This window comes from Pongo abelii, chromosome 19 (assembly GCF_028885655.2).
Source record: "Pongo abelii isolate AG06213 chromosome 19, NHGRI_mPonAbe1-v2.0_pri, whole genome shotgun sequence".
Lineage (NCBI taxonomy): Eukaryota > Metazoa > Chordata > Mammalia > Primates > Hominidae > Pongo > Pongo abelii.
The window spans coordinates 59,001,511-59,145,689 of NC_072004.2; the positions used below are offsets into that span (position 1 = coordinate 59,001,511).

The following is a 144,179-nucleotide window of genomic DNA, read 5'->3' on the forward strand; positions in this document are numbered from 1 at the left end:
ATAAAAATACTCAGTATGTCAGTGATAGACTTGTCCTTCTATTCAGAGATGACTCTTCAACTGTCCAGGGACACTTTTTTCCAATAAAAAGTTCAGGATGGTAATTTGTGACTCCTCACTAAAGGCAAGCTGAAAGTGCATGTGTGTGTGTGTGTGTGTGTGTGTGTGTGCATGCATGTGTGGTTTTTAAGTCATTTGTGGTCTGCTAGAGTGACCCATGGGCTAAGTTTGGACTTGCTCATAGGTTTTACATCTGTTTTCTCATCAGTTCCCAGGTGGTCTTGAAATGCCATAGCATTGTGAATAACCGATGGATCTCCAACCGTTATTGACCTTGGAGTTGCAGTCTACCTGTATTTTATTGTAGATCAATTCCAATACATAAAATACAGGAAGACTCTAAAAAAGCAAATCAAAGAGTGAAGGGGAAATGATACATTTAAAAAGCCTGTTTTAAAGGGGGCAATTTGGAATAAATGCACACACAAAATGGGTCCTTTTGCTGATGCCTCTGCTGCCTTATTGAGCTGTATGTCCTTATTCCAGGCACATCTCCTTTCTGAGTCTTAACTTTGCCTGCATTAAAGGTTCCATGAGGACCAGATGAAATTTTTGAGGTAAAAATAGGTCGACATTTAAAATATGGTGCATGTGATTACTCTACCTTCTCTACATACCCATACACACACCTGAATTTTGACGGAAATCCAGTTGGGGGCTGCCTTGGGAACTAGGACACAGTATTATAGCCAAAGGGCCTTTTCTCTTAACCGAGGCATGTTGGCATTGCCACCACTCCCTTCTTGGGGTCACATTCCCCACAGAGTTCCTGTACCCAAGGGCTGCTGACATTAGGTGAGCCCCACCTACTCCCTTCCCTTGTGTATTTGAACTTTGTTCTTCTCCTTTCTGCCTCACTATATCTCCTTCCTCCCTGCCAGCTTCCTGAGCTTGTTCTGTGAACCACAGACAAGCCATTTGCATGCCCAGGCTGTGCTGAGCCCTGTTTGCTGTCCTTGGCACCCTGTCCCTGATCTGGGATGGCAAACCAGGCAGGTGTTCTCAGATGGCTTCTAGGGATCCAGCCACAGATGCCTCTCCCTGTCTCCCACCCCAAGACTCACTTCTGTTCTATCTGCCCCCTGGAGCTTCATCGATTTTTTTGTTTGTTTATTTATTTATTTTCTGAGACTCTAGCCCTATCACCCAGGCTGGAGTGCAGTGGCCTGATTTTGGCTCACTGCAACCTCCGCCTCCTAGGCTCAAGTGATTCTCCTACCTCAGCCTCCTGAGTAGCTGAGACTACAGGCATGTACCACCACGCCCAGCTATTTTTTGTATTTTTAATAGAGATGGGGTTTCACCATGTTGGCCAGTCTAGTCTCAAACTCCTGGCCTCAAGTGATCTGCCCCTTGGCCTCCCAAAGTACTGAGATTACAGGCGTGAGCCACTGTGCCCAGCCTTCTTCATTGATTTGTTCATTGCCTAGCCATGAATTCAGCATGTGGAAGAAATGTTAATACTTTGAGGTAAACAGACAGACTAGGGCCACCTAGAGAGCTGGTTGAGTTTCCCATCAATGTAGGTATAAAGATAAGTTGGACACGTGGTGGGGCACCCAGATCAGTTGTCCTTTTCTCTTAATCACTTCACTATTTTTCTAAGAATGATACATGGTTGATATGGGTAGGCTTTGTGTCCCCACCCAAATCTCATCTTGAATTGTAATCCCCGTAATCCCTGCTTGTCAAGGGAGAGAGCAGGTGGAGGTAACTAAATCATGGGAGTGGTTCTCCTATGCTGTTCTCGTGATAGTGAGTTTTCACAAGATCTGATGGTTTTGTAAAGGGCTCTTCCCCCTTGGCTCAGCACCTCTCCTTCCTGCTGCCTTGTGAAGAAGATGCCTTGCTTTCCCTTTGACTTCTGGCATAATTGTAACTTTCCTGAGGCCTCCCCAGCCATGCTGAACTGTGAGTCAATTAAACCCCTTTCCTTTATAAATTACCCACTCTCGGGCAGCTCTTTATCGCAGTGTGAAAATGGACTAATACAATGGTCATTATGAAGGAGTAAAGCAGGACAGAAAATTACAAATAAATCATCTCAAATACTACCATCTGGAAAGAAATCTGTCTCTTAGTGGATAAATAGATATATGCATGCATAGATGATGTTATAAACATGATGGAGAGATGGCAGATAGGTAGAATGATAGATGGTCAGTGGTTTTTAATCCTTCTGGAATCACAGACCTCTTTGGTAATCTAACTACAGCTTGACTTCAGAACTCCCTCACCAGGACAACACATGCATACACGTACACAGAACGCAACTTTGCACACAGTTTTAGGGGATTCATGAAAAGCTGCTGCCACAGAATGATTGATGATTTTTGTGTAGTCTCATGAAAAGGTATATTTAATTTCATCATAGAAACAAAGAACAACTCAGCAAACATGGAAACAGTGTTATAGGCATGCAATATATTCACAACTAGGAGCAGCTGCCACATTGCCTGCCCCAAAGCACACACACCACACCCACACCCACAAGCAAAAGAGTGAACCAAGCAAAACCAGCTGCTCTGACCTTTTCCATGAATGTATATTTGCTACTTGTTCATTCGTTCTGTCATCTGCTGGCACTTGCTCTCTAGAAATGTGAAAGGTCATGAGCTCATCCAGGACCTGCTATCCTCCCTGCATTTAGACAGCTCCCACCTGCCTGATGCCGGCCTGTCTGATGATGATGAGCCTCCCAGTGCCAGCCTGCCCCCCGACCCGCCACTCCGACGTACAGTGCCTGTGACCAGTGGCTGCAGGATGCCTTCCACATCAGCCTCTGAAGAGCTGGGGGTCGGGTGGGCATGCACTCATGCAAAAGGCTCAGAGACTCCCCCTTCCATAAGCCCTCAGACTGCAGTGCTGGTGCCTTCCCCCATACTGCCTCACCTCACAGAAGGGCCAGGCACCACTTGTATCTCTCAGATGCAAAACTGCCAACCCCTTTCTCCTGTCTTGGGTTGGCTGGCACTGGGGTGGGCACCTAGGGTATAGTCTCTGCCCATGGCACTGGGCCTCCATTTCTTCCACATGTGTGCACCTCCAGCTTGGCCTGGCTGTGAGGCCCAAAGCAACTTCCCTTCCCCTTGGAGGCTCTGGGATTGGGATGAGTGCCTGGCACCCATCTCCTTCTCCTCTTTTGTGGCTATTGGCAGCTGCTGGCTCAGGGGCATCCCACTTGCAGGCTCTGGGTTCCACTCTCAGGGAAGGGCTCCAGGACCCATCCCTACACCCACCCACAGCCAGGAGGGCCAAGGTCCCATGCTGGATATTTAAATTTAGAGGCTGGCTTCCAGGGTGCATAGATAAATACTCTCTCAGAGTCAAAAAAAAAAAAAAGAAATGTGAAAGGTCAAAAAAATGGATAGAAGAACATTTCCAACTTAAGAGCATTCTATTGGCTATTTTAAATTATTTTCCTGTGAATTGGAGACACATCACCATTGTAATATTGGGACAAAGCAGTGTGGTGTGTGAGGAAAAGCCCAGCTGCACCATTTCCGTGACGTTGGCAAGTTACTGTATTTCTCTATTTCCTCACCTGTTGGTGAGGAGTGAGTGTAATGACATCTTAGTGTTATGACACAACTAAACAAGACACAGTAAGCAGTTGACACAGTAAATGCTCAGTGCTAGTGGTGGTGGTTATAATAATCATAGTCTAGGCAGCTTAAAGACAATAGTAAATAGGAAGTGCTACATTAATGCTAATTCCCTTAAAATGCAGTGTCGGTCAGTGTTCTGTGGGCACACAATGTGAGAACTATTGGGCTTTTTAGCAAGTTAACATAGGATAGGAAATAGTGCTGTGGCCAGCTTTGAAAAAATAAAGTCTGCCCAACTCCCTCAGTCTCTTCATTCTCCTTGAACACTTTTCTTTTTCTTTTTTCTGAGTCAGAGTCTCGCTCTTGTAGCTCAGGCTGGAGTGCAATAGCGTGATCTCGGCTCATTGCAACCTCTGCCTCCTGGGTTCAAGTGATTCTTCCGCCTCAGCCTCCCACACAGCTGGGACTACAGGCACACGCCACCACACCCAGCTAATTTTTGTATTTTTAGTAGAGACGGGGTTTCACCATGTTGGCCAGGATGGTCTCGATCTCCTGACCTCGGGATCCGCCTGCCTCGGCCTCCCAAAGTGCTGGGATTACAGGCGTGAGCCACTGAGCCCAGCCTGATTCCCCTTGAACACTTAATATACTGGTTTCAGATTGGCCAGCACCTATGTTAATTTACAATTGTTCTGTGAATTTACTATTGTCCTACTCTTGAGGATAGGGGAATGTTCATATGAAGAAAAACCACTCAGTTTGTAATTTTACATCACCCTTCTCTACATAAAAAAATTCACAGACAAAGATAGTATTTGACCTCTAATACCAATATCCATGTATTCATTAATAATATTGGATTATTAATCACCCTTTGATGTTACTGGTACCATCAGATGCACAACCCTTGAAATGGCACGCAGAGTTAGTGTCACCTGTATAAAGCACAGAAACTAAGTTCTTAAAGTGCCCAACTAAATCAATGCTTCTTTAACAGAAATGACTTCCTTTTTAAAAAAAAAAGCTCAGAAACTTACCATTCCCACTTTATAAACTACTCACTGATTATCTCTTTATTTGTACAAGGCTGAAAGCAATTTGTGCTGTTTCCTTTTTGGATAATTATTTTTAAAAATAGAAATTGAAATTTACTAATGATTTAGGAAGTACCAACTATCATTAGTTGCCAGCAAATCTAGGCCTGGTTCCGACTACTTGGAGGCTGAGGTGGGAGGACTGCTTTGAGACCACAAGTTTGAGTCCAGCCCAGGGCAGCATCGTGAGACCCAATCTCTAAAAAGAAAAGAAATGTATGCCAGCAATGTAATCTTTTTGTTTGTTTGTTTGTTTGAGACAGAGTCGCCCAGGCTGGAGTGCAGTGGTGCGATCTCGGCTCACAGCAACCTCTGCCTCCCGGGTTCAAGTGATTCTCCTGCCTCAGCCTCCCAAGTAGCTGGGACTACAGGTGCCTGCCACCACACCCAGCTAATTTTTGTATTTTTTTGGTAGAGACATGGTTTCACCATGTTGGCCAGGCTGTCTTGAATTCTTGGCCTCAAGTGATCCACCCACCTCAGCCTCCCAAAGTGCTGAGATTACAGGCATGAGCCATGGTGCCCAGCCCAGCAATGTAATCTTAACAAATTATACAAGGTGTAAATTTAAAAAGCTTCTGCATTTATGTACTGGATGCAGTTGTTGCATGACTTTGTACTATTCTGTGAGCAGCACTTTGTTCTATGAACAGGAGCACTACCTGGTAGGTGGAGCAGTTTCTGTTTTCGCTTTTTCTTGCCTATTCCTAATGGCTCATAATGAGACACTACCCCTTTATGTCCAACTGTTTAATATGCCTCAAGTCAGATTTCTTTAAAACATATTCTAACAATGGCACACATTGATTTTTCATCTGGCCCCTGTCTGGAGGGCAGCCAGTAACCAGTAACTGGGTTCAGCAGGGCACTGCTGTCCACTTTTAGGAATCAGTAGTCTCTATGACAGGGAAAAAGAGAGAGTACTAGAAGCCACCACTCCTGGCCTTATGGCAAGGCGGAGACTAAAAGAAGGTTAAAACAAGGCTGCGTGTGGGAGCTCATGCCTGTAATATCAACACTTTGGAAGGCTGAGGCGGGTGGATCACCTGAGGCAGGTGGATCACCTGAGGTCAGGAGTTCAAGACCAACCTGGCCAACACTGCAAAACCCTGTCTCTACTAAAAATACAAAACTTAGCCAGGTGTGGTCGCGGGCACCTATAATCTCAGCTACTCGGGAGGCTGGGACAGGAGAATCACTTGAACTGGGGGCGGAGGTTGCAGTGAGCTGATATCGTGCCACTTCACTCCAGCCTGGCCAAAAGAATGAAACTCTGTCTCAAAAAAAAAAAAAATAAAAATAAATAAAACATAGATGCTGGAATTCTATTCCATAGTTGTCTCTTTTATATATATATATATGTATGTATGTATATATGTGTATACATGTATATATGTATATATATACACACATATATACATACATACATATATATACACATATATATACACATATATGTATGTGTGTGTGTGTGTGTGTATATATATATATATATATTTTTTTTTTTTTTTTTTTTTGAGATGGAGTCTCGCTCTGTCGCCCAGACTGGAGTACAGTGGTGTGATCTCGGCTCACTGCAACCTCCACCTCCCGGGTTCAAGCAATTCTCCAGCCTCAGCCTCCTGAGTAGCTGGGATTACAGGCACACACCATCATGCCTGGCTAATTTTTGTATTTTTAGGAGAGACGGGGTTTCACTGTGTTGGTCAGGCTGGTCTCGAGCTCCTGACCTTGTGATCTGCCCACCTCGGCCTCCCAAAGTGCTGGGATTACAGGCGTGAGCCGTCGTGCCCGGCCTTTTTTATATCTTTACTCTCTCCCTTTCCATCAGATAGTTCCTTCTCCCATGCTGCAAATTATGATCCTGCATTCCTTAACAAGGCAATGATATTCAGTGAAAACCCTGCCAACTTGCAGAATCTGGTGTGGTCGAACAGTGACCTCCCTGGTCATGGGTCATCTGCTGCTGCTATACTTAGGACGGCTGCTCCTCCAGGTAATTTTTTGTTTCCCCTACCCCTCAAGTATGCCTCTGCGGTTCCCCGCCTGGAAATCCAGCCATGATCCCCTCTGTCAATACTACTGTTGCCAAACTGACATCAGTGAAGGGGTGACTGATTCATTCAGTAAATACTTCTTGAGTGCCTACTGGGTGCCAGTCGTTGTCCCTAGGTTGGGGAGACAGCAGTGAGAAAAGAAACCCAAATTCCTGCCTACATTCTAGTAGAGGAAATATACAACATATTAGTCTAGGGAAAAGGGCCATAAAGAAAACAAAGCCAGTTAGGGGCATGGCATGATAGATACATGTGTGTGCTGGTCTAGCTAAGGCATTCAGGAAAGACCTCTCTGATGGGATGACGTTTGCTCAGTGTCCAGAATGAAGTGGGGAGAGGGTTAGGCCATGCAAAGCTCTAGGAGAGAGAGAAGGCCCTGGGGCAGCAGCGTGCCTGGTATTTGAAGAACCCCGTGTGTGGTTTTAGGTTCTATTTTAAGCGTGGGGTGATGTAAGGAAGGGCACGGTTCCCTTCATCCTACTCTTTCACTTCCCATTAGAAAGTGAGCTCCATGAGTGCAGGAGTTTCATCTCTTCTGTTCGTTGCTGTTTCCCAAATACTCAGAACAATGCCTGGGACACAGGAGACACACCAGAGATGTTGGTCTAATGTGTCAATGTGCATCGTGAACACAAGCCCAGCATGCATAAGAGATGTGCTGTATGTCTGGGGTCAGCCAGAGAAATTTATAACAGAGGAGAAAAAGTAAAATTTAAAACCCAATGCTAGGTTGGGCATGGTGGCTCATGTCTGGAATCCCAGCACTTTGGGAGGCTGAAGTGGGTGGATCACATGAGGCCAGGAATTCAAGACCAGCCTGGCCAAATGGTGAAACCCTGTCTCTACTAAAAACACAAAAATTAGCTGGGCATGGTAGTGGGCACTTGTAATCCTAGCTACTCGGGAGGTCGAGACATGAGAATTGCTTGAACCCAGGAGGTGGAGGTTGCAGTGAGCTGCAACTCCAGCCTGTGCAGTACCACTGCACTCCAGCCTGGGCGACAGAGCAAGACTCTGTCTCCAAAACACACACACACACACACACACACACACACACACACACACACGCTAAAGTCCTAAAGAAAAAATAGGCCAGGCATGGTGGCTCACACCTGTAATCTCAGCAATTTGGGAGACTGAGGTGGGTGGATAACTTGAGTTCAACAGTTTGAGACCAGCCTGGGCAACATGGCGAGATCCTGTGTCTACAGAAAATACAAAAATCAGCCGGTGTGGTGATGGGCATCTGTAGTCCCATGCCACCACCGTGCTGGGAGAGTTGCTTGAGCCTGGGAGGTCGAGTCTACAGTGAGCTGAAATTGCACCACTGCACTCCAGCCTGGGCGACAGAGGCAGACCTTGTTTCAACAACAACAAGAACAGAAATTTAGTCTGGCACCAGGAGGTTGAGTCTGCAGTGACCTGCATTCCAGCCTCACTCTCTTTTTCCTTTTTTCCTTTTTTTTTTTTTTTTGAGACTGAGTCTCACTCTGTCACCCAGGCTGGAGTGCAGTGGCGCCATCTCGGCTCACTGCAAGCTCTGCCCCCTGGTTCATGCCATTCTCCTGCCTCAGCCTCCCGAGTAGCCGGGACTACAGGCGCCCGCCACCACGCCCGGCTAATTTTTTGTATTTTTAGTAGAGATGGGGTTTCACTGTGTTAGCCAGGATGGTCATGATCTGACCTCGTGATCCGCCCGCCTCGCCCTCCCAAAGTGCTGGGATTACAGGCATGAGCCACTGCACCCGGCCACCAGCCTCACTCTCACTCTCTCTCTCCATATACATAAAATAACTTAAAAAAAACCCAGATTCTCGAGCTCCACTCCCAGAGTTTCCGATTCAACAGGTTTAAGGTGGAGCTTGAAAATTCACAAATTCACATTTCTAGCAAGTTCTCAGGTATTGTTGAGGCTGCTGGTCTGGGAACTGCACTTTGAGAATCACTGGCCTAGAAAGACACCTTAAAAGACATCAACTGGTGCTGGGTGTGGTGGCTCATGCCTGTAATCCCAGCATTTTGGGAGGCCGAGGAGGGCAGATCACTTGAGGTCAGGAGTTCAAGACCACCCTGGCCAACATGGTGAAACCTGGTCTCTACTAAAAATATAAAACTTAGCTGGGAGTGGTGGCATGTACCTGTAATCCAGGCTACTCAGGAGGCTGAGGCAGGAGAATAGCTTAAACCCGGGAGGTGGAGGTTGCAGTGAGCTGAGATCGCTCCACCGCGCTCCAGCTTGGGCGACAGAGTGAGACTCCATCTCAAAAAAAAAAAAAAAAAAAAAAAAAAAGACATCCACTGGTACATAAAGGTGAGCCTTTGTGAATCAAATTTGGTTCCCCTTGAGGTCTCCCCCAAAGGGAGGAAGGGAAAGAGTCCTCTCTGTGGCATTGCACATGGTGGAACTAGTATCCCTTGTATATTATTCTCATTCTCTTTGCTCGCATTAAACTTCATTTACCTTTCTTTACTGATTATTTGTCATTTCATCCTCTGTCCAGTCTCCCCTAAAGGTGAGTGTTTTCCAAGGTCCAGGATCTCTGCTATTTTCACCTTAGCATCTTGCCCTTCAAGAATCCACCCACTTCTTCTTCTCCTCCTCCTCCTCCTCCTCCTTCTTCTTCTTCTTCTTCATCTTCTTCATCATCATCATGTAATAGCTGACATTTATTTCAACTTCCTATGTTCCAGGTAATGTACAGGACTTTACATAAGTATCAGTTAGGATGCTGCTTTTGGTAGCAATGAGCAGAAAACTCAACTGAAAAAAATAAGGGCTGGGTGTGGTGGAGTGTTCCTGTAGCCCCAGTTACTTGGGAGGCTGAGGTGGGAGGATCACTTGAGCTGAGGACTTCAAGGCTGAAGTGAGCTATGATCGCTGCAGTCCAACCTGGGTGACGGAGTAAAACCCTGTCTCTAAATAAATAAATAAATAAATGAATAAAGAAAAATTTCATCTCACATATCCAGTAGTCCCAGCTAGGGCAGCTGCGGGGTTGGTTGACTCAACATTGTCTCAACATTGTCATCAAGGGCTCCTTCCTTCTTTCTACACCACCTTTCTTGGCCTGTTGGCTTTGTCCTCAGTGTTGAGTCCCTCATGGTCAGAAGATGGCTGCAATGCTGCAGGCATTGCACCCAGTCATGACATTGTCTCTGTCTTTTTAAGAGCCGGGAAGCCTTTCCTGGAGGCACCCTGCAGATCTCCCCCTCACATCTCATTGGCTAGAGTTAACTTGCACATCCACCTCCAATTGCAAAGAGAATGGGATTCGCATGTTGCTTACTCCTGAGTTGGGGTGGGTCACCTTCTCTGAGTACTTGGCTGTCATTTGGACTGAGCTGGCAGTCTGCTGCAGGGAAAGAGAAGGGAAGCGGGTGTTGGGTGATCAATCAACAGCTGTGCTCTGGTTATCCACTGCTGTGTAACAGCCAAGACAAAGCTGATGAAAACAAAAGCCCCGGTCAATTCCATGTGAATGTCTGAATGTAACTTTACAGTCTATGTATTTAAAACCATGTTTATTTCTTGTTCCTCAAAACCAGCTCTCCCCTGTGTTGGGGAAGAGCTCCACCACCGCATCAGGGTGACCTTGCATGTATCCACTTAGGCAGAGTCTTGGCAGAACGCCTCATGGTCTTCCTGGATGTGGGAGGCTGGGAGGCCTGTGTACATAGCCACTGTGAGGAGATCTTCTGTTCGCCTCCTTATCTCTCCTGGGAAGCTGTCATGAGACAGTTTCTCATATCTTGGGGGTTCTGGTGATGTGGAGGCTTTCTGTCCCAGCTTCCTCAGAATAGAGCTTCTAGGATTAGCACTTTGGCAACGGGGTATCCCGCAAGTCACACTGCAGCCATGTGGGTCTTTGATTTGGTGTCATACACTTCGTGGTATGTAGGACAAAGATCACAGGAAGCTGGCACATTTATTCTTTTTGCTGTCTACGTAAGTAATAAACTCTCTAAATCTTAAAGTAGCTCCTTGTAACTTGACTGGTTGACTGAGAACTTGGCTTTGGCCTTGACACCCTGCACCTCCACACTTCTATCATCAACAGAGTGTACACAATAAATAGTCATTGAACACATCCTTTCTTCCAAGGCTGAAAATCTTGAGCGATCCCTTACCCCTTTCCTCTAGGTATCCTACATCTTGGCCTGTCAATTCTTCCTCCATGAATGTTTTCATTTCTGCCTCTACTTCTATTGAATAACTTTCCTGTTTCTAATCCTTCCCCCTTACAACTCACCTTCCACACTGCTCCCAGAATAATCTTAAAATGCCATTTTTGTACATGGTACCCTAAAGTTTATAGTTCACAGATTTATGGCATGCTTTAGGTTCTTTTTTTTTTTTTTTTTTTTTGAGATGGAGTTTTGCTCTTGTCACCCAGGCTAGAATGCAATGGTGTGACCTCAGCTCACTGCAACGTCCGCCTCCCAGGTTCAAGGGATTCTCCTGCCTCAGCCTCCTGAATAGCTGGGATTGCAGGTGTCTGCCACCATACCCGGCTAATTTTTGTGTTTTTAGTAGAGACAGGGTTTTGTCATGTTGGCCAAGCTAGTCTCAAACTCTTGACCTCAGGTGATCAGCCCACTTCAGCCTCCCAAAGTGCTGGGATTACAGGCGTGAGCAACTGTGCCTGGCCACACATCAGTCTTTTCTTCTTGCCAGCTTGCCAACATGTTGTTCCCAGAACATGTCAGAATGGCATCTCTTTAGAGGTGCAGCCTAAGTGCCACTTTTTTTCTCCAAGAAACGTTTCTCCACCACTAGCTTTTCTGAACCTGTGTGTTACTGACTTCTCTGTGGGCTTGTGGATCAATCAGAATAGAAAATGGCCACAGACAGAAGAAGATAACCAGACAGAACAAGCTCATTGCCAGTTTATACTAAATATGTCTGAGATACCTCAGCTAGGACTGGTATCCTTGGTTCAGAGGTTCTTAACTGGAGTCTCAGAGGCCCTTGAAGTTGGCTGCAAAATTCTGCTGTATGCGCCAAACTGCTAGGGTCAGAGGGAGGGAGGAAGTGTCTGTAACTATAGCCAACTTCTTATAGAGGTTGGCTTATGATACAATAAAGGCTAGGAACCCCTGACCTAGGAAAAAGATGGCATAACTTAGTGGGAGAAAAAATAAAGGAACAACAAACTCCACTAAATTTTGGAGTCACAAGACTGGATCAGTATCCTAGCTCTGTGCAGCACTGGCATGTCATAAGCCTTTCTGAATCGCAATGTACTCATTTAGAAAAATTATATCTACTCTGCCTCCTCAATTGGGTTTCTATGGGGAATACCTTATATAAAATTATTTTATAAATGATCACATGCCCTGCTAATATGTATGTTACTTGACTCCAGACCATACGGCTCTGTTTATATGTTCCCATTTACATAATGTCTCAGTTATTTAGAAATAATAGGTTCTTACTTGTCTTTTCTCCCCCTCCCTCCAGTTGTCTGAGGGTTTCATTGGCCCAGAGTTCATTGCCATTACCTAAATCATGGTCAAGATTTAGTATCAGATTGAAGGTCATGGCTCCTTTCACCAGTCTGATAATGGGAGGCCCACCCTGACCACCTTATTTAATCCTGATTATCTCCCAAAGGCCCTGTCTCTAATCAACTTGTGAATTTGGGGATTAAGTTTCAAATACATGAAATTTAAGGGAATACATGCAAACCATAGCATTAACCAATGCATTGCTAGATATGTGGTTATCTAGATGACTGGGAAGAATCACAACTAATATTAGAACCTGCTCCTACACATGCTTGAGTGAGTAATTCAGGAAACTGCTTTCATGAAAGGGTTTAGTATCCTTCCCTTGGTAGGTAGGTCAGATTGACAAACAGCACTGGGAAGAAGCAATAGAAGCAAAGGAATGGCCTATAACTACTACTGATTTTATCACTGGTAATTTTTCTCTATGCCTAGAGAAAAATCTGTCAATGGGGCTGGGTGTTCTGGCTCATGTCTGTAATCCCAACACTTTGGGAGGCCAAGGCAGGCAGACTGCTTGAGCCCAGGAGTTCAAGACCAGCCTGGGCAAAATGGTGAAACCCTGTCTCTACTAAAAATACAAAAATTAGCCAGGCATTGGTGGTGCATGCCTGTAGTCCCAGCTACTTGGGAGGCTGAGGTGGGAGGATCACTTAAGCCCTGGAAGGAGAGCCTGCAGTGAGCCATGTTTGTTCCACTTAACTCCAGCCTGGGCAACAGATTGAGACTCTGTCTCAAAAAAAAAAAAAAAAAAAAGAGAGAAAAGAAAAACTGGGACTAATCTCAGCAGTGGTCCAGACTCCCTCTGTAATCAAGCTCTTTGGTTTGATATAGATTATGGAGACTGAACTACTCTATATAATAATGCAGATATAACACCAGAACATGACCATGATACCCTTAACCATATCATAGAGAGCTCGCTGAAATTAGGCATTGGTTCACTGGAAACTCTAGAAGCAAATGGAATGACTCTATAGTACCACTATAGAAAATAACTAGTTTTGTTTATTGGATAAATACTCGGGGCATATTTGAAGAGGAAACAGTCAACCTTAGTTGTTGATGACATACATGAGTTACTTTATCAAGTACGGTGAACTGTTTTTGGTTCCAACTCTCCAATTTTAAAGCATAACCATTCAACGTGGCAATGTGCAAACGTAGATATGACAAAGAATAGCTATGGCATTCATGTCACCCCCAACTGGTGGATAATGGGATTCACTTTACACCTTTCTCTCAATAATACTGGGTTGTTCATCTGTTTTTTTTTTTTTTTGAGATGGAGTTTTGCTCTTGTTGCCCAGGCTGGAGTACAATGGCATGATCTTGGCTCACTGAAACCTCCTCCTCCCGAGTTCAAGCGATTCTACTGCCTCAGCCTCCCAAGTAGCTGGGACAACAGGCACCTGCCACCACGCCCAGCTAATTTTTTTGTATTTTTAGTAGAGACGGGGTTTCACCATGTTGGCCAGGCTGGTCTCAAACTCCTGACCTCAGGTGATCCGCTCGCCTTGGCCTCCCAAAGTGCTGAGATTACAGGCATGAGCAACTGCGCCTGGCCACGCATCAATCTTTTCTTCTTGCCAGCTTGTCCAACATGTTGTTCCCAGAACATGTCGAATGGCACCTCCCTAGAGGCGCAACCCAAGTGCCACTGTTTTTTCTCCCGGAAACATCTCTCCACCACTAGCTTTTCTGAACCTGTGTGTTACTGACTTCTCTGTGGGCTTGTGGATCAATCAGAATAGAAAATGGCCACAGACAGAAGATAACCAGACAGAACAAGCTCATTGCCAGTTTATACTAAATATGTCTGAGATACCTCAGCTAGGACTGGTATCCTTGATTCAGAGGTTCTTAATTGAAGTCTCGGAGGCCCTCGAAGTTGGCTGCAAAATTCTGCTGTATGCGCCAAACTGCTAGAGTCAGAGGGAGGGAGGAAGTGTCTGTAACTATAGCCAACTTCTTATAGAGGTTGGCTTATGATACAATAAAGACTAGGAACCCCTGACCTAGGAAAAAGATGGCATAACTTAGTGGGAGAAAAAATAAAGGAACAACAAACTCCACTAAATTTTGGAGTCACAAGACTGGATCAGTATCCTAGCTCTGTGCAGCACTGGCATGTCATAAGCCTTTCTGAATCGCAATGTACTCATTTAGAAAAATTATATCTACTCTGCCTCCTCAATTGGGTTTCTATGGGGAATACCTTATATAAAATTATTTTATAAATGATCATATGCCCTGCTAATATGTATGTTACTTGACTCCAGACCATACGGCTCTGTTTATATGTTCCCATTTACATAATGTCTCAGTTATTTAGAAATAATAGGTTCTTACTTGTCTTTTCTCCCCCTCCCTCCAGTTGTCTGAGGGTTTCATTGGCCCAGAGTTCATTGCCATTACCTAAATCATGGTCAAGATTTAGTATCAGATTGAAGGTCATGGCTCCTTTCACCAGTCTGATAATGGGAGGCCCACCCTGACCACCTTATTTAATCCTGATTATCTCCCAAAGGCCCTGTCTCTAATCAACTTGTGAATTTGGGGATTAAGTTTCAAATACATGAAATTTAAGGGAATACATGCAAACCATAGCATTAACCAATGCATTGCTAGATATGTGGTTATCTAGATGACTGGGAAGAATCACAACTAATATTAGAACCTGCTCCTACACATGCTTGAGTGAGTAATTCAGGAAACTGCTTTCATGAAAGGGTTTAGTATCCTTCCCTTGGTAGGTAGGTCAGATTGACAAACAGCACTGGGAAGAAGCAATAGAAGCAAAGGAATGGCCTATAACTACTACTGATTTTATCACTGGTAATTTTTCTCTATGCCTAGAGAAAAATCTGTCAATGGGGCTGGGTGCTCTGGCTCATGTCTGTAATCCCAACACTTTGGGAGGCCAAGGCAGGCAGACTGCTTGAGCCCAGGAGTTCAAGACCAGCCTGGGCAAAATGGTGAAACCCTGTCTCTACTAAAAATACAAAAATTAGCCAGGCATTGGTGGTGCATGCCTGTAGTCCCAGCTACTTCGGAGGCTGAGGTGGGAGGATCACTTAAGCCCTGGAAGGAGAGCCTGCAGTGAGCCATGTTTGTTCCACTTAACTCCAGCCTGGGCAACAGATTGAGACTCTGTCTCAAAAAAAAAAAAAAAAAAAAAAGAGAGAAAAGAAAAACTGGGACTAATCTCAGCAGTGGTCCAGACTCCCTCTGTAATCAAGCTCTTTGGTTTGATATAGATTATGGAGACTGAACTACTCTATATAATAATGCAGATATAACACCAGAACATGACCATGATACCCTTAACCATATCATAGAGAGCTCGCTGAAATTAGGCATTGGTTCACTGGAAACTCTAGAAGCAAATGGAATGACTCTATAGTACCACTATAGAAAATAACTAGTTTTGTTTATTGGATAAATACTCGGGGTATATTTGAAGAGGAAACAGTCAATCTTAGTTGTTGATGACATACATGAGTTACTTTATCAAGTACGGTGAACTGTTTTTGGTTCCAACTCTCCAATTTTAAAGCATAACCATTCAACGTGGCAATGTGCAAACGTAGATATGACAAAGAATAGCTATGGCATTCATGTCACCCCCAACTGGTGGATAATGGGATTCACTTTACACCTTTCTCTCAATAATACTGGGTTGTTCATCTGTTTTTTTTTTTTTTTGAGATGGAGTTTTGCTCTTGTTGCCCAGGCTGGAGTACAATGGCATGATCTTGGCTCACTGAAACCTCCTCCTCCCGAGTTCAAGCGATTCTACTGCCTCAGCCTCCCAAGTAGCTGGGACAACAGGCACCTGCCACCACGCCCAGCTAATTTTTTTGTATTTTTAGTAGAGACGGGGTTTCACCATGTTGGCCAGGCTGGTCTCAAACTCCTGACCTCAGGTGATCCGCTCGCCTTGGCCTCCCAAAGTGCTGAGATTACAGGCATGAGCAACTGCGCCTGGCCACGCATCAATCTTTTCTTCTTGCCAGCTTGTCCAACATGTTGTTCCCAGAACATGTCGAATGGCACCTCCCTAGAGGCGCAACCCAAGTGCCACTGTTTTTTCTCCCGGAAACATCTCTCCACCACTAGCTTTTCTGAACCTGTGTGTTACTGACTTCTCTGTGGGCTTGTGGATCAATCAGAATAGAAAATGGCCACAGACAGAAGATAACCAGACAGAACAAGCTCATTGCCAGTTTATACTAAATATGTCTGAGATACCTCAGCTAGGACTGGTATCCTTGATTCAGAGGTTCTTAATTGAAGTCTCGGAGGCCCTCGAAGTTGGCTGCAAAATTCTGCTGTATGCGCCAAACTGCTAGAGTCAGAGGGAGGGAGGAAGTGTCTGTAACTATAGCCAACTTCTTATAGAGGTTGGCTTATGATACAATAAAGACTAGGAACCCCTGACCTAGGAAAAAGATGGCATAACTTAGTGGGAGAAAAAATAAAGGAACAACAAACTCCACTAAATTTTGGAGTCACAAGACTGGATCAGTATCCTAGCTCTGTGCAGCACTGGCATGTCATAAGCCTTTCTGAATCGCAATGTACTCATTTAGAAAAATTATATCTACTCTGCCTCCTCAATTGGGTTTCTATGGGGAATACCTTATATAAAATTATTTTATAAATGATCATATGCCCTGCTAATATGTATGTTACTTGACTCCAGACCATACGGCTCTGTTTATATGTTCCCATTTACATAATGTCTCAGTTATTTAGAAATAATAGGTTCTTACTTGTCTTTTCTCCCCCTCCCTCCAGTTGTCTGAGGGTTTCATTGGCCCAGAGTTCATTGCCATTACCTAAATCATGGTCAAGATTTAGTATCAGATTGAAGGTCATGGCTCCTTTCACCAGTCTGATAATGGGAGGCCCACCCTGACCACCTTATTTAATCCTGATTATCTCCCAAAGGCCCTGTCTCTAATCAACTTGTGAATTTGGGGATTAAGTTTCAAATACATGAAATTTAAGGGAATACATGCAAACCATAGCATTAACCAATGCATTGCTAGATATGTGGTTATCTAGATGACTGGGAAGAATCACAACTAATATTAGAACCTGCTCCTACACATGCTTGAGTGAGTAATTCAGGAAACTGCTTTCATGAAAGGGTTTAGTATCCTTCCCTTGGTAGGTAGGTCAGATCGACAAACAGCACTGGGAAGAAGCAATAGAAGCAAAGGAATGGCCTATAACTACTACTGATTTTATCACTGGTAATTTTTCTCTATGCCTAGAGAAAAATCTGTCAATGGGGCTGGGTGCTCTGGCTCATGTCTGTAATCCCAACAGTTTGGGAGGCCAAGGCAGGCAGATTGCTTGAGCCCAGGAGTTCAAGACCAGCCTGGGCAAAATGGTGAAACCCTGTCTCTACTAAAAATACAAAAATTAGCCAGGCATTGGTGGTGCACGCCTGTAGTCCCAGCTACTTGGGAGGCTGAGGTGGGAGGATCACTTAAGCCCTGGAAGGAGAGCCTGCAGTGAGCCATGTTTGTTCCACTTAACTCCAGCCTGGGCAACAGATTGAGACTCTGTCTCAAAAAAAAAAAAAAAGAGAGAAAAGAAAAACTGGGACTAATCTCAGCAGTGGTCCAGACTCCCTCTGTAATCAAGCTCTTTGGTTTGATATAGATTATGGAGACTGAACTACTCTATATAATGATGCAGATATAACACCAGAACATGACCATGATACCCTTAACCATATCATAGAGAGCTCACTGAAATTAGGCATTGGTTCACTGGAAACTCTAGAAGCAAATGGAATGACTCTATAGTACCACTATAGAAAATAACTAGTTTCGTTTATTGGATAAATACTCGGAGCATATTTGAAGAGGAAACAGTCAACCTTAGTTGTTGATGACATACATGAGTTACTTTATCAAGTACAGTGAACTGTTTTTGGTTCCAACTCTCCAATTTTAAAGCATAACCATTCAACGTGGCAATGTGCAAACGTAGATATGACAAAGAATAGCTATGGCATTCATGTCACCCCCAACTGGTGGATAATGGGATTCACTTTACACCTTTCTCTCAATAATACTGGATTGTTCATCTTTTTTTTTTTTTTTTCTTTGAGATGGAGTTTTGCTCTTGTTGCCCAGGCTGGAGTACAATGGCATGATCTTGGCTCACTGAAACCTCCTCCTCCCGAGTTCAAGCGATTCTACTGCCTCAGCCTCCCAAGTAGCTGGGACAACAGGCACCTGCCACCACGCCCAGCTAATTTTTTTGTATTTTTAGTAGAGACGGGGTTTCACCATGTTGGCCAGGCTGGTCTCAAACTCCTGACCTCAGGTGATCCGCTCGCCTTGGCCTCCCAAAGTGCTGAGATTACAGGCATGAGCAACCGTGCCTGGCCACGCATCGATCTTTTCTTCTTGCCAGCTTGTCCAACATGTTGTTCCCAGAACATGTCAGAATGGCATCTCTTTAGAGGTGCAGCCTAAGTGCCACTTTTTTTCTCCAAGAAACATTTCTCCACCACTAGCTTTTCTGAACCTGTGTGTTACTGACTTCTCTGTGGGCTTGTGGATCAATCAGAATAGAAAATGGCCACAGACAGAAGAAGATAACCAGACAGAACAAGCTCATTGCCAGTTTATACTAAATATGTCTGAGATACCTCAGCTAGGACTGGTATCCTTGATTCAGAGGTTCTTAATTGGAGTCTCGGAGGCCCTCGAAGTTGGCTGCAAAATTCTGCTGTATGAGCCAAACTGCTAGAGTCAGAGGGAGGGAGGAAGTGTCTGTAACTATAGCCAACTTCTTATAGAGGTTGGCTTATGATACAATAAAGGCTAGGAACCCCTGACCTAGGAAAAAGGTGGCATAACTTAGTGGGGGAAAAAATAAGGAACAACAAACTCCACTAAATTTTGGAGTCACAAGACTGGATCAGTATCCTAGCTCTGTGCAGCACTGGCATGTCATCAGCCTTTCTGAATCGCAATGTACTCATTTAGAAAAATTATATCTACTCTGCCTCCTCAATTGGGTTTCTATGGGGAATACTTTATATAAAATTGTTTTATAAATGATCACATGCCCTGCTAATATGTATGTTACTTGACTCCAGACCATACGGCTCTGTTTATACGTTCCCATTTACATAATGTCTCAGTTATTTAGAAATAATAGGTTCTTATTTCTCTTATCTCCCCCTCCCTCCAGTTGTCTGAGGGCTTTATTGGTCCAGAGTCCATTGCCATTACCTAAATCATGGTCAAGATTTAGTATCAGATTGAAGGTCATGGCTCCTTTCACCAGTCTGATAATGGGAGGCCCACCCTGACCACCTTATTTAATCCTGATTACCTCCCAAAGGCCCTAATCAACTTGTGAATTTGGGGATTAAGTTTCAAATACATGAAATTTAAGGGAATACATGCAAACCATAGCATTAACCAATTCACTTTATAATGAGATTCACTTTGCACCTTTCTCTCAATAATGATGGATCGTTCATCTTTTTTTTTTTTTTTTTGTGAGATGGAGTTTTGCTCTTGTTGCCCAGGTTGGAGTGCAGTGGCATGATCTCGGTTCACTGAAACCTCTGCCTCCCAAATTCAAGTGATTTCTCCTGCTTCAGCCTCCCAAGTAGCTGGGATTACAGGCACCTGCCACCATGCCCAGCTAATTTTTTGTATTTTTAGTAGAGACGGGGTTTCACCATGTTGGCCAGGCTGGTCTCAAACTCACAACCTCAGGTGATCCACTCACCTTGGCCTCCCAAAGTGCTGGGATTACAGGCATGAGCCACCATGCCCAGCCGGATTGTTCATCTTGTATGACAAATCTATAAAGGTTTTTCCACCTAAATAATCAGAATGTTTTGGCTGTGTCCTACCTAAAATGGCCAGATGACTAAATGTTAGTCAAATTCTGAACCTCAGGTCACTTGTACATAAAGTGAACCCTCAGAAATGAGCCTCCTGAGTGATCTCCGGACCCAATCATACAAGGGTTACAGATTTCATTCTTTTGTAAGAGCTCTTTTTCCTTAGCTGGGAGCCTCTGAATTGAAAAAATTGCTTATTAGTATTTCAGCAACTCTTGAAAAAAGTTTTAGTGATACTTACGAATTTTCTTCAAGCAGTACAATATGAGATGAATAATTTCACCTCAGCAGTACCCCAAAGTAGGAGTTATTGACACTTGAGCTGCTCAGCAGGGAGGAGCTTATGGTGTTTTTATGTTAACAAAACATTGTGTTTGTTATATTTGATATTGTTGCCCAAAATGTAAAAGTTCCTAAAGAACACAAGGTTTTCATCTCATTAGCACTGCCTCCCTTGATTTATTCAGTTGGTTAAATCTTGGCTCCTGGGAATCTTTACTCAGGGTTATTTTTCAATCCTTTGCTATTATTCTCCTTGTAGTTATTGTGTTTACCCATACACAGTGGGTACCCATACACAATGGCTTACCCAACACAGTGCATTGTATTCTCTCAATAATTTTTAAAATTTATTTTTGAGCGACAGTGTTGTGCTCTTTGACCCAGGCAGTAGTACAGTGGTGCAATGCTACCTCACTGTAGCCTGGAACTCCTGGACTAAAGTGATTCTCCCACCTCCGTCTCCTGAGTAGCTGGGACTACAGGTGTGCGTCACCACACTCAGCTAATTTTTTTTTCCAATTTAGAAAGTTTATTTTGCCAAGATTAAGGACATGCACGGGCACGGGACACCACCTCAGGAGGTCCTGATGACATGTACTCAAGGTGATCAGGATTCAGCTTGCTTTTATACGTAAAAATATGGAACATTTCATGAATTTGCATGTCATCCTTGTTCAGGGGCCATGCTAACCTTCTCTGTATAGTTCCAATTTTAGTATATGTGCTGCTGTAGTGAGCACTACCCAGCTAATTTGTATTTTTTTGAGATGAGGTCTCAGTCTGTCACCCAGGTTGGAGTGCTGTGGCGCAATCTCGGCTCACTGCAACCTCTGCCTCTCAGGCTTAAGTGATCCTCCTACATCAGCCTCCCAAGCAGCTGGGACCAGAGGCGTGTGCCACCACGCCCGGCTAATTTTTTGTATTTTTGGTAGAGACGGGGTTTCATTATGTTGCTTAGGCTGGTCTCGAACTCCTGAGCTCTAGCAATCCACCTGCCTTGGCCTCCCACAATTCTGGGATTACAGGTGTGAGCCTCCATACCCAGCCCTGCCCAGCTAATTAAAAAAAAGTTTTGTTTTGTTTTTTTTTTTTGTAGACATGGGGTCTTGTTACATTGTCTAGCTGGTCTTGAACTCCTGCTCAAGCAATTCCCCTACTGTGGCCTCCAAAGTTCTGAGATTACAGGTGTTATTCACAGAGGCTGGTCCTTTCAAGGATTTTTAAGTGCTTTCCAGTAGTCACTCATATGTCAAAAGATTGCCGTAAGGATCAGACAACTGGAGGAAACCAGCATGGACTATGTCTTTCCCGAGGGTGACTCTGAGCCCTAGCGCAGCTGTTGATAAACATCTGACTCTTCTTCCTAGACTATGTCAATAGCGGTAACTGAGAGTAATGCTATGCCATTTGGTCACACTCTCAGCTTGCTGACAGGGTGACTAAAAGTGGGGAACTGTCAAAGCAAAATTAAAATGGAAACTAGGCTTGAAACATTCCTGAGCAAACCAACCAACTAGGCCTTAAAAATAGCCCTAACCTACTTAAACTGTAAACATAAATGAAACTTAACTTGGGTCATTTTTGGTAAATGCTTATGTTAGAAACAAAACTTAACCTCAGCCAATCATAAGCAGCCAACTAACATGATCATGAGACTGGGGACTTTCCAAGAAAGTAAGCCAAAAAAGGCAACCAATCAAATCATTTCTTAATTTTGCTTCTGTATCCACTCTATGAATACTTGCCTCTGATGTTGTGTCATTGAAACACTAAATCCTCATCGGGTTTGGGGTTTCCCAAGTCACGAATTGCTTCTTAAGTACATTCTAAAATTTTATCGTGCTTGCTTTTTTTTTTCTTTTACAATAGTCCATGTGTAATACTTTTAGCTCATCATCTCCAAACTCCTTCCATGAGTAATTTTTTGGTATATGATGTTTCCTTGTACAGGGAATTCCTCAGACAGCCGCATACGCCCTAGTTCCAGTGCTCAGAACAATGACACGTCTGCCAATATTTAACACTTTTAAAATACTGGTGTTGGTGGCTGTGTTGATGATGAAAGGCAGTGGGGAGGATGGCCTGGGTTCAATCTCTAGCTCTGGGCTATCAATGTATAACATGGAGCCAATAATATCTACCTCACAGAAATACAGATTATAAAATAAAAAATAAAAGCATGTGACACCTAACTGTACAATGTGTGAAGCTGTTTAAGTCCAAACATGGAATCATTACAATGTAAGATGGCCTATATGTGAACGTCAGCAGCTATCACAGCCACGTTCACATATATGTAAATTATCAAGGGGCATTACGCTTGGCACTGTTTAAAAGAAAGCAGGCAAGTGATCAAGTGAATTTTTATTACAAAAATTTTATAAAAATGGATTTCCAGGTAAAGATGGCAGAATAAAGCAGGACTACAGAATATTCTTCCTCTAATACCTAATAAAATGAATAAAAGATGTTACATGCCACAATATGTTTTTCAGATCATTACTGATAAATCAGAAAGCTTTATGAAAATCCAGATGGAAGGAAACACACAGTTCTGCCACGCATATTAAGATGCATTCACTCTCCTGCCCTAATAATTATCATATAACCTTATGGTAGACGATAGTCAATTAGTTGCCAACCAATACTTAAAAATTAGATTTCATATACTCTAAACTTCTATCTTTTCTAGAAAAATAAATTCTGTTTACACTAGGCCTGCTTCCCAGGAATCATGTGCTCCAGTTTACCGAAGTCTCTACAACTCTTACCTTCATTGCTTGCCTAGCTCCTGTAAGCACTTGCAACCCGTAGGTGGGCATTAATTCCCATTCTTACAGAGAAAGAAAATTTGAGGCTCAGGAAGAACAAGTAACTGCCCAGTGTTAAGTTACAGTAGTGGAGGCTGGGTTTCCATTCAGGTATTTCAAATAAATGATACATTTTTCCATACTCTACCAACTGAAAATAAGGTGAATTCACCTATTTAATCCCACTTTGCTCTACTCTGCCAGGAGCCAGTTTATATGCGTGAGAATGAATGTTTCTCCTAACACATGTGTATGATTCTGTGCTCTTAGGCTACAAAAGCCATGCGATATGAATTTTTTATTCTTTCTGTCTAAAAGTATGTGATTCAGAACTTGCCACATATATGTTTACCCTGCTGTAGACCAAGAACCATTTTTTGGGACACTAAGTCAAAGCTGCTTATTGTATCTCATGGTTGTGTCAAAAAACTACACAGTATCATACTTAAGTGCTGCACTTTTAATTTTATTAAAAAACAAGCAAGTATCTTCAACATACCAAATGCTTTCACATTTCTGCCTGCAGGCACTGACCACAAAAATACAGACCCAACACAACAAAAGCAATTAACACAGGGTATTTAAGTGGTAGTTACAAGTGGTGGGGAGGGGAAAGTGCAAGAGGCCAGTTGGCTGCGCAAGTGGAGTCATCACATGTGTCCCCAACATTGTGGGTTTAGGGATCCAGTGCAATCAGTTCACTTCTAAGAGGACTGGGGTTGAGGACTCGAGCTAGGCTGCTCTAAACTTGTACAAACAGAATTACAAATCAGAGTGCCAATTTATCTGTAGGGTTTGTTTAAGCAGTTCAAATCTGAAAGACTGCTGGCAGAGCCCTGAACTGGATTGAGAACAAACGTTTTTATGAGCCATCATCATCCAACTCCACAAAGTGCCTGCCTTACTCTAGCGTTTTTCTCAGCCAAATCTACTCATCTGATCAGGATGCCCTCTTGCCTGGACAATGTCAGAGGAACAAGGAAAACAACTGAGCTTTCCAGCTCTTCCTTTTCAACATTCCATGTTAGTCACCAAAAAGTAACACATAATGGAAATTCTCTAGATTACAGCTTATTTCCTGTTTAGTGCATTCTGTGTTGATGTCGTCCTTTAACAGTGAGGTAGCTCAGGGCATCCTTAGACAGACTGAAGTGTTCTTGGTCTGGTATCTGATACCAGCAACACATTTTTTTTTTTTTTTTTTTTTTTTTTGAGACGGAGTCTCACTCTTTGGCCCAGGCCGGACTGCAGTGGCGCTATCTCGGCTTGCTGCAAGCTCCGCCTCCCGGGTTCACGCCATTCTCCTGCCTCAGCCTCCCAAGTAGCTGGGACTACAGGCGCCCGCCACCACGCCTGGCTAAATTTTTGGATTTTTAGTAGAGACGGGGTGTCACCGTGTTAGCCAGGATAGTCTCAGTCTCCTGACCTCGTGATCCGCCTGCCTCAGCCTCCCAAAGTGCTGGGATTACAGGCGTGACCCGCCTTTTTTTTTTTTTGAGATGGTCTTGCTCTGTTGCCCAGGCTGGAGTGCAGTGGTGTGATCTCGGCTCACTGCAAGCTCTGTCGCCTGGGTTCAAGCAATTCTCCTGCCTCAGCCTCCTGATTAGCTGGGATTAAAGGCATGTGCCACTGTGCCTGGCTAATTTTTTTTGTATTTTTAGTAGAGACGGCATTTTACCATGTTGACCAGGCTTGTCTCAAACTCCTGACCTCAGGTGATACGCCTGCCTTAGCCCCCACAAGTGCTGGGATTACAGGTGCCCAGCCTCAGCAGGACATTTCTATTTATAGTTTCTAGGTGATTTATTTTCTGCAGACATTCTTGCAGATGGTTAAGCTCAATCATTTCATTTAAGTTTTATAAACGTCTGTATTAGAGGATGGCATTTTAAAATTCTTTCCCCAGAACCCTGGAATGTACCTTTTTGGGCTATGCAAGCCTCATGCACTGACTACACAGGGCCACATGGGTAAATATATATGTATTGATGTGTATTTACATATCTAAAATTAAATAGACTATATACTTAAATTAGAAACACAAAGAACAAAGGCTAAGTTCACTGCTTTACTATTCAATAAAATAGCTTTAAAAACTGCGAAACAGCCAAGTGGCCACATTCTAAGCAGCGATGGAGACCTCCAAAATATTCTGTCCACCAAAAAAACATGAAGTTTCTGAATATGTAAAAATTAGTAGAAAATCAATTAGGTGAGAAAGTCATTATAGTATTGGCTTTCAAACTCTTTATAAAAAATAGCAGAATCATTTTAAATGTGGAATTATTTTATCTACTGAGATCTGAAGCAGCACTCAGTATACACAAGTGTGGCTGCATTGATTGCAGTGAGAAGGCAGGAGCCTCCATGGCTCACTGCCCCTTGGAGGCGCACTGCACTAACTCCTGAAGCAACTCCTTGTCCCCCAACACTGCATGGGTCACAGTCCAAAAACTGATTCCACATATGAATCATATCAATTTTTATGTAACGGAGTTCAGACAAATATATCAATTTGGGTATGATACAAATAACTTTTTCATAGAGTTCTTTTAGAAAAGTGATTTTGAGGGAAGAGGACAGTGGAGTAGAAGAAAAACAATTTTAAGAACATACAATTAATTCAATTTTTCGGCATGGTATCCCACCTAGCAAAAGCCCTGGGTGAATACATGAGGTTCAGACCAGAAGCTTTCAAATTTCAGTATGCTTAAGAATCGCCTGAGGCACTTGTTAATAAAAACAGAGATTTCTATGTTGCATCTCCAGAGACAGGGAATCATTAAGTTAAGGGTTGGGCTCAGGAATCCATACTTTCAACAGCCTGCCCAGGCATTCTGATGCTGCAGATAGCCTGCAGCGCGTACTCTGAGGAACAAGAGAAAGGCTTCAAGGGAAAAACTGAAAAAGACAGGGGGATACGGTTTAAAAGCAAAACCCAAACCCTTTTCTGTCTTGTTGCTGAGAATGAATTCAGATTGGGATAAACAACCTTTTCTTTCTTTTTAAATATCTAGATATTTTAAATATATCTACTTATATTCCACTGTCCTCAACTGGGTAGAAATAGTAAAAAACATTATCAATATAAAACACTGGTTCTTGCTTCAATATTATCATTTTGAAGGAAAACCACACAAAGCCATTACCCATTCTAATGACTTTTTTGGCCAAATTATGTATTTGGGTCCATATTAATCTTTAAATTAGTATAACCTTTAAAGTTTTCAAGTTAGTGCAAATTTAAAATTCAATAAATATATTAAATACAATTTTACTTTATATTACAAATGCAAATTATTTTTGACATGCCGGTAGTATTCATTTTTACAACGCAAATTGACTTTACAATTTCTGAGTCACAGTATACTTTATAACTCTAAGCAAATGTATTTCACAAAGCAAACACTATATGTTTTTGACATACTCTAAAAAAATAAAAATCAATAATTTTGATTATAAAATTTGTATAAACATTAGCTACATTAGGGGTTCACAGCTAATTGTTGCAGAAAACCTAAAACACACTTAAATCATGTAACTTTACTAGTAGACAACTTGTATTTTAAAACACAAGTCAGTCTGATTTCTATTAAACATGACAAAACACTGAAAATCATCATCACCTGCCTACGAGATCTTTAAGAGCTGCCAGGTATTCAGTATTTAAGCCACTACGTTTATAGGAATTAGGAATATATTGGGATAGTAAAAAGATGAGAGAAATCTGGAAACAGACATGGAGATATGATTTCCTTCATGTATTTCTTCCTGAGAATGTAGAAGTTATTTTTTTAAATATCAAGACAATTTAAAATGGAACAGGAAAATCTTACGGCAATTTTTTTGGTAAAGTGTAGAATCCCTGGTAATATAAACAATCACTACCCTAATATGTAACTTGCAAACATGAAGTCTTATAAATTGTACTTATTTAAACAAGGCACATGCCTATACACTTATTTGAAATGCTGGGTAAATGTGCCCAAAAAAGTAAGTGAATTTTGCAAAAACAAGATAATGATACGTTTTATGATATGGTATTCTGAAATAGCTTCCCTAAATGAAGTCTAAATAAGTGAATAAGCCAGCAGAAAAACTTCATGACAGATCAGTAGTGATGCAAAAACCTTACTAGATTACGATAACCAAAAAATCAACTTATTTAGATAAATGAGGGCATTTTACATAAGCCTGTTCCAAATATAATGTAATATTATGGTTGGTATTAAAACTATAATTTTTAATTGTAGTTTTCACAATTAAAAAACTGTATTAGTTATTGTGATTATTTTAATTCCAACATCCTAAACTGATTTGCTTCTACTACAATTAGCACTACGAATTATATAACAGGTAAACTACAACCTACAGCAAAGTGGATTTAACAGTGTATTTACAAAATGTGATGTCTTTAACAATTTTGATCATGAATGAAAGGATAAACTTCATAATACTCAGAACATGATTGGCCCATTAAAAAAAAAAACAACAACAAAACTCTGCCATCCTCAATGCCATGGTTACCTACCATGAAAGGTATATAAATAAGCTGAAAACAGATCTGCTCACAAAGTTTCTCAAGACTAGAATTTAAGATCACCCGAGGAGATCTGGAAGAGGTTAATTTAGCAAAATAAAGTATTTCATAAAATCTACTGACTACTGTATACATTACTAAGTTGCTCTTTGAAAACATGGTCTGGGCCTGAGGTGAGGCAAACTTAGGTTTATGGCAATTCACGGATGACAGATTCATAATAGACCCTCAAAGACAGCTAATGGTATTTTGGGGGATACATTCTGATCTTTCAGAGATTAATGTCATTAAAGACCACAAAGCCTACAAATGGGCCATGTGTCAGAAAAACACCAGGCTGGATGCCCACTGGGTCAGCCTACCTGTGGGTCATGACTCTTGGGCTGGTCAACAGCAGCGAACAAGTACCCTTTAATGGGAACCATGAAACTAGCCCTTCAGTAAGTTTGTGGCAATTGAGGGGCAAATAAAACAATGAAACAAAGCTTTCAGTTATCCAAAAGTAATTCCCTAGTGCTTTCCATGCCCTCCTTCATTTTTCAATACAATGAGGAAGATTTGTGAAGAATAAGAATATCTAGATTTCTGTCAGGAGAATTAAATTAGAATTTTAATTAATAGACTAAATTTCTATCTGATTGTGACTAGCAGAATTTATGTGATCAATTTAACTTAATAAATAAAGCTACAGAACGTAAACACTAAACACAGGTACCATACCACAAGGTAAATAATAAATAATTTAAAAATATATCTCTCTCATTTTAAAATAAATATGATATAAACATTTTAGCAAAGATTTCTGTCCACTTACCTCTCTAAGGGGAAATTCTGTTAAAAGACTACTGTATTTCAAAATACTACAAGACCACCAAATTTTTAAAACTTATCAGTCAGCCTTGAGCTTTTCCTAAGCAATTAATCTCACCATTTAAGCACATTTTTTGAAATGTTGACACTGTCTTTTAATAAAAAGAGTGGCTGATAAACTGTTCAGCTCAGAACCTATAACTTACAATCCCAAGTGCTCTGAATCTTATTTCTTACCAATTCAATTATCTGTTTCTCTTTTGGCTACACTGGTGTTATAAAAAAGATCCTGAATTTCAGCTCAAATGGTTACCTACAGAATTAAACAACATTTACGTGTCTGAATAAGTTCCTAAAATATACACTTGGTTTGGGCTGTAGAAAATCTTAAGAGGCATGCTGCAGGAGGATGCCCACAATTAACCATGCTGGTTTGACAGTAATCATTTCCTTTCAAAAAAGCAGGTTAATTTGGTCTTTCCACCCACACCTTGTTGGAGATACAATGTGTCCATCCATTGTGTGTCCGTCATATGCATGGTTCAAAAATAAGAAATGAGACAGCACATACTTCAGAGTGAGTCCCACTCTCAAAACAGTCATAACAAATTTTCACTCTCATGTAAGTTTTTGTGACTTTTCGTAAGTTAATACTATTCATTTGAAGTATTTTGCTGAAAAAAGAACAAACATTTGTAAATAACTGAAGGCTGGCAGGTTTGGGGATGCTATTTACAAAAAAGTATACCCATTATACTACTAGTGAAATTAAGACTGAATAGCTGATAGAGAATTTCTATTAATACTTTTGGATGAACATGTATCTACTTGCGTGAGGATTCTATGCAAAGTTTTCACTCCCTCATCCATCTATTCAGTCTCCTTTATATCTTCTTGATCCGAAGTACTAGAGATGTCATCATCTGTTTGTTCTCCAGAGAAATATAACATCATTGCATGTGTCTTGTGAGTTATGGTGACAGTGCAGGGCCCTTGGGCCCAAGGCTCCCCATCCACCTGCATTGGCATCATGGAGCACTTCAAAATCAGCTGATATTAGGGAACAAATAATGTTTAAAAGTCAGTCCCCCAAAATTTAGAAAGGTCTTCCTTAATAATACCATCCACAATCCCTTAACCCTATGCATTTCATTTTTAGAAAATATTAATCTGAATATGTTTTTATTCATTGATTAAGGAATTCTTTTTTCAAGTGAACGTTTTATCTCAGGATCTTGAGCCATGTTTCTGTTTCTTCCTCATCCCACTCTAGCCCCTAGTGTACAGTGACCAGCTGCATGAGCCATAAACCACTGTTTAAAGAAAGGTATAGCATGTATATTTTACATATCAACAGCTCAGAATTGGATTGGGACAAATTAGCCTGTTACAGCTATATTTCACCTACCCTCACTGTATGTGCCTGTCCTATTCGAAACGGATTAGCCAGTTTTACTTGAATCTGAGCACAGTGGAAAGACCCATATACTCCAACGACTTCCAGTAGACCATCGTCATGCCTAAAATTGGAAAAAGAAAATATGGATTATATGATGCAATAAAATAAAATCAGTTATGCTAGAGCAATTACTTTTTAACAGAGTTGGACCATCAACTTAAAAAATATTTATAACTAATGAGATACACAAAAAAGAAAATTTGAGGAAAAATGTTAAAGACTATAAACAAGAGATTGCTTTAAATAAAATAGTGACATAAAAAAACAGACCACAAATGTACATACCTGGCTAGAGGGTAAGTCTCGTCCCCCATCCCTTCCCATAGTCTGCATCCACCGCCCCAGTATCCGATGTTCAGAACTATAATACCTTCCAAGCTGGGCAGTGCTACTCGCTCACCATCCAGTTCTAGCTTTAAAGAAGTACAAATAGATAGTGACTACAGGGTACACACATCCATTTAGAATTCACATCTATTTTCATAAATGTGCTTATATATGAGAGATGCACGTGTGGAAGATGCTCCCTACCTCTCACTCAGGGCCTCTCATCTGCCCTTTTCTATCTCTTCAGTAGAATTGCTTCTAACAACATCATCAATAATGTTCTTTTTGTTGAGCCCTGTGATTTTTTCAGGCCTTATCTAACTTGCTGTTTCAGTAGCACCTGACACTTGCTGACCCCCTTCCTCTTTTCCTAAAATCTTCTTTCCCTTTGCTTCCTGGGAACCACAGACTCTACTTCCCTGGATGTTCCTTCTCAGGAAAGTAAACTGCACCAGATCCATCTATCCACTGCCTATAAAACACGTCCATGGACTGGCACCAAAAACTCTTATGTAAAAAATTGATCAAGCAACTTTTCTGCAATTTGTTCCCTGTTCCCCAATGTACTTATCAGGAAAGAGTAACAATCTTCCCCTCCTCCGTCTCTTAGCTAACTCTTACTTACTCTTTCCTGGTAAGTAGGTTAACTCACTCCCAACCCAGCTGTTTAAGCCAGAAACCTGGCAGTTATCTTTGATTTCTTTGACTTTTTACCCTCCACATCCCCTTAATCACTAAAAACAGCTGATGCTATTTCTATGTCTTTCTCTCTCTTCACCATTTATTCCCTAAAATGTTCCTATCTGGCCTATCTGCCTCTAGCTTTACTTTCTTATGCATCCCTCACAGAGCAGTTGGATTGACACTTAAAAAATACAAATATGTCATCCTCTAATTACAACCCTTCAATGGCTTCACTTCAACCCTTCAATGCCCATGATGAAATGCAAGCTCCAATACCAGGCAAATATGACACTCTGTGATTTGACGACTGTCCATCTCTCTAGCCTCAGCTTTTGTCACTTTCCTTCCTGAAAGCTATGCTCCAGCCTGAACTCACTCAAATATGCCATGTGTGCCTCTGGGTCTTTTGCAGATGCTGTTTTTAGCCTACAGCAATCTTCCCCTCCTCCTTCTCTTAGCTAACTCTTACTTATTTTCAGATTCCAGCTTGTCACTTCTTCCAGAAAGACTTGCTTATACTGCCACTTTCCCTAGTCTCTGTAGCTCCTAGGTTACGTATTGCAGTTATTTATTCCTGTAAGACCACATGCTTTTCTTATATAACTTCTCATACTGCATTGCAATGTGATTTAAATATCTTTTTGGTTTTTTCTTGGAGACAGGGTCTCAATCTGTCACCCAGGCTGGTGTGCAGTGGTACAATCATGGCTTACTGTAGCCTCCGCCTGCTGGGTTCAAGTGATCCTCCTGCCTCAGCCTCCTGAGCAGCTAGGACCACAGGTACGTGCCACTATGCTCAGCTATTTTTATTTTTTATAAAAGTGGAATCTCACTATGTTGCCCAGGCTAGTCTCCTTGCCTCAAGCAATCCTCCCACCTTGGCCTCCCAAAGTGCTGGGATTACAGGCATGAGCCACTGTGCCCGGACTGGTTTAAATATCTTTCTTCACCCTAGACTGTAAATGTAGAGCAAGGGATTTATCACTGTTTACCTCCAGTATCGAGGACAATGACTATTTTACAGGTGTATAAATAAAATTTATTTTATTTCTGTATAATTAAAAATAATTTGTATTTTTATATAAATAAAATGTCAGACAATAAAATAAAGGTCTTTATTTTATATGCTTGTATGCTTTACTCTACCAATACTCTCAAAGCCTAGGAAAAATAAAATATGATAAAGTAACATAACACTCTTTTTAACAGAAAATCTTGCTTACTTCTACGCCATGACAGCCCAGAGACTTTGAGCTAAACATTATGCCTAACGGCAACATTTTTCCTTGACTAATGTATAATCAGTCTCCTTACTCCCTGCTCACTGTCTCTTTTCCCAAGCTGTTTATGGTCTCTTTTTATTTATTTTATCAGTTCTAGGTTTCTCTGAATTAATGTCTTTGTTGTTGCTATTAACCATTACAGATTCTTTTTGGAATCAAGCAAGGAATACATATAAGACTGCCATATCTGGCTGGGCGCGGTGGCTTATGCCTGTAATCCCAGCACTTTGGGAGGCCGAGTCGGGTGGATCACGAGGTCAGGAGATCGAGACCATCCTGGCTAACACGTGAAACCCCGTCTCTACTAAAAATACAAAAAATTAGCTGGGCGTAGTGGCGGACGCCTGTAATCCCAGCTACTCGGGAGGCTGAGGCAGAATGGTGTGAACCAGGGAGGCAGAGCTTGCAGTGAGCAGAGATCGCACCACTGCACTCCAGCCTGGATGACAGAGTGAGACTCCATCTCAAAAAAAAAAAAAAAAAAAAGACTGCCATATCATGATGTCAGAGATGCTGTTGCAATAAGCAATCATTAATATTCTATTTTTACTATTTATACATTTTTATTATTTTTTATTTATTAATTTTTTTTGAGACGGAGTCTTGCTCTGTCACCCAGGCTGGAGTGCAGTGGTGCAACCTCAGCTCACTGCAAGCTCCGCCTGCCGGGTCCATGCCATTCTCCTGCCTCAGCCTTCCAAGTAGCTGGGACTACAGGCGCCCGCCACCACGCCTGGCTATTTTTTTTTTTGGTATTTATACATTTTTATTTTGGTATGTAAGAGAGATACCCGACAAAAATAATCCGAATTAAACTTTCCATTTAAACTTCCTCTGTGTCTTTATGTTGAGTCAGGCACTGAATTAGATAACTGTAAATTATTTATCATGTATGAATGGAGGCCACTCACCCTAATAGTTAAACAGACTGGATTTACATAAACCTGGGTTCACATCTTGATTACATGTGCATTTGGGCATTAAATGAGAGAATTTGGGCAAATTACTTCATTTAAAATAGTTTTCTTTTCTGCATAATATGAATATATAATACATGCCTTGTAGAATTGTGGAGAGAATTTAGAGGGACAATGTGTATAAAGCATGTAGCAAAGTGCCTGGCACACAAATAAATACTCTATGTATGCTGGCAAAATATATTAACAAAGTTTAGCATTTCTGTTTAAAAAGTCTTCATAATCCAGAGACCACCTAAAACTTTAAAAAATAAAAAGTGTTAATAGCTTACCTCAACTTTTTTATTCAAATCTTTACATTCCTGCACTAAACAATCTTTGGTTCCATAGAATAAGTAAACCGCCTATGAAAAATGGACAGAAAATATAATATTAAAACAATCTAACCCTGTAAATAATAAGAAAAAATACGCTGTATCACAGCTCCCTTTAAGAATGTTGAAGCACACATTTTCCTTACGGTAGACTAGATGCTGATGAAAAGAAGGGCAACCAAAGGGGACACTTTTGGTGTGCAACCTCTGGCCCTATCCAACACCTCCATTCTAGTAATTTTAAAGGGTAAAATTGGAATCCACTAGGAGCAGCAATGGAAATCTATAATTAAAACACAATGTAAAAATAAAAATGCCTTTTACATATTACAGATACTTTTGGCATCATTTGTATTTTACATTTTATTCTCTTAGGCTATTAATAGTTTAAAAGTTCTAGGTGAACTGTGGTACAGTACATGAAATGTTACTCATCCTTCTTTTTTGGAAGATGACAATACAGGCCATTCCATTTAAGTTTAATTATCCTCTTTCTCAGGGGAAATGTGGGATAGAAGTGATTTTTTCTTTTTCTTTTTTTTTTTTGAGATGGAGTGTCGCTCTGTCACCAGGCTGGAGCGCAGCTGCGCGATCTCGGCCCACTGCAACCTCCGCCTCCTGGGTTCAAGCGATTCTCCTGCCTCAGTCTCTCAAGTAGCTGGGACTACAGGCGTGCACCACCACATCCGGCTAATTTTTGTATTTTTAGTAGAGATGGGGTTTCACCATGTTGGCCAGGATGGTCTCGATCTCCTGACCTCGTGATCTACCCACCTTGGCCTCTCAAAGTGCTGGGATTACAGGCGTGAGCCACCACGCACAGCCTAGAAGTGATTTTTTTCTAAATGGTGTTTTCTCCCAAATTTATCAAAAAAGTTGTATTTTATAAAGAAAAATATTCGAATTAGAAAATTCCACTTTTTCCTAGTACTTCCGATTACTTAAGAATAGTAATGCGTATTAATCTAACAAACATTTTCTAATCACTTATGAATACAAAAAGGTTGATGTAAGGACTGAGTAAATTATCAATTGTATAAATAGTAATACGTATTACCTTAGTAACTATATTAATAAAAGGGAACTATTTCAAAATTTGAAATATTTGTAAAACAGAACCAGGAATACAATTGCTATGCATTTATTTTTGATATCCTGTTGGTTAATCACCAAACGTTATTAAAAAAATTCCTAAGCGAAACTACATCAACGGAATCAACTATACTAGAAACCAGAGATGACCTCAGTTCAAAGCTGTGGCTAACAGGCTGCTCTTTTATCTCATCTGCCTTTTGGAGGTTTTTCAAACCAATGAAATCTACTTTTCCATTAATGACTTCACCAAAAATTTATTCTGCCTAAAATTTCCTTCCAATTTTAGCTGCCATTTAAGATAAACTATCATATATTCCATTTAGTTGCCATCTAAGCAAAATATGCTATAAAATATCCCAAATTTGAATTTAAAAAATTTGTTAGAGTTATATAATACTTTGATAAAGTTGTTTTGTTTTTTGAGATGGAGTTTCATTCTGTTGCCCAAGTTGGAGTGCAGTGGTATGATCTCAGCTCACTGCAACCTTTGCCTCCTGGTTTCAAGAGATTCTCCTACCTCAGCCTCCCAAGTGGCTGGGATTACAGACACCTGCCCCCATGCCCGGCTAAATTTGTATTTTTAGTAGAGACAGGGTTTCACCATGTTGGTCAGGCTGGTCTTGAACTCCTGACCTCAAGTGATCCACCTGCCTCTGCCTCCCAAAGTGCTAGGATTACAGGCGTGAGCCACTGTGCCTGGCCTGATAAAGTACATTTAAAGATCTAATTAAAAAAAAAGATCTAATTTGACAACCCTACACAAAAGACAGCAGGTAAATATTTCTGTAAGTTAGTTAAATCTGAATCTAAGAGTGCTAAATATAATTGAACTATTGATTTTTACTGTACCTTCGGTGATAAGCAGGAAATGTTATTTTATCCAACACACCTTATTAAGAATTCTGCTAGAAAACAGAGATGGTGCCTTCTCACGATGAGCATGAAAATTGAGAGCCATGAGAGCATCAGGTCCAACAGAAAAATAGTTGTTCATTGTGAATTCCTGTGAGAAAGGGTAAGAATAAGCAACAGACTATGGTTCCACCTAAGCCTGAGCCATAATTAAATGTCAATCTTAGTCTTTGTGTTCTTTTGAAAACGGAGATGCTTTCTGCATTTACTTTTCACATGGCTATTTTATACTGTCCGGTGAAGTTACCAGAAATAAAGCTTCCATTTAAGGCTGATAACTACAGATGTGAATCTCATCTTCCATTTCTGTTTTATATGCTACACCTCGGACCTCACCATCTACTAGAATGGCTCTACTTGATGCTTCCAGGCTTTTCATACCTGTGTTCCCATTACATTTGTTCTTTACATTTATCACAGCCTCCAAGCTCTCAGCTTCTATTAGTCCCAACCCAGGCTACTGGTCTCACCTTAATTTATCTTACTTCCCAACGCGGCCTGGATTCTGAGGTCAATCATTTCAATGACTGTACTCAACACCATCCTTCGTTCCAACACTCCCTTGACCTCTTCTCAATTTAGCCTTTTTTTTTTTGAGATGGAGTCTCGGACTGTCGCCCGGGCTGGAATGCAGTGGCGCGATCTCGGCTCTCTGCAACCTCTGCCTCCCAGGTTCAAGCGATTCTCCTGACTCAGAGTAGCTGGGATTACAGGCGCCTGCCACCATGCCCGGCTAATTTTTTTGTATTTTTAGTAGAGATGGGGTTTCACCATGTTGGCCAGGCTGGTCTCGAGCTCCTGACCTCGTGATTCGTCCGCCTCTGCCTCCCAAAGTGCTGGGATTACAGGCATGAGCTACTGCACCCGGCCAGCCTTGTTAATCTTCTCTAAATCAAACTGTTTTCTCTGCTCTATTTCCACATTGCTGATAAGAATCTTATAATTATGATCCTGTTACAAAGTTATTTCTAAGGATGGCTGGACACAATCGCTAATAGGACACAGTAACCCTTTAGATGTCTCCTTTCCTGTATTCCCTAGTGGTTTATTTCAAAATTTACAACTCTCTTCAAGTCCCTGATAACCAGCTCCCTTGCCTTTGTTATGTTCAGATGATCTTGATTCTTGCCTCACTGAAAAAAGTGAGATCCTCAGGTATGAAAGGTATGAATTCTCACGCTCTCTTTCTGCCATCTAAAAATTCTGACTTTACTCAAGTGCACCTTTCTCCTTCAAATCAAAGACGCTCTTCCTCCTTTTGATGGTTAAGTCTAAATTTGGTCACTTGTTCTTTTCATCCTTTTCCCATTCATCTCTTATGGAACTAAATGTCTGTCCCTTCACTGCCAAAATATAATTTTCAATCCTAGTTGTTCTTTTTTTTAAAAAAAAACCCCATAAACACCTTATTTTAAATAAAATATGTCAATGTTCATTAATTTGCCTTTATTTTTTAACTGAATTTTTTTTTCTAGTTTCCTAGGTGTCCTTTATTCAGAAACTAAGAGTGGGGCAATATAAGCTTCATAAGGGCAAGGCCTTCATCACTGAAACTCCAGCACCTACGACAGTGCCTGGCACCAGATGGGCACAAAATACTTGCATGAATGTATAGAGAAATGAAGTTCCTTCTTGTATTTGATTGTTTGGATGTTCTTCTATAGAGGTAAGCAGACCCTACTTGATTGTAGTATATTTATTTTTAATGACATATCTTATTTCTTGACAGCAAACGGCTGAAGGACGTATCTTCTTATTTGAATCATCTAACTGGTGTGTGTGAAACTTTGTCCATCTTTCTTTGGAGGAATGATCTCTGATAAATATTTTTAAATATTCAGCTCTGCTTTATTACTGAACAGTAATACATCCTGGTATGAATGAGAAATACATCATTTTTTTTTTTGCATATCCATCACCTCAAATGTTTATCATTTATTTGTGGTGAGAACATCTAAAATCCTCTCTTTTAGGCTGAGCACAGTGGTTCACATTTGTAATCCCAGCACTTTGGGAAGCTGAGGGGTGTGGACTGCTTGAGCCCAGGAGTTTGAGACCAGCCCAGGCAACATAGAAAAATCTTCTCTCTATTGAAAATAATAAAAATAAAATTGGCCGGGTGTGGTGGCATGTGCCTGTAGTCCCAGTTACTAATGAGGCTAAGGTGGGAAGATCACTTGAGCCCTAGAGGTCTAGGCTGCAGTGAGCCGTAATCACGCCACTGCATGGGCAAATGAGACCCCATCTCAAAAAAACACAAGAAAACAAAAAAAACCAAAAAAACAAAAAACCTCTCTTTTAGCAATTTGAAAATATACATTATTATTAACTATAGTCACCAAGCTGTGCAATAGCAGAACTTATTCTTCCTAACTAAAACTTTGTACCTATTAACCAGTGTCTCCCCTTTCTCCATCTACTCTCCTACTCTCTACAGTCTCTGGTAACCATTATTCTACTCTCGACTTTGAGTTTGATTTTTTAGATTCCACGTATAAGTGGCATCATACAATATTTGTCTCTCTGTGCCTGGTTTATTTATTTAAAATAATGTCCTCTAGGTTCAGCTATGTTGCTGAGAATGACAGATTTTCCTGTTTTTTTTTTTTTTTTTTTTTTTTTAAGTCTGAATAGTTTTCCATTGTGTATATATGGCATATTTTAAAAAACCATTCATTCACTGATGGGCACTTAGGTTATTTCTGCATCTTGGCTATTGTACATAATGCTGCAATGAACATGGCAGCATGGACATCTGTTTGATATACTGATTTCAATTCCTTTGGGTATATATCTATAAATGGGATTGCTGGAACATATGGTAATTCTAGTTTTAGTTTTTTGAGAAACCTCCATATTGTTTCCCAAAATGGTTGTACTAATTTGCAATACCAATAGTGTATAAGGATTCTCTCTTTTCCACATCCTTGCCAACATTTGTTATTACTCACCAATGAAATAGGATAGGAAAGCCCAAAATAAATACACATATCTACGGCCAATTGATTTCTGACAAAGGTGCCAAGAATATACAATAGGGAAAGGACAGTCTCATCAATAAATGGTACTGGGAAAGCTGGATATCCACATGCAGAACAATGAAAATCAACCCTTATTTCACCCATTATAAAGAATCAACTCAAAAAGGATTAAAGACTTAAATGTACAACCTGAAACTATAAAAGTACTAAAGGAAAATGTAAGGAAAAAGCTTCACGACATTGGCCTGGGCAGTTATTTGTTTGATATTTGTTTGATATGATCTCACAAGCATAGGCAACAAAAGTAAAAATAGACAAAAGGGATTGCATCACACTAAAAAGATTCTACACAGCAAAGGAAAACACTAGAGTGAAGAGGCAACCCACAACTTGGGAGAAAATCTCTGTAAATTATATACTCGATAAGGAACTAATCTCCAAAATGTAGAAGGAACTCAAGTTACTCAATAACAACCAATAATCTTATTAAAAAATGGGCAAAGGACTTGAAGAGACATTTCTCAAAAGACATAAAAATGGCCAACAGATACAGGTTCAGCATCCCTAATATGAACATCTGAAATCTGAAATGTCCCCAAATCTCAAACTTTTTGAACACTGACATGACACTCAGAGGAAATGCTCATGGGAGCATTTTGGATTTCAGCTTTTCAGATTAGAAATGCTCAAGGGGTACATATTCTGCACATATTCCAAAATCCAAAAAAATTAGAAATCTGAAATACTTCCGGTCCCAGTTTTTTGGATAAGGGATATTCAACCTGCATATGAAAAAATGCTGAATATTTCTAATCATCAGAGAACTGCAAATGAAAACCACAATGAGCTATCACCTCATACCTATTAGATTGGCTACTATCAAAAAGAGAAATACATCTTTAATGTTGGCATTTCAGGCACTATGATAACTGACAAATACTTCTGAACACAGGAACCATTTTAAAGGATCTCTCAATACTTTATTTTTTTACGTTCAATTTTTTAAAAAAATAAATCAAAGCAATCCACTTTAATAAGCTATATAGTTCTACAAGGCTTCAAAGGAAACACTGCAGTTTTCTGTCTACTCCTCCTCATTTATAATTCCTGCTCCCAGAGCTCTTTCCATAGTTCTTTCTTCTGGTATTTATCTCTATATTTCTAAATAACATAATCAGATCATTACTTCTTGATTTTTTTTTTTTTTTTTTTTGAGACATAGTCTTGCTCTGTTGCCCAGGCTAGAGTACAGTGGCGTGATCTTGGCTCACTGCACCCTCTGCCTCCCGGGTTCAAGGAATTCTCCTGCCTCAGCCTCCCGAGTAGCTGAGATTACAGGCACCCACGACCACACCCGGCTAATTTTTGTATTTTTAGTAGAGACGGGGTTTCACCATGTTGGCCAGACTGGTCTCAAACTCCTGACCTCAGGTGATCCGCCCGCCTCAGCCTCCCAGAGAGCTGGGATTATAGGCGTGAACCACCGCGCCTGGCCAATTTGTGATTTTTAAATTTTAAATGTTACTTACTGTATTCTTTCTCTTTTTTAGAGATGGGGTCTCATCTGCATTCTGTCACCCAGGCTGGAGTGCAGTGGCGTGATGATAGCTCACTGCAGCCTTGAACTCTTGGGCTCAAGCAATCTTCCTGCCTCAGCCTCCTGAGTTGCTGGGACTACAGGCGTGTGCCCCCATGTCCAGCTCCTTTGCTTTTTGTTGTATTTTCTGAGTGGTGTCTTCAATTGTACTTTCCAATTTGATACTGAATTTTAGTTTATAAGAGCCTTTTTTGAGGTATGTGTTTCTGAATGTTCCTTTTATAGAACTCTGTTCTATTAATATTTTCATTTTTCTCTGAGAACATTAGTCCCACTCCCTGACTTCCTTCAGCTTCCTGGACTGTGTTTCCTACAATTCTTTCTTCTTCTTTCTTTGGGGCTCTCTCATGGCAGAGGCTTTCCTTAAATGTTTGTTTGTGCCTCCAATCCTTGGCTGTATACATTCATGTTTTAAGAGTAAGGCATAAAAGGCAAACTGTGAACTTTGCATCCAAAAGCAGGTCTTGCTAGGGTATAAGCTTCATTATAGGACTACAGTGCAAAAATCTGGTCCTTTTGCTAGGGGACACTCAAATATTGGTACCTGTTAATTTTTTCCTTGGGCAAGTTAGCTTCCCCAGAGAGAAATCCTCTCTGCCACTATTCTTGAAGTTGAGTGGATGAAAAGGGCCAGTGATCTCACTTTGCACTAAATCTGTTTTCAGTATGGTGTTAGCTGGCTAGAGTCTCTCTAAACTTTCCAGAGTAAACCTCCAATCTACTACCTGAGTTGAGGAGGGTAGTAAATGACCACGTGAAGCTGGGGAAAGGGGAAGTGATCTAGGGGACAAACAGCTTCTTTTGCTCACTCCTTCTATTTTCAGACCCACTCTATACTACTGCTGAGTGATGTGGTGACTTGAATTCCTAAGCCTTTGCTTGGTTCTGCTCAATAAACTGGTTTCTTTCTTGGTTTTCTGCAGTGTAGGCACTTTTGAGCTTTTTTCAATATGCAAACCTTCCTAGTTTTGGCTTCTGAAGACTGCTGTGATCTCTTTCTCCTTAAGGTTTTGTGCCTTCTCAAAGATCTATACAAGATCTTTCAGAGGCACATTTTAGAGGGATTTCAGTGGCAAGGAGATGGAGGAGCAGAGAAACATGCATCAGTGTTCCCCAAATGCTCTTCTTTAAAGTCTGCTTTAATTTTGCTGTTTATCACCCACCTACTGTAATTCTCTTTCTCTGTTTTCTCCTTATTTACTTACTACACTCTTTAGTCTCCTTTAGTGGCCTCTCTTAATCTGTGTCACCTAAATATATCTATTTTCAAGATGTAGTTCACGGCTGGGCATAGTGACTCATGCCTGTAATCCCAACACTCTGGAAGGCTGAGGTGGGAGGATTGCTTGAGCCTAGGAGTTCGAGACCAGCCTGGACAATATAGGGAGACCCTCTCTCTACAAAACAGAAACAAAAACAAAAACTATCTGGGCATGGTGGCACATGCCAGTGGTCCCAGCTACTTCGGAGGCTGAGGTGGCAGAATCGCTTGGGCCCAGAGGTCAAGGCTGCAGTGAGCTGTCATCACAATACCGCACTCCAGCTTGAGTGACAGACCGAGACCTTGTCTACACAACAAAAGAAAAAAAAAAGAAAAGATGTAGTTCTTTGCCCTCTTTTCCCCTCTCACTCCCCACATTCTCTTACGCATTCTCAGCATTTAAACAATTATCAGAAATAAAGCTTCAGTTCAAAGGCTAATAGGGATGTGAATCCCACAACTTGGGCTACTCCCCCTGCTCCCATCCCAGTTTATTTTACTTCCTAACCCAGTCTAGATTCCTCAATCTGCATCTCTAGCTCTGTCTTTATTCCTGAGCAATAAGCCTAAACTTCCAACTTCTTGTTTAACACTTCAAAAACTTTTAGATTGATATGCCCAATATCTGTCTCATTTTCTTCCTACCCAAACCTGAAACTTGGTATTTTTCTTATAGTCATTTCCATATATCCAGTTATAAAAACTAGAAATCTAATAGTAATATGTATTTTCTCTTTTCCCTTTATACTAATCATTTGTCAAGTATTGATTAATTCTACCTCTAAAATGTCTTTGCATTGTCCTCATCCTGATTCTACCTAGTGCAGGCTTCTAAGCTATTTTCACATTATCTCCAGAGTATCTTTTAAAAATACAGATCTACTCTCTCTGTATTATTTGCTACTTGCTAACCATGCTTTGCCCTCTCTCACCTCTATTACCTCTGCCTGGAAAGTCCTTTGCTTTTTTAAGGACCAACTCCCGTATCACTTCCTCTGAATCTTCTCAGGCTGATCAGCTAGGGCAGAACTAAGCATATCTGCACCCTGTTCTCTCCCATAACACATTTACAGTCCAGCTTGTGAGGTAAGCATATAAGCTTCTGTTCTGCTCCACAGCCAGCTCCCTTGAGATAAGCACCAGGTCTCTGTATCCCACCACAGAGTGCCGTATCTCGTGCAATGAAGCTGAAACCACTTGCAACTGAGGCACTAACAACATACCTTGGGTTTTCTTAAGTTGTAGTATCCTTTATTTGTTACTTGAACTTTCCATCTAAAAAACAGAAGTTAAAAAAAACAGCACTTTTTACAACAAACCCCGTACTCTGGATGTTTGGATAAATGAGGGTTTTCTATTAAAATACCATCTAAAAAAGTAACCACATGTATATGAGCATGCAAATTTAGGGATAAGTACTCACTGTAACTAATTACTTCGGCTCTTACATAATAAAACAAAACACCAGTATCTATGTGTAAGTACAACTAGTATAGTCTTTCACATTTAAATTACATGGCACATTTCATTTACACAAGTCTTCATTTGTAAACCAAACAATTATGGCTAAATCTCAAGAAATCTACTTTTTGGGGAAACGTAACTTACCGATCCAGTTTAATTCCATCTGCTTCCATTACATTTCGCAAAACCTGTGCAACTGGAATTTCTCCAGCATAACCTGTACCCCAACCCAATGTATTGGATAGATCGTTGCCTGTTCCCAGAGGCAAAACTGCAACTTGTGGAATGTACTTTTCTTGTCCCTAGAATATGGAAGATACGTTTTAGATTTTTCTCTGCAGACTATTTGCTGGGTAATAATATTTTGTAAAATTTAATAAGACCAAAACAGTAAGGATACAAATATAACAACTGTATGTTGTTTTGCTAAAGCTTGTGCTAATTGCTTAATCAAAACATCTCATTTTTAACTATTTGAAGCTGGCAATGTCTAATATTCATCTGCATAATAAAAAATATAAAGCAAAAATATTCTATATTAGGTTGGGCATAGTGGCTCACCCATGTAATCCCAGCACTTTGGGAGGCCAAGGTGGGAGGATCGCTTGAGCCCAGGAGTTTGACAGCAGCCCAGGCAACATGGTGAAACCCTGTCTCTACAAAAAATACAAAAATTAGCCAGGCGTGGTAGCGCATACCTACAGTCTCAGCAACTTTGTAAGCTGAGGTGGGAGGATGGCTTGAACCTGAGAGATGGAGGTTGCAGTTAGCTGTGTTTGTGCCGCTGCACTCCAGCCTGGGTGACAGTGTGAGACTGTATCTCAAGAAAAAAAAAGCAAAAAAAAACCAACAAAACCCATATATATATATATGTATAGCATATTTATCTTAGAAGTCCTTCTGTAGTAGTTCTTAAAGACTAATACCTTAATCTTCATGTCATCAACTGCATCCAGGACCCACCCTACAGTCCCATCCCCTCCACAAACAAGTACTCGAGCTGAATAATATGGAAGAAGAGTACAGAGTTGTAGGGCTTTGATAGGAGGAGTTTTAGTTACATCAAAAACCTAGAAACAAAAGAAAAAGAAAAATTATTTTTATCCAACATTTTCCTTCATCTGTAAGGATGATTTCCCTCTAGATGAGTAGAGATACAGTTAAATAACATTACTGGCTACTATGTATTTAACAATATGCCAGGCACACTGCCAGACTCTTTATATTCATTGTAGCTCATCCCCACACTGACTCTACAAAGCAAGAGTTAGCCTCATTCTATTGGGCTGGAAACTGAGGTGCAGGAAGGTTAAATCACTTGCCTGTGATTCTCCAGGTAATTAAGTGCTAAAATACAAGGCTAGGTGTGGTAACTCATGCCTATAATCCCAGCACTTTGGGAGGCCAAGGCAGGTGGATCACTTGACGTCAGGAGTTCGAGACCAGCCTGGCCAACATGGTGAAATACTGTCTCTACTAAAAATACAAAAATTAGCCAGTGTGGTGTTGTGTGCTTGTGATCCTAGCTACTCGGGAGGCTGAGGTAGGAGAATCACTTGAACCTGGGAGGCAGAGGTTGCAGTGAGCCAAGATCATGCCCCTGCACTCCAGCTTGGGCAACAAAGCAAGACTCTGTCTCAAACAAAACAAAACAAAACAAAACAAAAAAAGTTATAGTTTATCTACTATACCACACTGCCTCCTTCCTGTTCACATAAACCACAATGTGCTAAGTTCACCTTTAATTAGTGTTTCATATCTTATACTGGCTTAAAAAAAAATCACCAGTGCAAGTTAGCACAAATTTCTGGAAAGCAATTTTGCAATACATAGAAAATGACATAAGCAAATCTCTACCTCTACAGACTTGCCTTTTCTAGACAAGTCACATAAGTGGAGTCATACAATGTAAGGTCCCTTGTATCTGCCTTCTTTCACTTAGTATGTTTTTGAGGTTCATTTATTGTAATATATACGTATCAGTAGTTTGTTCGTTTTTGTCATTTCATGGTATTCCATTGTATGGCTACATCACATTTTGTTTATCAACTCATCAGCTGATGAACAGCTGGGCTGTTTATGCTTTTTGGCTCTCATGAATAATGCTGCTGTGAACATTTTCATGCAAATCTTTGTGAGAAATATGTTTTCACTTCCCTTGGGTAGATTCCTAGTAGAGGAATTGCTAGAAGATATAATAAATTTATATTTAACTTTTTAAGAAACTGCCAAGATGTCTTCTAAAGAGGTTGTACCATTTTATATTCCCACCACAAGAGTTCCTGTCTATCCACATATTTAAATGGCTGATCTTTTTGTAATTATTATTCTTTCCTATGATCAGGTGATTAGTGACTTGAAGCATTAATAATCATTGCATTTTAGGGAAAATGCAAACATTAATATAAAAAGGAAGTTTTTTTCTTTAGTTACCTGGACTGGATTCAACAAGATCCTAAATTCTCCCAACAGTCCTTCTCCCATATTAGTTCCACTACGAGAGTTGGCCAGGATTATTAATGGGGTCCATTGCTTTCCAAGCTTAGAGGCTAGCTAAAAAAAATTGCCATGAGTGAAAAGGTTTAGTATCTTAAAGATGAAAAGCACATTTTCCATGCCTTGAGAACAATGGTGCTATAATTTGCTGAAATAAAAACAACTATACTAGTTCTCTCAATTCAATATAAAAATCAAAGAATTCTAAGAATGGAAGGGAACCTCAGAAATTAACTAATTTAAGCTCCCATTCAATGTTTAATTATCTTCTACATTATTCTAGATAAGTCATCCAGCATATGCTTGGACACTCACATAAGGAACTCACTAGTAATGCAGCCCATTACACTGCTACATCAAATTATTAGAAAGTTTGGACTTAAACTGAGTTGAAAATCTGTCTTTCTATAACTTTCAACCATTCACAGAATAGACACTGATTTTTTTCTCTGATCTTTCACCTTGATTTTCCTTTACTGGATGTATTCTGGTGTGTTTTGCAAGGTTTTATTTCTTTTTTTTAAAATGGGGTACTCAGATTAAAAAATCTGGACTTCTAATAGCTCAAAGTCAAATGAAATTAATACTTTTCACAATGTAACCATTTCTTCTTCCCCTCTCCTTGTAAATGTAACCATTAATGAAGTTATTCTGTGGTTTTACTTAGAGATTTTCCTCTCTTGTGATCTCAGGTTGAACTCAGGTAAGTAAGAGATTGTACATTTAAAAAAAGTGTCAAAACAATATTGTTTGAAAAATTTAAAATGTCCCTTTCCTTGCAGGAATATTGACAAAGGTGGCATGTAAGACATAAAATCTTAATTTGAAAAAGGTACAATTTTAAAATAAAATAGTTCAATTATTTTGGTATATCCAATTAGAAAATAAATCCATAAATTTTTATAATGTTTCCTTAAGAGCTACATAAAGACTGAGAGATTCAGTAAGTTACATCAATTTCATACACATATCTACATATTATAAACTGTTGTCAATAGGTTTAATGTTTACCATTATTTGTGGGAGCATTTAATGTGCAATGTAAACTTATCTTTAGGGACCCTGTATAAAGTTCAAAATAGAAAAATATTTTTAAAACAAGGTGTGAGGAAAATCTATTTTCTTTTCACTGACAATAATGAATCCCAAAACTGACTGTTCATCAGAATCTTCTGAGGACCTTAAAAAAAAAGATGAATTCCTGAACTTACCCTATACCTACTAAATCAAATATGGCAATGAAGGTATTACTCAGAAATCTGTATTTTTAAAAAGCTCCCTAAATCATTCAGATGCAGGCAATGATTTAGAAACCACTAATATAACATTTCCAATTTCCTTTTAGACATGAAAGAACTCAAGAGCCAAAATTTTTGACCCATCTCTAGGAACTAGGTAGGATTTTATGGCTTACCATAATGGCATTTTATTTCCCTCCTTGGTCTTGATCTGTTATTTAACTTTATTTTATTCCTGGCACCAATTCTTCTTACATACTGTCTTAACTATCTCAAACAATGACTTACGCAGCTTTTTAAAAATCAATCATATAAGAGAAATAAACTCTAATTACCACTTCATAATCTGTTTTTTTGTCTTTACGCATCTGATTAATGGAGGTTAAATAACTTGGTGGAATGATTAGGTTTTTGAATTCTCCAAAATCACATTTTTCATTCTTTAAACTATTTTTCATACACTCATCATGTACTGTTTTCTGGCACCAAATGCACCTGTGGGAAGGAAGAAACAAGCATTAACTAATTTTAAACCATAATCTCAATGATAACCCACAAAACAATCATTTTTGTTAAAAAATAAAACATAATTTTATCACTACTTACCATAACATTTGGCAAATAAAAGATATGCACTATCTGCACAATGAAATGGAGCAATAAGGTTTGAACATATTTGGCAGTTTAATCTAACAGCATTTTTTTTTTTTTTTTTTTTGAGACAGGTCTCACTCTGTCCACCAGACTGGAGTGCAGTGGCATGATCTCAGCTCACTGCAACCTCTGCCTCCCAGGCTCAAGTGATTCTTCTGCCTAGTCTCCCAAGTAGCTGGGATTACAAGTTCGTGCTACTACCACCTGGGTAATTTTTGTATTCTTAGTAGAGACAGGGTTTCACTATGTTGACCAGGCTGGTCTTGAACTCCAGACCTCAAATGATCCACCCACCTCGGCCTCCCATAAGTGCTGGGATTGCTGGAGTGAGCCACTGTGCCCCGCCTAACAGCATTTCTTAAAATGTGGGCCCCAAGATCCATTCAGGGCATCTGTGAGGTTAAAATTTTAATAATAACACTAAAGAGTTATTTCACCCTCATCCTCTCAAAAGTGTACAGTGGAATTTTCCAGAAGCTTTATGACATGTGCTATGACAATAGAAGCAAATACGATAATCTAGCTGAATTATAAGTGAAAGAAATGTGCAAAAATTTAAAACAATGTAACTCTCCTCACTAAATTTTCATAAAAATCATGTTACTATTATTTTAAAAATATTTTAAAAATTTATCAGTTTTAATTTATGACATGGTAAATATCAGTAGATATGATCCACATAAACAAAAGCTGATCTAAAATGATAGTTTTATATATATTTGTGCTTTGGCTGAAATGTAGGTTCATGAGGCCTAAAGTCCTTACTGTTTAAATGCCCCACTGACATGGACCCTTGAAGAGTTCCTGAGGGTCCAGCTTGAAAATCTCTTAACCTGTAAATATAAGTACAACCGTGCATTTCTTTTTGTCAGTTAATACGAAAATAATTCATATGCTTGCTTTTGAAATAGACATTAAGAACATGTGCATTCAGATTTGCAACTATGTTTGGACCCAATTGGTAAAACAAGCAGAGAACAGAGCTAGTAAAGGTCCTGGGTTTCTATTATTAATTTTCTAAGTATTTAATCCACTCACAGATAAGGCAGATCTGACTGAAGAGATAAAGCAGGCCACCAGAAAAGAATGGTTATAATTAAATGAATATTAAAAAAAAAAAGAGGATAAACATTCTTTCACCCAGAGGTCCTCTGTTGACCTTCTATTTTAAGCTGTTTTTTCCTTTTGGATATTCAGATTGTCAAGTACTTAGTGCTGTATACTCGAGTCCTATTTACTGCTAAAAGCAAGAGTTCTCTGCATAATCTGTTACAGAGAAAACTAAAATAATTTGCATAATCACATTTGTTAATTTTAAACTCAACTTGAGAAACTATAATAGACTGGTTATGTGGCTGAAGTATAATATCTTTACTTATTGGTCTACCATAACTTTAAAATAGCATATCACTATCAAAAGCAATCAGAAAGGATACCCACTGAATTATTTCATTATGGTTTCCTCTGGGAAAGTAGGACTGAGGAATGGGAAGAATATTAACTTTTTAGTCTACATTTTTTTTTGTATGTATTGATTGAGATTCTAAAAACCAGAATATAAACATGAACTACTTGTATAAATTTTAAAAATTATTTTAAATAATACTAGCTTATAAAAATTTAAAAATACAAAAAGGCATAAAATAAAATCATCCAGAGAGTCACTCTTAACTTTTTGACTTATTTATTCTCAGTTTTATAGTGTATACATTTGTTTTTCAGGTTAGAAGTATGATGTATATATATCTGGATAATGCTTTTCTACATTGTATAATAAACTTTTTTGTATATCATTTTTTTTAAAACATGGTTTGTAAAGAATGTATATTATTACATCATGTGAATATAGTATAATTTATTTGACCCTGTCTCAAAAAACAAGAAAAATGAACAAAAATTAGCTTGGCATGGTAACGTGTGCCTGTAGTCCCAGCTACTAGTGAGGCTGAGGTAGGAGGATCACTTCAACCCGGGAAAGGGAGGTTGCAGTGAGCTGAGACTGTGCTACTGCACTCCAGCCTGGGCATCAGAGTGAGATTCCATCTCTAAAAACAAAACAAAACAAAACGAAAAAAACCTGACCCCTTTTCTGTTTTTTAAAAAAGACATTTAGCTTATTTTTGAAAATATAAATAACATGGGTAAATGAATGAGATTATTTCTTTGCAATCTCAGAAGTTACTGAATCAAAGGGCACGCATTTTCCTAAGGTTCTGGATGTTTGTCCAATATGCTTGTTACGAGCGCATGAAAGTGCCCATCATAACTAACACTTATTAATACTGCTCATTAGTACTTAATTTTTCTTTGATAATTTGATAGAAAAAGGTATCCTATTGTTTTATTCTGGAAGTCTTTGATTAGTAGGTAAAACTGAGTTTTTCAGCCCCCTTTTGTGAATTCATTCATGTTCCATATTCATCTTTCACTAGGTTTTAATAATTGCATGTACTTTTATTTATCTAGAATATCAACCTTTTTTCTGGCATATTTATTGCAAACATGCTTCCGTGTTCTTTAAAATTGTCTTTTTAATCTACTTAAGTTTTTTAAAAATATATATACAGGTATGTATTTCCGTTTGTAGTTGGCTTAAATGCTGTTTCATTTAAAAAAAATTTTTTTTTTTTTTTGAGACAGTCTCATTCTGTCGCCCAGGCTTGGAGTGCAGTGGTGCAATCTCGGCTGACTGCAACCTCCACCTACCGGGTTCAAGTGATTCTCTTGCCTCAGCCTCCTGAGCAGCTGGGACTACAGGTGCGTGCCACCATGCCCGGCTAATTTTTGTATTTTTAGTAGAGACAGGGTTTCACCATATCGGTCAGGCTGGTCTCAAAAACTCCTGACCTCATCAGTCTGCCTCAGCCTCCCAAAGTGCTGGGATTACAGGCGTGAGCCACCGAGTGTGGCCAAAAATTTCTTTTTAAGAGACAGTGTCTCACCATGTTGCTCACACTGGCCTGAACTCCTGGGCTCAAGTGATCCTGCCTCAGTCTCCTGAGTAGCTAGGATACAGGCACCTAATTAAATGCTGTTATGCTTTAAAGTCTTTTACCATTTCCTAGATATTCACCTATAGTTATTCCCCTCCCGCCCCCCCAGTTCAGTTGTCATAGTTACATCTTTAATTCAGTGCTTCTTAACCTTCTGGGGCTATAGATTCCATTCAGAATCTCATGAAAGTGTCGGGCTTTTCCATTCTCTGTATTGGCTGACGCAGTGGCTCATGCCTATAATCCCAGGATTTGGGAGGCCAGGCGGGCGGATCACTTGAGGTTAGAAGTTTGAGACTAGCCTGAGTAATGTGGTGAAACCCTGTCTCTACTGAAAATATTTAAAAAATTAGCCAGGTGTGGTGGTGCATGCCTGTAATCCCAGCTACTCGGGAGGCTGAGGCAGGTGAATCACTTGAGCCTGGGAGGTAGAGGTAGCAGTGAGCCGAGATCGTGCCACTGCACTCCAACCTGAGCGACAGAGTGAGACTGTCTCAAAAAAAAACAACAACAACAAAACTACTGCATTAATCTACCCGTAATTAATCTGGTGTATTATGAAGAGTTAACCTTCTCCCCTCCCCCAAAGAGCACTTGTCCTAACACGATTCATAAAACCATCTTTTCTATCCCCAATAATTTGTGACAGAACACTTATCATTTATTAAATTCTCATAAATTTCAGAAAAGATTATTATTATTACTATTATTTTTTGAAATGGAGTTTCGCTCTTGTTGCCCAGACTGGAGTGCAATGGCGCGATCTTGGCTCACAGCAACCTCCGCCTCCTGGGTTCAAGCGATTCTCCTGCCTCAGCCTCCCGAGTAGCTGGGATTACAGGCATGCGCCACCACACTCGGCTAATTTTGTATTTTTAGTAGAGATGGGGTTTCTCCATATTGGTCAGGCTGGTCTCGAACTCTGCCCGCCTCGGCCTCCCAAAGTGCTGGGATTACAGGCATGAGCCACTGCGCTCAGCCCAGAAAAAATTATTTTAACCAAGATAATAGCTATTATGAGCCTTTGCTCTATAAAGGTACAGCTAAAATGCTTACTAGGGCCAGGCATGGTGGCTTACGCCTGTAATCCCAGCACTTTGGGAGGCCAAGATGGAAGGATTGCTTGAGCCCAGGAATTTGAGACCAGCCTGGGCAATACGGTGATATTGCTATCTCTGCAAGAAAGAAAAAAAAAAATGTCAGGCATGGCAGTGCATGTCTGTAGTCCCAGCTACTTGGAAGGCTGAAGTGGGAGGATTGCTTGCACCTGGGAGGCTGAGGCTGCAGTGAGCCATAATCATGCCACTGTCTTCCAGCCTAGGCAATATAGAGTAAGACCCTGTCTCAAAAAACAAAATAAAATAACATGCTTACTAATTACTCAGTATTACATTCTTCTTTAGAAATACCATATTCAAACCTGAATCCTATTCTCTTTACATATGTTGTAATTGGTATTTAACAACCTAGATTTCAAACTCACTGGGAGGATAAGACATTACTAAAATGTCTTGATAGTTCAGCTTTAGCATCATGTCATTGGGTAACAGCTTATGATCTTTTTTCTTTTTATTTTGAAAAATTCCAAACTTTCAGGGAAGTCAAAAGGATAGCAAAATGAATACCCTAAGCCCACCCTTCACGCTGATTCTTAATAACATTTTCTCCCACAATATTCGCTTTCCATATAAATTCATATTTTGCTGAATCATTTGAAAGTAAACTGCAGACAGTATAAGATCTCACCCTTCAATATTTCAGCAAATATATTCTACAAGCAAGAACAGTTTACTTGCTTTTTAAAATATTTTACTTAAAAATATTTTTTACAGGTATGCCTACCACCTACATTCTACCATTAACATCTTTCTGTAATTGCTTTGTCACATTTCTATCCATGAATCCGTCTTATTTTTAGTACATTTTCAAGTAAACTGAAGACATCAGAATACTTCCTAAATACATCAGCAAATAGGCTTATCACTACCTAGAATTCATGATGTTTTTTCCTTTTCATGTAAAATTTACATACAATGAAATGTACGTATATACTTCCTGAGTTTTGATAAATGAACATATGTAACTAAAACCCTTATCAAGATATAGAACATTACTCTAGAAAGTTCCTTCATATGAAAATATGGAATGCCTCATGAATTTATATGCCGTTCTTGTGCAGCAGTATTTATAGAAAAAAAAGGGTTTAACAAGGCTTGTTTTCTCTAAAAAATTACCTTTTCACAATAGCTCTATTTTTAGTGTGCTGAAGGAGGCAGCTGAACTATACATACAGTTGAGATGGTCATTTATGAGATTCACTAGAACAGGGTTCTGCAAACTGCAAATACGTCTGCCATCTGATTTTGTGAATGAAGTTTTACTGGAACACAGGTAACCTCATTCATTTATGTATTGTCCATGGCTGGTTTTGCACTGCAACTATGGCAGAGTTAAGTAATTATGACAGACGAAATGGTTGGGAAAGCCGAAAATTCTTTTGGCTCTTTACAGTAAGTTTGCCCACCTCTGCTCTAGAAGATGATTTGGTATCTTTCACTGTTTCAGATAATTAATGAAATGAATAAACAAATACCAATAGAATATAGAAACAAAATTTATGATCAAAGCTGAGACTAGTTACACTGAGGCCAATGTAACTGCCTCCTGAGAGTCAGCTTTGTTTTACTAATCACAGTAATTGTATGTGAGGTAGATGTAATAAAAAGTCCTATAAATTAAAAAGCACTTTAAGTTCTTTTTCTCTTAATGAGATAGAACACTACAAGAAACAAAGGTTCATTTAATAAATATATTGAATATGTAAAAATATAACCTCATTCCCTATTTTAGTCAGAGGAGAGATAAGAAGAAAAAGAAGATGTAGTGGTTGGGGATAGAAACAGGAGCACACAAAAAGAAAAAATCTACAGACAAAGTAGACTCTAGCACAGTGCCTAGTACAAAAATAGATGCTCAATAAGTATAATGACCTAATGAGTATAAATTAAAGGGCCTATCTCACTTATTCTGCAGGCTTTAAACTCAGTCATCATCTCTCATTAGTGTCCTTTGAAATGCTAACTTGTCTGCAGAGTTCACTCACTTCCCTAAGAATGAGATGCAGACAGGGAAGGAGCTCTCCTCAGGGCTAGATAAAATCCAGAGAAGGACTGTCTTGTCTGTGTTTAAAGGTTCTAAGTAGCTATTTATTTTGTTTCTCCTTCCAAAATATCTCATTCCTACAGAAGGTCACAGGAGACTGTAATCCTGTATACAATTATTGGCCAACATAAATCAGTTCAGAACACTGTAGAATATGTACAACTTCAGGACACTGTGGTCTCTTCTCTTGGGAATAATAAACATCTCCTAAATTACACAGAGATAATTTCTATTATGGAGTAAGGGGTTACTCTGTAAAAATGCACTAATGAAGAAAAGAAGATTTATTATCACAAAGATTCAGTGTGCTCAATGGGAGGATACAAAATTAAGAGACAGAGGTGCATGTTTTTAAAGATATGTAAATATAGCAGTGGTTCTCCATCTTTAGAAGGACCTGTAGGGCCTGTTAAAACCAAGACTGCTGATGTCCAGCCCAAGTTTCTGATTTAGAAGGTCTGGGGTTGGGCTAGGGTTGCCAGAAAAAAAAAAAAAGGCAATGCCTAGTTGAATTTGAATTTCAGAGAAACTTTTTGTGTTCCAAATACTGCAATATTTTATTTTTATCTGCTAAATCTAGCAACCCTAGAATTTGCATTTATAACAGATTTTGAAGAGATGCTGATGCTGCTGGTCTAGGGACCTTACTTTGAGAACCACTGAGATATAGGATATTATGTTATCACCAAAAAGGAAAAACTGGGGGAGGAGGGAAGGTGAGTATATCAGGCAAGAGTTCCTGGAGGACAGGACAAGGACACGGGATGGGTCTTTAAGGGTCCCTAGAAGCTAGCCAGAAGAATATTGAGAGGAAAAGCTTTGAGCAAAGGGACAGAAATGTCAGAAAATGCCTGACATTTTAAGGAAATTACGAGAAGCTTGGTGTTGCTGGTGCATAAAGTTTAATGCAGGTGGTGGCAGATAAAACTAGAAGGACAGAGGCCAGAAAGTACTAGGACCTTATGTACCCTGTGAAAAAGCACTTAGGGGTTTACGGTGTAAAACAGCTTACCCGATGGGGAGCAATTTAAAGGGTTTTAAGCAGAGCAGGGACTTGATCAGATTTGCATTTTTAGAAAGATCATTTGGGTGGAGGATCAGAAGCATGATTATGTGTTCAAGTGTATTTGAAATACGGTTATTTATGGAAACCATTTTTAATATAATTCTGCACAGACACAGACTGCTGGAGGCTACACCAGAGAAGGGAAGGAAATAGAACAATACTCAATTCATTATGAAATTTATTTAAAGTCCCTGCTAACTTGGCTCTCACTGATGCCAGAAGGACAGCATTTAATTTTTAAAGACACCAAATAAAAATGCATGGTTACAAAACTTTGTAGTTGTCTAGAATACATTATTTTGAACATTTATTCTTAAGCCTCTTTGATAATATGTAAAATTATTTAAAATAAGACTTAAAAACAGGTATTGACATTATAATAGCGTTCATGCTAAAGAATTTCTGCAAAAAAAATTAAAAAAATTAAAAAGCAGCTTCCTATTTACTGCCTATTTCATTTCTTAAGCATGTTTATGCGCCTTTCTACTTGTCAGAAATAAAACCCATTACAATGAAGATGTCCAGACTTAAGGCAAAAAGGAGGCTAGGTGTCAGTCCGGAGCTGGAAATCCTGGAGGCCAGTTCTATTTTACCAGAGTGGACCTAACGGGCTTTAATTTTCTCAACTGTGAACTGAGTTAGAATAGATCATTTGCAAAGCAGCATTCTCCTTTACCAATTTCCAACATCAGCAAAGGACATCTTCACCTATTTTCAAACAATATTTAAGGACAAAAATGTGTTGTCCGGTGTGTATATAAAAGACATTAAAATATTCTTGGCTTAATCAAGGCCACTTATAAGATTCTACATGTCCTGAAAGACCAAGTGTCAAAAGGAATATTCCTTTCAGTGTTCTTTTTGAGTATATTTCGCTATGGTACCAACAGCTATATTAGCAAAAGACATAAAAGTGCTGCCTTGGAATGACACTTGTTTCCGCTGCACATTCACAGTACAAAACCTGTGACCCATCAGTTTTGCGGCTGAAGGGAAAAGTTAATTTGTCCATATTTCATTTTTCTTTATTTAAAATAAGGAGATAATCGATAGGAACAAAAGCTAAAATATACAGTGGCCATGAAGCAGGCACCACTTAGAAACCTCTGTATTAACGTTAGGAGCCAAGTTTTATTACCCAAAAGGGCAGGCTGGCTGAGGAGTGGAGGCTGGATGCATCATCTCAGCAAATGACTACTGCAAAGCTGCCACGCTTGCACAAACTCAGGGATGTTTATTTATTACCTTGCTTCCTCAAAATGAGTTTAGGTCATCAGCAGAGATTAAAGCAGGCCTCTACACCACTCTAGAAATCCTGATTCCCACGGCGCATTCTGGGACAGTGAGTGTCCACGAAGACCATACCTGTAATCGCAAAGCTTGGGTTGACAGCCACACTGCTGCTTGCAAACCATACAGTAACTGCACAAGGGCACGTTGCCCCGGATCCAGTGGTGGGGCATGGCGTCCAGGACCTTGGTGTCATTCTTGAGCATAATCTCCTTGCACTGGAAGCGCTTGTCGGCCTTCCTGACGCAGCCCTCGTCCACGCGGAGCCCGCAGCAGTCGCAGAAGGCGCCCTGCAGAATGTGCTGCGCGCACACGCAGCAGTAGGTAGGCTGGCTGAACAGGTCCGTGTCGCGCCACCCGTGCTTGCTCTTGCGGAAGATGTCCCTGCGGTGCAGCTGCCGGCGCGACCGCTGAAGGCTACACCAGAAGGTGATGAACACCGGCAGCAGGACCGAGCACAGCGTCCACAAGATCAGGTGCCCGTCCGCAAACAGGCCCTCGGAGGGCGAGCCCGGCGCCGGCCGCCTCTCCGCTTCCATCTTCTCCAAGGACGATACCTAACCAGAAAAGAAACAGGCGGTGCACCCCGAGCTCGCCATCCCTTCCCCGCCCCCATCCTGCCTTTCCGGGGCCAAACCGAGAGCCCTCAGTGGAGGTGGCTCCGCTCTCCCGAGGGCGGGACTGCGCCTCGTCCCAACGTAGCCCGGGACCTGCCGCGCCGAGAAGGCGACGTCCAGCCGTCACGCTCCAGTCCCCAATCCCCAACCCGTCCCACGTCGGGAGCGCGTCCAGGAGCCCAAGGCTGCTGCTGCTGCCGCCGCCGCCTCACCTCGCCGCCGATCTGACCCACGGAAGGGCGCAACACACAGGGGCAAGCTGCCCTCCACCGAAAGGCCGGGCGTTCAGGCCAGGCGACGCCGGTCGGCGCCCGTAACCGTCGGCCCAGGCCTCGCACTCCCCTCCGGGGCGCCGTCTCCTCCCAGGCCCCACCCGCCCCCACGCGCAGCCCGGTGCCCTCGCCCCTCTCGGGAGGCCTCTGGAGACCTGCGCCGCGCCGGTCCTCGAAGCCCTACCTCGCGCGGGTGGAGGGGCGGCTCCTGGCCAGCAGGCCTTGGCCGCCTCGCGCAGGAGAGCGACGCTGGGTCCCGGGCAGCGATGAAGCCGGGCGGAGGAAACGCTTGAGGCTCTAGCCGCACGCACGCCGATCCGGCGCGCGGGGCCGCGAGCTGGAGGCGGGGCCTGTGGCGGCAAGCCCGGTGGCTGGGCGGAGCCAGGGCTGACGGGCGGGGCGGAGGTGTGAGGTGGGAGGGGAGACAGACCGGTCTGAGGGGGCGGGGCCGTGGAGGAGGCTGGAGACTGATGGAAGGGGCAGGGCACTGCGGCTGGGGGCGGGGCCTAGGGGAAGGGGGCGGAGTAACAGTGGGGCGTTTGAGAGGATGGAGGGTTGAATGCCAAAACTTCGTAATCGTAGAAAATTCTGGAGCGCCGCCGGTGGGGCAGGGCCACGAGCATCCTCCTCGCAGCACCGCGCCGCGCGGGGCCCGGGGGCCGCGCTCACGCCCGCCGCTAGGCGTGGACACGAGTGCCACCGGCTTGAGCCGAACCTCTAGCCGATGCCGCCGCCGCCGCCGCCGCCGCCGGGGATGCGTACGCCGACTGGGAAGCGAGTGAGGAGGCGACCTGCGCGGCGTCGCCCGACATGGCCGCGGCGGGCTGAGGTAGGTGCGGCGGCCGCAGTAACGCAGACCCGAGCGCTCCTCCGCTGCGGAGCGGCGGGCGTGCGCGGAGGCCGAGGGCGAACGGGGTACCCGCCCGCTCGTCGCCGCTGACCCGGAGCCCGGCCGCGGTTTCCGCCCCCTGCCGTGGCGGGCGGGCCTCCCCTGCACTACCCCGCCGTCCGCGCCCGCCAGCGCCCGAGGCCGGGGAGAAAGGGGAGCAGCGGGAGCCGGGGACTACCGGAGATGGGAGCACGCCTCCTGCTGCTGTCGTCCAGCCCCAGGTTCCGGAGGAATGCTCGCTCCCCGCTGGAGTCCCACCGGCCCCTCACGGACCTGAGCCGCGACCACGCGGGCTGCAGCATGCAGCACATCAGCGACCCGGAGAATGCGGACGCGGAAGCACCGCCGCTCAGCACCCCCAAAAAAACACGGAGTCCAGAGAGGCACAGGCACCGCCCCGGCGCGCACAGCTCCACTCAGCGGCTTCCTTGGGTACCACATACATAGATAGGAATGGGAGCCGAGGACCACTTGATGCTTGCGGACTTCCTCTAGCATAAAAGATGGAAAGAAAACACACACCGAAGCAAGGGACCAAAGGAAAAGAAAAGAAACGCAGAGATCATAGGAAAACTGCAAAGAAATACCTGATAATATCTTCCAAAGGATTAGAGAAGACATAACATTCATTAAGAATACACATATAGATGTATATATACGTGTATGTGTGTATGTATATATTGTTATGTGTGCATATATATGCATGTGTATGTGCGTATATTTGTATTAACTGTAGAAGATAAAGCTAGACACTAGTAAAAGTGGTAAAGCAGATTTTAATAATATACTATTGTAATAGGGAAGAAGGTACTTCGTGAACGGAACTGAACTTTGTGCAGAAGTGACTGGGTGTTTTAAGAGGGAGGAGGAAGGAGTATGAAGGGGATGAGCAGGAACTCAGTAGTCAGGAAAGTGAGACTTGTGAAGGGTGGGTCAGTGTAAGTAAGGTTAGGCGACAGTGCCTGTTAGATGGCTGTTATGGGAGTCAGGGTCCTATCCTCCCACAAGAACTGGGAGATAGGCCCTTTGCTTCTTGGTGATTGCATGTTGGAGGAATGGCTTTCAGGTTCTTGAGAAGGATACTCCTGATGTGTAGGAGACATTACATCCCAGAGAGACAGAGGAAGGATTCACAATTGTTTAGTTTGTTGTTGTTGTTGTTAACTCTTTAAGAAAGGGACATCAGGGGCTGCTTGTAAGGTGTTGGCAATAGCCAACAGTGAGTTGTTTTGGCAGCTTTCCCAGGCAGACACTTTAGGGGGTCTGGGGTCATCCTATGGATGCAGCTTTGAGCAGTTAAAAACTATGTGTTTAGGCCGGGCGCTGTTTCTCACGCCTGTAATCCCAACACTTTGGGAGGCCGAGGCAGGTGCATCACGGGGTCAGGAATTCAAGATCAGCCTGGTCAAGATGGTGAAACCCCGTCTCTACTAAAAATACAAAAAATTAGCTGGGCGTGGTGGTGGGTGCCTTAATCCCAGCTACTCGCGAGGCTTGAGGCAGAGAATTGCTTAACCCGGGAGGCGGAGGTTGCAGTGAGCTGAGATCGCACCAATGTATTCCAGCCTGGGCGACAGAGCGAAACTCCGTCTCAAAAAAAAAAAAAAAAAAAAAAAAAAACCTGTGTGTTTAAGCGTTTTAATATGGGGGAAGGATGGACCCGATCCGTTTTGCTGAAGTCTGCAGATTTCATAGGCCAAGGTGGAGGCCTAGTTGAAAAGGGGGCTCAGGGAAGCCTGGCTACAGCTTGGTCAAGGAGGGGATCTTCATCAGTCCTAGGTATGTACACGGCACGTGGATCTGCATAGACACGTGTTTGGTGGAGGCTGTCTTATAAGGATTCTGCACAACTCAAGTCTTCTAATGGGAACAGACTTGGGGAGGTCACTCTTGAGGCTTTTTGTGGTATTGTGGCTACTGAGAGACCTGAGGAGGGTTCTGGCCACTAGCAGACTCATTTCATTCACCCCTTGGAATCTGCCCAGGCCTTGGACTTCTGCGTAGTAGTAACTTCACGCCCCAATGATCCCCCAAGTTCCTTGCTGATGCTGTGATTGCTCCTCCAAGTTCTCCACCTATGTCCATCTGAGCACTTGGTATTTCTACTCTAGTGTAAAGAGGTCCTGGTCCCAAGTCTCCTCCCAAACATTGATTCCAATTTATCATCCAGATGCCCCTCCTTTGCCATCCCTCTCTGTTCCAGCAAAGGACAACACCCCTCAGGGAGATGCTCACAGTGGACTCCTTGTCCTCATCCTGACTCCCCTTTTCTCTGGCACCCGCAGGCCTCAGTGAGTCTCTCGGTCTCTGGCTGCAGCACAGGTCCTGGACTCGAGCCCATCTCTCCATCCCCCGCTCCACTACTCCCCTGGTCCAGCTGTCACCATTCTCACCCTCGAATGACTGTCACAGCCTCCCACCTAGTCTTCCTGCTTTACCATGTTCCCTGCAGGCTGCCTCTGAACTTTTATATTGAAATGAAACTCTTACTGTGGGGAGAACCCCTCCATTCTCAGACCCCTGGTACCCTTCACTCATTTCCCACTCTGGCCATCGTTCACTGAGTTCAGGCCACTGTGGCCTCTGCATGGTCCTCACGCCCACCAGACTCATGCCCTCTTCAGGGCTATTGTCAGTTCCACCCCCTTTTCCTACAAAGTTCTTCCCCATGTCTTCATTGCCCAGGTGCTCCCTCCCGACAGAGGCCTTGCTGACCACCCCTACCAAGATTGCCCCACATTTATGTAAATCCAGTCTGTTTAACTATTAGGGTGAGTGGCCTCCATTCATACATGATAAATAATTTACAGTTATCTAATACAGTGCCTGACTCAACACAAAGACACAGAGGAAGTTTAAATGGAAAGTTTAATTCAGGTTACTTTTGTCGGGTATCTCTCTTACATACCAAAATAAAAATGTATAAATACAAAAAAAAAAAAAAATTAGCCAGGCGTGGTGGCTAATTGAGAGGAGATGGGGAAAAGTGATGTGGGGTTCCCCAATGTTGTCCAAGGGGATTTCTTCTTAGAAATCTCTCCCTACATCACTCTTGTAGTGAAATAAAACCATCTCCATGTAATTTATCAATTTTGTTTTTTGAAAAATATCCACTATTTGAATCTATTATAGAAATTTCTCTTTAAACATTCCTTTTACTTTACCCCAAAATAAATCTCCCTTTGCATTAATTTTTTTTTCTTTTTTTTTTTTTTGAGACGGAGTCTTGCTCTGTCGCCTAGACTGGAGTGCAGTGGTGCGATCTTGGCTCACTGCAAGCTCTGCCTCCCAGGTTCACGCCATTCTCTTGCCTCAGCCTCCTGAGTAGCTAGGACTACAGGCGCCCGCCACTACGCCCGGCTAATTTTTTTTGTATTTTTAGTAGAGACGGGATTTCACTGTGTTAGCCAGGATGGTCCCGATCTCCTGACCTCGTGATCCGCCTGCCTCGGCCTCCCAAAGTGCTGGGATTACAGGCGTGAGCCAACACACCCGGCCAAATTTTTCAACAAATACGTACTCAAGCCAAAAAATGATGCTTTAACTTATGACTTAAAATTGTTGGGACTATAACTCTAGAAAAAGTATTGCAGTTGCGTACCGAAAGTATTGATAAATGAAATCTGTTTTCAAAGTATAATACAATAATTTTGTAGACGATAAAATAGAAATTGTTCACCTAGGAGATTAATACATAAATAATATTTACAGAGCATTGTCTTGAGAAATGCAGTTTGATGATGTTTCAGTTTGAGCAAAAGATGAGGCTCTCAAGTATGGCATTTCTTTTGCTGCTAATGAGAGAGAATCCAGACTTTGCTGATGTGCTCCAGGGTCTCCTGTATTCTTTAGATTTGGAGGAATCGACCATGAAGGAGCTGGCTGCAGTGTCAGAAGGGGAAGGGGGAAACTTCAATGCAGAAAGGGGCTCCCCCGGATCCACTGGCCTCAGGGACCCTCGGATGGAGTCAACATGGGAGAACCTGGCCTGGCAGCTCTAGAGGCCTGAGTGGAGGGGAGAGAACAGCGCTGCACTAAGACCCAGGCCCTCCTGGGGAAGGGAGCAGCAGGGCTTGGCTCTTGGCTGCCTGGCTGGTGTGGAAAAGCTCCTTGTGATGGGGTGACTCCCATGGCCTCTTCCAGGGACTCCAGCATAGATAACGTCTCTGCCAGCCCTTCTTGTTGCTTAGAGAGTCTGGATCTCTCTTCTTTTTTCTTTTCTTCTTTAAACCTCCCTTCTTTCAGTTCTTGAACCAGGGATGTGATTTATTTTTATTATTTTATTTTATTTTTTTTTTGCGATGGAGTCTTGCTTTTGTTGCCCAGGCTGGAGTGTAATGGTGCGATCTCGGCTCACTGCAATCTCCACCTTCCAGGTTCAAACAATTCTCCTGCCCTAGCCTGCTGAGTAGCTGGGATTACAGGCGCCCGCCACCATGCCTGGCTAATTTTTGTATTGTTAGTAGAGACGGGTTTCACTATGCTGGCCAGGCTGGTCTCGAACTCCTGACTCAGGTGATCTGTCCACCTCGGCCTCCCAAAGTGTTGAAATTATAGGCGTGAGCAACTGTGCCCCGCTGGGATGTGAATTTCTGCATCAGCATTGCGTTGGTGCTGTTCACCTTATAAGCATCTACAAAACTGGGGATGTTTAAATACTTTCATACCCCGACATCCTCTAAAGATCCCTCAATCTCTGCGGTGTTTTTTTTTTTTTTTTTTTTTTTGGCATCACTATGCTTGCCCGTGAGTTGGCATTTCTCCTCCATGTGTGAATCCAGTGTTTCTGCAAGCTGCTTTTCATGTTACGTGGAGTCGATTCCTAACAGGTTGACTAAGGAAATGAAAGCCACGAAAGTTAGGATAGTACTTGCCTCTGATGGGGGAGAAGGTGTACCAAACAACTGGGCACACCAGAGCTCCCAGTCTTCAATATGTTAACCTGGGTAGTGGGTACACAGGTGTTTGTTTTATTGTTATGTTAGAATCTGTGTATATGTGTTTTATAAACTCTTCTGTATGTGTGACGGATTTCAAAATATAAACAACATCAAAAAAGTTTTGAATAAAGAATTACCTAGGGAACTTGTTAAGAAGGCGGATTCCTAGCTCCATTTCATATTCTGATTCCAGAGACCTGGTCAGGACCACAGAATCCACATTTTTTTTTTTTTTGAGACAGAGTTTTGCTCTTGTTGCCCAGGCTGGAGTGCAATGGTGTGATCTCGGCTCACCACAACCTCCACCTCCTGGGTTCAAGCGATTCTCCTACCTCAGCCTCCCGAGTAGCTGGGATTACACGCATGCGCCACCACGTCCAGCTAATTTTGTATTTTTAGCAGAGATGGGGTTTCTCCATGTTGGTCAGGCTGGTCTAGAACTCCCGACCTCAGATGATCCACCCACCTTGGCCTCCCAAAGTGCTGGGATTACAAGCATGAGCCGCCGTGCCTGGCTTTTTTTTTTTGAGACTGAGTCTTGTTCTGTCTCCAGGCTGGAGTGTGGGTACACCCAGCTAATTTTTGTATTTTTAGTAGAGATGGGGTTTCACCATATTGGCTGGGATGATCTCGAACTCCTGATCTCGCGATCCGCCCGCCTTGGCCTCCCAAAGTGCTGGGATTACAGGTGTGAGCCACTGCGCCCGGCCCAGCATCCACATTTTTAAATGATGCTAATGGAGGTGGTTCGAAAACCACAGTCTGAGGTGTGTTATATACTCCATGCCCACGTTACACGGAGTCCATTCCTAATACATTGACTAAGTCTGAATAAAACTAAGACCCATCACTAAGCCCGTGAAGTGTGGACACACCAGTATCTTCCCATGGAGGCTGTGGAAAGTGACTTGAGGACTTGGGTCATGGGGCGGCAGCCCCACCATCTCCTCATCGAGCTTCCCAGGGTTCAGTCCAGGGTCCAGCTCCACAGAGGATCGCAGTTCCTCCATGACACTGCAGTCCCACACAGCTAATAGTGGGACTGAGATCACTGTTTTAACTTGGTCAATCCAGTCAGCTTCAACTGAAATTAAACCATTAAAGACAGACTTTCTCTTATTCTGCTACTTCTCTGAGAACCTTGCCCTGGGAATCTTGTTAAAATGCAGATTCTGATTTCCTTTCTCAGGGAAGAGGCCTGATAACCTGCGTTTCTAAGAAGCTCCAAGGTGCTGCCACAGGGCTCTCTGCCTAGTAACCATGGATTCCACAGCCACGACAGACACCAGAGAACACCCCACCATTCCTCCTGCAACCAATCAGCAGTGGGCATCCTGGATTGGTTAATTTTATGATCAGTTAGAGGGATAAATTTGTAAATAAAATCTACTTGTCTCAAAAAAAATTCTGGTAGGAATGATTTACAGTATGAGTTAAGTTTATCTATGACCTTCAGCCTATGCACTTTCTCACATCTGGTGAGAGCTGGCACAGTTTTGAATATTGGGATGCAGAAAACTGGCAGTTTTGAGAGTGTTATATACTAAAGAATGGGACAGTTCAAGTCAAAAATTGATAAATGATAACCTGTGCTCTTGCTGGTTATTTATTAAAAACGTACTGGCTGAGCACTTACTGTGTGCCAAGCGTTGCACAGCTCGTGCAGAGCGCCAGGCCTGTCAAAACATACCCAACAAGAAGCATTATTTACGGGCACTGTTTACAGGTACTGCACCCCGCTTCCATCTCTGCACTTGCTATGCACCATGTAAGTTTATGATCCCCATTTTACAGATGAAAAAACCCAGGCACAGAGAGGCTGAGAAACATGCTTCATGTCACACAGCCAATGGTGGGACTGAGATCACTGTTTTAACTTGGTCAACCAAGTCAGCTTCAACTGAAATTAAACCATTAAAGAAAGACTTTCTCTTATTCTGCTACTTCTCTGAGAACCTTGCCCTGGGAATCTTGTTAAAATGCAGATTCTGATTTCCTTTCTCAGGGAAGAGGCCTGATAACCTGCGTTTCTAAGAAGCTCCAAGGTGCGCTGCTAGTTCCAGGACCACATTTTCGAGTTTGGAGGCTGCAGTATTTAACAGTCTGTATTGTGAAAACGGAGGGCAGTGTAATGAACTGGGAGGAGTGTTAGATGGGATTGTGAGGCCTGGGAACAGAACCTGGACCTCAGATATCTGTGTCCCCTTGTGCTTGTCAGTTCACCTCCTTGGGCTCAGGTTAGATGAGATCTCTAAAGCATAACTTCTGCTTCAGTAGCCTGCACAGTGTGTGAAAGTGTCATTGTCTTTTATGAATCCTAGCTGATGCAGAACCCTTAAATTAGTTTAGATTTGCAGATATAACAAAATAATACACTTTTAAAAAGTGACAGACTGGGCACGGTGGCTCACACCTGTAATCCCAGCACTTTGGGAGACTGAGGCAGGTGGATCCCTTAAGGCCAGGAGTTCAAGACCAGCCTGGCCAACATGGTGAAACCCCATCTTTACTAAAAATAAAAAATTATCTGGGTGTGGTGGTGCGTGCCTGTAATCCCAGCTACTCGGGAGCCTGAGGCAGGAGAATCACATGAGTTCAGGAGGTGGAGGTTGCAGTAAGCTGAGATTGTGCCACTGCACTCCAGCCTGGGTGACAGAGCGAGACTCCGACACACACACACACACACACACACCACACACACAAAACACACTGATGGGTTTCCCCCAATCCCCATTATAGAGTATTTGAAAAAGTAAAAAGGAAGAAAAGAATCACCATCTCTCACTCCAAAGACACCCTGTGTTTGAACATTTTGGTCTATTCCATTATTTTTATGGAAACTGATTTACTTTTTTGTATGCATACTTTTGATGATGTGGTAGATATAGTGTCAATCTGGCTCTTATTTAGCATTACAAAATAACTTTTATATGTTATTAAAAAGTCCTATTTAATGGCTACATTATGCTCCATCTTATGAATATAGCTTACAGTGTGTATAACCTTACTTTTGTTGTAGCTATTTCTAATATTTTGCTATTATAAATAATTCCTCTGTTGAGGGTTATTTCCTTAGATTCTCAGATTTAGTTAACGAATTTGAAAAGTTTAAGGCTTATGGGAAAGCTTTTAAGAATAGTAGTCTCTCTTTGCTAAGTAAATTTTTATCTGGAAAATTTACCTGTGTAGGGACAGATTAATAGAAATTACCACACCTGAGGAGATACACTCTTAATTCACTAAAAGCAATAATAATAATAATATTTGTGGCCAACCTGTGTTGATGAGTTAGTAGGTCCTAGGCACTGTGTTAAGTTTATCATCCTTATTTTACAGATGAAGAAAACCTGCTTGATATCACACAGTCAGGAGTCAACTGAGTTGGGGCTTTGAACTTAGGTTTATCTGATGCCAAAGTTTGTGATGCTCTTCAACCATTTAGGGTACCTCAGAGTGTGGATTTTGAATCACCTGCATCAGCATCATTTAAAAATATAGATTCTGTGGTCCTGACCAGGTCTCTGAAGTCAGAATATGAAGTGGAGCTAGGAATCTAACTTCTTGACAAGTTCCCTAGGTAATTCTTTATTCAAACATTTTTTTGTTTATATTTTGAAATGTGTCACACATGCAGAAGAGTTTATAAAACACATATACAGTTTTTAAAATAATAGTAAAACCCACTACACCGGTTAACATATTGAAGATTTGAGAGCTCTTGTGTGCTCACTTGTTTGATACACCTTCTCCCCCATCAAAGGGAACTACTATCGTAACTTTTGTGGCCTTCATTTCTTTGCTTTTCTTTATAGATCCCTAAGGGTATCCCTGAATGACACAGTTTTGTTTGAAAGACTGAAAAGCCCAAAGCTGGCCCTTTTGGGAAATAGCAGTAAATCATTGATATGTGAAGGTTCCCAGCAGGAGGTAAGCTGAGCAATGTCTTTGGGACAGAGTCTGGATTCAGTTTCCTTGAGAAGATTCCACCTGGGGAAGTCAGTGGGCAAGGTCTTGGGAAGATTGTTAATCACAGTGAGGGCATCTGAGCAGGGCTGTGGTTTGAACAGCCGGCAAAAATACGGCTGAAGAGGAAGGAGGCTGCTTTTTCTCTTTGCAGCTCAGCTCACTAGGACCTCCCTCGAGTTCTCAGAAGAAGATTAACAAAGAATGACTCTCAGGGAGACATGAGTGTCTTTAGCTAATCCATGCAATGGGGCGTGGGAATGGGGACGTGGGAGAATGGGGAGCCCATCAGCTCCTGGTTCTTGTCTTAATCTGTTTTCTGTTGCTATAGCAGAATACCTGAGACTTGGAAATTTAGAAAGAAAAGTGGTTCATCTGGCTCATAGCTCTGGAGGCTGGGAAGCCTAAGGGCATGGTGGCAGCCTCCGGTGAGGGCTTTTGCTCTGTGTCATAACATGAACAAAAAACTGAAGGGCAAGCCAGTGTGTGCAAAAGAGACCACAAGAGTGAGCCAAGCTCAATTTTATAACAACCCGCTTTCAGGAGAACTAACTCACTCCTGTAAGAACTAATTCACTCCCAAGAGAACAAACTCACTCCCCAAATAACAGCCGTATCCATTCAGGAGTGTGGTGCTCCCATGACTTAATCAACCTCTTAAAGGCCCCACCTCCCAACACCATCAGTGGCAATAAAATTTCAACATGAGCTTTGTCAGGGGCACTCCAATCATAGCAGTCATTAAGATAAAGTACAAATAAGCTTCTGTATCAGGCTCAACAGGCAGCCTGTCTTTAGACTGGCTTCTTTCATTGAGTAATATGCATTTAAGTTTTCTGCATGTCTTTTCATGGCCTGATAGCTCATTTTTTTTTTAGTGGTGAATAATATTCCATTGTCTGGATGTGCCACAGTTTATTTATCCATTCACCTCCAGAAGAACATCTTGGTTGCTTCCAAGTTTTGCCAACTATGAATAAAACTGTTATAAACATCTGTGTGCAGGTTCTTGTGTGGACATTAGTTTTCAACTCATTTGGGTAAATGTCCTGTCTTTTAAAAATATGTTTTTCTCTCTTGGTTTTTTAAAACTTTCCTTCTCATTTTTGCTCTATTTTTCTAAAAGATTTCCTTAGCTTTTTTCTTGACTCTACTGAGTTTTAAATTTCTGCTATTATGGTTTTTCATTTCTAGGAAGTATTTTGGTTAATTTGTTTTCTGAACATTCCTTTTTTACAGCATCTTGTTCATGTTCCACACAAGCAAAACTTTGGTCTCTTAGAGGATATTATGTTATTTATTTATTTTCTCCAATTGCATGGTGTCTGATTGCCCCAAGTTGCTCTTTCTTTTATCTTTTTTGTCTTTACTTTTCATGTCAGAGGCTTTGTAGATGGCTGTTGAACCTCAGGTGATTCTAATGCACCTAATGGCCTGAGAAGCAGTGCTAGAGAGTCTCCTAACCTCTCCGAAGCTTAATCATCCCAACAGAGGTCCCACCAAGAAAAGTGACACAGTTCAGTATTTTCCCCCAGAACTAGAGCTTCTCTCTTCCAATTAGAGGCCTAGCACTTTTCCTGAATGAAATGTCTTATGACAGTAGCCTTAGAAGTGGTTTCATAAATTATTTTGTGCATGGTTCACTCCCCTAGTATGTTTATTCGTACCCATCTTACGTTCTTCTGCCTGTGCCAATGCTCCTTTGCCCCTGTTTAAGTTGGAGAGAAACCTGACACTGGCCATCAGGAACATGATGCTGACCTTGGCTGTCCTCACCTGCTGGGCAGACATAGTTGAGGCCAACATCCTGGACCCAGAGTAGAAATTATAGTCTACTTGTGGAGGCATGCAGTAGGCCGGAAAGGCCCCTGTCCAAGGCCAAAACATCTTACCATTGTATTGCTGCGGCAAACAGGAAGGGGTGTATGCCTGTAGAAGTGCTGAGGATATGTAAAGGGAAGCCAGGGCCCGCGGTGTTGACACAGGGGGCAAGTCAACTCACATTAGAAATGAACCATATTTTCTTTTCTAATAAATATATATATTTCAACAATAAAGTTGTGTGTCTTAATACGTGTGATTAATCTATCTTTAGTCATTCAAAACATTTTTACAAAATAGGGTGCATATGCAAAGAGATTTGGCATAGGGAAGGAGAAATAATAGCAATGATTTCCACGTAGTAGACTTTTACTATGTGTCATGAACTTTACACATACCTCTTTTAAATAGTAACCTTATGAGGTGAATTTTATTATAATTCTTTTTTTTTTATAAGTGAGAAAACAGTGATTTGGAAAGTTAAGAAATTTCCCCAATGTCACCCAGCTCCAATGTAACACAGGCAATAAGTTTGAGAATCAGCATTCAAGGCCAGGTCTGTTGATGACTCTGCTGCCCACAGTCATAACCATTATACCACACTGCCTACACAGTAGACACTCAGTCACTTTTGAATGAATGTTCTGGCAGGACCTTATTATTAACTTAGATGAAATAGCACCCGGATTTGGACACACCAACCATCCCATTAGAATCCCCTGCATCAGTTAGCTATTGTCAGAGTAATGCTGTGAAACAAACCACTCCTAGTCTTAGTGGCTTAAAATAACTGTCATTTATTCTGAGGGATCTGCAGGTGATGTGGCTCTGCTTCAGGCTGTGGTAGCTGGAAGTCAGCTGAACCAGGCCAGGCTGGGTTGAGTGGGTCTCTTTTAAGCTACAGATCTGCATAAACTTGGCTCCTTTCTTAGCTACTTTGCATGTAAGCTAATTCTGAGACTCAGCTTGAAGGGGCAGTAGCCAACGGGGGGAAGGTCTTTTTGTAGCAATGACAGACATGTCAGAGGGCACACTTAACTGCACAAACCATTTCACACCCTTGTTAGTGTCATGTCTGCCACCATCCCACTGCCCAAAACAAGTCATCTGGTTGAGTCCAAAGTCAAGGCATGAGGCTGCAAAGTCATGTGGCAGAGAGCATAAATTTGGGGTGGTAGTGAAGAACTGATGCTAATAATTCAACCTACCACACCTGCCCAGACCTAACATATGCCTGCACAGTGTGACTGTAAATAAATGTTTACAGGGAAGCAAAGTGATGAGGTCTAACATATTTCCTACGTCTATTTCATGAAGATCATCACTGCTGCTGCATAGAGAATGGATTGAAGGGACAGGGAGGGAAGCTGAGATGCCAGCTGGGAGCCTGGTGCTGGGTGAGAGATAACAGTGGCCTAGATGTGGGTGGTAACAATAGAGATGGAAGGATCTAGACCCATAAGCACCACACGCAGCTTATGGAGTTACTATCATTGCTTTAAAGTTACTATCATTATTTTAAAAAATACTGTAGTCTAGTCTACCAACTATACTATAAATTCCATATTTTTACAATGTATATATAATTCTTTACAATGTACATGTGAGGTAGACATAAAAAAGATGAAAGCAAATATGGAAACGACTGTTAGAATTTATTTAATTGACCCTGGGCCTAAAAAATGTTGACACATGATAATTTTCTTTTTGGGGACAGATTTGGCATTTTTCTATACTTAAAAAAAATGTTCCTTTGGGAGGCCAAGGTGGTAGGATTACTTGAGCCCAGGAGTTCAAGACCAGCCTGGACAACATAGCAAGACCCTGTTTCTACAAAAAATAAATAAATAAAAATAATTAGCTGGGCGTGGTAGTGCACGCCTGTGGTTCCAGCTATTTGAGAAGCTGAGGCAGGGGGATCATTGGAACCCAGGAGGGTGAGGCTGCAGTGAGCTATGCTTGTGCCACTGCACTCCAGCCTGGGTGACAGCGCGAGACCCTCTCTCAAAAAACAAACACAAAACAAAGTTCTCTTGTCTCTAAAGTTTCTTTAGTTCAGTGTGATGACATTTAGAACTCTAGAATGTTGGGTTTGTCATTTGTCAATGACACTTAAATATCTATGTAATGGGACAGCTCCTTCCAAAAAAAAGGAAACTCACTCAAACAAAAAGTTGTGTTTGGGTGTTGTGAATATAGGTGGTAGCATTATTCCTTTACAGGCTTTTAAATGTTATCAAATAGTTAACACAACAGGTCCTCAAATAACATTGTTTCCTTCAACGTTGTTTCATTACAATGTTGATGAGAAAAAAAAATTGATTCCAGCCCCGGGCCACTGTCTGTGTGGAGTTTGCATGTTCTTTCCATGTCTGCGTGGGTTTTCTCTGGGTACTTCGGTTTCTTCCCACATCCCAAAGCTGTGCACGTTATGTTCATTAGTGTGTCTGAATTGTCCCTGTGTAAGCGCATGTCGGTGGGTGTGTGAGAGTGCCCTGCGATGGAATGGTGTCTTCTCCAGGGCTGGTTTCTGCCTGGTGCCCTGAGCTGCTGGGACATGCTCCAGCCACCATGGCCCTGAACTAGAATAAGTGGGTAAGTATTAATAACTATCTTACTTGTTTTTATTAATCTTTCTTAAATACATGTATAGCCGTCAACATTTGATATTAGAAATGTTTTGGGTCCTTATTTAGAAGTTTGGTGATGTTTTGTGACCAGAAATATGCCATAGGAACTCACCTCTTGTGTATATCAATTAGCTTATGGTAAAATTGGTTCATTCTGGACGTCGCAGTTTCCAAGAATTTATCAGCAATAATGTTGTGAGGACTTACCGTACTGCTTTCCTAGGCCACAACATCTGATGAATGCCTTCAAGTAGTACATCAATTAAAATAAAAGTACGGAAATAGTTTTAGGTGCAGCAGCACCCTCTCTCTCCACCTCCAGTAGATTCTCTGGAATCGCTGGCAACTTCTTGAATAATTAACCTTGGTGGCCTTGAGCTCTTTCCCCTGATCTTAGTTGTCCCTGGTTCCACCTTCTGCTCTGCCACCTTGTGGATTTATTGGGAATTGCGTCTTCTACTGGGAGCCTTGCCGACTCACCTAGTTACCGCGCTGGGGCTTTTCCTGAGAACCGGGATGGGGTTTAGAAGAGAATTCTCACCGCCGAGTGACACTCACAATAAGACACTTTGCTCTTTCGGTCTTTCTATATTCCTCCCCCTCTCGCTTCTTTTGGGACAACATCCAGAGGCCAAGCTGAAGGGCATTTGATGGCCTTGCCAGTATCACACCTGAACGGCCCTCCCCACCTAAGACCTTGCAGCAGCCTCCCAGGATGTGATACAGGCCCCGACTCTCTCCAGTCTCACCACCCCAGTCCACCAGAGGTTTCCTTATGCTTTAAAAAAATTATAAAAATAATACAAGCTTGCTTAGAGCTTACCAGTGAAGGAGACAGATTTTTAAAAAGTAAACAAATAAATGCAATATGTATAAATTATGGTGAGTGCTGTGAGATGGAGAGTAGTGGTGGTGGTGGGGGCAGGGAACTTTTTATTAAGAAGGTTGGTAAGGGCAGGGTTTCCTGAGTAGGAGAAATTTCAAATTGAAACCTGAAGGATGAGATAGATCCAGTCATTAAAAGAGGGAGAAAAAGCACATGCAAAGGTCCTGAGGTGGGAGTGGGCTTGTTAAGCTGAAAGTGAGTGAGTGTGGCCAGATGGCAGTGAGCAGGAGGGGAGTGGTTGAAGTAAGGTTGGAAAGGGCAGTAGGCACAAAAAACACAGGGTCCTGTCGTGCTTGGTAGGGATTTTAATTTTATTCTGACTCTCATGGGAAGATGAAAGATCTTATGCAGGGAAGTGATGAGGTCTAACTGATACTTTCTATTTCATCCTTGCTGCTGCCTGGAGAACGGATTGAAGTGAACAGGGAGGGAAACTAGAATCCCATTTAGGAGCCTGGTGCCAGAAGCTGGGTGAGGGAAACAGTGGCCTAGACTTGGGTGGTGGCATTAGAGACGGAAGGATCTAGATCCATGTTGTCTAATAGGGTAGCACTAGCCACATGTGGCTACCAAGCACTTGAAATGTATAAGTGTAAAATCTACACCAGATCTTGAAGATTTAGTACAAAAAAAGGATATAAAATCTCTCATTGATAACTTGTTTATAATGATTATGTGTTAAAATAATAATATTTTGGATATTTCATCATGTTAAAATATAATATTAAAATATTTAACCTTTTTACTTAAAAAAAGTGGCCACTGAAAAAATTTAAATTACATATGTTGTTTGCATCTGTGGCTCTCTTTATGTTTTTATTGGACAGTGCTGATATAGAAAAAAGTTGCAAAATTTAAAAAAATACTTTTTTTTGGATACAGGGTCTTGTTCTGTTGTCCAGACTTGAGTGTAGTGGCATAATCTTAGCTCACTGCAAGCTTGAACTCCTGGGCTCAAGTGATCCTCTGGCCTTGGAATCCCAAAGTGTTAAGATTATAGGTGTGAACCACTATGCCTGGCCCAAAAATACTTTTATTGTGAATTTACATTGGACACATTAGAAATTTATAGCTAAGTATAGATTTTGTTTCTGGCCCACAGAAGATATTTATTTGATATAATAAAACAAAATAGTGTTCTATCCAACCACAAAGAATAAAAGGAGTGAAAAATTTGAATATACACATACAAAACTCAAGCTGTTTAATGTGACATTTTTTCTTTTTTCTTTTTTTTTTTTAAAGAATGCTACTGGCTGCATGTGTTGGCTCACATCTGTCATTCAAGCATTTTTGGAGGCCAGGGTAGGAGAATTGCTTGAGCTCAAGAGTTTGAGACCAGCCTGGGCAATATGGCAAAACCCATCTTTACAAAAATATACGAAAATTCGCTGGGCATGGCGACACCTGCCTGTAGTCCCAGCTACTAGTGAGGCTGAGGTAGGAAGATCACTTGAGCCTGGGAGGTTGAGGCTGTACTGAGCCAAGTTCGTGCACTCCAGCCTAGGTGACAGAGGGAGACCCTGTTTCCAAAAAAAAAAAAAAATGTTTCTAAAATTCCTTAGTTATTGGAAATTATGTGAAAACAGAAGGATGTTAATAGCAGCAGAGTGCATGAAATCAAATATCGAATTTTGAGCAAATGGGCCAGGTGCAGTAATTCTTTCTTGCCTGTAATTCCAGCACTTTGGGAGGCTAAAGCAGGAGGATCACTTGAGCCTGCGAGTTTGAGACCAGCCTGGCTAACATAGTAAGCCCCTATCTCTGCAAAAAAGAAAAAAAATCAGCTGGGCATGGAGATGCACACTTGTAGTCCCAGATACTCAGGAGGCTGAGATGGGAGATCGTGAGCTCAGGAGGTTGAGGCTGTAGTGGGCTGTGATTGCACCACTGCACTTCTGCCTGGGCAACAGAATGAGACCCTGTCTCAAAAAAAAAATTATATATATATATATTTGAGCAAATGAACATGTGAGACAACTTTGCTAACATTGCATGATTTTTTTTTTTCTTGTTTACAATCTGCTCAAAATATCTTTATGCTGACTGTGTGGGCAGCACATTCAGGTTTAATATCAGTTACACATTAGCATAAATTTGGAGAAATACACGTAGGGTATTGTTTTCTTTTGAGCTGGCAAAGTGACCACAGAAACATCAGATCATCTCTCTGAATACAGAATTTTATCCAAATAAATGTCACATGCCTTCCAGACATATTTTAATCATGTATTTAATTTCTTAGGCTGAGAGCAGTGTCTCATGCCTGTAATCCCAGCACTTTGGGAGGCTGAGGCAGGAGGATCGCTTGAGCCTAGGAGTTTGAAACCAACCTGGTCAAAACAGTGAGACCCTGTCTCTACAAAATAAAAAAATAAAAAAGTTAATTGAGTGTTGTGGTGCGTGCCTGTAGTCCCAGCTACTTGGGAGGCTGAGGTGGGAGGATTGCTTGAGTCCGGGGGTTAGAGGCTGCAGTGAGCCTCTGCACGCCAGCCTGAAGTGAGACCCAGAGTGAGACCCCCGTCTCAAAACCAAACCAAACCAAACCAAGCCAAACCAAACCAAAACAAAAAAAGAAACCTTCTTCATGTGATATTTATAGATGATTTGAATTTGAAATGACTTCAGCTTCTTAAACTTTTGTTGTCTTTATAAAAATACCCTTGAATCTGGAGCATGGCTGGTTCCAGTCTTATGACAGCATGTTGCGTGAGGCCCTGTAAAAGATGAGGAGTTGTCCCTGAGGTTATGGGGCTTATTGGGAAGAGCACATGTTCTAGGTTTGAAGACAGAAGACGTAGGCTCTACCTTGGCATCCATAATGTGTGAACTTGAACTTGATTTCACATCTTTGAATCTCACTTTTCTTACTTGTAAAATGGAAGTGGATGATGAACAGTACTAGCTGCCATGAAGGTGGTAGCTTTCCCCTCATCCTTTATCACACCCCACAAGGTAGGTGCTCTTATCTCCTTTTGACAGGGGAGGAAACAAGTTTAGAAAGGGTAAGTCACTTACCTAAGGCTACATTGCTGGAAAAAATTGAAGCTAGGATTTGAACTCCGTTTTTCTGTCTCTAAAGTCAGCTGAAAATTGTTTTTCCCCACTCATCATGCCCCTTGCTAATTTCCCTGCCTACCTCTGAGATTATTGGGAAGATCAAATTAGACTGGTGAATGGGCTTTAGAAAAATGTCATAAAAGATACAAACGTATAACAGATCATGAATTCTCAATGAAACAGGAGCATAAACGGAAGCTCCAGAGAAACACTCACAGACGTCTGTCTGGTGCTTATCTGTCTGTTTAAATGAAGTGAATATCACATGTTGCTTTTTCTGATTCAAGCTCTGAAAGTCATATTACAGAGGAACAATTTCCTTCCTCAGGATGAAAATTTACAGGAATTCGGAGGAAAATATTTCAGTGGTCATTACTAAAACGCTCAGAGTCAGATACATTCAGCATCATACCGTAAGTCCCATTAGTCAAAGCATAAACAAGCGCAGGGCCTGGCGTGGCTTCCTTCAAGTTGGCTGACTCAGTCTGGGAGGATTCACTCAGCAAGAGGCAGAGGAACCAAGGCAGGATGAAGACATTGCCTGTGCTCGTGCTGTCTCTTACCTTACTGACTGTCTTCTCAGGTGGGCACTGACTCCAAAAACAGTCTATTTCTATGCTGACATGATAAATAATAGTCTATTTGATATTTAATTTTTAAATTTTAAATAATATATAGTGTATATAGATATTTCAGTGCTCTTTCTTTTCTTATTTTTCCATAACAGCAGGCTTCCAGAATTTTTATCATTAAAGATATGTTATATTTTTTAAAAAAATCTTTAAATGTATTTGAGCACTTATTCTCAAAAATGCTGATAAATCTTCAGCTTCTGATAGCTTATTTTAGAGTTTATATGAGATCACCAAAATTTGATATATTTTTATTATGATAATATCTTTTAGAATTTGCAAGTAATTATCAAAGCACTTTTATACTATCTTCCTTGAGGGGTTGTGATGATGAAGTTTAACATAATCTTATTATCACTGGGCATCTTCCAGTAATGACTTTAAACTTGATTTAGTATATTGAGGATTAAAAAAACTTCCATGAAAGCAAACCTAAGAGACACAGACCAGTGAACTGAAGATTCATTAAATTAATACCCACTTTTAAAGAGAGAGACCATTGCAATCAGTAAATATGTTTAGGTTGTGCAGCTTTTGCTCTGAGTTAATCATGTTAGAAAAAATTCAAAATTCCTTCCTGAGCCCTCTGGAATGCTGTGTCCTTTGGGACAGGTCCCCAGGAAAGAACTTTCGTGTTTTAACCAAAATTGAACTTGAAAATCTTTAGCCTTGGACTGTTGAGATGGCTCATGAACTCCTGAGCCTGAGTGTCCTTAAGGCACCTTCCCAACTTTTCCAGAGACCTCCCCGATTTTGACGGAGAAGCAGGCCAAACAGCTCCTGAGATCTCGGCGACGGGATGGACCAAGCAAACCCGGATTCCCCGCGAGTCAATGCGGGTGAGTGCTTGGCTCTGGCAGTTTCAAAGAAAATGTGATCATTTGAATGCCATTCACTATGAAACTAGGTGTTGGTCCCAGCATGGGCTGCTAGTTAGGGGTTCGGTTAGAGTTTCAGGTATAAGATACCTGCAGTCTCAATCTTTTACCTATGCATTTTCTCCTTTGGAGGTGCCAGCCTGACTCACCTGTTGTGAACAGGATAACTTAAAATAGAAAATAATGAGGCCAACGGTGGGAGTTCCAGAATCTGGAGAGGGCTGCTGAATGTCACCCCTGTCCTGCTTGCTGGGGAGCTGTTCCCTTTAGCCAACGCTAACCCCATCTACTGCCTCTTCCCTTGGGCCCCGGAGCAGGCTGGACCAGCATCCTTGGTCAATGATCGTCTGTCCAGGCAGGGAGAATCTCTGCCCCAGCTGCCTGAGGGGTTCTGCTCCGATCTCATCCCTCTGATTTTGGTCTCTGGCCTTACTTCTACCCTGTGGGGTCATGATATCCACCTGCCTAGTCTTTCTGAACCAGGTTCCCTCTGTGAGTAGATGTTACTAGACCCTGCTATGCTGGCCCCGGACCCAATTCAGGCCTGGCTTGGTTCCTCCTGTTGCTAAAATGATACTGACTTTGGTGGCATTTTAGCCCCACCCAGTGAAGGGAAGTAGCAGTGACCTAGGAAAGTTAGAATGTCTGGGAAGCCGTGTCTGTCAGGCTGGTCTCCCATCCTGGCCCCTTCATCTGGGCACGATGCTTATCCTGTCTTCCCTGAATCTCCATGTTGAGGCTCAGAAGGAGCTTCAGTAGCATTTACCTTCATTCACTGCAAAATCTCATGCATAATTAGATTATTTCATTTAAAGGCTCTTATTAAGATATAGTATTGCACAGTGATGAAGAGTGCTGACTCTGGGGTCAGACTGGGTTTGAATCTCCCTGTTTTCTAACTGGGTAAGTTTGGGGAAGTTTCTTCACATTTCTGCAGCTCAGTACTCTCATCTATAAAATGGGGATAATAAATACTATTGCTGATATTACTATAATATTATTATTATAAATAATAATGTAAAATAATTATTTTATGATGATAAAACAAAGTACTTCTTAGGAAAGCACTTAGAAAGTGCTCAGCAAATGGTAAGTATTCCTCTGAGTATTAAGTACCTGGTACCTGCTAGGTGCTGGGGCTGTAGGTTTCTGCTCAAAGTCTGTGGTGGAGACAGAAGTAAGCAAATGGCTGCTATGCAGTATGATTTAAGAACAGATGACTTCCGGCTCTTAGGGATAGATGTGGCTTTTAATTTTTTTTTTTTTGTAGAATAAGAGGTATCTTGGGTTTTATCTCGTATCTAGTAGAGAACAACTGAAGGATTTTTCAAGTGGGGGAGTACAGATCTGGGTGTTAGAGAGTTTGAGACAATGAGAGGAGGCCCATGATTAAAGTCTGGGGTCACCAACACTCAGAGGTGGGCAGGGGAAGAGGAACCCTGAAAGGGCTGAGAAGGAATGCAGAGAGATAGAGAAGCCAAGAGAATGGGGGTGGCAGAGCAAGGTGGGGAGGCATAGGAGGGGGTGGGGTGAAGGAGGGGCAGCATGTGCACAACTGTGATGGGCAGGAGGATGCCTGGAGGGAGGGATCCTGTTGGCAGCCGGCGGCGGGGTGGTGGGGGCTCTGGCTGGCCCCCTGTGCTTTTGGCATGATGCCTGGAGTGGCCATTCTGCAGCTCTTCCTCAGGGACCCGGCAGGGGCTGGGGGAGCTGTTTGAAGAGTTCTCAAAGCAGTGGCTCCTGCTCAAGGTGCTCGAGAGGCAGCTCTAATGACTCCCACATCTGCCCCCTGACATTTTCTGTGCCAGCATCTGCACCTGGCTTTTTGAACTCTGTCTGTGGAATAACAGTCTTTGTCCTAACTGAGGCATTGTAGATGTGGGTGAACAGGTGGGTTTGAATTGTTGCAGCCCGTTGTTGCAACTGTTGTTGCCAGGCTAGACTCTGGCCCTAAAACACTGTTTTGTGTGGTCCTTCCCCTGCTCAGAAACTTCTGAAAGCTCCTCCTCTGTTTGCTTTTTCCCACTTGTGGTCATCACCTCCCTTAATCCTTGACAGCCCTCTGCTTGCTTCCAACTTTGCAATTTTACTGAATATCTGGCTTTTTCTGGTTTGTTTTGCTCATCTTTTATAGGCTTGACCACCACCCGCTCCTCTTAACTGCCTCGAACCTACCTGATTAGTTTCCATGTAACTCCTTCTTGCCTCAGAACCTATTGCTGAGCCACCATCCCATCCTCCATGTCCCTCTCAGAGACACTACATCCAATGTCCAGAATCCTCAGGCATTCAGTCCAGTTTGGAAAAGTGGTCATATGTTTTACAATTGAAATGTGAAACAAACATGCAGTCAATTACTGGGTGGCTAGTCTACACCAGTAGTTCTCATCCATGTGTGATTATGCCCCCTCATCCCCAGGGACATTTGACAATATCTGAAGACATTTTTGGTTGTTACACCTGTGTGGGGCATTGCTTTTGGCACCCAGTGGGTATAGACCAGGGATGCTGCTAAACACCCTACACAGGGCACAGGGCAGCCTCCACAACCCGGAATTATCTGGCCCAAAATGTCAGTAGTGCCAAAGGAGAGGACCCAGTCTACACACTGCCAAGTAAACTTTTTCTTGTTTACTCTCTGTCACGCTGTGTGTGTCTCTCTCTGTCTCTCTCTATAATTGCACTCACTTGAACACACACAGAATTGGTTGAATTAACAAATAGTTTCTGGTATCGTATTTTTTCTAGAAATGTGTCTCTTAACTTTGGTTACATTCTGGAACCACCTGGGGAATTTAAATTCTGATGCCTGTGTCCCACTCCCAGAGGGCTGGCCTGGGGTGGGACCTGGGTATGGGGGATGGGGCCAAAGCCCCAGTGATGCCAACCTGCAGCTGAGGCTGAGAACCACTGGGCTAGGCCAGCTGGGAGAAATCAGCCACGTGTGTACCAGCTCCTGTGGTCTAGTTGGGAACATAAAAGCATTTAGAAAGCTGTTAAATGTTGAACTGGGTGGTATGGAGAATATCTTAGTTGTTTAGACAGAAAGAGAGAGTGAGGGAGTCAAGTGGTGGGTGCTGATCAAGATGTGCACTTAATTAGATTTTATATTGACTGTGCCCTACTAAGCACCAGGGACTGAGGATGAAAGATAAACCAGACATTCTTCCTTACTCAAGGTGCCCATTGTGTGGAGGTGGAGCCAGAGTGCTCCAGCCTGATTTGGGCTCACCAACGAGGTTATCTGGTACAATGGACTGTGGCTCTGCAAGAAGAGAGTCTCGAGCTCTAACTGGAAGGAAAGGGGAGGCTGGGAAGGCTTCCCAGAGGAGGTGCCCACCCAGCTGTGGCTTGAAGGATGACCAGGAGTTCTCAGGCAGTGCAGGGGGTAGGGATGAGGCAGGAAGAATATTCCACCCAGTGCATTTCCAGTCCATATTCTGCCACTAACTAGTTGTGGACTTTGGGTAAGTCACTCCCTCTTTTGCAAGCCTAGTTTTTTCATCTATAAAATGCAGAGTTTGGCTGGAATCTGGCCTAGATTCCAGAATGTCTAATTCCAGGTCTCATATTGTAGGGCTCTGGATAGAACCTTGGGGCTGACACAGGTTTCCTGGTGCCAGTCTGCAATGTGACAGAAGAGCCAGAGGCAGCAGGATACCAACCAGAGTGAGGAGTCTGGCAGTTTATTCTGAGGCCCCTGGAGCGGTGTCCCTAGAAACCACAGGCCTCCTCGCCTCATGCTGGCTCTGCTGCTGGGAGTACTCCACATCCTCGACTTACTATTTGACCCACTCACGCCTCTTGGGTCTCCTTGTTGACTTCTTCTTTTATGAATTTACTGAAAGCAAAATTAATAATGCCAGTCAGTGGCACATAAAAAGAGGTAATTTACTGCATTTAACTGTGACTGTCAAAATGATCCTGGCCCTGCACTCCCAGTTGGAGCATAAGAGGCAGTGGCCTCAGGTTTGTCCTTGGGTGGTGAGGAGCCGATGAGGCTGGACCTCTGGCCAGGGGAGGTCAGAGGCTGGCATTAGAGCTGCCATACGGGCCCACATCTTCATAGCCCGGGAAGGAGGGAGTTCAGAGGCTAAGGCCTTTGCTTCCTGGGAGCCAGCCCTTCTGGTTCTTTGCCTTTTGCCAAGACCTCCTCACCCTCCCTGTTTCTGAGTGTAGGCCAAGAACAGCCGCGCACAGATGTCCCTTTGCTTGGGAAGAGGGTGGGATGGATGCACCATGCTGTGAATTTGGCTGCCAGTATTGTGTATGTGTGTGTGAATGTGTGTAAGGGGTGTGTGTATGAGGGTATGTGTGAGGGTGTGTGTGTGAGGGGTGTGTGTGAGGGATTTGTGCGTGTGAGGGGTTTGTGTGTGAGGGATGTGTGAGGGGTGTGTGTGTGAGGGTGTGTGTATTCGAATGTGAGAACTGTATGAGGGGTATGTGTGTGAGGAGTATGTGAAGGTGTGTGTGAGGGTGCATGAGGGGTGTGGGAGAGCGATGCATATGTGTAAGGATGTATGTGAGGGGTGTGATGGTGTGTGTGTGAAGGGTGTGTTCAAGGAGTGTGTGTGAGGTGGGGGTGTGCGAGGGGTGTGCATGAGGGGTCTGTGCAAGGAGTGTGAGGGTGTGTGTGAGAAGTGTGAGGGGTGTGTGAGGGGTGTGTGTGAGGGATGCATGTGTGAGGGTATATGAGGGATGTCTGAGGGGTGTGTGTGAAGGGTCTGTGCAAGGATTGTGTGTGAGGTGAGTGAGGAGTATGTGTGAGGAGTATGTGTGAGGGGTGTGTGAAAGTGTGTGTAAGGGTGTGTGTAAGGGGTGTGTGTGAGAGGTGTGTGAAGGTGCAGGTGTCTGTGAGGGTGTATGTGTAAGGGGTGTGTGAGTGTGTGAGGGTGTATGTGTAAGGGGTGTGTGAGTGTGTATGTGTAAGGGGTGTGTGAGGGGTCTGTGTGTGAGGTGTGTGTAGAGGGGTGTGTGTGAGTGGTATGTGTGAGGGGTGTGTGTGAGTGGTCTGTGTGTGAGGGGTGTGTGTGTGAGGGGTGTGTGTGTGTAGAGGGGTATGTGAGGGTGTATGTGTGAGGAGTGTGTGAGTGTGTGTAAGGGGTGTGTGTGAGGGTCTGTGTGTGAGGATGTGTGTGTGGGGGGGTCTGTGTGTGAGGGTTGTGTGTGAGGGGTGTGTGTGAGAGGTGTGTGTGAGGCTGTGTATGTGTGAGGGTGTGTGTGAGGGGTGTATGTGAGGGTGTACGTGTGAGGGGTGTGTGAGGGTTTGTGTGTGTGTGTGTTTTGAAAAGGCCTTACTGAGTATTTTTTCAGAAGGTCTAAGTTCCAGCTCCCTCTTCTACTTTCACCTTGACTTGCGGACCTGGTTTTTGTGGAATGATGGCAGATGCATCGCCAGGTTGTTGTGAGGCTGGGTTGGAAGGTACTTGGATGCCACAGCAGAGTTGGGTTTCTGTACACAGTAGGGAGCTGTGCAGGGATTTCAAGCAGGGGAATGATGTGATTAGATCTTGCTTCCAGGGGCCCTTTAGAGGTTCAGGACACAGCCTCTTAAATGCTTGCCTTTAGATGCTGTCATACCCGGGAAATAGGAAGTGACGTTTTGGATGCGCTATTGCACCTTCTTGCCATGGTACCCAGGAGACAAACAAGTGGACTTGGGCAAATGAGTAGAGTTAGTGATCATTGGAAAATGCATGTGCCCTTGAGAACAGAGCCACACACCCTCACACACACCCCTCCACACTCTCAATCACCGAGAGATGACTGGTCGGGTTACTTTATTTTGCTTCTCCGTGTTAAGGGACTGTGCAAAAGAAAGCACTTTCAGAGAGGGAAGAGGCCATTGATGAGGGTAAACAAATGGTGCTTTAGGGGAGGTGTTAAGAATTCAAAATGAAAACAAGTATGAAGATTTGCAGAAGTCTCTCCCCATGAAGATCTACTGAGCCATGTTTATAAACTTAACACTTGGCTTAAATATTGGCAGAGGTTGGCTTCTGTGGATTTATAGGCTTTTTGGAAACAGGTTGAGACAAGCTGTGCCCGTGCACACAAAGGGCTAGACTGTTTGACATAGATCCTGCTGATTCACTGCAATAAGCTGTTCTTTTCTGACTTGGTGGTGGGAAGGACAAAGTGCTTTTGAGAAGATTGCTGGGTAACCCTGTACTGTAGGGAGGGCCAGTATTCAACCCAGAGGAGCACGGACATTTTGCAGGGACCCTAGATGGAGGAAGGCAAGGCCCAGAGGGGATGGAGAGGGAGATCAGAGGGAGGCAGATGGCTCTGGGTAAGAGAGAAGGAGGGATTTTGAGTGTATGGAGGCAGCGTATGGAGGTAGCATATGAAGAGAAAGGTGGGAAGGTAGAACCCAAGGAGGACAACCCACTGAAATTCCCAGCAGCAGGAATAACTGATACATTTATTTTATGGTAACTCTCGACACTGAGTTTAAAGTTGCTTTCTGCTCTGTGCTGTTATTACCCACTGCTACCCCCAAACCTTAGGACAAGTCCGCTACACACAGAAACTTTGTGTTAGTAGTTCCTTGAGGGAATGGTGGATGGCAGGGGTGCGTCGTATGGGGTGGTGGGGGCTGACAAGAGAGCAAGGGAATGGCTGCAATATGGAAGTTGCAGGGGTAGAGAAATTGGTTATGAGAATAATTCAGAATAAACTTGACCCCACATTTTCAGAGATTTTGGAGAGTAGGGTTCTAGACTTCCTAGGAATGGGATGAACCCTCTCCGAAGGCTGGAACTAATTTGCTTGGAGACATCCCTTTTGGAGGCATGTAGGTTTCAGCTGAATTGACTTTCTACTATTTATTTATTTATTTATTTATTTTTGAGACAGGGTCTCACTGTGTTGCCCAGGCTGGAGTGCAGTGGTGCGATCATGGCTCACTGGAGTCTCGGCCTCCTGGGCTCAAGCGATCCTCTTGACTTTCTACTTTAGACAAAGTGGCCCCATCATGTTAGAGAGCTCATGGTATAATGAAGGCTCAAGATCCTGACAGAGAAAAAACAGCTGTTTGGGGAGAAATTAATGACGATCAGGCTGTGGGAAAAGAAGGGCTAGGTTTGTGTTTAGAGGGAAGAAGGTGGAAAAATATTCTGAGCTTTCCTTGAAGGTTTCCTTAGTGATGAATGTGCTTATGTTGATTTTCAGGATTGTGGTCTAAACTCTTGCTATTCAAAATATGATCCCCAGCTGGGCTGCACGGGGCCTTACCTGGGATCCCGTCAGACATGCAGACCCGGGCTCCTCTCCACACTTCCTGAAGGCAAATCTGTGCCTCCCTAACCCCCAGGTGATCCCTGTTCACCTTCAAGTCAAGAAGTGCTGTCTTGGAGAACTGCAAAGGTGGTCCATCTTAGCTCCTGGCATCCTGGGACTGGGAACCAGTACATGTTGGTTTTGTTTTGACACAATTGATCTTTCTTCCTTCCTTCTGGGCACTCTGCTCACTTGGTTTCCACTTTCCCAGCATGTCTCGCCCAGGCTTCTCATTCCACTTAGTGGCTCCCGCTGCTAGTTTTCCTTTACTGGATTCTTGGCCTCTGACGGTTGTTTAAATGTCAGGAGGTCCCAGGGCTCTGCCCTCCATGTGGCTTTAAAGCTCACCTCCCTGCTGATGGCGCACACTTCTATCTCCAGCCTGACCTCTTCCCGGTCATTTACATGACTGTCTACTCCACACCACTGTTTGTACTGGAATATTTAACAAGCATTTCAGATCTAACAGCCCCAAACAAAATTCACTGTTTTACTCTCATAATGGCTGCTGTCTTAGCGTTCCACATTGGGCTAAGGGGACCACCTCCAAATCCAGAACCTGACTACTTCTCACCCTCCACTGCCACCTCCACCACAATTATCTGTAGAGTGGACTAAGCAATAATCTTGTAATGGTCTCCTTACTTCCTGTCTTGCTCTCAGTGGAGCAATCAGAGTCATTTCTTAAAGTGTAAACAAGATCCTGACCCTCTCCTGCTCAAAACCTTCCAATGACTTCCTGTCTTACTCTGAATGAAATTCACAGTCCTGGTCAGGTGGGGTGGCATGCACCTGTAGTTCCAGCTACTCAGGAGAGGCTGAGGTGGGAGATCGATTGAGCCCAGGAGTTCAAGGCTGAAGTGAGCTATGATTGCTGCACTCCAACCTGGGTAACAGAGTAAAATTCTGCCTTCCTAGGACTCACACCCAAAACAATGCTATATGCATGTAAATTTCTAAAAGAAGGTCTAGAGAGGTAATCAGTTGACGTTTAACTGTATCATCTCATTTAGGAGACTAGGATTAAAGGTAGTGATTTGATATTTGAATTGTATACTAGAGTAATTACTTGTATAATTAAAAATATTTAAATCTTTCACATGTACTATTGAAAAATTGGAAACCAAGAAAGAGTCAAAAGAATAAAAGAAAATCAACTGTAGGCCGGGCACGGTGGCTCACGCCTGCAATCCCGGCACTTCGGGAGGCTGAGGCGGCCGGATCACGAGGTCAGGAGATCAAGACCATCCTGGCTAACACAGTGAAACCCCGTCTCTACTAAAAATACAAAAAATTAGCCAGGTGTGGTAACGTGTACCTGTAGTCCCAGCTACTCGGGAGGCTGAGGCAGGAGAATGGCGTGAACCTGGGAGGCGGAGCTTGCAGTGAGCCAAGATCACACCACTGCACTCCAGCCTGAGCGACAGAGAGAGACTCTGTCTCAAAAAAACAAAAAACAAAACAAAACAAAAAACAGGAAAATCAACTGTAGTCCTGTCCCTTCTCCCCAAAGACAGGCATTTAAAAAATGTATTTCTTTTTAGTCTTTGTATATATTTAAAAAAAGTATCTACAATTTTCTATCCTGTTTTTTTCCCTTAATATTAACATACACATGTCTTCATATTATTATAATCTATTTGTAACCATGAATTATCCTCTTTTGTTAGATAGTTGGATCATTTCCAATATCTTTCTGTTATAAACAACACTCAGAACATTTTTGTGCATAAAGTACTGTTAATATTTTAAGTTATTTTCTATGGGTATATTCCCAGAAAATGAATTACTAAGTCCAAGAATCAGAATATTTTTAAAGCTTTTAGTATACATTATTGAATTGCTTTCCAAAAGACTTTAAACAATTCATGTTATTTTTAATATTCAATGTCACTGTCTTCTGAGAGAGTATTCTAGTAGAGGTTTTAAGGTAGAGATATGATGGGAACATGATTATGGTATCTTGAATTGGAGACCAGTGGGCTGTTGCTGGGGCAGGAGGAGTGGGTGCAGGGAGGGAGGAATAGGGATAAAAAATGACGTGTAGGGTTTTGTATAGGCAACTTAGTGCCATTCATTGGCATTGGAAATCCATGAGTAGAAACAATGTATGTGGGATGATGGTGTGTTGCAAGTTCTCCTCCCACGGCACCTGCTTTTGTAGTTGTATCTTCTGCTCTTGTTTACCTGGTTAACTCTTATTCATCCCCAAAAACTCACCTTAAATGATGTCGTTTTTGAGAAGCCTTCCTGGTGCCTCCCCCTAGTAAATCAGAACGTCCCGCTAGCATAGCAATTGCAGCACAAGGTTACTATTTTTGACTCTTTTATGTCTCTCTACTAGACTGTTCTAAATTACTTGAGGAGATGGACTAGTTGTTTTACTTCTGGGTCCCCACCACCAAGCACCGTACAGTATTGGCATTTACTAAATGATTGTTACTTCTTTCCATTCCCTCCTTTGCTTCTCTCCAGGGTAGAAATTTTGTGGGATATAGCTCTGCTATAAAACCTGGAGGTTATTCCAAAGAAATATTTTCTATCGCCTCACTTAGACTCATTAAATTTCTCTTAATCTACTCAAATTTTAGGGAAGAGGTTGTTTGCCAATTGCTCGGGTGAACTGTGGAAATTCTTTAAAAAGATGACATTCAAGCTTAAATTATTTCTTTTGTGATTATATTTGTAAGTGCTTGTGAAACCTGGGAATACACTTTCCTTGGAAGTGTTCCATTTTGGCCTGTGATCCTTTAAGGAATGTTCTTGTTGGGAAAATATAAATCATTTTAGCTTTATAGTAAGTAGTCTTTGTAAAATATACTTTCATGTTTAGCTCCTTGACAAATGTATGTAGTAACTCCATTACCCTTTTGTTCCCCATTACCTCAAAGGCCAGTTTGGAGTGACCGAGGTGTAAATTGCCCACAGCACTGTTCTGCCTTTTTTTTACGATGGAGCCTTCAGTATTCCAGTGCAGTTAAATTCTGAGCCACCATTCTATCTATGGGATTACCTTGCTTGTACTAATGAGCAAAATAATTTTTCCAAATGCTGATGGATCTTTAATTCTGCAAAAATGTCACAGAAAGGATTTTGCCTTCTTGGAAAAAGGTCCTGCCTTGATAGAATAACTGTCCACTTTATGATTCTCAGCATAGGTCTAGTTCTGGTGGGTATTTAAGTTCATTATCACACCACTCCAGAGCCATAATAAAGGACTACTTTTAATTTCTGCTCTAATTACTGAGAAATAATTTACTTAAATCATTACAGTTGGCATTTGACATGGAACACAGATAATGGTTTTTGTTTTGCTTTGATTTACAGCCCCCCACTTGGAGAAAGGAATCTGAAGAAATTAAAACTCATTTTCCATATACCCCTTCTTTCTTGGTCCAGGAACATTTGAGATTATCATTAATGTTGGGCCATTTTAACTCAGCCAATACAATTGTTGAATTTGTGGTTTTCAGCAGATTTGCAATTTGCCTTTTGATTTGACTAATGATTGCTTTTTAAGCCTTTGTGGCATATTCGTTTTCCTAACATGTTAAATAAATAGTGAAATGTCATGGAAACCAGTGCTCATTTCTTTCTTTTTCTAAGTGTGTGTCTGTTTCGGTTGTTTTTCTTCAATGATTATTTCAGTTGGTATTTAGGAGTGTGAAATATATATTACTTTTTGGTGCTTTTAATGTACATTTGGCCTAGGCTGTTATAATGAGCAGACTGACACAGATATCAAGAAAATTTCCAAGGAGGATTTAGCAAGGGAAAGAACAGTTATTTCATTTATTCATTTGCTCCTTTATACATTTTTTCCAGTGAGCTTTGTTGTGGTCCTATTGTGTGCCAAGCACTAAGTCACAGACCAGATATACTTTGGTCACTGCCATAAAAAAACTGGTTGGATATTTGGCTGAGAGGGACAGAGATTAAATAAGTAAAGATGCAAATGAGTATATAATTATAAAAGGTGCTGTGTATCAGTAGTGACATTCGTTAATATCACCAGTGATCTCATTATAAAAGTCTTTAAGTATTGGGAAGTTGCCAGCCTTCTGTAGCAGATGCAAGTTTTCCAAAATCCAGTTTCCTCTGGGAAGCTCGATTTAATAAATACTGTAAATTGTTTTCCTTGAGGTGACAGGCTCACTTCATTCATTGTCAAGATGTCTGCCTAACATGCGCATAAAACATGCGTAGCCAGTTCAACACCAGCAATTGCACACATGCTTTTCCTTGTGAAAACCATTGCACTTTGTCATACAGCAGAAGTACTACCTGCATATGCCCTTTTGGGTCGCTCTATACTGTTTCACCAGGGCATTCTTCAGGGCAACTGGCATTTTAAGAATGTTTTATTTTTACTTTCGTACTGTAAGTGCGTGGTGGGGAAGGATACGGTGACCACTAATAGAATTGGGTACCACTGCCTGGATTCCTGCTAAGGCGCCAGTCATTTTAGCTACCACTGCCTTGGCACATCAGTGAAAATGCCAATACAGCAAGAAGACAAATAATGTCTGAGTATTATTCTAAAAATAGCTTGGCCTTATGGGCCCCTGAGGGGATCACAGCTCACACTTTGAAGAATGATGCTGTAGTCTTTTCTTCAACAAGCCTTTACGGAAAGTTTCCTGTGTACCAGTTCCTGGGAAAGATGCTCTCCTTCACAATCTTGATGTGTACTCAGATCTTTGTTATCTAATAGTAGCCAAAGTTAACAGCTAGCATTTAATGCATCCCTACTATATGCCAAGAATCATGTGCCAAGGCCCTATAGTATTGGGGTCCCAGCAGGAGACTGGGTACCTGAAGAGTGTTTAATAAAGAGACTTTTTACAAAGGCGTGGGCAGGATTAAGGTAAACCAATAAGAAATAATAAAAGATGAGGGTTAACAACCTCTAGACCATAAAGGGGTAAGGGAGGCAGATGTTTCCCGGAGCTGGAGAGGACAGCCTCCTAGGAGCTGTGGCCTTCAGGAGAGGGATGCAGCCAATTGCTGAAGTGAACTGTGGAAATTCTTTAAAAAGATGACATTCAAGCTGAAATGGTATCTTTTGAGATTGTATTTATGCTTGGTGTGGCTGTGACTCCTTGGTGACGAACTAGGGGATTGAATACCCTGGCCTCTCCCTCCTCCTACTTTCTAATCCGTTCTGGTGCCTCCCACTGATGAAACTCAACCCGAAGCCACAGGCCAAGGGAGTCTATGGCGACAATTAATCTGGGTCTCACAGCCAGGCAAAAAGGGAGACAGAATGGATCTGGAGGGACAAACGCAGGCTGCTTATTTGGCACAAAACTTTATTTGCACCATTTCATTTAATATCTAACCCAAGGAAGCAAGTTAACTAACTTAAGGAAGCAAGTGCTAGTGCAATCCCCATCTTGCAGATTAACAAATTGAGGCCGGAGAGGTAAAGCAATAATGACAGGGTCCAGGTTTGAAGGAGACTCAGACTCTTAGCCTCTATTCCTCCCTGTCTGGCAAACAGGCCAGCAAGAAGCAGGCAGCAGGGGTTCCTTCAGTGTGCTGCTTCCACAGAATAGTTGAACAAATAAAGTTATGTGCTGGGAACTTGTTGTTCCTTATTTACAAGACTGCACACGGCCTTCCTGTTCCTCCCAATTACTATTCTTCTGGCCAAAGACTCCCTGGATAGGGAAGGAACTCAGCCCAATATCCGCAAACATGTTCAGAAAGCAGCCAGGGAATCATTGTTGGATCCCACAAGGAGCCCTCTCACCATCTGCCCTCTACCCCAGCTGACCCAGAGACTCCCTGCCAGAACACTGAGTATATTTTGATGAGTTAAATGAAAACAACAACCATAACCAAAACAAATCCAAACTGCATGGGTCCTGGAGGAAAGAAAAAAAAATGAGAAAAGTTGGACACTTCATAATTCCTTCCGTTGCACATTTTTTTTTCTTTTTAAATGACTACATTTGATGTAGGATGCAGAGTTCCTAGAGGGTGTTCTAAAAACTTAAAAACTTAGAGTTCTAAAGTGGACCCTTTGTTAAAGCCTTCTTAATGCCATAGGAAGGTTTCCATGATTTAGAGTTTTTATGATATTGATACATGCCAAAAACAATTTAATCACATCACAAATATGACTGAGTATGTCTACTCTTTCCTAAGGTCAAATGCCACTTCTCTGATTATTGGCCTGCTGTTTGTATGGACCTGTTCTACGCATACTTTGCAATGGTTCACATCCTATAATTACAGCACCAACATTTCCTTCAGGGCAATATAAAAAACACACTCCAAGTTAAAAATCATTCCCATCTCTATCCATTCTCTTTTGGAGGGAACATAAAAGACATCAAGTATTTTGTTTTTGTTTTGAGTTTTGTTTAAGCCTCGCCCTGTTGCCTGCGCTGGAGTGCGGTGGCATGATCATAGCTCACTGAAGCCTCAAACTTCTGGGCTTAAGTAATCCTCTCGCCTTAGCCTCCTGAGTAGCAAGGACTACAAGTGTGCACCACCACATCCAGCTGGAACATCCAATTTTGATACCAATATATGAGCCAACCCACCTACCACCTCCACTAAACAGTATGAGGCAGGCCAATAAAGTCCCTACTCTCAGGGAGAGCTCACTGCCACACAGAATGACCAGGGAGGGCTATGCTGGGAAAAGTCTATGGAGCTTTGGAGACCCGGAGAAGTGGGGTCACAAGGAATCTGAGAAGGCTTCCTAGGGGAAGTAACATCTAAGCTGAGGCCTGAAAAGTCAGGTAAGAGTGAGACGGGAAAATACGAAGGTACAGGGGTGTTCTAGGCAGAGCAAACAACAGGTGCTTTGGAAGCCTTAGAAAGAACAGTAAGCATGGCCCGTTCAGGGAAAGATGGAGAACAAAGCTCAAGTGTATTGATGGTGAGAGAAGAGGCTCAGGACATGGGTGTAGCTGGGTCATGGAAAGCCCTTAGCCACATTAAGGAATCAGAATTTTCTCCTGAGACCAGTGGGAGGCATGCAGGCATTTTAAGTGAAGAAGCAATGTGGGTAAATTAAAAAAATATATCACTTTGCCGCTTGGTGCAGTGGCTCACGCCTGTAATCCCAGCACTTTGGGAGGCTGAGGCAGGCGGATCACGAGGTCAGGAGATTGAGACCATCCTAGCTAACACGGTGAAACCCCATCTCTACTAAAAATTCAAAAAATTAGCCGGGCGTGGTGGCAGGTGCCTGTAGTCCCAGCTACTCAGGAGGCTAAGGCAGGAGAATGGCATGAACCCGGGAGGCGGAACTTGCAGTGAGCCGCGATGGCGCCACTGCACTCCAGCCTGGGTGACAGAGTGAGACTCTGTCTCAAAAAAAAAAAAAAAAAAAAAAAAAAAAAAGAAAAAAAAAATTAGTTTGCAACAGGATACAGAAAAATCAAGAGGGATTTTTCAGCCTCTTCTTTATAACTTTCTTTTTCTTTTTTACATGACTTTAAGAAAGTAATATGTATCACTGTTGTGAAAAAAATAAAAACCAGTAAAGCTATTTTTGTTCTTTATATTTTAAAAACCCATTCTGACAAAAGACTTGAATAGACATCTGCTGAAGAAGATATACAGATGGCAAGTAAGCATGTGAAACATCATACATCATTAGGGAAATGCAACTTAAAACAGCAATGAGATGCCACGATACACCTATTAGAATGGCCAAAATCTGGAACATGGACAACACCAAATGCTGGTGAGGATGTGAAGCAACAGAACTCTCACTCATTGCTGGTAGAAATGCAAAATGGTGCAGCTACTTTGGAAGACAGTTTGGCAGTTTCTTACAAAACCAGACCTACTCTTAACATACCATTCAATAATCACGCTCCCTGGTGTTTACCCAAAGGAGCTGAAAACTTACATCCACACAAAACCTGCACCCAGATGTTTATAGCAATTTTATTCATAATTACTCCAACTTGGAAGCAACCAAGATGTCCAGGTGAATGAATAAATAAACTGTGATACATCCAGACAATGGAATATTATTCAACCCTAAAACAAAATGAGCTGTCAAGCCACGGAAAGACATGGAGTTAAACTTAAACGCATATTACTAAAGAAAAGAAACCAGTATGAAAATTCGATTACATGTTCTGTGAGTCTAACTACATGACATTCTGGGAAAGGCAAAACTATAGAGACAGTATAAAGATCAGTGGTTGCCAGGGGTTAGGCAGATGAACAGGCAGAGCAAAGCAGATTTTTAGGGCAGTGAAACTTCCGTGTGATATTGCAATGGTAGTGCTAGGGTTTGTGTGTGGTTTGTTCGGCCCCACCAAGTCTCATGTTGAAATTTGATCCCCAGTGTTGGAGGTGAGGCCTTGTGGGAGGTGTTTGAGTCATGGAGGTGGATCCCTCATGAATAGCTGTAATGAGGGAGTTTTCACTCTTAGTTCCCATGAGAACGGATTTCTGCAGAGAGCCTGGCACCTTCTCTCTTTCTTGCCTCCTGTCTCACCATGTGATCTGTATATATCAGCTCCCCTTCACCTTCTGCCATGAGTGGACGCTTCCTGACGCCCTCATCAGAAGCAGATGTTGGTGCCACGCTTTTATTTTTATTTGTGTTTATTTTTTTTTTTGAGACAAAGGCTCGCACTGTCTCCCAGGCTGGAGTGCCATGGTGCGATCTCAGCTCACTGCAACCTCTACCTCCTGGGCTCAAGAGATCCTCCCACCTCAGCTTCCTGAGTAGCTGGGACTACAGGCATGCACCACCACATCTAGCTAATTTTTTTTTTTTTTTGTATTTTTGGTAGAGACAGGGTTTCACCACGTTGCCCAGGCTGGTCTCGAACTCCAGAGCTTGAGTTATCTGCCCACCTTGGCCTCCCAAATTCCTGGGATTACAGATGTGAGCCATGGTGCCCGACTGCCATGCCTTTGTGTAATGCCAAGAGTGAGCCCTAATATCAACTATGGACTGGTGATGATGCTGTGTCAATGCAAGTGCATCAGCTGTAAAAAATATCCCATGCTGGTGGGGGATGTTGATAGTGGGGGAGGCTGTGCCTGTGTGAAGACAGGGGATATATGAGAATGTTATATTTCTGCTCAATTTTGCTGTGAACCTAAAACTGCTCTAAACAATAATGCCTATTAAGAAAACAAAATAAAACAATAAAAAAAACTCCACAAGAGGAAGAAGGTTAAGACAAGGGGTAGTAAGAGCCTGCAGAGGTTGTGGCAGGGGTCTAGCCCCAGCCTGGGGCCTGGGCTGGGGCCTAAGCTGAGCAGAGGCAGTCGGGCTGGGTAGAAGGGGTTCAGGAGCATTCACAGGAGTTAGGCTGCTTAGATGGTGGGAGGGCAAGGAAGAGGAGTGCACTGAAGCTTCTTGCTTAACTAGCAATGTGGTGCCATGAACAGAGATATGATGAACCACCTTCAGTATGACAGGCAGTGCCTGTAGGCCAGAGATTGCACCAGAAGATGGAGAGGGAAGGAGGAGACCTTATAACTGACTAAGACAAGAGAAATCACATTTTATTCTTTTATTTAAGAGAGGTCCTGTTGATTTATTATTTTTCTGTTTTACGCATCACTTATAGGACATAATGCCATGAGTAACCCATATACAGAAAATTCACAGCCTGAACTGGCTTTGGGGAAGACCAAGGCACATTTGGAGGAGAAGGACAGCCCTAAAGGCTGGAAGTGACATTCTTGCTGATAAAGGGCAGAGCACGAGCAAACTGAGAGAGGAGATGCAAAGACAAAAATTTCATGCAAAGGATGGGTGTGTTCAGAGGCTGATGAGCTGCAGGTTGCAGAGAGGCCCTATCATGGCCCTCTGTTATTTGTGCTGTCTGCTCCCTTCTCTGGTGATAGCACATCTGCCACTCCTCATCGTCCTGGTATGGACGCGGTTTTTCTCTGCCCTGACCCCAGTCCATTCTCTACCCTGCTGTGCCCCACTCTGTGCTCAAGGAGACTGGCTCCTGTAGACTGAATCCCCTGCTTCCCTGACCGACTGGCTTCTGATTGGGCCCTGCAGGAGATTGAGGGGAAGAGGAGGGAGAGGAAGGGCTCTTTGTTCCCTGTTCCCTCCTTGCCTTGCAAAGGTTGTGCTGTGCCCCCAAGCCCACAGCAGCCCCACCCCCCTGGCCCCAGGCCTAATGGCTCCTCTAAGGGTTCTCCACCCTTGGCCCTGCAAACTTAGACATGGTCATGACTTCCCCCTATTGCTAGTCCCTGAGTGCTAGAATATTCTTTGACAGTGCCCTTAACCCTACTCACATGGCTATGAATGTTCCCTTCATTAAAGTCTCTTCAGGCAACCATTTCAGGGAGAAATTGCGTTCTTGAGAAGCATAGAGATTACCGAAGGCTGTCAATGACCATTGTAGACCAAGGTGGGAGGGCAGGGCCACTCCCTGCTGTTGGGAGGAGTGGGGGAAGGTGGGGAATCCTACCCAAAGCTGTACTCATCTGCTGGCTTGCAAGTACATTATCCAGAGCCACAGACAAAACCCATGGGTAGAGGCAGATGCTGACTCCTTGCAGGTAGACAGCACTGGTGTAGGCTTCGAGGACGAAGGTGGCCCTGGTGGGCCACCTTTGACCCTTTTGTGTCACTCTGTCAGAGTGGAGCAGGGGTGGGGGAGGGAGGAGGCATGGGGTAGGAGGAATGCAACACAGAGGGGTGGGACAGACAGAGGGGTGAGGAGTCTGCGGCAGCCTTGGTGGACAATGGTGAAGACCTGACCTAGGGAAGTGGCAGAGATGAGGGAGGGCATCTGAGAACTATTCAGGAGATAGCCTCAACGTCCCGATGCTCAGTCTTATGTTGAGTTTGAGGGTGAGGGAGGCAATGACAGTTCGTGTTCTGGAGCGGGTTCCTGAGTAGATGGAGATGCTGGCCACAGTAAGGGGCAGGACTGGTCAGGGCAAGGAGCTGCTTTCTGTTGTGGATAGATTAATGTATGGGGCTGGCCATCTTTCGCATGAACAGAATCATACACCGTGTGGTCCTTTGTGACTGGCTTCTGTCACTTAGCATAATGTTCTCAAGGTTCATCCATGTTGTAGCAGGGATCACTGATTCATTCATTTTAATTGCCAAATAATATTCCATTATATGGAAGTAGCACATTTTATTTATCCATTCATTTATTGGTGGACATTTGGGTTGCTTCTGGTTTTTGGCTGTGACAAATGATGCTGGTGCGAACATCTGTATACGAGTTTTTGTGTGGACATCCATTTTTGTTTCTCTTGGGTATATACCTACAAGTACAGTTGCTAGCCAGGAGTACAAATGGTAATTCTATGTTTAATATTGTAAGGAACTGCCAGACTATTTTTACAAAATGCTTCTCTATTTCTAGTAACATTTTTATATTTTAAAGTCTTTTTGTTTGATATTAGCATAGCAACCCTAGCTTTCTTCTGCTTATCCCTTGTCTTTTAAAAAAGATGATTTTATCAGAAATGTATATAGCCATAAGTAATATATTACATGATTTAGTTATACATATTTGAACTTTATAAAAATAGTGTCACACTATAAATGTGGTTACTTGGACTTTTCACTCAGTATGCTATTTCTAAGACCCACCTATGTTGTTGTATATAGCTACAGTATAATTTATGTTCTCTGCTGTATAATATTCCATGGCATAACCCTACCATAATTTATTGATTCACTCTCCTGTAAGTGGCTATTTGGCATGTTTCCAGTGTTTTGCTATGACAAATTTATTGCTGCTATAAACACTTTTATACGCCTCTCCTGATATAAGAGTTTCTCTTGTTCTCAGAGCAACTAGCAATATAACTATTAGCTAGGAACTTGTTAGAAATGCAACTTCTCAAGTCCCACCCAAGACCCACTGAGTCAGAAACTGTAGGATAGGCCCAGCAGTGTGTTGTAATAAGCTCTCCAGGTGACTCTGATATCTGATAAAGTTTGAGGTCCACTGCACTAGGGTATAAAGTAGGAGTGAAATTTCTAGATTGCAGGCAATCAGATGTTTTCTGAAGTGGTTGTTCCATGTTTTCATGGAAATCCACCCACTCAGCACTTAGTATTGTCAGACTTCTTTATTTTGCCCACTGGGTGGGTCAGTCTGACTGGTCTTCCCTACAGAGAGGCATGGGTGTGGCTGTTGATTTCTTCTCCCTGCCTGTCCTCCCATCCTGCCTTGTCTAGGGAGCCAGAGCCACACCACGCATGTTGACCCCTTGGCTGTCACTGTGGATGAAGCCTTCTTCAGTGTGGTTTGTTTTGACAGGAATACATGCACCACCTGCTCGCCCTGGAGCATCGCGCTGAGGAACAGTTCCTGGAGCACTGGCTGAACCCTCACTGCAAACCCCACTGTGACAGGAACAGGGTTCATCTTGTGTAAGGGGATCAGGACCAGCCTCGGTATGTCTCCTTCTCTCTCCCAGGCCTCTGTCTGAGGGAGTGGCGGGGGACAGCATGGCATGGGCTGGGAGACTTTCCAGACCATGTCTCAGGGGGGCCAGCTGGTTAGCTGGTTAGGGGTTTGGAATGGGGGTGGCAAGAGTGAGGCAGGAGACATAGTGGGGAACCAGGTTGAGAGGAGCGCTGGGGGACAAACGGGGGAGCCCAACTTTTATTGAATCACAAAGTGATCCCAAATGGGGAGGGATGTGACCCTATTTGCCATGCAGAAAAGCTCTCTCTGGACCCCAAATGTGGAGAAGTGTGTTTTGTTGAGACTTGGGTCTCTTCAGGTGGGCTCAGCATTCGTGGAGTCAACCTGTGACATCTACCACGATCATCACCACTGTCATCAGGATCAACAACCTCTTTCCCAGATCTCACTCCTGTTCCCCACTGCCTTCCTGCAGCCTTCAAGGCTGCCAATCTGCCCAGCCCACCCTCTGTCTTTCCCTTTCCCTGGGGCTTGTGTTTTCAGCCCGCCAGCAGGGGACTGCCCAGCTTTCCCCCCACACCCTACATGCCCCCAACTCTGTACCTCTGTGCCTAGATGAGGCTGTTTGCTTCTCCCTCTCTGTCCTCATCATCTTCCTCCCTTTCCAAATCCTGTTAGATAAGGTAGCAAAATTCCTTCAGAGGGTAAGCCCAGTGAATTTCATTTCTCCTCTGTAAGTTTTATGGACCAAGCAATACAAGATATAATCAAGTAGTTTATCTTCGTGGTTAAGAGAAATCTTATACCTTTGTTGTTTATTTTGTGCTACTGTGAATTGACACAGGGACACTCCTATTAATCACTCTTTATAATGTAACATAAATTGCCTCATATGATCCTCTTAATACCCTGGTGTCATTGCAGGGCATGCACTTTAACCCCATTTTAAAGAGGAGCTAATTGAGCATGATTAAGCTACTAACTCAGGCTAAGCAGTGGTTGGTATGCTAGGCTTCTGACCACTGTAAATCTGCATGCTTTATGTGGACTGTGTTGCACAGTCCTGTGTGTGTGTGGGCATGGAATCACTCTGAGGGAGCTTTCACAGATAGTGAGAGGATCACCTGCTGGCAGTGGAATAGAAGTTCTGCTTTTGAGGGGTAGGGATGGGCTGCATCCCTCTTTTAATTCTTCCAGCTGCTGGAGCTCTATTCTAGGTCAGGGTTCTGGTGTGCCTGGGCTTGGCTCCCAGCTCTCAGGGTGCTGGCCTCCCCTGCACCAAGGGCCTTTGTCTTTTAGCACTGGAAGCCCTCACTTGGCTTCTTCCAGAAAACAGCACTGTGGAGTAATTGGATGCTTAGGCTCTGGAACTGGCCAGAGCTGAGTTTGACTTTCTGATTTCCAGCTCTGTGCCCTTGGGCAAGTTGCCTAACCTCACTGACTCTTTGCTTCTGCCTCTGTAAGTTGGGGTAATAATGATGTCTAGGGAGCCTGGTGCATAGTAAGTGACTCTAAAAATAAAAGCACTTATTACTGTTGTGCAGTTGAAGTTAAAGGAGAGGTTTCTGGGTTCAGCCCCACAGTAGTACCCTCCAAGGATGACTGAGGCCTCTGATTCTTGGTAGGACAGGCACTGCTGGTGAGCTTGGGTGCCTAGCTCCTGCAAACACAGGGTTCTGCAGAGGCCTCACTCCAGGCAGCTCCCACTTACATAAAGACAAGGAAGCGGTGGCTGGAGAAATGTGTTAACTTGGAATTGGGAGTCAGACAGCCTTCAGTTAATGAGTCCTCCAGTCACTGGCTGAATAACCTTAGAAAAAAATGCCTAATTGAATAGTTTCCTCATTTGTAAAATGAGGATAGTAATGGCTCCTTCCTTATGATTCTAGGATTAAAAAAGTCAATGCCTGGAAAATAGTTAGTGTTGCCCTGGCATACAAAGGAAGTGCTCAGAAAATGATAGCTATATGGTGTTTGTTCTTCCTTGGTCTACTCTTCCTCTTCCTTAGTCTCCTCCTTTTCCCCTCTCCTCCTCCTCCTTCTTGTTCTTCATCACCATCACCAACATCATCACCATCACTACCACCATCACCATCACCACCATCACCACCATCATCACCATTACCCTCACCACCATCACCACTATTACCCTCACCGCCACCATCACACCCACCACCATCATCACCATCATCACCACCATCACCACCATCATCATCATCACCACCACCACCACCACCACCATCACCACCATCATCACCATCACCACCACCACCATCACCACCATCACCATCATCACCATCACCACCATCATCACCATCACCACCACCACCATCACCACCATCATCACCATCACCACCACCACCATTATCACCATCACCACCACCACCATCACCACCATCACCATCACTACCATCATCACCATCACCACCACCACCATCACCACTACCACCACCATCATCACCATCACCACCACCACCATCACCACCATCACCATCAACACCACCATCACCACCATCACCATCACCATCACCACCATTATCACCATCACCCCACCACCATCACAACCACAATCACCACCATCGCCACCATCACCATCACCACCATCATCACCACCATCACCACCATCACCATCACCACCATCATCACCATCACCACCACCACAATCACCACCATCACCACCATCACCATCACCACCATCATCACCACCACCACCAACACCACCATCACCACCATCATCACCATCACCACCACCACAATCACCACCATCACCACCATCACCATCACCACCATCATCACCACCACCACCAACACCACCATCACCACCATCATCACCATCACCACCACCACAATCACCACCATCACCACCACCACCATCACCCCCATCATCACCATCACCACCACCACCACCATGACCACCACCACCAGTCTCATCATCGTCATCACTGTCACCACCACCACCACCATCACCACCACCATCACTACCATCATCACCATCACCACTACCGCCATCTCCACCACTACCACCCCCACCACCACTCTCACCACCATCACCATCACCCCCATCATCACCATCATCACCATCACCACTATCATCATCACCCCCATCATCACCATCATCACCATCACCACCATCATCATCACCACTGCCACCATCATCACCATCAAACCCATCATCACCATCACCACCTTCAGCACCTCAGCACCATCACCACTATCACCACCATCACCACCACCATCATCATAATCATCATCACCATCACCACCACCACCACCACCACTATCATCATTATCACCACCACCACCATCATCACCATCATCAATATTACCACCACCACAATCACCATCATCACCATCACTGTCACACCATCATCACCACCACCACCACCACCACTATCATCATTATCATCACCACCACCACCATCATAGCCATCATCACTATTACCACCACCACAATCACCATCATCACCATCACTGTCACACCACCACCACCACCACCACCACCACCACCACCACCACCACCACAATCATTATCATTATCCTAATGTTATTTTCTTGTTCTTTTTCAGCAAGCAGTTTAATAGACAACAAGCTGGATAATGTTGAAACAAGACAAGGCTGCTTCTTTCACTTGTTTTTAAATTGCAGAAATGGATGTCTTCAGACCTCGTGAAATGTGGTCATATCAAAGATTGCCTTGGAAATGGCAAATATATATACTGCTTCATTTTACTAACCTGCATAAATCACTAAAACCAATAGCTTAAAGCATAGACACCTCCCAAAGGTTTTCCCATCAGTTTGCAAGAGTGAGAACAACCAGAATCTTACCTGGGGTTGATGGAGCTGGAACTCCCAGACCAGGAGTTGGGGCAGGCTGCTTGCCTTAAGGAATTTGGGGAATCCTTGTTCAGAGTAGTGAAGCATACCACTTGGGGTTGCTGAGTTGTTTTGTCCTCTATTTTTTTCCTCTTCTTTTCTGCCCTAATAAACATTGGTATTAAATTTACTTTTAGTGGTCTCTTCCTTTCTCTCTCTCTCTCCCTTTTTTTTTTTTTTTGAGATGGTGTCTCATTCTGTCACTCAGTCTGGAGTACAGTGGCATGATCTTGGCTCACTGCAACGTTCGCCTCCCAGGTTCAAGTGATTCTCCTGCCTCAGCCTCCCAAGTAGCTGGGACTATAGGTGTGCACCACCATGCCCAGCTAACTTTTGTATTTTTAGTAGAGACGGGGTTTCACCATGTTGACCAGGCTGGTCTCGAACTCCTGACCTCAGGTGATCCACCCACCTTGGCCTCCCAAAGTGCTGGGATTACAGGTGTGAGGCACTGCGCCTGGCCTCTTTCTTTCTCTATAAGTGGTGAAACAGAGATTTCCCTCTCTTGTTTATCTTTGCAAATCCAGCATCAGAAAGCTTACTGTTCTTTGAATGAATGAAAATACAAACACCCAGCAATTTTGCACAAGGGTTATATATATATTTATATACATACATATATATATGAGATTATTTGCCTAAGGCCAGCTCTGGAAATAGGGCCATTGCTTCATACCAGTTGTACACCCTGGTCTTTTAGCAAAGGCAATATTTCTTGTGAAAAGTGGGTTGTAGTTCCTGTATCCCAGAGGCCCTCACCTGCCCCACAACCTCGGAATCAGATTGGACAATTAGAGGCCAAGAAAAGCAGAAATTTGGAGGGCAAGGGAAGGTGGGCCAAATGGTTCTGGGGAAAGAAGAATCTGGCATCCTCAAAAAAAAGGTAAGGAGGGATGCCCACACACCCTGGGCTACAGAGGAGGGCTTGTCCCAAGGGAGGTTGGGTGGTGTATTAGTTCATTATTGCATTCCTATAAAGAAATATCCAAGACTGGGTAATTTACACAGAAAAGAGGTTTAATTGGCTCACAGTTCTGCAGGCTGTACGGGAAGCATGATGATGGCACCTGCTTGGCTTCTGGGGAGGCCTCAGGAAACTTACAATCATGGTGAAAGATGAAGTGGGAGCAGTCACACGGCCAGAGCAAGAGCAAGAGAAGAAGCAGGAAGATACCACACACTTTTAAACAACCAGATCTTGTGAGAACCCACTCACTATTGTGAGAACAGTACCAAGGGGATGGTACTACACCATTCATGAGAAACTGCCGCCATGATCTAATCAGCTCCCACCAGGCCCCACTTCCAACATTGGGGATTAAATTTCAACATGCAATTTGGGTAGGGACAGAGATCCAAACTGTATTAGGTGTGTTTGTCTAGGGATGAAGGTACTGAATCTCTCAATAATAACAATACCAACATTTTGGGTCAAACTCTGTACAGATGGTCCCTGAGTTCTGGTGGTGTGAAAGTGATATGCCCTTAGCCAAAACCGTACTTCAAGAACGCATACAACCATTCTGGTTCTCACTTTTAGTACAGCATTCAATAAATTACATGAGCTCTTCAACACTTATTATAAAACAGGCTTTGTGTTAGATGATCTTGCCCAACTGTAGGCTAATGTAAGGGTTCTGAGCACATTTACAGGCTAAGCTGTGATGTTTGGTAGGTTAGGTGTATTAAATGCACCTTCAATTTCCAGTGGGTTTATTAGGATGTAACCACTTTGTAAGTCTAGGAGCATCTGTACTATCCCCAACTTATAGATGAGGAAACTGAAGTTTACAGAATTTAGGCAGTGTATTAGTTTTCTATTTTGACTGTAATTACTTAGTGGGTTAAAACAACACATTAATTATCTTATGTTCTGTATGTTAGAAGTTCAAAAGGAATCTCCTGGGTTAAATCAATGTGTCAGCAGGGCTGCATTCTTCTCCTCTCTGGAGCCTCTTGGGGTGAATCTATTTCCTTGTCTTTTCTAGCTACCTGCGTCTCTTAGCTCATGACTCCTTCCATCTCAAAGCCACCAATGGTGAGTTGAGCCTCACATCATATCACTCTGCCTTTCTCTTCTGGCTCCATCTTCCACTTTCAAGGACCTTTATGATTACATTGGGCCCTTTAGATAACTCAGAATAATTTCTCTATCTTAAGGTCAGTTGATTAACAACTTTAATTCCACCCACAATGCTAATTCCCCCTTGCCATATAAGGTAATATTCTCACAAGTTCCAGGGATTAGGACATGGACATCTTTGGGGAAGCCATCATTCTGCCTACCCTAGGCAGTTTGTTCAGGTTCATACAGCTGGTAGGTAGAGGACCTGGGATTTGAACCTGGGAAGCCCCTCACTACTATGCCCTCCCTCCCCCCATCCACAGACACTCTGCACCTCTGCCCTAAACCTGATATTCTTATGCCTTGAATGAAGTAGTTTTCTAAACCCAGTTCCTTAAGGGACGAGGATGTGTCTTATTAAGACTCAACTGCACTCCTTACCTAGCTGGGATGTCATCTGAGCACAGGCACCTTCCATGGGCTCTGATATTTAGTGCCAGGACTTGCCCAGGGTACATGGAACAGTGGTGGACAGAAGGCTTCCTCGTCCACTTCCCCACCTGCCTCTCACAGTGGTTTACAAGAAGTAGGAGCTGAATCTGTGCATGTGGGACAGAGTGCACAGGAACAAGACTAACAGGTCCCAAAAGAGAGAAGGAGGGAAGCAGAATTAAAAATAAATCAGACCCACAGGGAGCCAGGGTCCTGCATCCAGGAAGAGAAGGAAGGGCTTCCTTAAGGTTCTAAGGACCCTGGGTATGGCCCACATATCAGGGGCAAAAACTTCCTTTAAGAACAAAGAGGATTCTTCGTCAGTCACATACAGCCTGGTTCTCAGCCTCCTCCCCTTGACACACAAAATGCATGTGTTTACCCAGAACACACTCTCCTGAGGCCCACAGATGAAGGGGCTGAAGTGCAGCAATTCACAGTGAGCTTGCTGCAACTTCACACCCCATTTGCCCACCACCAAAGTTTCTCAGAAGGCAGGTGAGTGACAGAAATCTTGAAAGTGGCAGACCGCAGTAATTCATAATCCAGGCTTGGAGCCAGACTGCCTGCATTCAAATTCTGGCTCCACTGACTAGCTGTGTGTGTGTCCTTGGGCAAGCTGATTAACCTCTTTGGGCCTGAGTTTCCTTACTTTAGAATAGGAATGATTATAGTACTTAGTTCAAAATGCCATTGTGATAATTAGTTTATTGGGTAAGCACTCCATGAAACTAGCTATTACTGTTTTTAAAATTCTTGGGCATTATTCTATTAAGACAAATGATCTTTCTCTGTCTGTCTATATATTTTTAAAAAAACTATTATTTTGAGAAGAGGTGGAGAGTGTTTGGGAGACCTAGAGTCAAAAGGCCTCCCTACTTGAGAAAGGGTTTCCTTCTTTACAGTATTGCATCTTCCTATCTATCAACCTGGTCTATCTCTCCATTTACCTAGGCCATTTTTATGTCCATCATTAAAATTTTGTAATTTTCTTTGTAAAGATCATATATATATTTTTAAAATAGCACTAATCCTAGATACATTATGGATCTTTATGAATTATAACTGGAATTTTCTTAAATTTACATTTTCTAGTTGGTTATTCTGGTATGTGTAGGAATAATATTGATTTTTATATATTGTTTGTATCCAAAAGCATCCCTCCTGGGAAGGTTCTATGGTGGAGCAGAAACAACTTTACCAAGAGTACCTCCAGTGCGGCAGCTCATAGGTCTCTGAGCTACTGGCAGAAGCATTCAGTCTTATTGACTAATACATGTGCTTCCTGAAACAGGCAGACCGTTGGCTCTTATGGTCTGGGTTTGGGGTCAGAAAAAATGGGCAGAAGGATTTCCAGAGGGAATTGCATTTCATATTTCGTGTAACCAACACTGAGACCCTTGCAAAAAAGTGTGCTTATTCTTCCTAGAGGTTCAAAGAGAAATAAGATCCCAGTTCAAATGAACTTACTGTCTAGTGGCAGAGACAGATATATAAGCAGGTAGCTGCTCTATAGATCAGGGATTGGTAAACTTTTTCTGTAAAGGGCCTGATAGCAAGTATTTTTGTCTTGTGGGCCATGTCATCTCTGTCTTACAACTACTTTGCTATTGTATTTGTAAAGCAGCCAAAGACAATAAGTAAACAAATGGGCATGGCTACTATATAGAGGGAAAGTAGGGGACAAGAATGGGGTAAATGGTGGACTGGAAAGAAACCTAGTTTTCGAGTAAGACAGATTCTAATTGCAATTTAACCTTCTGCTGAGTGGTGTGACTGGGTGAATCACTTAATTTCTCCAAGTCTACTGCTCCCCTATCTTTATATGGGATAGTCATATTGGTCTCTATGTTGCTGGGAGTATTAAATGGAACAACTGCTAACATTCTATTGAGCACTTGAAATGTACCAACCACCATGCTAATTCCTTCACTGTATTCATTTAATCTTCGCAATAATCCTGTGAGGTAGGTACAATTATTATCCCCATTTTACAGATGTGGGCTCTTGAGGTTTCGTGATGGACCCAAAGTCATTAAGTCACAAAATTAGGAAGTGACTTGACCCAGAAGCCACAGTGTTAGCTCTGTGCTGTGCTTCTTCCTCAGGGCCCATAGAAAGTGTCCATCTCAGAGGCTGGCACACGTGAGCTGGCCAAAAAACATCACAGTAGTTCCCCCGTCTGTGGTTTCTCTTTCTGAGGTTTCAGTTACCCAAGGTCAACCACATTCTGAAAACATTTAATGGAAAATTCCAGAAATAAACAATTCATCAGTTGTAAATTACGCACCGTCCTGAGTAGCGTGATGAAATCTCACGCCATCCTGCTGCTTCCTGCCTGGGGCATGAATCACTCCTCTGTGTGTACTACCTGCCCTGTTAGTCAGTTAGTAGCTGGCTCGATTATCAGATTGACTGTCAGGTGGCATTATGGCAGTGCTTGTGTTCAAGGAACCCTTCTTTTACTTAATAATGCCCCACATTGCAAAAATAATGATGCTGGCAATTCAAATATGCCAAAGAGAAACCATAATGTGCTACCTTTAAGTGAAAAGGCGAAGGTTCTCAACTTAGTTAAGAAAAAAAAGTGTGCCGAGATTGCCAAGATCTGTGGTAAGAACAAATCTTCTATCTGAGAAATTGTGAAGAAGGAAAAATAAATTTATGCTAGTTTTGCTATTGCACCTTGAACTGCAAAAGTTAATGGCAACAGTGAAAAATGCTTCGTTAAGATGGAAAAGTTCTAAAAGATGTGAACAGAAATGTGGTCGGCAATTGGGTTTAGTGCTATGCTTAGTTTCAGACATCCACTGGGGGTCCTGGCATCCCCGGTGGATAAGGGAGGTGGCTGTTGTTTGCTGGAGCAGTAGCTGAGAGTCACAGACAATTTCTGTGTACTGTATCTCCATGCCTAGCTCATTGCTCTGTGCATAGGTAGCACTCACTAATATTTATTTGTTGAGTGGTGAGTTCTTTCCGTGTCCTGCCCCACCCCACCCCAGCACCGAAATGCAAACATGGTACTATGATAACTCTTTCTCTGAGGCAGGGGGTTAGGGATGGCTCAAGACAAGGCATTACTGGAAGCTTACTTAGCAGGAGGGGTAAGAAGCCGTCTTCCAGGTGGAAAAGGTGAGGAAGGGCATTTCAGTCTGAAGGAAAAGCTCTTTGCAAAGGTGCGCTTTTCTATGCCACCTGGACTTCGTTCCAAACCCTTACTCCTCCTTCCTCTGGCAGCTTTCTGTCATGGACAGTGCTCTGACGCCAGACTATGGCTGGCCTTGATTGCTTTTGGCTTCTGGATCTGGTTTCTTGGTTTGTTTGTTCTTTGCTTATTTATTCCCTATGTGTTACGCACTGCGCTAGGTACTGGAGACTCCTCCTGAAACTCCCACTTAAACAGAGGCCAGTATGGAAGAACACATTGTGTGCTGAATGTTAGGAAGGAGCAGTCAAGATGAACAGGTATGTGGCCATTGACAGGTACCCTACCCAGAGCTGCTTGTCAGGAAAGGCTCTAGGAAGAGGGGGTACCTTCAGTGATTTGTCAAGGAATTAGCTTGACGAAGGAGATGGAGATGGGGATACAAGGCAGGGAAGGGTGGGGATAGAATGAGTGGCACAGGATGCAGGTGGAGAGAGTTGGTGCAGGCAGAGGCAGCAGCAAGTGCAAAGACCCTGAGGTGGGGAAGGAGCAGGTTTGTCCTAGGAGCTTCCAGAAGGTCACCGTGGCCTTCCCTAAAGAGTGAGGGGAGAGTGTCTGCAATGAGCCTGGGAGGCAGGCAGGGGCCAGTTTATGGGCCTCACAGACCTTTGTAAGGAATTTGGATGTTATCCCAATGATACAGGGAAACAGATGGGTGTGGAGGCAGGAAGCCACAGTGAGTTCTCTGATTTCAAATCAGAACATGAGTCTACTCCCACGATCCAGCAAGTGTCATACAGCCAAGTTACCCTCCCCCAAAACCTGTAAACTCACCTGAGAGCAAACAAGCTCCTGCTTCAGAGGTTCTTCAATTGATTAAAATTGACAACTTATTTCTTGTGAGGTTCAGTTTTCAGGTGGTTGAAATCTCTCTTTCTCTTTCTAATTACATGTGGGCCCGGCTTTTCCTCCATCCAGGTCATGTCAATATGTGTCTTGTCTTCTCTTGTGGTTTAATGGGTAGCTACAGCTTCTGTTCTCAAAGTGTGGCCCCCAGGCAACCTGTTAGACATGCAAACTCTCAGGCCCAACTCAGATCTTCTGTTACCAGAAAGGAGTCTAGACCCAGACCCCAAGAGTGGGTTCTTGGATCTCATGCAAGAAAGAATTTACAGCAAGTTGCAGAGTGCAGTGTAGTGAAGATAGTTTACTAAAGACTGCTCTATTTCAGAGTAGGCTGTCCTCCAAAAGCAAGAGAAGGAACGCCCCTACCTCAGATACAGTGCTTGCTTGTATAGGATAACAGAGCTAAAAATAATGGCCTTATGTGCTTTACTACAAAGGCTCATGACAAGCTTGTGACAGGCTGTTAGTATTGTTATTCTCTTGTGTAACTATTGATTTTTGCAAAAATTTATGAACATACTATTATCTCTAAAGCAAAACCTGTTCTTAAACTAAGAATGCTTTTTGTTCTTAAGATATTGGGACATCAGGAGATTTCCTTAAGTTCTGAGTCCTGTTCCATTAGTAAGCATCATTAATCTGTTCCCTCAGCCATAAACATCTTGTGACCAGGAGTGCCTAGCCTCCTGGGATTGTAACCCAGCAGGTCTCACTTTCTTCAGTTCTTATTCAAGACGGAGTTACCCTGGTTCGGATGTCTGTGACACTTCTGAATCAGAAACTCTGGGGCTGAGGCCCAGCGATCTGGGTTTTCATAAGCCCTCCTGGTGATTCTGATGCATGCTGGAGTTTGGGAACCACCAGCGTAGAGCTTCCTGAAGCTTCATGTGTGGAAAGAACCTGGGGCTGACAAGAAACAACAGATGCTGTTGAGGTTGTGGAGAAATAGGAACGCTTTTACACCGTTGGTGGGAGTGTAAATGAGTTCAACCATTGTGGAAGACAGTGTGGCAATTCCTCAAAGATCTAGAACCAGAAATACCATTTGACCCAGCAATTTCATTACTGGGTACATACCTCCCAAAATATAAATCATTCTATCATAAAGATACATGGACGCGTATGTTCGTTGCAGCGCTATTCGCAATAGCAAAGACATGGAATCAACCAAAATGCCCATCAATGATAGACTTGATAAAGAAAATGTGCTACATATACACCATGAAATACTATGCAGCCATAAAAAGGAACAAGATCATGTCCTTTGCAGGAACATGGGTGGAGCTGGAAGCTATTATCCTTAGCAAACTAATGCAGGAGCAGAAAACCAGACACCACATATTCTCACTTACAAGTGGGAGCTGAACAATGAAAACACATGGACACAGGGAAGGGAGCAACACACACTGGGGCCTGTCAGGGGGTGGGATGGGGGAGGAGGAGCATTAAGAAAAATAGCTAATGCATGCTGGGCTTAATACCTAGGTGATGGGTTGATAGGTGCATCAAACCACCATGGCACACGTTTACCTATGTAACAAACCTGTGCATCCTGCACATGTACCCCAGAACTTAAAAATAAAAATTAAAAACAAAAGGAACCTGAGACTGAGACATGGGAGACCTGGGTTCTCATCTCCTTTACTCATTTCTCTAAAAAATAAAAAATATATTCTGAGACCTACTGTGTACCTTGTAGTGCTCTAGGCTCTAGGAGTGCAGTGATGAATCAGACAGACAAGGCTGATTTAAAAAAAAAGGTTGTAAAATTTGTATAACATAAAATTAACCATTTTACCCATTTTAAAGTATACAATTCAGTGGTGTTTAGTACATTTGCAATGTTGCACAACCATTACCACCATTTATCCCAGAACTTTTTTGTTTTGTTTTGTTTTTGTTTTTTGAGACAGAGTCTTGCTCTGTCTCTCAGGCTGAAGTGCAGTGGCGCGATCTCAGCTCACTGCAACCTTCGCCTTCCGGGTTTAAGCAATTCTCTGCCTCAGCCTCCCGAGTAGAGTAGCTGGGACTATGGGCGCGTGACACCGTGCCCAGCTGGTCCTGAACTCCTGAGCTCAGGTGATCCACCCGCCTCGGCCTCCCAAAGTGCGGGGATTATAAGCGTGAGTCACTGCGCCTGGCCTATCCCAGAACATTTTGCTACCCCCAAATGAAACCCATACTCATTAAGCAGTCACTCCCCATTTCTCCCTCCTTCCAGCCCCTGGCAACCACCAATCTACTTTCTACCCTTATGCATTTGCCTATTTGGGGTATTTCACATAAGTTGAATCATACAATATGTGGCCTTCTGTATCTGACTTCTTTTACTTAGCACATGCTCTTAAGGGCAGCAATGTTGTAGCATGTATCAGCACTTCATTCCTTTCTAGGACTGAATAATATTCCATTGTATGGTTATACCACATTTTATTTATCCACTCTTCAGTTGATAGACATTTGGGTTGCTTCCACCTTTTAGCTATTGTAAGCCATGCTGCTATGAACATTCTTGTACAGGTTTTTGTTTGAAAACCTGTTTGCAATTCCTTAGGGTATATACCTTGGAGTAGAATTGCTGGATCAAATGGTAATTCTCTGTTTAACTTTTGAGGAACCAACAAACTTTTCCACAGTGGCTGCCCCATTTTACATTCCCATCAGCAAGGTACAAGGGTTCCAATTTCTCCATACCCTTGTCAACAACTTATTTCCCCCTGCCACCTCCTTTTTTTAAATTAAAAATTAAGCCATATGGGTGTGAAGTGGTAGCTTACTGTGGTTTTGATTTGCATTCCCGTAACAACTAATAATGTCAGCATCTTTTCATGTGCTCATTGGCCATTTGCATATTTTCTTTGGAGAAATGTCTATTTAAGTCCTTTATCCATTTACAAATTCTGCTGATGTTTTTGTAGTGACTAGAGCACAGCTTACTCAGGGTGAAATCTTGGACAGGTTACTGAACCTTTCCTGCCTCAGTTCCCCCTTCTGTAAAATGAGGGTTAAGGACAGCATCCACAGTAAAGGGTGGTTGTGAAGATTTCATGGCTCACTGTGAGTAAAGCTTTTGGAACTTTGCTTGGGACATTATCGGTTTGCACTCTGTAATTGATACCCCTTATTATACATGACATGAGTCTAACAATAGTAACTGAATAAGAAATTACCAGAGATTAATACCTGCTGGGAAGTAAATAAAACCGTGATGCAACAGAGTGACTGGAAGGCTATTTTAGGTTGGGTGGACAAGGAAGGCTTTTCGGAGGAGGTGACATTTGAGCTGACACCGGAATGACAGGAAGGAGCCGACTGTGTGAAGACCCACGTACAGGAAGGGCATTTCAGGCTGAGGGAATGGCTCAGGGAAAGGTCTTAGGCAGGAACAAGCCTGGCCAGTTCAAGGGGCTGCTTGAGAGAAGGCCAGAGCTGCTTGGGTGGGGGATGGGGAGGCTGGGCTTTCTGCGCGTGGGGTCCTGGCTGACAGCAACAGCGTGAGAAGGGATAAGCTTTGGAGTCAGGAAGCCAGGATTGCAGGTCTTTGCTTATTAGTTAGGAAAACCTGAGACACATTACCTAGTCCATTTGGAAAAGGCCTCCATCTTCTCATGTTAAAATGGAGGCTGGTTATACCTACTTCATGGGGCTACTATGAAATGCAAATAAGAAAAACTAAAGTGGGGACACACATTTTAGATGGTATTAATCACATCACTGTGGAGTAGGGGGCTGCTCAGTTGCAGTTAGCTCATCCCCTTGTCCTGGCCAAAAAGAGTACATGCAGTGTGGGTGTGTCTGAAAATGTGTTTTCATGGAGTGCTAGGGGACCTGTGTTTCTCTACGGCAGTGTTGTGGTTCTTGCAACTCGCTTAGCCTCTCTCCTGCCTTCACACCTTCCTTGGACCTTCCCTCAAGGTCCAGTCCAGTTCAGCTTTTATTAAGCACCCACTGTGCGCCAGGGGCGAATGAGGCTCTGGAGGTGATGACATGGTCTATGTTTTCATAGACACCTCTTCACATACCTCTTCATAGACACCTCTTCAGACAACTCTTCCACAAGTTGCCTTCCTTTTGTGGCAGCCAGAATTATTGCTGCCTGTCCTGCATTGCTGTAGTACTTCATCCTTAGGGAACAAAGGAGGTACACGCAGAACAGCTTGGATTTTTGAGCCCTTGATGTGTAGACTAGACTCCTGGTCTCCTTTTAACTAGTATCCATGGGGTACACACACACACACACACACACACACACACACAGCCCAGCGCAGTGGCTGAGAGCACTCTGAAGCCAGGCTGCCTAGATTAAACGCTAGACTCACGCTCATTAGTTACTTAACCTCTCTGTGCCTCCGTTTTCTCATCTGGGAAATGGAGGTAATAGTAGTACTTACAGGGTTGTGATGAGGATTCCACACAGGTAATTTTAATATAGGTAAAGCACTAGAAGAAAGCCTGGCAGACAAGTGCTATATAAACATTTGTTTATTAAAATCAACACAAATGAATAAAAACATCAGCTTTGTGACCTGGACAAGCCACGTGACAGCTGGGGCCTCAGTTTCCAAATCTGGGGCTATCATCAGGCTCCAAGGGATAACCGTGTGCACAGTGTCTGGTACTAGGAGTCTCCACAAACGCCACCCCCTTCCTTCCTCTCAGCCGTGTGTCACACTGGGACCCTGTCTGTCTTTCCCGTAACTCCTCAAGAGCAGAGACACATGCCTGAGCAACAGCACAGAGGCACACTGCTTAAGGTTCTCAGGCATCTGTGTTCTCTGGAATTGGACAAGGAGACCAGAAATTGCTTCTCTGGTTTGGAAGAGCAAATGGACATAGGGTGTATGTGCGCGCGTGCTTGCGTTGGGGCGGGCGGTGGAGACACAGCACCGGCCACACCCCCGCCAGTCCACACAGAGCTGCTCTGTGCAAAGAGCGACTTGACTGCGACTCTGGCCGCCCGGAGCGAGGGCGGGCGCGGGGGCTGCGAGGGCCCGGTCGGCCACTAGGGGTCAGTGTGTCTCCGCCGCAGGCGCCCGCGCGCCGCTTACCTGATTGGGGCAGGCGCCCGCTGACAGTTCTTGACAGTTTGCAACATTTCCTGCCTAACATTAAAAAAAAAAATTAATGTATCTTTCTCCGTAGTAAAGAAGGGAGCCCAGACAACCGAAATAACAAGCCAGCTCTCTTTGCAGGAAAATGCAGAAGGCGGTTAAACCGTCCCGTCCTTCGCATTCCTGGGCTGGAAGAATAAGGATCCAATTGTGGTTTCTGCCCTGGTTATCTTGGTGCCGCCGAGGGGGCCACCGGGGAAAATCTGCTGAATTCTTCCTTTTCTATTTTCTGCCTCGGCGAGGAGGAGGGCGTTAATGCCGGTTGGCAGTTACATGAAACTGAGATGGATGGTAATGGGGTGTGTTAGCAAACAAGGGCAGGAAATAAAGTGTCATATTTTCTGGAGGGTGAACCGCTCCCCGGAGACAGAGCTGCACCAGGCGTCTGCAGAGGAGACACTTTGAAGGAAAAAAAAAACCCTGTATAATCTCTCTCTCTCTTCACTTTCCTGTGCCTCGTTGGTGAGACATAAATTCAGTTTTATCCTCAGTCTAGCTAACAGGCAAATAACAGGGCATGAAAAAAGAAAAGAAAAACCCACTTGGATTTCTACTTCAATGTTCAGTACTTATTCTCTTGTCTCAAGGTGAGTCTGGAGGTAAAGAGAACTTCAGGACTTGGAGGCAGACTTCACAACATCAGAGCTATCTGCCTGGAATCTCGAACTGAGTGTCCCTGGAATCAACTGTGTGTGGCCATCAAGGCCCATCCCCAATCCTACCCACTCGGCAGATAGGATGCCCTAAAGCTGCCTGCTTGCCGTTGCTTTGTACACGTGGGAAACACCCTCACCCCATTCCTGCATTCCCGTCACCCTCCTCCAAGCACCCTCTCCGATTCTTTTTGCAAGGACTCAAGACTCCCACCCTCCTGGCAGCCTGCCTCCCCCACTGTCCCTTTCTCTGGAGGATGAGCTCTTTGAAAGCTTGGCTACGGTCTCATTCTTCTTTGTAGCCCTAGCACCTGGCACAGTTCCTGGTGCATTGTTAGGAGGTGCTTAATATATGTTTGTGAGTGAATATATGATATCCCGAACTCCTCTGCTAGAAATAAGGGCCAATGCATACTGAACATATCATATCCCTGTCCTAAATGCTTTGTATGCTTTCTCTCATTTAATCCTTACAACAGCCCTGTGAGATAGGAACTAGAGATGATGTCATCATCATCATCATCATCATCATCATCATCATCCCATTTTACAAATTGGAAAGTTTATCCTTAGCGGGGGCAACCAACTTGCCCACAGTTACAGAACCTGGCAACTGCAGAGCAGGAAGGCAGACCCATCAGTAGATGCTTCAGACCTCTCTCTCCTTGGGCAGCGTCTAAATCCCTTGCATGGCATTTCACACTTACTAATTTATGTTACTGTAAATACATTGTGCTCTTGTTTGATCTCCTTGCAAAAATGTAAACTCCTTGAGTTTCTCTGTGGCCCTAAAGAGAGAAAAGACCAAATTAGGGCAATGGTCTGAGTCCTCTGGAAGTGGGCCTTTGGGTTTGTCTTTGCTTTGGACTGAATGGATCTCCATGGGGCCCGACTACTTCTGAACTGTGGAATTTGAGTTCCTGGGTGAAAATTCCAACTCTACTGCTTGCTAAACTGGACTGTCACTTAAGCCTCTCTGGGTCTTGGTTTCCTCATTTGCAAAATGGGGGTAATAGTAGCCCCTACCTCTCAGAGGTGTCATGAGGATGAAATGAATTAATGTATTTGTTTTGAATGGTGCTTGGCACAAATCTCCACTAAGTGTTAGTGGTTCTTATTTTGAGACACTGGACACAGAATTTGCATTCTTTGCTGCCACTTGTGACCTGGATGTTTGTCCTTATTCAGTTCATCAAATGACTGTGGGCCTCATAACTCCCTCTTTCTCTTTTAAAAAGTCATTCTTCCATGAAAAACAAACAGTACACCAAACCAACAACCTTGCACGTTTGAGAAGACAAAGGAAGACAAACATTTGGCATCTCACCTTAGACATTCACTTCTTGTTGCTTATTAACAATATATAAATCAACAAGGATATCCATATTAGGCTTGATACTCGGTATATTTGGTATATGGCTGCTTTGAGTGGACGCACGTTCACAATTAATGATGCCAGCCGGCTTCTCCGGATGGATATAAATACTCTAGGAAGAGAAACCCAAGACCAAAGGCTTGGGACACCCTGCGCTGTCAGCACCAGCTCATGCTCTTCCTGTGGATGATGCAGCATGACCTGATACTTATTCCTTCCTGAGAGCTGGGTGAACCCACTATGGCCACATTTTTGTCAATGTTCCCAGTAGTGTCACGAGACACCACGTTCTCCAAGACCAAAATGCATGCTATTGAGTTTTCTCCAGAAAGTGGATGGAGAGGAAGACTCAGATCTCTTTGTGGGGGTGGGGACTCAGGCTGCTTGGGAGTGATTCTCACAGTTACCACTCAGTCTCCAAATATTTATGAAGCACTTGCTATATTCATGGACACAGTACTAGCTGTGGGGATATTGGTGGGTCCATCTCCATGATGATGCAGCCTAACGGGGAACAATAATTACTGTTCTGCTGAGTGTTGGGAAGGAGAAGGAGAAGGCCAGTGTGCTCAGAGTGCTATGGAGTTTATATAGGGGTGAGGGGACTCTATTTTGGCCCAGAGATCAGGGAAGGCCTCCAGAGGATTGCTGTCTGGAATGAACAGCAGGTAGCTAGGCAAAGAGAGGAGGTGGAGTGTTCCAAGCTTGTGCTAAACCCTGAAATTGAACACGTGGAAGGTTTGAGAAAACAGAGAAAAGCCCTGCAGGGTTGGAGCGGAGAGAACAACAGGGAAGGGAGAGTGAGTTGAGGTGAGCTTGCAGAGATGGGGCAGGAGTGGGGTAGGCCATCCATAGCCTTGATTGATAGCCACGGTAAGGCTTTGAGGATTCATTACAAGGGTAATAGGATTCAGCGGAGGTATTTTAAACAAGGAGAAGAAGGTAATGAGATTTACATCTAAAAAATGCCTCTTATAGCTATCTGCAATATGGAGTGGAGAGGGTGAGAGAGAAGCCAAGGCGGCATGGGAGATTAACTAGGAACCTCTGTAGTAGGTGGTGGGGAGAGATGAGTGTGGCCTGGAGTAGGGTGGGAGGGGTCAGGGCGGAGAAGGTGGGTGGATTCTCCAAACATTTAGGTGACAGAATTGATAGGATGTGGGAACAAGGGAGAAAGAGGAATCACAGAAGACTTCCAGGTTTTGAGTTTGAACAGAAGAGTGGATGGTGGAAGGGAGTGGGTTTGGGGCAGAGCAGGTCGCGTGTTCAATTGACATTGAGGTCCTAGTGAGATATCCAGGGGCAGGTGTCGGGTAGGGTCTGGCATGCAGCTGATAGGCTGGGCTGGTGTTGTAGATTGTGAATCATTGGCTCATAGATGGTGTTTAATGCCATGGAGTGGGTGAGGTGGCCCAACCGAGTGAGCAGGGCAGTGCTGGAATGGAGAAGGTGAATGGCGTTCCTGGAATTGGAGGGGCTGTATAAGGGAAGATCACACATGGCGGGGTTAGGCTCTCCTACAGGATGATTTGGCATTTGTTTGAGAAACCAATCTTAGGTGGCAAACCATTTTTTATACTTTTATGTTTTTGGAAGAAATAGTAGTGACTTGAAATTTCAGCCACATGATGAATCTTCAGTCATTCTTAGCTTGCTTTGGGGAGTTGGCAGAACCTTGTTGAGGTCGAAAAGCCATAGGTCTTTTGCTGCTGCTTTGTTCTGCTGAAATTCTTCCCATGTGATCTTGTTGGAACAAGGACCTTTCTTGGGTGCTCCTCTCTGTCCTTTGGCCCATTATAGTACTTCCTAGGTAGCCTTTGGAGCAAGGCGGAAATTCCTGAGAAAAGCAAGTTTGTAAGGGCATCTTCTCTCAATTGGTGGCCTGTCTGACTTGGTGTGTGTGTGTGTGTATATATATATATATATAATGTATTATACATATTTGTATATATATATTATATATACTAATATAATAAATAATATATTAATATATTATATATAATTTATTTAAGAAAATTAATATAACATGTAGTATTATATATAATAATATATAATATTATATTATATACATATATAAATGGAGACAGAGTCTCACTCTATTGCTCAGGCTGAAGTGCAGTGGCAGGATGATAGCTCACTGCAGGCTTGACCTCCTGGGCTCAAGTGACACACCTGCCTCAGCCTCCCGAGTAGCTGGGACTACAGGTGCATGCCACCATGCCTAATTTTTAAATGCCTGGCTAATTTTTAAATTTCTTTGTAGAGATAGGGGGCTCAATATGTTGCCCAAGTTATTCTTGAACCCGTGGGCTCAAGGGGTCCTCCTGCCTCAGACTCCCGAGTGGCTGAGATTACAGGCATGAGCCACCTTGCCCTGTCTGGATTAGGTATTAATTAGTGGGAAGAGCTACTTTGGAAGGAGGAGTGCCCCTAAATTTAAATGGATGACCCAGCCTTCATCCTCTCACCTTTATACTCTCTCTGATTCCAACTTCCCAAATGTGTGTGAGGTGCTCTGCTGATGGCAGGGAGATAATGTTAAGTGGCAAACAGACATGGCATTAAATTACATTAAATCACAGAGTGATGAACTTACTTTATTTTTAATCCTGCTATGAAAAGGAGAAAATTCCAGGATTTTTTAACGCTTACTTATCTCTCCTTTTTAACAAACAGTGAGCAGGCCCCTGGGGCCAGATGGAACCTCAGCCAGCACTGCTACCTAGTGATAGTTGTTTTATTTTCATCGATTTTTTATTTTTCCTTCACTTTATGGCAAGCGACACTAGTTTGCTTTTACAATTGTAGTGCTGTTCACTGCATATTCCAGCCCCCTACTTTGCGGGGCTATCTGTTGCCTCAGCTGACCTGGTCTATCATGACTGTGGCAGTAGTGATGTAATATATTCTTCTGAAGTAAATGTATTTGAGTAATTTTACAGTTTCCTACACAGCTATGGCAAAATATATGATGGTGGTAAAATAAGCAGCAAAGTTTGGGAAAATGATGGACTAGATGATATAATTTTTTACCTAATTAGGATGATCAACCATCCTGGTTTTCCTGGAATTATGTTCCTGGGATATGAAACTTTCATTTTAGAACTAGGAAAGTCCCAGGCAAACCAGGATGAGCTGGTCAACCTGGTCCTAAGTGTGTATCTTCACTAGTCAGTCTTAATTAAAGTGGGGTGGCTGGGTGTACCCCTTGGAGTCTACAGGGTCACTGGATGATATGAGGGAGTCAGTGGACATTTGCTAGGCCTCTCCTACCCAATCTGGTTGACTTTTCTCACCTGACAGATGAGGAAACCTAAATGAAGTAAAGTGACTATTGGTTCAAGATTGCACAGATGGGAAGTGGCAGAATGAAGAGTAGAACCACATCTCCTGACTGTTAGTTTCAGTTAATTTTCTTCCCCGTGGGGGAGGTAGGCCTCTTTGCTCAACTCTGTCCTGCCCTTCACAGCCTCTGTTTGCTTTCAGGTGCATCTATAATAATGTTAAGACAAATAACAATTAGATGATATTAATTAAATTGAAACACTGTCCTAAGAGCTTTATGTATATTAATCATTGATTTCCACAGTCATCCTCTGAGGTAGGTACTATTATTAACCCCTTTTTAGCCATAAGGAAAATGATATATCAAGAGGTTAAGTCACTTGCCCAAGGTCATCCAGCTGATGAGTGTCAGAGGCAAGTTTTAGAGCCCAGGCCGTCTAATTTAAGAGTCCGTGTGCTTAATCACCAAGCTTCCCCACCCTCTGTGCTTGTGGTGTGTTTCTATGAACGCTGCTGTTATGTGGCAGCTCCCGAAGGCCATGTCCACATTTATTTTGTGGGTGGTAGTGGAAAGGGTTCCGGTTTATGTATCACAAGACTGGGGTTGAATTCTAGCTCCAGCATTCACTTAATGTGCCTGGATCTTACTTTACTTGTGGGTAAAATAGGAAAATAATAATAATAAACAATATTATATCGATTTTTCTTTTCTTTGCTGTGTTTTCATAAGGATGACATGAGTAAGTGTGTGTGAAGGGACTTTGTGAACAGCCAAATAACAACAGATATCAGTTGGTTTTTGTAAAACAGTAGCGTAATGAGATGCTTGTTAAAGGCATGATAATGATGTGTAAAGCCCACTGTGAAAAGGCGATGAATTGGCTAATCATAAAGGCTCTGATTAAAAGTCTGAATGGCAGAGACATAAATAGAAAGTACTCAATAACACTGTGGAATGGACAAATGAATGACAAGAGTTGGAAATAAGAACCATGACCTGGTCAAAAAAGACAAAGTGAAAAAGCGAAAAACAAAAACAAAAAGCCCTTGAAGCCTTGGTATCGTATTGTTACTAGGTCCATTCACTTTACAGGTGAGGAAACCCAGGCATAGAGCGCCCAAGAGACTTGCACAGATCACACCTCTGCTCCCAGCTCTGTCCTCACCAGCTGCTGACACTGGGCATGGCCGTGAGCTCTTTGATCCTCATTTTCCTCCTCTGGCATCCAGGCTGGTGAGGCATAGATGATATATTTCACCTAACACATCAAGTGCTCAGCATAGTGCCTGGGAATAGTCGATATTAGCTATTATGATTACTGATGGAAGGGCCTGGGTTAAGGTGAACCAATAGTTACTGCCTGGAAGATATTGATTTGTATTTCTCCATCTCTGCGGAGATGCTGAAAAAAGTTGCCATGAGAGGCTGTGAAATCTTCCTCTGGGTTCAAAACCTCTCTGATCTTTCCTGGAGGCAGAAGGATGCCTTCAAGATGCCTTGCAGCCTCTCTTTGACTCCAGCCCATCCTCTGGGTTTGAACTTGTCTTTTAGCCAATCGTTTCACATCTTCAAGCTTTAGTAAAGAGGCTACCCAATAAAAAAAATTATCTGCTGCTCCCTTCAGCAACGAAATGCTTGGTGCTAACAAAGTGTCTTTCAGATGACCAGAGGCACAGATCACCCACAGGCTGAGCTTCTGGGAGCAATAGCAGGCTCTCTTGCTCCTCCCCCTCTCCCGCCACCCCCAGCATGTTATCTGGGGGACTGGAAAACATTATCAAAACAGGCCCCATCTGTTCCTGAAGTTGTGGAAGAGTACTCGTGAGATAAATTTACAGGGTCACTGGAAGACCCTCTAATTTTCTGGGAAATGACAAGGCGTCTGTGGCCACGTTGTGTAAAATTTCCTCTTTTATACCCAAGTTACATGCCATGGACTATTTACTTGGAGTCTGAGGATATATTTACCATTCAGGCAACATCACAAACTGTCAAAGAAATCTACTCAGAGTAGGATGTGTTGGGTGTCTCACCTTTCTAAAAATGACACTCGCCCCCTGCTTTTTAATTTTTTTTAATAAATCTTTTTAGGCGCTATGTTCACAGTGCAAATAGCTCAGAAAGGACACTGGAGTCAAAGTTTAAGTCAGGGCAGAAGTGTTGCATGGAAATAGGACTCAATCCGGCGGCTTTGCCAAGACAGGAAGCAGGCTATATGTTGGATTTCCTCTACGATGTTCAACCAACGTACGCAGATGATGGGGGTGATGATATATTGATCTTTGAGTAAGCACCTCCCGTGTTTGAAGGCTCTGTGTGTCATTCAGAGCAAACAATGGACAGCTACATAGTACAGAGAAGTTGCCTCCAAAGTCAATAGCCGAAGGAGTGCTTTGGGGAGATATTAGAGACCATGTTTTTCCAAATTTAGAACCCGCTCACATTTCGTGGGTTCTGACATTAATATTGAGCTTGAACATCAAGTTCTGGCAAAATAAAATTTCCTGATTCAAAACAAGACGCTGTCTAAGGGAGCCTGTGAGGGTGTCTTGGAAGTCCAGGGTCTCTTATAAAACAGCCTGTTTGAGGATTCAAAGGTGAATGAACCAGGACCAGACTGATTCCATTTCCCTTGTAGTGCATGTGGCTTTTACAATTAGCAGCAGCTGGGTGGGAGTAGGGATGTGAAGGGGAGGAAAGGACTCTGGAAAAAGTGCTTATGAGATTTTGCTGACCAAAGACATTTGAAAATGAGTATGAGTTCTCTGACCAGGTCTTGTGAATCTTGCGGACCTAGTTTTTGGTCTGATACATACCCAAGAAAAGTTGTTAGAAAACAGAGTGGGCATTAGGCCACCTCCCCGGGGACACAAGGACGGCCACTCTGGGCTCTGACTGTCTGTCTTTATCACAAGACCTTAATCTCCAGGACTGGTCTGGTTCCATATCTACTCCTTGGAAGGGGAAATGACTGCTGCCTTGTAATGATTTTGGCCTTGAGCTGGAGGCTCCCACAGCCTTGAGGTTAGGGTTGAGTGACCCCATATCCCAGCCCCTACAGTCTTTCTAAAATTCTCAAATCAAGTCACTTCTAGGCTTAGGAGCTCTCAGTAGCAGTTCTGCTGCTGTAGCTTAGAGTTCAGAGTCCCGAGCATGGCCTGCCCCACCTTTTATGGGCAACCCCCATCTGCCTCCCTCTCCAGTGTTGTCTGCTGCTGCTCCCTATACTGTATTCTCTAGTCCTGTTGAACCAGTTTTGTCCCCATTGCAAAGCACAGTAACCTTTCTGGTGTCTTTGTCCTTGTTATTTGTTGTGCTTGAAATATCCTCTTCATCACTACTCTCTTTATCTAAGAATCTTTCCCAGAAGCCACTCTCGAAGCCCAAGACTAGTTTAGGTTTGGCTTTTCTCTGCCACCTCTGTGTGCGCCTCCTGAACTTACCTCTGTTGTAGAGCTCACTGTTCTCTGTATTGTAGCAGTCTATTTACATGTGTCATGAGTTGGAGCGCATTATATTCACCAGATTAGAGGGACAGCTGACTGTCCTGGGGCAGGGGCAGTATGTCATATTAGGGAGTGAGGACTAGATTACACTTTCAGGAGTCTGTGCAGCAGGGAGGGTTCCAGTTCCATTGGGCTTTGGGGAACTGGACAATTATTGGTGGGAAAGCAGCAAGATGGTGGAAGGCTGTAGCATGTAGAATATAATCCTTTACAGTAGCTTGTCAGATCTACAGTCAAATCACTAAACCCACAACATCACTGCTAGATTTGTATTTCTAGTGGAAAAATGGTAAAGGGGCTTAGAACTGTCCCAACTGGCTCAAGACCATCCTGGGATGACACCTATAGACACAGGAATGGAGACAGGATCAAGAGGAAGAAAGTGAAATTTCCGTAAGTTGTGAGAAGGGAATCTGGATTCATATAGGTTATGAAATTGGGGATTCAAGCTATGGGTGATACTTGTCTGTCCTTCCACTGGACTGTCAGCTCTGTTGTGGGGAGGAAGTGTAGCTTATTCATTGCTGGATCTCCAGTGCTTCACATAGTGCCTGGCATATAGCATATGAGACTAAGTGAATAATTGTCGAATGAATGGAAAGATGGATGAGTGGATGAGTGGAAATATGGATGGATGGATGAAGGGATAGATGGATGGAAGGATGATTGGATGGATGGGTGGATGTACACATGTATAGGTGGATAGATGGATTGAAGGGTAGATGGATAGGTGAATGAATAGATGAATGGGTGGGTAGGTGGGTGGATGAATAGATAGGTGGATGGATGGATAGATGGATGACAGATAGATGAATGAATGGAAGGAAGGATGGATGAATAGATGGATGAAAGGGTGGATGGATGGGTGGATGAATAGATGGATGATGGATGGATGGAGGAAGGATGGATGGATGGATAGATGAATGGAAGGGGGATGGGTCGACAGATGAAAGGGTAGATGGAAAAATGAATAGGTGATAGGTGGATGGGTGGATGGAAAGGTGGATGGATGGCAGGATGGATAGCTATCCCAAAGATGCAGAAAAATTAGTCACAATTTCCCTGGGCCTCAGCTGCCTTTCCTCATCCCGCTGCCTTCCTCAGCTGGCTTACTTGTAGTCCCCCTTCTGTGGGGGGGGCCTCAGCTGGGCCCCAGCTGCCTTCCCTGGGCCTCAGCTGCCTTTCCTCATCCCGCTGCCTTCCTCAGCTGGCTTACTTGTAGTCCCCCTTCAGATAACACAGCATCTGAGGCAGAGAGAGGGCCAGGAGCAAAGGCTTGGAGGCCAGAAGGAGCAAGGCCCAGCTGGGAAATGCAAGAAGGTGTATGTCGTAAAGCACATTTTGAAGGAGCGGGCAGAGGTGGGCAGTGCAGCTGGAAAATTTTAATCAGGGGTCAGACTACGACAGGACTCTGTGCATCAGTCTGAGCCTTTAGGCTTTGTCCTAAGAGCAGTGGGAATTGTTGAAAGGTTTCACACAGGGCAGCATCATGAACATTTCTCTTCAATTTCTTTGTCTATATCACCTTTTAAACAGATGCTTCAAACTGCCCTTCCAGGAACACTGCAACTCAGGCAGAAACCAGGGCAGTCCTGTTTCAGCAGGAAGTCAGAAGTCCTGAGTTTATTTTGAGGCCTCACTCTTTCAGTGAGCTGAGTGACATTGACAGAGTCACTCTACCACGTGCCTTCGTTTTCTCATCTGTAAAGTGAATGAAATAGAACTTACTCAGGGCTGGCTTTATGTATGCACAACTCGTGCAGCGGCTTTATGTATGCACAACTCGTTCAGCGACACTGGATCCCCTGCCCACAACAATCCTGCACTTAGTTTAATGCTCTGCTGTCATTTGTCTTGAAATTCTTATTAATTGGACAAAGAGCTCCACATTTCGTTTTGAACTTGGCTCCGCAAACTAGGTAGCCAGTGCTGAATTCACCTCATCTCCACAACATTAACAGGGATACTGTGGGGGTAAAATAAGATCCAGTATGCGAAAGGTCTTTAAAGATGATAAAACATGAAACAAAAATTAGGCCTTATTGATACTTCCTTTATTGATATTTCCCAAGGTGACAAAATCATTCTAAGTTTGCTGGTTCTCCTGCATGTCAGGTGATGGGTCCTAGACATAATTAAACTCAGTCACTGTCCTCATGAAACTCTGGTTGTTCAATAAAAAGTAGAATTGAAACTTGAACCTATGTCATTAATACTCAAGTCCAGTGTTCTTTCCTCTATAGGTAACAGTTGCTAATATGTCTATCTGCTCCACTATTCTGTAAGAGACTTTGTGGCTGGGGAAAATTCTCTATCCTCACGTGCCTTGAACAGTCTTTTGTACATACAAAGCACCCAGTAAATGTTTGTTGAATGAATTAATACATTTGAAAGACTGGCAAAATTATATTCCAAGCATCCTGCTTAAATCTCCTTTAATGCTTCTTACTATTCTCAGAATAAAACTCAAACTCCCTATCTTGGCACAAGGATCTTAGTGGTCCAGCCTCTGCCCAGTTATTCACACCCACTGTGCGCCTGCCATCCCAGGGTCTTAAGACATGCTGTTCTTTCTGCCTGGAACACTGTCCTTTGCTTCTCATCCATTGCCTGGCTACCCCCAGCTCATCCTGTAACATCCCAAGCTTTACTTTCTCAGGGAGACCTATGCTGCCTGTGCTGATCTCCCTGACCAAGTCACTGAAATCCTGATGGTCTGTCAAAGTACTGCAAATCCCCCTCTCCTAGTACTTGTTGATGACAATTTTGCACTTTTTTTTTTTAATGTGGCTATGTGGATAGTTGCCTGCCTCTGCATTTGTAGGGCTACATTTGTGTTTGTTCTCTGAGATATTTCTGGTGATCAGTGCAAGTGCCTTTCACAGAATGGGTGCTCAATAAATATTTGGCGAGTGCATGAAGCAGAGTGAAGTGTTTGCAGTGTTTGTGCATGGATGTTTTCTCCAGCATGATGAGGGAGATCAGAGAAGTTCCTTTAGGCCTGGGACTATATAATAATCATATAACAATGACCCGTAACGGGGCTTTTCATATGCACCTGATATTGTGCTAAGTCTTCCCGATGCACCATCTCACACCAGCCCCACAGTACATCTGTGGGGTGGGACTGTGATCTCACTTTACAGATGGCGAGATTGAAGCTCACAGAGATTAAATGATGTCTCCAAGGTCATAGATCTAGTAAGGGGGAGTGTGAACTTGAGGTTAGCTCTGGCTAACACTGAAGTCTGGGTTCTTCATTCTTCTCTTTTACCACCTTCTGCTGCTGTTGCTTTTTTTCCAAACCTGACTCCTCCATGAGGGGCCACGCTGGTCTCTGGGGGTCACTAAATGTGCAGGAATCTGCTGGAGGGTCTGTGCTGCACACACGTGAGCCTTGACACACGTGACAGACATGAACAGTGGAATGACACTACACAGTAGTGTCCGCAGGCACAGGGACCTGTCCTGGCTCTGCTCCTGATTGTTGGGTCACCCTGAGAGAGTCACACTTTCTCTGTGAGCTTCAGATTTTCCAAGTGTAAATCTGGGAATTGAGTCCAGTGACCTCTAAATTTCTAGCTGGCACTAATTCTGGGTTAAGTTCCAGCTGGATCTATATGATTCTTTCCAACTCTGCCCCTTCCCTATGCCGCAGCCACCCTGCCCTTCTTCTGTTCCTTGAACATGCCAAGCTCCTTTTTGCCCCGTGGCCTTGGCACCTGGCAGGTTCTCTGTCTGGAGCTTCTTCCCCTGACTTCAGGAGTCAGGCTGGTTCCTGGACATGCAGGAAGTGTCAGCATACGTGTCACAGAGAGGCCTTTCCCACCCACCTGAGCTAATATTGGATCCCACTCCAGTCACTCTCTATTACCTGAGCCTGGTTTGTTCTCTTCATAGCACTCAACACCATTTAAAATTATTTGATACATACATAAATTTAATCATTTTTCTACTGATAAATATAAACATTCTTCTATCTATGTATCTCTATTATATATCATTGTTCATTGTTTATGGGTGTCCTGTCACTAGGATGTGAAGCCCATAGGAGCAGGGCAGTGGGTGGGAAATGTCTTATTCCTTGCTGTATTTTTAGCTCTTGGGAAGAGTGCAATGAGTATTTACTGAAGGCATTGAATAATTGAATGAATGAATGAATGAATGAATAGTTCTGTGCTCTCCAAAGCACCAAGGATAGGGACATAACAGGGAGGGAAGATCAGGTAAGATCAGGGCCACTGGTGCCATCATCAGAAGCCCAGCTCCAACCCCTTATCTCACTTCCTGAAGCAATGCAAGGGCCCAATAAATATTCATTAAATACATGAACTCATCTAACCAAGTAGGCTGTGGCGTCTGCTCTGTGTGGCAATTGTGCTTACAAGCCCATTGAGAATTATCCTGGAAGAGGATCACAAATCCCAAAAGCCCAGATGAAAGGGCTCCATCCTACCCCACCCTCCCACCCTTTCTCTCTTCTTCAAACCAGGGAACATCAGTGTCCAGCTGCCGGAGGCACAGCCTGCTTGCGTCTGACTGGGTCACCCAGGGAGTTTGTGTTCAAATTTTGGGAGCATTTCCAAAACTCTCAGACATTCTTCTGGTATAAAATCTATAGCTCCCCAGGACTCTGAGGGTTTGGGTCTGATTATTTTAAAAAAATGTTCCACAACAGGAAGAAAATGCACTTTCTGCCCCACCCTTGCCTGCCAAGCCCCCAACCTCTCACCTTCTACCTCCCACCTCCCATCATCCTGATTGACCATTTGATACTTTAGAGCTGCCCAGGGGCTGGAGAGAAATGGATTTTATCTTACGTCCCACAGCTGTTGCAATGCTGGAGAAACCCCACGTATTTAAAATATTAAAATGGTTTCCAGGCTGAAAATATTTCTTATTTAGTGTTTGAAGATTTGGAGCCTGCTACCCAGTTGACCCAACTCTGGAAAGTAAAAGAAGAAAGTAAAAAATGAAGGCTTAATCCTACTCCTGTTGCCCCCAAGGACATTAGAGCAATTTTGGCAGAGTTTAATATTTGCTGCCCCTGCTGGTTTTCTGGACCCAATGATCTACCCAGAAAGGGGGAAACCTCAGTTCTTAGGCTGGAAAGTGCCTCCTGGGGTGAGATGGAGCGGCCTGAGAATTCATCAAACCTCTCTGCCAGCCTCCGGGCTGGCCCTCAATCCACTGCCTCCCCTCCCCACCACCAAAAAAAAAAAAAAAAAAAAAAATCTAAAAACTTTGAGAGAAGGCAATTTCACAGTCTCTCTAGGAGTCCGTTTTCATGGTCCAATAAGCCCTTACAGTCAGGAAGTCATTTCTTGGTCTGACCTAAGGCTCTTTTGCTGCATTAAACCGTGTTGATCTTAAAGAGTCTGGGTTTCCTGGATGGCACCTATCTTAGGCTTTCCCGGGGCCCATGAAGGCAAATGAGCTGCCTTTAAAGGCACATTTTAGAGGAAATCTGTCTTCCACTGTCTGATGGCTGGAGCGTTCCTGCTGCTGGAGCCTTTGATGATTTCCTTGCCCGCCAAGGATGCCTGTCCCACAGCAGGGAGGCTCCCCCAAGTTCCGCAGTGCCCTGGGGTTGGTCTCTTTGGCGAGGTTTAGATGAGGCTCGCTGTGCTCTATTCCAATCCATAACCTTCCTTGGGGGCCAGTGCTAAGAATGCTCTTCATTTTGTTCTTTAATTGTTTTACTAACCCACTGGCTCCATCTCATTCTTCATGCCACTCTTTAGGATACCCCAGCTGGAGAGGGATCTCTAATGGAGACCCTGCCTCCAGGCTACACTCAACCACATTGTCTAGACTGAAGGCACTTTCCCTTATTCTAACCACTCTGACCACCACTGGTTATCCTTTTTCAGTTCTGAATGAAACTTCTAGACCCGAAAGCCCTCACACTCTGGTGGACAGAAAACAGATATTTGTGAATGGAGAGATCAATGAATGAATGGGGTAGTGCATTACCGTGTACTTGACTAGACATGCTGGCATTTTGGGTTTTCAGTTGCTTCCCTGTCTAGCAGTGGGTTTTCTGCTTCCCACTAGCTGAGATCACAAAGCACATTTAGTAAGTAGAGAAAATGCCAGTAATCCAGGACAGGGGAGACCCAGCTGGAAATCCGGGAAAGAGTTTGACCAAATTTTGGCTTCAGCACTCAGCCATGGGCCAGGCAGAACACAGGCTGAGGAGACAAAACTGCTCCTTGTATTGGTGACATCAGCTCCTAGGTGCTTTTACAGCTTAACCTCTTGGATCCAGTAAACTCTCCTGTCTTCCTTCCTCTGATCCCCCACCTCTACTTCATGCCCAGCAGAGCCAAATTAAGGACGATAGTGTCATACTCAAGGTAGCGCTGAACTGAGTTCACTTCTCTGAAATTCCTAACAAAGGATATGCCATAAATATGATGTCTGCATCTCCCTGTCCTCCTCTGACAAAGCAGCCCCCAGAACTTTGAAGCCTGGCTTCTAGAACAAAATGTAATAATATAAACTACTGGACTGGAGGGGTTGGCACTGTTTTACAAAGGCCCCAAATAGGCAGTGAGTTTGGGAATGGATTGTCCCAGGAACCAAATCTCATTCCATATGGTGAAAGAAAATTTTAACACAAGAAGCTTCTCTTTTTTAACTTTTTTTCTTTTCTTTCTTCTTTTTTGTTTTTTTGAGACTGGATCTCATTTTGTTGCCCAGGCTGGAGTGCAGTGATCCCGGCTTACTGCAGCATCAACCTCCTGGGCTCAAGCTATCCTCCTGCCTCAGCCTCCCCAGGAGTTGGGATTAAAGTCACACACCACCACACCCAGCTGATTTTAAATTTTTTGTAGAGACAGGGTCTTCCTATGTTGCCCACGCTGGTCTCAAACTCCTGGGCTCAAGTGGTCCTGCCACCTCTGCCTCCCAAAGTGTTGGGATCACAGATGTGAGCCACATCCAGCCTCTTTCGAACATTTTCTATTGCTAGTGTAATAACTCTCCTTTTCTGGCATCCTGCCCCTCCAGGCTGGAAGAGACATTATAGCCTCTTGCTTGTGGGCCAGAGTGGTTGACTATTCCCTAAACCTGACGTAGGAGTACCCAGGATCTTGGCTCCCTAACACACTCAAAAAACAAATCTCTGCATCAGCCCTCAGCCATCAGACCAAGTAATATCCCCAAGTCATTAGAGTACAAACGATAAAACCTGCAAATTAACAAGTCATGAAACTGAAATAATACATCTTCTTCCTTGCTCTCTAGTTAACTAAGCTAATTAATTTTATGATTCTCCTCAGCTTTTTGTAGCTTGAAAAACAAAATAAAATACATTTTGGTAAATCTTGAGTTTTTCTCTCTTGGAAGATGCTTTGAATGCCTTCTCTTTTTCCCTCATCCCAAGCTCCAATCTCCCCCACAAAACAGAATGCTGCCTTTAGGATATAAAGCCTTAGCTTGAGGTTCTCATGAACTCTGAAAAGCCCTTCTTTTTTTATTTTTATTTTTATTTTTTTGTGTGTGAGATGGAGTCTCGTTCTGTTGCCCAGGTTAGAGTGCAATGGCGTGATCTCGGCTCACTGCATACTCCGCCTCTGGGGTTCATGCCATTCTCCTGCCTCAGCCTCCCTAGTAGCTGGGACTACAGGCACCCACCACCATGCCTGGCTAATTTTTTGTATTTTTAGTAGAGATGGGGTTTCACTGTGTTAGCCAGGATGGTCTTGATCGTCTGGCCTCGTGATCTGCCTGCCTTGGCATCCCAAAGTGCTGGGATTACAGGCATGAGCCACCGTGCCCGGCAAGGCCCTTCTTTTTAATCCCAAGGTAATTATTGAGTTCACAGGTCTGTGGGACATTGTCTTCACTGTAGGAAGTTTTCTGCATCTGAATTTTATCTTGCTTACTGTACTTGATGGTTCCTAGGAAAAAAGGTGCCTCAATTAACAAACTAGCATGCATATTTTAATTGTGCATCTCATTATGTTTTCCTTTGGCCACACGGAAACTCAGTAAAACTTTTTGCTCAATTGCACTAGCTTTCCTTAAAGTTTTTGATGCTGACGTCCGCTAAGATGCAGCTCCTCTTAAGGCACAAGTGTCCAGTGTACCCTTTCAGCTGGACAAAAGAACTCATAGAAAAATTAAGGGTGTGAGTCTAGAGAGAAAGAGAGGCATGTCTCTAAGAAATTGTGGATTTTGTGCTTTTAGTGCCTGGAGTTGAATGGAATCTAATGCACAGAAAACCCACAGAATTTTTGAGAGAGTTTACTGTCAAAACTACCACCAGGCTTGTCTAAAAGAGAATGAAACTGTTGGAGATAAAAACAAATTTCTGGGGCCCCACCTTCTTATAGACAGGAAGCAGACTGAGAGTATGGTCATTGTCATATTCTCTGATGTGCTCTTTCGAAGTGATCAAGGCTGATGGGAAGAGAAAACCTCTCACAGGGCAGAGCCAAGAACCCAGAGAAGAAACGACTGAGTGTGGAACAGGGGCCCAAGCAAGGAAAATTCTCAGCTCCTGGATTAGGAGGACCTGGTCAAAAATTCCCAGCAGAACATCAGAATTGCTGCAGCCCAGCGAGTGCTGAGTGACTCTCATTCCTTTTCTTTCCAAGTAGCAGTGTTTTTTGCGATTCTACACCTGTTCCACTGCACCTGGATACATATGGAAAACAACTTGTCTTTTTGATTTTTTAGGTCCTTATCAAATCAAAAGAAGCCTCAGTGAGATCTGGCATGGAAAAACATGGATTTCTACTTCAATACCAGCGTTGGATAAGATTTTTGGAGTGTCCTAGGGATGCAGTGAGTGTATTTTGTGTGTGGGAAAGGAGTGAATATTGGTGACCAAAAGGGCAAAGAGTGGCCATTGTCTGTAAATATTCACTCCCTCCTCTTCAACCTATCTCCAAGGGGCATGCACACTTCCCTGCCCTTGACTTTGGGCCTTGCCATTTTACTTGTTTTTGCAAATGAGATGTTAATGGAGGTGACATGAGCAGGAGTTAAAATGTGCTTGTGCTGTAGGGCTTGCTGTCTTGCACTTCTGCCATTGCCACAAGAAAAACACGATACGAGCCCAGTAGGATGAGAGGTATTTGGAACAAAGCCGCCCCAGGTGACCTGTAGACCTGTGGCCTGAAGCCAAGCCACCCCATGTGACCCTCAGGCATATGGGCGAGAAATACCTCCTGTTGTATGGCACTGTGATGTTTGTGGTTGTTTGTTACACAGTAGTGGCTGACTGAGACAACCTACAATAGCAGCCAGGAGCCCCATGGCTTCCTTAAAGATAGAAAATACAAAAGTAAATGGCAAACAATTTGGGAGTGGGCTGATACCAACAGAAAGGAGAAATGATCATAGACTTTGGGATGAACTGACAAAGTTCTCATGACTGCCTGGAAAACTCAGCATACATAGTGGGTCCTGGAAAAGGTGAGAGGCTATACATACAGGAGCAAGTGTACCTCAAAGTCTCCCGTGCCAGTCAAAGAAAAGGAATAAAGAGTCGGTTGAGGTTGTGGGTGAGGTGAATGGGTTTATAGACTGAGGTTGCCCAGGAATTCGCAGAGTACATATACAGTGTACATACTTAATGTTTGATATATTTATTATACAGTAATTTTCTGATAATTAAACTTCTTAATATAACTTTGTGGTAAGAGTGCTTTTCCCACATTCCAGAGATTACCAGGAGTCTGACTTTTAAAAAATCTTGTTGTATTGTATGTATTTTTAGAAAGAGGTAGAGTAAAAATAAATAGATTAACTAGGACTGCTGGGAAAGGGGGTTGGGTGGGAAAGAAAAATGCCATTCAGAAATAGACCATGAAAGTAATTACCTGGATAAACCAATGTAAAAAAAAAATTATTGTTTCAGACAGGGTCATAAACTCAAATACCTTAGGGGACTGGCAGGTGACACAAACAAGTGAGGTAGGTATGGTGGGGAGTGTGGTGATGTGGGAGTGTGCGCCCTGTCCCAGAAGGGCAGCTATGACTGAGCTCCCTCCAATTGTTGCCATGTGGGAGTGGCATCTAGCGTTGCCAGCTCTTCTGAGGAAACAGGGCTGCCATGTTTGCTTCTGCAGGTTGTACACTGCACAAGAGTGCTCAGCCGAGAGGGTAGCTGGAGCCTAAAATTCAGTACAAGCTCCATGTACCAAGCCCTGGGCCAGGACACCGGACTTGAAGAGCAGAGGTAGGCTGGGTTTCAGCCCCATGCACCCTCTTTAGCCTACCTTTGTGTAATACACAGTCACACAAGGTGGCCCGGGATGGAGGATCTTGCTTCCCATTGTGGAAGGTAAATAAGAAATATCTCTTTATCTTTGTTCCTGACAGCTCAGGCACAGGTGCCCTTTCTAGGCTCAGCCAATAGATGCTCCTTTCTAAGGCCTGGAACCTTGTGTGAGTGACAAAAGCACAGAGGTGGAGAGATTACATGGGGTGTCATCCACTGTGTTTAGGTATGTCTGAATGGTGACACATACAGCACTTCTGAGAACACTGAGCTACTATTGAACAAAACTTTCAGGCACGCTGATTGACCCAGTGGGTCTCCAGCTAGCCATCTCTGGATTAAGACATTCCAAGTCCAGGAAGTTGTATGAGGGTACTCACTTGTTCCCAGTAACCTTTGCACACGCTTGAGTTTCTCTCTCCTCCCTCCCTCCCTTCCTTCCTTCTTCCTTCCTCCCTTCCCTCCCTCCTCCTCTTCTTTCTCTTTCTTTCCTTTCTTTTGTTTCTTTTCTTTCTCTCTCTCTTTTTTTCCCCTCCTTCCTTCCTTTCTTTTTCTTTCTCTCTCTCTTTCTTTCTTCTTCCTCCCCTTCCTTCCCTCCCTCCTTCCCTCCCTCCCTCCCTCCCTCCCTCCCTCCCTTCCTTCCTTCCTTCCTTCCTTCCTTCCCTCCCTTCTCCTTCTTCTTCCACAGGCTCTTTCTCTGTTACCCAGGCTGGAGTGCAGTGGCACTATTGAAGCTCATTGCAACCTCAACCTCCCAGACCAAAATGACCCTCCCACCTCAGCCTCTGAAGTAGCTGGGACCACAGGTGTGCCCCACAATGCCTGACTAGTTTTTTATATTTTTTGTAAAGATAGAGTCTCCTGTTAGCCCAGGCAGGTCTCACGCTCCTAAGCTCAAGTGATCCTCCTGCTTTGGCCTCCCAAAGTGCTGGCATTACAGGCATGATCCACCACGCTTGGCCCTGAGATGTCCTTTCTCGGCATCACAGTGCAGAGCAGTGACAAGCTTCCTGTCTCAGAAGGTTTGGATTTGGTTCCAGTTCTACTAGAGCTTTGTCCCAGAGCTTCCTAGCTCTGTGATTTTGGTCATGTTTGCATCACACTGACTCTTAATTTCCTTGTCTATAAAATGGAAATTTGAATGCTGGTACTCCTTGCCTGTCAGAGATATTGGAAGACTCAAATCCAATAAGAAAATGCATGAGAAAGCATGTCATAAGCCTAACAAGCTATGTAAATGTAAGGTATTATTATACTGCTGCAGAGACATGAGAATTCATGTTGCTGATGCTTGAACCAGAGATGGTGGGAATCTAGCATGGAGCAGGCCCATCTAATTATTTTCAAAATGCTGAAAAAGGCTTTTCCAATTCATTGCCTTCCCTGGTTACCCATCCTGTCTGCTGCTGTAAACTTTCACTTTCCCTTAATAATAAACATTTATATTGTGCCTTACCATTATTTTATTTGACCCTCACAACATTCCTATGGGGTAAGGGTTATTCCCCTTTGCTGATGAGGAAACTGAGGCTCAGGGAATTCTGGGAGATACAATTCAAGTTGAGATTTGGGTGAGAACACAGCCAAACCATATCAATGTGCCCCTGTACCCTCCAAATCTCATGTCCCTACATTTTTTTTTTTTTTTTTTTTTGAGACGGAGTCTCACTCTGTCGCCCAGGCAGGAGTGCAGTGGCGCGATCTCGGCTCACTGCAAGCTCCGCCTCCCGGGTTCACGCTACTCCCCTGCCTCAGCCTCCCGAGTAGCTGGGACTACAGGCGCCTGCCACTACGCCTGGCTAATTTTTTGTAGTTTTAGTAGAGACGGGGTTTCACTGTGTTAGCCAGGATGGTCTCGATCTCCTGACCTCGTAATCCACCCGCCTCGGTCTCCCAAAGTGCTAGGATTACAGGCGTGAGCCACCACACCTGGCCCATGTCCTTACATTTTAAAACCAATCATGCCTTCACAACAGTCCCCCAAAGTCTTAACTCATTTCAGCATTAACCCAAAAGTCCACAGTCCAAAGTCTCATCTGAGACAAGGCAAGTCCCTTCTGCCTATTGAGCCTGTAAAATCAAAAGCAAGCTAGTTACTTCCTAGATACAATGGGAGTACAGGAATTGGGTAAATACAGCTGTTCCAAATGGGAGAAATTGGCCAAAACAAAGGGGTTACAGGGCCCATGCCAAGTCTGAAATCCAGTGGGGCAGTCAAGTTTTAAAGCTTAAAAATGATCTCCTTTGACTCCAGGTCTCACATCCAGGTCACGCTGATGCAAAAGGTAGGTTCCCATGGTCTTGGACAGCTCCGCTCCTGTGGCTTTGCAGGTTACAGCCTCTGTCCCGGCTGCTTTCACAGGCTGGTGTTGAGTGTCTGCGGCTTTTCCAGGCAAATGGTGCAAGCTGTCAGTGGATTTACCGTTCTGGGGTCTGGAGGAAGGTGGCCCTCTTCTCACAGCTCCACTAGGCAGTGCCCCAGTAGAAACTTTCTGTGGGGGCTCTGACTCCATATTTCCCTTCTGCACTGCCCTAGCAAGGTTCTCCATGAGGGCCCCGCCCCTGCAGCAAACTTTTGCCTGGGTATCCGGGCGTTTCCATACATCTTCTGAAATCTAGGTGGAGATTCCCAAACCTCAATTCTTGACTTCTGTGCACCTGCAGGCTCATCACCACATGGAAGCTGACAAGCCTTGGGGCTTCCACCCTCTGAAGCCACAGCCTGAGCTGAAGGTTGGCCCGTTTCAGCCATGGCTAGACAGCTAGGACACAGGGCACCAAGTCCCTAGGCTGCACACAGCACCGGAACCTTGGGCCTGGCCCACAAAACCATGTTTTCCTCCTAGGCCTCTGGGCCTGTGATGGGAGGGGGCTGCTGTGAAGGTCTCTGACAGGGTCTGGAGACATTTTCCCTGTGGTCTTGGGGATTAACATTAGGCTCCTTGCTACTTCTACAAATTTCTGCAGGTGGCTTGAATTTCTCCCCAGAAAACGGTTTTTTCTTTTCTATAACATAGTCAGGCTGCAAATTTTCCAAACTTTTACACTCTGCTTCCCTTATAAAATGGAATGCCTTTAATAGTACCCAAGTCGCCTCTTGAATGCTTTGCTGTTCAGAAATTTCTTCTGCCAGATACCCTAAATCATCTTTCTCAAGTTCAAATTTCCACAAATCTCCAGGGTAGGGACAAAATGCCACCAGTCTCTTTGCTAAAACACAACAAGAGTCACCTTTATTCCAGTTCCCAGTAAGTTCCTCATCTCCATCTGAGACTACCTCAGCCTAAACCTTATTGTCCATATCACTATCAGGCTTTTGGTCAAAGCCATTCAACAAGTCTCTAGGAAGTTCCAAACTTTCCCAAGTTTTCCTGTCTTCTTCTGAGCCCTCCAAACTGTTCCAACCTCTGCCTGTTACCCAGTTCCAAAGTTGCTGCCACATTTCCAGGTATCTTTTCTGCAATGCCCCACTCTACCGGTACTAATTTACTGTATTAGTCAGTTTTCACGCTGCTGATAAAGACACACCCGAGACTGGGAGGAAAAAGAGGTTTAATTGGACTTATAGTTCCATATGGCTGGGTAGGCCTTAGAATCATGGCGGGGGGTGAAAGGCACTTCTTACATGGCAGCAGCAAAAGAAAATGAGGAAGAAGCAAAAGCGGAAACCCCTGATAAACCCATCGGATCTCATGAGACTTATTCACTATCACAAAAATAGCATGGGAAGAAGACTGGCCCCTGTGATTCAATTACCCGCCTCCCTCTGGGCCCCTCCCACAATATGTGGGAATTCTGGGAGATATAATTCAAGTTGAGATTTGGGTGGGGCACAGCCAAACCATATCACCTTATATTTGCAAATATAATAGTGATATAATTATTTGGGGAGAATAAAGGAGGTGAGAGTGATGTAAAACAGTGAAATTTGCTTCCTGATGTCATAAGAAAGAATTAATAACCACTATATAAAATTAACAAATCAAGAAACAGGTAAATAAAAATACTCAGAGATTTGAAATCAGCTACCAGAAGAAACAGATAGAAGAGATAAAAAGTAGTTATCTTTGGAATATGGAACTAAGGGTGGCAAGGGATGAAACACTTCTATATTTATTTTTTAACTGTGCGCATTCTTAATTTTACTTAAAACAAAAGGCAAAAGGCATGGGTTTTAGTTAAGCAATTCATATGTTATTCTGGTGGATTTGGAATCCCTCTTTGACACTTGCTAACCGTGTAGGTGCCTGGCCCAGATGTGGGGGGTAGGTAATGTTAATTTCCTTTCCCACCTTCTGAGGGTTTGTTCCTGTAATCACCAGAAATGTACACTTCCTGGGCTATTTCATTCAGCCCCCAACCTTGTCCACTGAACAAGACAACTGAGTCGCTACACCAAATTCTGGGATCCACTTTGTCACACCAGGCCTCCTTACATATATGACTCCACCTCCAGATACATAATAGCACTCAGTGAACATTTGGTGAAACTGAATAAAAATGCCTGTAGAGACCAAATGCCTCATGCAGAGACCAAATGCCTAGAGAGACCCAATGCACTCTGTCTGTGAACTTCTCTTTTGATGCTGCACAGAAACAGCACCATGCTTATTCCTTCAGCATGTGTCTGTGAGGCTTCTACTATGTCCGTGGTAAGCAAGTGAGTCATGGCCTCAGTCTTCATGGAGACAGACATTCAGTAAGTCGGTATGTAATTACACACTGCAATAGGTGCTATGAAAGAAAAGAACTGGACTCTTAAGAAAAAATAACTTTATTGGAAGGTCAAGGGGGCCTTTTCAGAGGAAGTGACATTATGAGCTCAGGACATATGAATCTCAGAGTTCAAGATTTAAAAAAAGGAGTGTGGCTGGGCGCGGTGGCTCACACCTGTAATCCTAGCACTTTGGGAGCCCAAGGCGGGCAGATCATGAGGTCAAGAGATGGAAACCATCCTGGCCAACATGGTGAAACCCCGTCTCTACTAAAAATACAAAAAAAATAGCTGGGCGTAGTGGCGCATGCCTGTAGTCCCAGCTACTCGGGAGGCTGAGGCAAGAGAATCACTTGAACCCGGGAGGGTGGAGGTTGCAGTGAGCTGAGACTGCACCACTGCATTCCAGCCTGGCGACAGAGTGAGACTCTGTCTCAAAAAAAAAAAAAAAAAAAAGGAGTGTTCTAGACAGAGAGAGCTACATGTGCAAAGGTCCTGAGGTGGAAAAGCTGAATGTGTAAGAGTGGTGCTTCTCACACTTCACTGTTCACCTGGGGGTCTTATTAAAAGGCAGACTCTGTCTCAGTAGTTCTGGAGTGGGGCAGAGCTCCTGAATTTCCAACCCGCTCCTAGGTGATGCCAGTAGTATCATGTTTGAGGAACTGAGAGATTTCTGGAGAGCATAGTGAGCAAGGGTGAGAGCAAGGAGATGGGACTGGAGGAGGCAGAGACCAAATCATGCAGAAGCTTGGGAGCCACCTCCTAAATGTCAGCAGGAGAGTCACAGAGTCTGATGTGGCAATTGACAAAATGCCTCTTAAATTTTTAAAGTGCTCTGTAACGTTGCTGACAATGGTGGTGGTTGAATTAGACCCACTCTTGGGAGTTTACAATCTTGGGCTTGTTCCTTGTTGCTGGAGAACCCTAAAGAGCCAAGGGGTTGCTAGAAGTATTTATACTACAGGCTGGCAAATCACACAGCCAGGAAGTCCACCCTGCCTCTCTCCTCTCCCCTTTCGTGCCCCACTGGACCTGCTGTTGTGTTCACAAAGGAGGCAGTGGGGTGTGTTGGAAAGACTCACGGTGAAACCTCAGCCCACTACTTGCCTCCTATGTATCTTCCTAACCTTGGCCACGCTCTTAATGTGCCTGAGCCTCAGTTTCCATATCTGTAAAATGGGGATGCATAAACCTCTCTGGCAAGGATGTTGGGATGATTGGAGATAATGTAGGAAAAACATGGCCATTCAGTAAATATTAAGATGGGTTATTCCTGATTTCTATTCCCAAGTGCTGAATTTAGGAAAAGCTCACAACACCTTCTGCACAAAGTTTAATGAGTTGAGGCTGTCAGGACCCTTTTTTTTAACATTGAAATGCCATCCCCCATCAAAGTTCAGGTGAAAAAGATTCCCTGTTCTTAAGTAAACCAATAGTATCTTGGGTTAGACTGGCAAAATACAGGCCAAAAGAAAAAAAAACTGTAAATTTTTTCTTTCTGAAAAAGCAAACTTCATAGAAAAAAAAAAAAAAACAACAGCTGAGCTCCACTGCTTGGGTCTCTGCTGACCTCTCCCTCTGCTGTCTGTCTGTCTGTCCTTTGGCCTCTCTGTCATTTCTACTCAACAACAGGATGCCTTCCTTCTCCCTCCCCCTCCCCTCTGCTGCAAACAACCCCGGAGCCACTCTGTCTGCCCTGTGCTCTGTTTAAAGGAACAGACACCCATTTCTCACAGAAGAACTGTTAGGTAAACAATAATATATTTTTTTAAACCCAGAAAGTGGCTCAACACACTCAGCATGGACTGACTGTCTCTAGCATTCCCCGGCTAGCTTCAGGACAAAGGTCTCCAGAGGAAGGATGCTTCTTTTCTTTTCTTTAAAAGAGTAAAAGAGGACAACAGGAAACCCAGGCAAGAAAGGCCCTCAGACTTGAGGCCGGCAGACAGGAGCCTGGCCTCGGCCTGAAGAGCCCTGGGAAGCTGCTCTTGGCAGCCCTGGCCTGAGTGGCAGGAGAGGATGGCTTTTGCTCCCTGAGGCCCTGTCCCTAAATGCACCACCCAGCACTGTGTGAAGTCTCTTCCCAAGCCCTGACTTCACTGCACCCTCCTAATGACACCGGGAGTTATACCTTATTACCTCTGTTTCACAGATGGGGAAACTGAGGACCAGAAGGATGAAGAAACTTGCCTAAGGTCACATAGAATAAAGTTCACATCAAGACTCACACCCAAGTCTAGGTGACTCCAAAGCTCATTTTGGAACCACCCACAACATGGACTTCCTGGATCCCAGACTTTTGGATGACTTGACTTCACCCCATAGCCTTTCAAGAGAGAAAAGGGTCTACTTTCAAGATCTGTAGGATGGGACCTGGGGAAGTGAGCAGCTTTGGGTTACTGGTGGGCCAGGAATAGGGCTGGGGTTCCCAGGGTCCTGACTCAAAACCCAAGGCTGGCCATTTCAATAAAAGAAAAAAGCAGACCGGTCGTGGTGGCTCACACCTGTAATCCCAGCACTTTGGGAGGCTGAGGCGGGTGGATTACTTGAGGTCAGGACTATGGGCAACATAGTGAAAACCCGTTTCTACTAAAAATACAAAAATTAGCCTGGCGTGGTGGAAAGTGCCTGTAATCCCAGCTGCTTGGGAGGCTGAGGCGGGAGAATCTCTTGAACCTGGAAGGCAGAGGTTGCAGTGAGCCAAGATTGTGCCACTGCACTCCAGCCTGGGCAACAGAGCCAGAGTCCGTCTCAAAAACAAAAAACAAAAAAACCTAAAAAAATCAATAAAAGAAAAATCCAAAGAACAGGCTGCGGTCAGCCCCTCCGTGTCCTTGCTTGGATGTGCTTCTCTGAAGAAGCAGAAGTCTTCCCTCCTGCTACCCTATGTTTTTCTGAGCTGCGTCCGTAGCTGCCATCCACAGAGGCCAATGGCTGCACACCCACGTTCCCATCTGTCCGTAACAACAGAGAAATAATTCCCAGAAAAATAAAAATACAGAATATGTTCTCAAACCAAGAAGGAAGAAAATGTTTTTGGTTTCTTTGAAACACTGCACCTATCTGCTGATGGGGATAAGTCGACTGGGAGAGACAATGTGGGGTGCAGAGCAGAATGCCACCGGCTTTGGGCCAAGGCAAACCTGGGTTCAAGAGTAGCTTGCTAGTGTGGGTCCAGGGAAAATCCCTTGTGTATTCTGATGCTCGTTTCTTCATCTGTCACACCCGCATGGACAGGTTATGGAAGGTCTTCTCTGTGCCAGGCCTTCTCCAACTATCCTCACAGCAGCGTGCAGGATGGCAGCAGGCTTATTTTTGCAGGGAGGAAACTGAGGCTAGAGAAGTTTACTAGCTGGCCCAAGATTGGCCTGGCTCCAAAGTGAATGCCCTTAACTACTAAGCTGAATCGGGTATGAGTATAGAATGTGCAGGGGACAGCATAGGTGCCCAGTCAATGCTGATTGATTTCCTTGATTCCTTGACAAATCAAATGGAATCAATAAATCAATTCTGAGCAAAGGGTTCTAAGTAAGGCTTTGGTGAGGATAAAGAAGGACTTGGTGTCTCAGCTCCCTTTGTCCCTAGCACCCTAATAAACTCTGTAAAGTGAGACCAGGGATGAGATTTGATCATTAGAATGGAGCTGAATGTTGTCATCTTTATTTTTCCTCCCTAAGAAGACAAGGTATTATCAGTGGAGGGTCTTGACTATGAGTCATCCAGGTTCTTGGTGCATTGAACAAGGAATTGGACAAAATGCACAATCAAAGCAACAAAAGCACAGCTTTATTGATGTGAAAATATACTCCACAGAGTGGGAGTGGGCTCAAGCGAGCAGCTCAGGAGCACGGGTTGCAAAATCTTTAAGTACCTTTTAGAGATTTTCTATTGGTTTCACCCTATTGGAGGCTGAAGTAAAGTTACACCCTATGCAAATGAACACTTGGCCCGTGACCAATCAGCCCTATGCAAATGAAGAATTGGCCCATGACCAATCAGAGGCTGAAGTGAAGGCTTCCTGTCTCCAGACCCTATTCTCCTGCCTCAAAGGGATACCCAAGTTAATTCCCTAGAATGGAGGAAGAGGGAACAGAAGAACAGAGCTGTAGGGAAGGGGCAGTTTTCATGCCAGACAAACAATGCAATTGACAATGATGACAACAGGAACCAGAATGCACTGAGCGCTTACTATGGGCAGGCACTGTGCCAAGTGTTTCACTTAATGGACAAGCTGTGAGAGGGTGTGATGGCTGTTCCCCTTCCAGATCCATGTTTTGCCCTTCCTTCTATGCAGGGGAGGCTGGACCCTTATAGACCACATTAACTGGGCTAGCTTGCCCTCTGGCTTCCTTTTGGGCTTGTCCAAGGGGAGATACTATCAGGAAATCAGAGGGTGAGAAGAGAGGTTGGGGTATTTCCTTTCTGCCCCGTCTATGCCACAGCTCTGTGTCTCTCACAGTGACAGCTCTTAGTGGTGGGTCCCTCCCTGTCACCAGCAAGAGCTGGTGGCGTCTCAGCCCTGAGGGAGGTAACAGCTTTATATTATCTTGTCCTTGGGCGTCTCAGCATCCCACATTGGGTCCCTTAGCCCTGCTTCCACCTCCATAAACAGTTCCTTCATGAAGTTCTCTTCAAGCCCACCCTACCCTGCATCTTCTGTTTCCTACAACCCACCAAATCCTTCTTTCTCTGTTTTGCAGAGGAGGAGGCTGAGGCTCAGGGTAACAGATCTTGCCAGGGCTGCAGTGCTTGTAGGAGACATAGTGGTCTTTCCAATTTCACTATCTCATACAAGCTGGCAGGCCGGATGGACTTCCCCTAGAGCTGCAGGGGAGTACACATTGGGCATATGGAATATACATGGCTTCTGAAACAAACTCCTGGGTGCCTGACATCAGGGCTGCAGGGAGGCCAGAGGTAGGTGAGAGTAGGTATGTGGGGTGCAGGGTGGGGGTGTTGGGGAGCATGTGGGGTGGGGGTTCAGACCAGCTGTCCATGTCTTCTCACCGTGACTTGTTCTGAGAACAGATCACATCACTCTGCCTGGCTGATGGATTCTGCATGAATGTGCCCAGCATCTATTTATTTCCTTCCTGTACGAAGCAACAGGACGTCTGGGAGCAGTGAAAGTAAACGAACACCAAATTCTGCTGCCCAAAGCTATTACTGGTGTTGCTTATGCTATTAAATATTTTAAATGCTTTTTCACACTTACAAAGAGTTTCCCCCTTGCTCCTCTGTCCGCACCCCCTTCCTCATCCTTGTGGCCAAGCTAGGAGACAGCTGGGCATTATCCCCTCAACCCACTTTCCAGTTTGGGGCACTGAGGTGCTGACAGAGGTAGAGCTGGCCTGGAGGACAGGAGGTGACACGGGGTGGGGGTGTGTTGCTCCTCTGGGGGATTAGCTCCAATAGGAGCCAGTGACATCTGCTCCAAGAACCACCAGCAGAGATGAGCAGTGAGTCTGGCAAGGAAAACCTAAAGCTTTGGCAGGAACAGAAAGGCAGGAAAGAGGGAAGAGTGGGAGAAGCAGCATTTTTGGGAACAAATGTAATAAGACTGTATGCAGTCACCTTGCTGTCTCTGCTGGACTACCTTATATCATTATACCAATTGTCCAGATGAGAAAACAGAGGCTTGGAGGGAAACCAACATATAGTAGGTACCCAATAAATACATGTTGGTAGACCAAATTAAGTAACTTTACCCAGATCATCAGCAGCAAAGCTGAAGCTGAAACCCCAAAGCCCTGTGCCTGCCCCAGCAATGCTGTCTGTGCCAGAAATAAAGAAAGAAAGAAAGAAAGAAAAAAAGAGAAAGGATGAAAGACTGAGAAAAGTAAGAGAAAGCCAAGAGCCTGCTCTAGGGGAGGTGCTATAGCATTGCAGTTAAGATCGTGGGCTCAGGGGACAGGCTGCTTGGGTTCACATTCCCTCTCCAAGATCAGCTGTTTCATCTTGGGGAAGTTGCTTAACTTTTCTGTGCTTCTTCATGTGTAAGTGGGGATGAGAAAGGTACCTGTGCTGGTCCTGGGCCTATTTGCTTTGATATCCATTCTATGCCTTTCCCTTGCTCTGCATCAAAGTGGCAGTGGGGGGTGGGGGAGGCTGACCCTTGCAGGCTGTGTTTGCAGGCTCCTGTGACATCTGGTCTCCAGCAGAGTTTTACCAGTAGGAGGCATTGGCAGGAGGTTGGGGGGTAGAGTAAGAGAGAAGCCAGAGGGTTTCTTCTTTCTCTCTCTCTCTGCCTTGGGCCTACTTTCTAGAAGCAGTTGCTTCTCCTTCAGGACTCTGACTTCTGCTGGACAGGGATGCTGTGATTCCAGCTTCTGGGTGACCCCAGAGCCAAATGCCCAGCTGTGCCTAGGGGGGAGGGGTGGTGGTTTCTTCCTATTGCTCATCTCTGGGCCCTGTCACTATCCTTATTTGGCTTCTTTGCCCTTCTGTCACCAAGAAAGCCAATTCCCTGCATTAAGTTCCCTCTATTTTAAGTGCTCAGAGTGGTTTCTATTTCCTAGTTGGTGCCTCATGGGGGTTTATGTGAGAAATAAGTTAATCAAGTCCTGGGCACTCAACACATGGTGGCCTCTATTCTTGTCATTACTTAGGCCCCAGTTTGTCCAGCCCAGCTGGCAGGTTCCTGAATCTTCTGCTCCTCTCAGGCCTTTTCCACGGGAGGCAGAACACTCCACATCCATCATAGTTACGAGAGTGATGGCAGCTGCCATTTGTTCCTCCCTGCCGAAACACCCGTGCCAGCAAATCACTACAATGGTGGCCCATCAAATGAACCCTGCAAGTCAGCAAGTGTTATCCCCATTTTACAGACAGGGAAGCAGGCTCATAGCCCTTGTGTGCCTTGCTTGAGATCAGACAGCGGGGAGGAGATTAAACCCAGGTCTGTGAGATACTAGAGCTGATGTCATCACCACCGGTCCCCATGGCTGCCAGGTCATGGTGGAACCACTGTGGTCACATTGCCATAGTCATTGGCAATGGCAATGGTAAGGGTCTTGTCCCTGGACCTTCTCTGAGGTTCTCTTTGGATGCTGTTGCCACTGGCAGTGGTGTGTGTGTGTGTGTGTGTGTGTGTGTTGTGTTTGCACCTTCCCTGAGTCCTGCTGGAATGGATGTAACCTTTGCCATCCATCCAAGAAGATGGTGGAGGCAGAGGCTGATCTGCATCAGAGTTGAGTGAACAGTGTGGTCACTGGGGAGCAAATGTAAAGGCTGCGTAGACTCAGGAGCCATGATCGTGCATGTGCGTGGACTTGATAGGCCGGGGCCTGTGATGAGGAGCAGGGGGCCCTGTGATGAGGAGCAGGAAGAATTAAGTGATGCTAAGGAAAAAGCAGAGATGGGAGACCATTCAAGTGGAGAGTGTGGGAGAGAGCAAGAGAGAAGAGAGGTGTCTATGCTTTCTGCAATTGAATTCTGAGAGATTCCCTTGAATGCTTAAAGTGAGTTTCTCTTTTACTTGACAGGAAGGAGAGTTGGGTGGGGAAGTGTAAATGACAAACTCAAACCCCCATCAACAGGGATGAGTTCAGTAAATGATGGTAAGTCTATAAAACAGGATGCTAGTAGCCATCAATAATGATATAGCTCCACATTTGTTGACATGGGAAGACACCCACAGCCTATTGTATAGTGAGAAAGGCAGGTTACAGGATGACCCACCGACTGGGGACCCATCCGTGCAGCGCTCAGCACATGCACCTATCTGTGAAGAGACAGAAGCCTGAGAGCAAGTCATGCAGCATCATACAAAACCTTGTTTTCTCTGCAGAAGAAATTCTGACTTTGGTTTTTAAATGTTCCTGCATTGTTTGACTCTTTTGTAAGTAAATGATGAGCATATGCCCTTATATTAACAGAAAGAAAAAGCCCTAAAATATTTTCACATTTAAAATCCGTAAGCGGCAAATAAGGAAGAAGTCGCAGACCGGTTCTGACTTTCAGGTCTCTCCGACAGGAAGGTAAGGGGGAAACAAGTTGCTACTAAGGGCAAGGACGAAGGTCTAGGACTTTATTTTTTTCCAGAAAGAAGAGACATGACTGAGCATATGTGCTGAGAGAAAGGTGCCTATGGTTGGGGGAAAGGACACAGATAGAGTAGAGGGGGTGCTGCTTCTTGGGGTGGAATCTTGGGCACAGGAAGTAGGATTAGCCCTTGACAGGTGGAGGAGCATCCCTTTCATGCAGCAGGAGGCAAGGCAGGAAGGACAGTGCTCATGTGCACAGCTGTAGGTGGGGTGGCAGGAAGATGAGGGCGTCCTTTCCTGATTGCCTCTATTTTCTCTTCAAAGTAGGAGGCGAGGTCATCCCATGAGAGTGAGATGGTCAGCTTTCCAGGCTGGGGGCCTGAAGTTCCTGGGAGGAGGTTTGGAAGGCACGGTGTGGGGCTGGGGGTGGGAGTAGAAGAAGGGCTGGTGGGGACAGTTGGGAGGATGGTCAGTCTCTGTTGGGGGCCAGCTGCTGTTGGAGGCCATTCATTTGTGTTGGCATGTGTCCACACAGTTGACTGGTCTCTCTCTAGTGAAATTCTGGTGTCCAGAGCTGGGAATGGAGAAGGTTCGTTGTTGGATTGACTACAAAACTGCAAGGCTTGATGGGTTACATGTGACCAGGGGACAAGGTGGCGAGGGGTTGACAGTGACAGCAGGAGAGTGGTTTATATGGGTAATAAGGACCTGTAGGCCTGCAAGGAAGGGAGGGAAATT

The 144,179-nt window shown here is 43.5% G+C and overlaps 3 protein-coding genes and 1 non-coding gene across 8 annotated transcripts; 2 read left to right on the forward strand and 2 right to left on the reverse strand.

Moving 5' to 3' along the window:
* Window positions 1-19,774: 19,774 nt before the first annotated feature.
* On the reverse strand, window positions 19,775-57,263 carry DGKE (diacylglycerol kinase epsilon). Of its 3 annotated transcripts, none has more exons than XM_024235450.3 (12): window positions 56,933-57,263; window positions 55,935-56,416; window positions 47,030-47,189; window positions 45,394-45,513; window positions 43,887-44,030; window positions 43,105-43,262; window positions 42,720-42,771; window positions 35,635-35,748; window positions 33,609-33,680; window positions 30,351-30,478; window positions 30,015-30,126; window positions 19,775-29,656 (listed from the first exon to the last, which is right to left on the reverse strand). In XM_024235450.3, exons 2-12 carry the CDS (start codon window positions 56,396-56,398, stop codon window positions 29,477-29,479), a joined length of 1,704 nt encoding a protein of 567 aa, XP_024091218.1. In that variant the 5' UTR covers window positions 56,399-56,416; window positions 56,933-57,263; the 3' UTR covers window positions 19,775-29,476. The 3 variants fall into 3 exon arrangements, 2 of the variants coding, with proteins under 2 accessions (XP_024091218.1, XP_054391645.1); XM_054535670.2 differs by lacking the exon at window positions 56,933-57,263 and adding an exon at window positions 56,689-56,854; XR_008515137.2 differs by lacking the exon at window positions 19,775-29,656 and having other exon boundaries at window positions 29,989-30,126; window positions 30,351-30,474.
* Window positions 21,080-21,186, reverse strand: LOC112129860 (U6 spliceosomal RNA). The gene has a single exon (XR_002912197.1). It is a non-coding gene; the product is annotated as a U6 spliceosomal RNA (small nuclear RNA).
* Window positions 57,264-57,363: 100 nt separating the features above from the next.
* Window positions 57,364-65,371, forward strand: LOC134760484 (basic salivary proline-rich protein 4-like). 3 transcript variants are annotated; one of them, XR_010137960.1, is made up of 3 exons: window positions 57,473-57,577; window positions 57,853-58,298; window positions 63,767-65,371. XR_010137960.1 is itself a non-coding variant. In XM_063718126.1 (2 exons), the coding sequence occupies exons 1-2, from the start codon at window positions 57,473-57,475 to the stop codon at window positions 58,135-58,137; spliced, it is 390 nt and encodes a 129-aa protein (XP_063574196.1). In that variant the 5' UTR covers window positions 57,364-57,472; the 3' UTR covers window positions 58,138-58,411. The 3 variants fall into 3 exon arrangements, 1 of the variants encoding a protein (XP_063574196.1); XM_063718126.1 differs by lacking the exon at window positions 63,767-65,371 and having other exon boundaries at window positions 57,364-57,577; window positions 57,853-58,411; XR_010137961.1 differs by lacking the exon at window positions 57,853-58,298 and having other exon boundaries at window positions 57,411-57,577.
* A 267-nt stretch (window positions 65,372-65,638) lies between these two features.
* On the forward strand, window positions 65,639-96,096 carry C19H17orf67 (chromosome 19 C17orf67 homolog). The gene is made up of 6 exons (XM_063719060.1): window positions 65,639-66,154; window positions 66,390-66,504; window positions 75,266-75,520; window positions 76,309-76,408; window positions 80,627-80,714; window positions 95,980-96,096. Exons 3-6 carry the CDS (start codon window positions 75,466-75,468, stop codon window positions 96,094-96,096), a joined length of 360 nt encoding a protein of 119 aa, XP_063575130.1. The 5' UTR covers window positions 65,639-66,154; window positions 66,390-66,504; window positions 75,266-75,465.
* Window positions 96,097-144,179: the final 48,083 nt, after the last annotated feature.

Bases quoted from the DNA above. Each gene is read 5' to 3' on its own strand.
- LOC134760484 (XM_063718126.1), top strand. From the start codon at position 57,473: ATGCCGCCGCCGCCGCCGCCGCCGCCGGGGATGCGTACGCCGACTGGG. The intron at 57,578-57,852 runs GTAGGTGCGGCG...GCTGTCGTCCAG, and splicing joins CATGGCCGCGGCGGGCTGAG to CCCCAGGTTCCGGAGGAATG.
- C19H17orf67 (XM_063719060.1), top strand. From the start codon at position 75,466: ATGAAGACATTGCCTGTGCTCGTGCTGTCTCTTACCTTACTGACTGTC. The intron at 75,521-76,308 runs GTGGGCACTGAC...CAACTTTTCCAG, and splicing joins CTTACTGACTGTCTTCTCAG to AGACCTCCCCGATTTTGACG. The intron at 76,409-80,626 runs GTGAGTGCTTGG...TTCTGAGTGTAG, and splicing joins TTCCCCGCGAGTCAATGCGG to GCCAAGAACAGCCGCGCACA.
- DGKE (XM_024235450.3), bottom strand. From the start codon at position 56,398: ATGGAAGCGGAGAGGCGGCCGGCGCCGGGCTCGCCCTCCGAGGGCCTG. The intron at 44,031-45,393 runs GTAACTAAAGAA...TTTTGTTTCTAG, and splicing joins TCTTGTTGAATCCAGTCCAG to GTTTTTGATGTAACTAAAAC. The intron at 29,657-30,014 runs GTAGGTGAAATA...CCCTAATATCAG, and splicing joins GACAGGCACATACAGTGAGG to CTGATTTTGAAGTGCTCCAT.